The 144,179-nt window shown below is 34.1% G+C and overlaps 1 protein-coding gene across 1 annotated transcript; it reads right to left on the bottom strand.

Moving 5' to 3' along the window:
• Positions 1–562: 562 nt before the first annotated feature.
• On the bottom strand, positions 563–83,115 carry LOC131030614 (immune-associated nucleotide-binding protein 9). The gene is made up of 5 exons (XM_057961495.2): positions 83,094–83,115; positions 81,296–81,576; positions 8,429–8,593; positions 8,226–8,339; positions 563–947 (listed from the first exon to the last, which is right to left on the bottom strand). Exons 1-5 carry the CDS (start codon positions 83,113–83,115, stop codon positions 732–734), a joined length of 798 nt encoding a protein of 265 aa, XP_057817478.2. The 3' UTR covers positions 563–731.
• Between the last annotated feature and the right edge of the window lie 61,064 nt (positions 83,116–144,179).

Consider the following 144,179-nt stretch of genomic DNA (forward strand, 5'->3'; position numbering starts at 1 on the left):
ATGATGTTAAAGATATTTTATATAATCTTGTAGATGTTAATTAATGCTTTTGATGTAATGGTATTTTAATATGTTGTAATAGTAGATGCTTTAAAAAAAAGCCTTATCTATGTTTGCATGTTAGATAGATGTATATCTCTAGGGTATTTTAGCAGTCATTACACCTATTTTTTAGAATATCTCTCCACATATTTTATATATGTTATTAAATATATACGCTACTTACACTACAAATTTAATTAACATTTATGAAAGAATTATATTAATGTTTTATACTAAATTTTCAAATACAAAAAAGTATAAAATGAATTATAAATAGATTATCAACCTAATATCTATTGACTAAACTATTTATAAAAATATTAATTAATTTATAAACTCTTATTTTAAATTTTTTAACTAAAATAAATTATATGAAAACTAAATTGATAAAAAGTATTAAACATTTTGAAAAAATAGATAAACCATTTAGAAGAAAATATTATTATGTTCAAAACATATTCACCTCTTTAAAAACTATACTTTCATTTTTCATATATAATTACACATTTAGATAAGTAGATTAGCAAATAAAGTTATAGTTCAGATTAGAGGAAAAAAAAAAAAAATTCGTATAAAATGGCAAGATCTTTAGTATAGGAAATATAAATTTTGCAAATGTTTGTTAATGTAAGAATCTATGTTCCAGTATTTTTTTTTTACTGCAAAAACTATATTGTTTATAGTTTCATTCACATAATTGTGCAACCCATGGAAGCGAGCTTTTCGGATGCATAATTGCGAAACTTGTGTAGACAAGAATTCTCAGATTTATTTTGTGTCTTCTGTAATTCCTTTGATAATTGAAGTGTATCTTCCGTTGTTTTCTCAGCTTTTCTCCGTGCAGCCTGCTCATGGGCCAACTTCTCTTCATATGTTTTTATTGTTGCTTGCATCTTCTCCTCTACCTAAGAATATTCCAATGATTCAAATATTCAATATCAACCAAATACGTCTCTAATTCATAACCATCACTTAAAGCATACACCTTTCAAGGGACTGTGGATCAAACTCCAAGAAAAATAAGATATGTATATGTATATGTATGTATATATCTCTTTGTGATATATATTTTTTTGTAAGTATATAGTTTTAAAATTAATGAGACAACATTATAATTTGTTGCTTTAATGGAATAAATAAAGAATCTAATGTTTTTTTTAAAATTAATAAAGATTTAAATATTTTTCTTGCTTCATGTTGCTTTCTGATGTATCATACATGTACAAATATAATTGACAGTAATTCACAAAAGTGTCAATCAAAACTTGTGAATTTTAAGTGTTAGTTTTAGGGTCATTCCCTAACTTACAAGAATGATATAGTATAAAAGAACATTAAAGGTGAAGAATGAATTTCTAAACATGATGGATAATAATGGGAACAAAACTTACCAATGTACTAAAGTGTCTATGGAATCATATAGTTTATTGTCATATTTGTGGGAATTTATGTATGCAGTGGTTGAAAAAGGTTATAGAACGAGACCAACTTTATAAAATATTAATTCATTTCTGAGTATTTAATTACTCTTTTAAATAGGAGACATTTAGCGGGATTTCAAATGGGTATGCAAATACTTTTAGGGCTTGGGAAAATACATATATTTATATATTTTCCCTATCTGTTAGAGTGATACTTAGCAATTATTTGATTCATTTTCATAATAGCGTACTTAAGATTACATGGTTCTTATGTTTCATCATCTAAAGTCATAGGATTACAACACATTTTATGATCTAACTTGATCCTCACCCAAAGATATATATAGGGTTTCTTTATCATTTATCAAGAATAATTACATATATATTATAATCAATCTTTTATCATTTAATGGAATATGCATACTTTACAAGAAAATTAGTTTTTTTTGTTAGTGGTTTTTGGGAGCCATGTGGTTCAAGGATAAACACAATCATGGTATAGAGTAGTAGATTTTCTATTTTCTATTTCCTTTTTTGTACATTTTGAGTTGTAAAAATTCTAACAACCTATCTTGGATCAAAATAAATATAACCATTGTATTAAAAATTATCAAAAACCTCAAGTTTTTTTTGGTCATTGATTTCAAGTTAAATAAGTTTTGAAGTATTTTTTTCATTGTAATATTTTGTAAACAAATATGGAATCTAGAGATTTGTATAATTTAATATATATCATAGGATGTTATATAAATATATGTAGTCTCTATATAACCATTTTGGTAGCAAACAAATATCAACAATAATGGCTTAATTTTTTGTGTGTTTAAAGAATAATTGCACATTTTATTCTTGGTTAATTTTTATTTTAGTTACGATTTTAAACCATTAATCACTTTCAAACAACCTACAGTGACATCTTAAAACAATAGCAAAGCAATTCTCTACTCCAATTAATTACACAAAATGTTGCTATAATGCATGAAAAATGACTCTATCAAAAGGAATGCTAAGTTCTTTCAAGAATTAACAAGTTACTATATACACTCAAATATGATTTATTAAATGAAATATTTAATAAAGAAATAAATTTGTTAATTTTTTATATAATAAAATAAAATAAAATATAATAACTATATGAATAGGAAATATAAATGACACAAAGATTTCTATTTCTATTGGGAGATAAGCTTCTCATCAAAGGAAACCAATGTGATGTATGGATTTTGACATGTAGCACAACTATCTTGTATAGAAAAAACTAGAAGTATGCCTAAAATACATGAACACACACGTTTATGATTTTCTTAATGTGTAAAACCTAGAATAGAAAATGCATGAACAAATATTGTATAGAATGAATATAAAGGAAAAAATAAAATATAATAATCAATTAAAAGAGAACATGAAATCTTTCATGCATTTGAATTATTTCAAAATAGTTTTACAAATGAAGAAGAAGAAATTGTTTTGGGTTGTTTAGGGACATGACTTAATCAAGTGCATACTTTGATGTTTTTGCCTTTAAAGTAGCCTAGATAGATAAATAAAGATCCTTTTGCTAATGAAGAGAAATAACCATTTATCAAATTTTGGGAGAATGATTATGGAGGGAGGGGTCATGGAAGTATTATTACAATGGTCTTATGAGTTTCGCTATAAATTTAATCAAAGGATGGTTCTAAATTTAGAGATCCGAAAATTAGACCAATCTATAAATTAAATGTTAAATCTTCTAGGAACTTTTGTAGTCACCTTTTTACACATTCAAAAAAATTTCAATTTGGTAGTGAATCAATGAAAATGCTTTAAAAATACCCACTTAATATCACCAATAATATCCCAAATTTTGAAGCCTTATGTTAGCCTACGAAGACCTTTTCGAAATAAATTTTTTTAGCTCTATAAATTTTTTTCATCCCAATAGATAGTTTAGTGGGAAAAGATGTTGAGACCTTCAACATAGAATATCATTTAGAATGATGAAAAAAAGAAAGAGGATCATTATCTAGGTTACTAAATAATAGAAGGGACCATGCATTCAGCATATTAACCTTTCTAAAGAATTAATCTCAATAGATGTGCAAATCTAGGAAGGAAAGAAATTCTATATAAACTTATAGCCTTTGCTCCTATAATTAAAGGTGATTTCTTAGGTTAACGAAAAGTAGGAAAATATAAAAAATATTTTATATCTAGATTAAAATATAAGATTATTTATGGCCATTTTTAAGTCAAAAGTTTTCAGTAACTTAGTGTTACAATAAAAATATAGGTGTCTCAATAGGTTAGGATTCTATTTATAACATTGGGAGCCTAATTTTGATCCTACAAATGCAAAAAATATATTTTTCTCTAATGGGTCAATATTATTGTAGAAGTTGATGATAAAACCATAACAATCAAGAATCATCTACAAGAAAAATATCTATCACACAAAAGAGACCAAGTAAAGATAATTCACTCTATGACAACCTCAGAATTCTATATTATTTCACATGCACCTAGCTGGGGGAAAAATTATCAATCACTTTTTAGCTTAACCAAATAGGAAGAACAATAGTCAGGAAACTCCTATCAAGCAAAAACTGAGACACATCCAATGTTGAACATGAGATCAAATTGTCAACCATCAAATTATCACATGTCAGTCCAAGCACATTCAAACACCTTGCAATAGATGATATCTTTTAGATAATGATTTTAACATGATTGTTCAACTTTTCTATTTTGATTTTCGCTATCAGGATTTCTGAGTGACTCCAGGATATCTCTGACTAGAGGAACAAGGAAGGAACATGATATTTTTTCTTCTTTGTTGTCTATAAATAAATCACTAATATGTGCAAATTTTTCTCAGGACATGATCATTGGAGTATCATCGAAGAAATTTCTAATTTCCATATTGAAATGGTTAATATTACCTGTTTTATGCAAGCAACACTCAGGTCATCTTGGTTCAATTAGACCTCGATGCTTGTGCTAACTTGCCATATCAAAATCCAGGAAAGTAGTGCTCAGGTCATCATGGTTTAATTATAACATCAATGTTTTGACTCACTTCCCACATTTTAAAAAACTCAATGATGACAAAACGTAATAACCTAGTGACTAGTTTGGTCATAGCTTTGCATTTTCATTCACATTTAGCTTGCATCTCATTCTTACATGGGATCCCACAAGCTCGTCTTATCCAAGGTTAAATCTATCACAAGAATCATCAAGATATCATCATGAGTGTGTACATAATCAGTCTGATGACTCATCTCTCTCTAGATATTGTCGACCCATCCCAAATCTTATGTTACTCTCTCAACCAAACCAACATTAGCTTATCTAAATTTTCCTACAACTGGATATTAGCAAATCTATCAGTTCTTTGCTCAATCAACCTTATCAATTCTATCAATCGATCACATCTGATCTATTTTATCATGTCTTATACGGGATGCATCTTTCCTGAAACAAGACTCTTTGATCATCTTAGTCTTATACAGGATATATCATTCCTGAAACCAGACACTTTGATCATCTTTGTCTTATATAGGAGGTGTCATTCCTGAAACCAGACTGAATCTCGATCTTATCAATCTAATCAATCAAGTTTTATCAATAATCAAGAACCACATCACCATGATCATAGAAATCACATTTTCATTAACCACAGTTGCAGAAATCAAATCATTTCTAATCAGGATATCAATTTCGCAAAAATTCACACACTCCAAAAATCAATTATCTCAATTGATCTCTTGAGGGGGCATCATCATATTGCAATTTATCAATCAATATTTGAGGCATCCTATCGAACCAATATCATCTTCAAAATGAGATTATTCTTTGAATCAACGCATCATCACACCTTTATTCAAAGAGGGGCAAAATGTATACACCTAAAAATGGTCTGAATATAGTTAATTAAATAAGCAATTATTTAATTAATCCCCCTTCCTAATTTAATTGAATTCATTAACAATTTGATTAAATTGTCCCTTTCATCTACTTATTAATAAATCTAAGGATTTATTCATTAAGTTCACTCCATGGTCTCCTTTAATTAATTAATTCAAATTAATTAATCCTCCCCCATTCTAAGTCATTTCTTCTAATCCCCTAATTAATTAAAACAAATCAATTTATGAGTTGTTGAAAGTTAATTAGCATTTTCCTATTATTTGAATTTTTAAATTCAAATTGCCCACATGCCTCCTAACTTCTAACCACTTGACCTAACCATCCCTCCAACCTAACCCATTCCACCTAACCTTGGGTTTAACTAACCCTATCTTACATTTCACATTCTAACCTCCTTATCCTAACCTCTTAGGGTGTGGATATTCTTCCCTTGAGACACATGGCACTTTGGTCACATGTCTCGTCCCTTGGACACTTCCCCTCTCATGAGAAAGGCTCCTTGACACTTGTCACCAAAGAGATGACAAGTGTCCCTTCCTCCAACCTTCTCCAATTTCACCCTTGATATCTTCAGACTCAATCTTGACCATTGATTCTTGCCACCTCATCCCTGGCCTTGGAAATCCTATAAATATCCCCCATTTTGGAGCACAAAGGATCCCATCTCATTATCAATTTAGGCATTGCTATTATAGGAATATCCATTTTAGAATATCATTTAAGCATTGTTATTATAGGAAATTGCATCTTAGGTCTAGTTTCATTTGATCATTTTCTAGCATAATTGTTGAATCATGTAGCTTAATCATGCATACCTTTAGCTTAATTAGTCTCTTTGATCGATCTAGCTTAATCAATCTCCTCTTTGCATATCATTATCATTTCAAATCCTTTGTCTAGGTGTAGTCAAGTTACTGGGATTGCTTATCCAGATCTGAGAGAAAATCCATACTCGCATCTCTTAGGAGGCGATAGGTCACTTTGTCATGGTTTATCTTTTGTTTCATTTTAATTTGCTAACCATGCTTATAATGATCTATTGAGTGTTTGTGTTGTGGCTACAGGTATCACACTTCACACACACACACACACACACACACACACACACACACACACACACACACACACACACACACACGCACACACACATAGATATGTGTGTGTATCTATATATGTGTGTATAGATGTATGCATATGTATACATATATACACATATATATGTATATGTATATGTATGTGTGTGTGTGTTGTGTGTGTGTGTGTGTGTGTTTATGTATGAAGAAATGGAATTAGGTCACTAAGGGGAGGGGGTGAGGAGAGGGGAGGGGAGGTGAGCCAGTGAATCTTTAGAACTTTTTAAATAAAGTTATGCAAACACTAATAATGCAAATAGACTAAAACACATCCACACACAAAAATATCACATAACATAAGGATATGTGAGGTAAACCGAATGTGGGAGAAACCTTAGTGACAAAAGTTGATTAAGTTTATTGCTCAAAACTAGCCTCACAATGAAATAACTAATTACAATATATTTTTGGGCACCAACCAAAGGAGCACTAACCCGTGAAAATTTAGAGTACCTACTCAAGGAGCACCTATCCCCGCTCTGAGCATGCACTCAAAGAACTACAATAAATGGTGGCTTTAAAACCTATTATAAAAACCAACTTTTGAGACAAATTATTTATAATTTGAAAGAACATTTATAAAAATAATTCTTAATTGGAGTTAAGACAAGTTGTGAGAACCCAATTGGAACAAAATGGTGGTTACAAAACTAGGGAAAGATGCCAATTTTATAGAAACTAACTAATTATTGAATAGTTTTAAAAGAACTTGATTATTTTGGGCAGTAGGAGACCTCTACAAATAAATATAGCAATTAAATCAACAAAATGAATTTTTCTAAAATTGGGTGATAAAAACGAAGCCAATATGTCTCACAAAATGATTAGGAACTATAAAATAACATTGTGTACAATGTTCTCTCACATTGTGATTTCATCTCTCATTGTTTAGAGTATTTGTAGGAGGAGGAGGAGTATCGCTCTACATTGACTCATTCTCTTCCTTTTTTCCAAGAATAGAAGAAGGAATACAATAGATCCCTAAAATTTTAGAGATAAGAGAAAGTGTGGATGGTGTTGATTATTTTTTATGTTTTATGTTATAGTACATGGCAAAGGTGAAATGACAACATACACATTAGACTCTCTGGAATAGGAATATACTCTCAATCTAGGTTTGATTAACACATTAACTATCAGATAGAAAGAGTTAGTATCAAATTAATAGATGTCATAGGATTCTTAAGTGTAGTAGTCAAAGAAAGACCCAAACACCTAGCTAGGAATACCTTCAACTATTCTCTAAGATTTAAACTTCTAATAAGAAAGGAATAAAGTACCCTCATTGAATCAAATAGATTGATGTGGTTGTGAAAAAAGTAGTAAATTGTAGAGTTTTCATGTCTAGACAAGGGTTTGAACCTATTATAATATCCAATATGTACTTATCCCTTGAACATTTAATTAAAGACTTATGGAATATAGAAGCAATGTTTTTTTTGTAGAGGTGAACCAAGGATGACCGAATGTCACAGGGAAGTGTTCCAAGGTAGGAATTATGGTAAAGGGGATATCTAGTATTTTGGGTTCAACTTGCAGGACAAGTGATTTAATCATGCACCTAAGTCAATACTTTATCACTATCATAAGCATCTTGATACAATTCTTATTTGTAAAGTAACTTTTTTTGTAACCATAGTTACCACCCATATAACACTTTATTGGATAATAATAGAATCTAACAGCTCATTCCAATGATTAGAGTGATTGAGATTACCATAGCATTTAATTGCTTGATGTGTTCTGCAGTAACTCTTTCCACTTCTTCTTCATAAGCCCTTCCTGGCTCAGCACGGCTCGTCTGTCGACCAAGAATCTTCTCCGAATTTTCCTGTGGCATTTTCAAAACTAAATCAATGTCGAACACCACTTTCTATTTAGACTACATTCTGTTCTTGAATGTCGAATGTTCATACACACCTGAGCTTGACGTAGCAGCTCATTGGAATAAGGCTTGCCTCCATTTTTTGCCATTATATTCTCTATTTGCTTAATTAATTCAGTTGTTTGTTTTTCCTTCATTGTTTGTGATGTAGTCTTATTATCGAACAGCACAGTTCTCATGCTACAGCGTCGTAGAACATCCTGGATGAGGCTTACTGACATCAGCATAATTTAAAACATAATGACTTTGTACACATTCAAAAACATACTAATTCAAATAATGTTATACAATTTTATTAAATATGGTTTTAAGAACACTTAGATGTGTTGTGCAACTTAAGGAATTATATTTAAAACTTCAACATCGCCATATTTAGAAGTTGTAATACTATCTTAGAACATGTACAACATTCGCATGCATCAAGCTTAGCATGTTATTTTAAAACTATATACTTTTAACATAGGGCAATACGTAATCAAATCATATAACCATAAAATTCTAACATTTATTGTGCAATCTATAGGCCTAATTCATAAACATTGTTATTATTGTGCAATCTATAGGCCTAATTCATAAACATTATATAACAAGAGCCTACATGTATAATTTAGATATAGGATTTATATCTCATAATACAAAATGTAGCTTGTTAAAGGTCTACATATGTGACCTTATAAAAATACCACTGCTATGAGGTGTACCTCTCTAGAGTTGCTTAAAAACTCTACTTCAAGTTAAAACATTTCTTCGTCATAGGGATTATCTTCTCACCATAGTCATGGTATAATATTCTATATGCATGTAACATCGATGAATATAATATAATATCCTTAATGAATTTGTCATATATTTTTATTTTTTCTCTCTATGGTATTATGAAACATTGGTTCTATAAATCAAGATTTTCATTTATATAAACCTGAAAGCATTGGTTTAGCCATAACTTTTTGTACATATGAATTTTTAATTAATCTCAAAAAATAATAAGATTGTGTTAGTATGAACCACACCTCCTTATTTTTAGTACATATCAATGATCTTTTCTAATAAATCATTAATATCAAAAGGAAGAATAGAAAAAAAATTCACCAAGGTCTCATGAATTTTAACCAACCACTCTAGATGATTGCAACTCCTCATCATCCTATCTACATGAAATAAGTTACTCAATAATTTTATGATTCAAGAATAATACTATCTAACCTACCCACCAATAAGGAATATTAAGTCATAATCTTTGGTCTTCCACATGACCTCATCATGACTTAGTGATAGTTAATATCTCATTAAATAACTCATTATCATCTAATCAGTTAGCATTCATCGAAGACATCCTACACATGAGGAAATTTTTTATATCTAAAATCCTAGGTTGATGCAAGAACAACCATGCTCATGTGCCATCCACATTGACGAAGAAAAAAAATATTTTCATTTTCTCAATTTTGGTGTGCATTTTGATTTTTTTTTAATCTTGGTATCTCTATGGCAAGATACTTTGGGTTTGATCAAAATTCAAAATTTGGAGTATTTGTCGAGTTAACATTTTAAGCCTCTATGAGAATTTTATAGAAATGATTGTTTTTGAAATTCTATAATGACTTGGATAAAATGATTTTACACAGATATTCTTGATGTGGTAAAGGTTTGGTAGCCAAATTTGTCACCATTCAAGAGACTTTAGTTATCTCTATTTTAGCCTACTAGTTTACAAAAACTATTAATTCCAAATATTTCTAATAGATAGAATAAAATGACCTTACTAGAGTCCTTGTGATCTATAAACTAGGATATTAAAGTTTTGCAAAACTTAAATTCAATTACAGATTTAAATCCCGATCGCAACAGTAATGCGTGGTTATGTATTTTAACTGTTGAGATTACTAAAACTGAGTTTTCCTTCTTAAACACTTTAAATAAGCTATACGTAATAACATTCGTGAGGGAACATAAAACTGAAAGAAATGAGAGAACAAGAAAGAGATGAAAGAGAGATGCAAACAGTTTGATAATGGAGTTCATCCTTGACGACTATGGCTCCCGGTCTGCTTCTCAATTTGGGGACTGCTTTATTAATGTCACCAGGCAAAAACACGCATTGTTACAACATCCAAGCTTGAAACTTCATTCACAGTGTCTTTCTCTACACTTCAAGATAATGTCTTTGTTTTTCTTCTTAAACACTTTAAATAAGCTATACGTAATAACATTCGTGAGAGAACATAAAACTGAAAGAAATGAGAGAACAAGAAAGAGATGAAAGAGAGATGCAAACAGTTTGATAACGGAGTTCGTCCTTGACGACTACGGCTCCGGGTCCGCTTCTCAATTTGGGGACTGCTTTATTAATGTCACCAGGCAAAAACACGCATTGTTACAACATCCAAGCTTGAAACTTCATTCACAGTCTCTTTCTCTACACTTCAAGATAATGTCTTCGTGCTTACAAAAGTCTCTCCACAATTTCCTCTTAGGTTCATAATTTTTTCTCCACTTTGGTATCAAATTGGAATGCCTTCAAATAAGCCTTCTACCCTTTTTAAATACAAAAAGTTGGTTATTAATGGTTTAAAACCATATAAGCCTTATAACGGATAAAACAATTTACATTTTTTATAAAACAAAATATATGCCCATATTTTTAATAAACAATCAATGTTTGTTTTCCATATTTTCGGGCTTAAAAGTTTAACAAATAATAAAATTTGTTTAATATAAATGGAGGGGCTCGGCCAACTAACCCCCGAGTTCCCTCATTTTCTTTGGCCTTACCTGTGATTGACATTTTGTTTGTTTCTTATACCAAAGTGGGCGTGCGGCGCGTTGGTTAAGATGAGGCACAGTGAGGTGGGGGTTTGACCCCTACTAACATTATTTTATCTTTTCTCCTGAAAATTCCTAACAAATCTAAAAATCAGCCTAGGTGGAGGGTGTAATGGTAGGGGATGAGGCTATTATGAGGCTGGTGTGGACTTCGAATCCCACAGTTACTTTTTTAAACTCACTTCAAACGACACTGCCACCTAGGTGCCACATGGCATCACCTGGATCACCTTGGGAGATCATTCCATCCATTTTAGGATATTCTTTGCAAAATTTATGTAAATTTCAATTCTTTTGGTACTCGATTCAAAATATTAAAGGATCAGAACAACTATTTATTTTCCAATAAACATCAATAGCGTTTTTCGATTGATTATTATTATTCTATATATTAATTAAAAATTTTCTTAAATGACTAAGATAAGTTTTAGATGGATAATAATATATTAATCTACTTATTTAATGTGAAGTGAGAATACATAGAAGTGCGTTGTTTACTTTTTGTAAAAGATTGTGGTTCTAAAAGAGGATAGAGGCACTAGAAGAATAGGAAGAAGGTAAGAGGAAGAGAGAATTGAGTCGCAGCTATTCTAGCTCTAAAGCGGACCTTTCATACAACGTGATAGCGACGTGTTAGTCAATCGCAGTCATTTATTGCAAAATTGATGGTGTAAAACGCGTGACTAACACGTGTGTTAGTCAATCCATACTATCATTTTGGAGCCAGAATAGATGCGTCCAGAGAATTGCTAGTTCTTTGTATTGCATAAAAAAACTTAGATATTGAATATATTTTATGCATAGAAAAAAGAAAAAAGAAAAAAGGGGTAGAGTTGCAAGTAGAGAAGAAGTCGAGTGCAATTATTTTAGTGAGTTTAAAATAGATAAAGGAAAGAGTAGTAATGTCTTGCTGAAAAAGATAACTTTTGAAGTACCATAAATTTTTTTATCAAATTTCAAATATAATTCATTTAAATAGTTAATGCGAAGTGAGAATACATAGAAGTGCGTTGTTTAGATTTTGTAAAAGATTGTGGTTCTAAAAGAAGATAGAAGCACTAGAAGAATAGCAAAAAGGTAGGAGGAAGAGAGAATTGCTAGTTCTTTGTATTGTATAAAAACAATCAGGTATTGAATATATTTTATGCATAGAAAAAAGAAAAAAGAAAAAAGAAAAAAGAAAAAAGGGGTAGAGTTGCAAGTAGAGAAGAAGTCGAGTGAAATTGAGAAGAATATTAAGAAAGAATGAGACATAGAGGACTTGTGAGAGGCCATGAGTGCATAATTGTGAAGCATTTTTTAACAAATATTATTTGAAAAGTAATTTATACTTAACTTTTCTTTTGATAAATTAATTATATATTTTGTCTGTATCGGTTAGTTTCTATTATATTGAGCATATGTAGAATTTAGGGAAAGTTAGTAACATAAAAATATTGTAGACCATGTTAGAGAAGAGGAGACAAAAGTAGATGAAAGTGAAAAGGATTCACAACCAAAGGATGCTAGACAACAATTATTTTCAGAGCCCTTTGCTAGATTATCTAAAAGTAACCAAATGGATGTGGTTAAATTTTCTTGAACATTAAATCTAAATGAGTTAATTGATTCGATGTGAGAGTTATAGTAGTAATGTTTGGAAGAGATTAGAGACCCAAAAAGGGTGAAGTTACAACAAGAAAAACTCAAATATTATACTACACTTTAACATGGAAGGATTTGTAGAAAGTGAAGATGGCATACAAAAACCCAATTATTACTAAATGGAATCAGATGATGACCAAGTTGAAAGCTATGTTCATTCCCAAAGATTACGAAATGGAGATATTGAAAAAGCTACAAAACATGAGATTGAAGTGAAAGAGCATAAAAGATTAGATAGGGAGCTCTACAAATTGACCATTCAATCTAGATGAGAAAAAAAGGATAGAGAAAATTTAACATTGCATTTGAATGGATTAAGATTTAACATTCAATAAGAAAAAAGTATGTTAAATCTTATATAAGTAGAAGAGGCATATCAGTATGCATTGAAGGTAAATGAAAAGATGTTGATAATAAAATAGAATGTTCATAGAAGTAGGGAAAGGTTTATGATAGAGAAAGGAACTAGAAACAAATGATAGAAGTTGATGAAGGAAACAAGTCTAAGTGGACTAGAGAAGGAGGAAAAAGCTAAAATAAAAAGACTTTTAAGGAAGTGGGTTTGGTACTAGTAGTAGGGGAATTTTCAATAAATATTTCTAATGTGAGGAAGTTGGTCATTGGACTTACGATTTCAAAAAAGCATACTGAAATAGAATCAGTATGTTGACATCAATGACAACCATACTGAAACATCAAACAACTTCACATTAGCAAAAATCTCTCCCTTTGTCATTGATTGGAACATTCATTAACAAAAAACAATTTCTCCAACAACATGTTCAACAAAACTCCTAAAAAACATTGGATGTGGGGTCTGCACATGCAGAAAGGCCAACTACCTAGACCTCACTACTCAAACACAAGATGGGAGTCTCACTGACTACAATTGGATGATTAAATCCAATTATAATGTACTCCTCAAAATAGCATCTCCAATGCTAGATTCAATACCGATTAAGCTCTGCTTATCTCCTTCAAACCTTCCTTGAATCTTTAAATGATGTCTGCATGAGTAGCTCTGATTATATTCGCATATACTGAATATCACAACCTTACCATACCATATTACATTCCATTCTATATAATCTCACAAATGATCTCTTACATATATACCAAAACCTAAGACCAAATGTGTAGGTCAACTAACTAAGAATATTACAATAAAATCAATTACAATAGGTCAAGATGCAATGTATCATGTCGAGTGAATCAACAATACCAATTAATTAAATCATCTCTATAGCGTGTCATGTTGACCTGGAATGCATGTCGGTCCATAACCTAGACCAATTTGTCGGTAACAACAAATATGTTAGGCGATTAGACCAATAATCAAATCACCAAAATCAAGTGTCCAAACCATGTCTTTGACATAACGAAGTGATCTCTAGATGATAACAAGTCATCCTCAGTGTCAGTGAACAATATAACCTATCAGTGAACCAGATACCGGTGACTGTGCATAAGTCATGAACTTGTTGGTGAACATAACAAAGATCTCTAGAAGGATAAGTGTTGATAAGTGTTGACATCAATGACAAAACCAGTGCAACACATCCATAATACCAACAATCTCCCCCTTTGGCATTGATGGCAACACAAGATGGAAAAACCATCTAAGTGCCAAAGCAGAAATGCCAAAAACCTAAAACCAACAATCTCCAGAATATATCAATACCAGAAATCAAAGTACAAATGCAGAGACTATATCTCTCCCCCAATGAATAATCTCTCCCCAAAGGATAATGTGTTTTTTCCATAGATATCTCTACATCAAATGCCAAATCAATATAAATACTAGTTCATAGAACCAATTACAAATACCAACTACTCCCCCTGAGAAGTAGCTCTCATCCATGAAAGCCGGAAGAAGATCTCTTAGTAAATTTTGTCAGTTTGATGCCAAGCATCAACTGTCTAAGTCTCTACCGGTGAGGGTATAACCCCAAGCTGCTCTCTGAGATATTCAAAAGTTTCGTTAGGAAACGGCTTAGTAAAGATATCAGCAATCTGCTCTTTAGTATTCACATAAACCAATTTCACTTGTTTTACTTCAACATTCTCTTTCGAAAAATTGAGTTTGATAGAAGCATGTTTAGTTTTAGAGTGAGATACAGGATTCTTAGATATATAAATCGCTGCCATATTGTTGTTGGTAATATGGATGTGTTGCATTGGTTTTCTAATTGATGTCAACACTTGTCAACACTTGTCAACACCTGTCAACACTTATCAACACTTACGTTTCTAGAGATCTTTGATTATCTTCACCAGCATGTTCAGTGACTTATGCATAGTCACCGGTATCTGGTTCACCAACAGGTTATATTGTTCACCGGCACAGCGGATGACTTGTTATCATCTGGAGATTACTTAGTTATGTCGAAGACATGGTATGGACACTTGGTTTTGGTGATTTGGTTATTGGTCTAATCGAGTTGGCATATTTGTTGTTACCAGAATATCGGTCTAGGTTATGGACCGACATGCATTATCTATTCTAGATCAGCATGACATGTTATAGAGCTGATTTATTGATTGGTTATTATTGTAAATGCATTGAGGCAACATGATGCATCACATATTGATTCATTTGTAATTGATTTTATTGTAATATTCTTAGTGAGCCCACCTACACATTTGGTCTTAGATTTTGGTATTTATGTAAGATCTCAATTGTGAGATTAATATGGTGTGAAAAGGTAATATAAGGTTGTGATATTCATTATATGCAAATATAAATAGAGCTACTCATGCAGACATCATTTGAAGATTCAAGGAAGGTATGAAGAAGATAATCAGAGCTTAATCAGTATTGTATCCAACATATGAAGATGCTATTTTGAGCAGTACATCATCTAGGATTTAACCATCCTACTGTGGTCAATGTGACTCTCATTTTTTGATTGAGCAGTGAGCTCTAAGTAGCTGGCCTTTTTTCATGTGCAGAACCCATATGTACACACATACTATCTGCAGTAGTATCATCTGATTGTGGGTAAGGTTTCCCATTGTGGTTTTTCCCCTTATAGGGTTTCCATGTACAAATATTTGTGTTATGTGTTGTGAATGTTATTTCTCTTTCTGTTTCATGCATTAAGTTTCACTGGTATTGTTATTAACTATTAAACTGTCAACTGACATTAAGTTTGGTTTACCAGTATTATCCATCAAGTTTGATTAAGTTATATTTGGGTTAAAATTATTAGATAGCTGATTTGCCCCCCACCCCTCTCTCAGTTGCCTTTGGGTCCTAACAATTGGTATCAGAGCTAGTCCTCTTTTTGAAGAAGTTTAACAACTTGGGGAGATTCAAAATGGAGATGCATCTGAATTGCATTGGAAGAGACATATGGGATGTTACAAAGATGGGCTATGTTGGTCCTACGCAAAGTCAACCTAATCCACCAAACTTGGCTAAACATCAGGAGAATGATTGCAAAGCAAGAGAAACACTTTTGAGCGCATTGTCAGATCAGAAAATCATGGGATTATCATATCGATCTACTGCTAAAGCTATTTGGGAAAAAATGGAGACATTGAATGAAGGTTATACCACTATCAAAATTGCAAAATTGGAATGCTTCTGGGTCAGGTACGAAAATCTGAAAAATGGAAGAAGATGAAAGGATTTCTGCTTTTATGGAAAGAGTTAATGAAATTGTTTTGGGTATACAATGTTGTGGAGGATACTTAAGTGAAGATGAGATTGTTTCTAAGGTTGTAATAGCATTGCCACCGACATACAAAATGAAAGTAACTGCTATTAATGAATTAAGAACTATGCCTAATACATCGATATCTAGAGATACTTTGGTTGGACAACTTTCATCTTTTGAGCTTGAGGAGTTTGGTCTAGTTGCTACAACTAAGACAGATTTGGCTTTCAAAGAATCATCATCATCTGCAACATCATCATCATCATATGAGAAATATGATTGGAAAACACTGTATGCAAAGGAACTTGAAGACATCAAAAGAGAAAATGAAAAATTTGAAGAGCTTGAAGCACTATTTGCAAGGAAAATGCCTAAAGGTCTAGTTGGAAGTAAGTATGAAGGTAAAGCACCATTTAAATGTTTTAACTGCAATAAAATTGGTCATATGGCATCTAGGTGTCCTGATAGACATGCAATATTGAGAGAGGAAACTAAAAGGACATATAAGCCTAACCCTGATTGTCAGAAATAGAGATTTAAGAAGAATAGAGACAAATCATGTTACTATGTTGATGAAGGAGTTACTGATGATTCTAATGACGAATTTACCAATAATGGATGGGATTTTGCTGCAATAACAAAAGATCCACTAGAACCTATTGTACAACTGGTAGAGCAGGCCCTGGCAACTAAAATTGAAGAAAAGGATGAATGGACCATTGATTCCGGATGTTCACATCATATGACTAGTGATAAAAATAAATTCTTAAATTTTTTAGGAATACAATAGAGGTCTAGTAAGATTTTAGGAATATCTTTTGATGGTAAGCACAATATTGACAATGTTTATTATGTTGAAGGTTTGAAGCACAATCTTTTGAGTGTTGGTCAATTAGTTGAAAAAGGATTTTAGTTACAGTTCAAGAATGGTAAATGCAAATTCTTGAACAAATCTGTTTTGGAAATTGCAACCAGTAATCAGACTAGAGGTAATATCTTTCACTTGAATAACAATGAGAAGACATGCTTAATTGTACATATTGATGAAAGTTGGTTATGGAATAAGAGACTTTTTCATGTAAATTTTGACTGCATTGTGAAGATCAGTACAACTAAGGCAGTAAGGGATTGACCTAAGAATGTAAAACCTCACAATCCGGTATGTAAGGAATGTCAATTTGGAAAGCAAGTTAGAACAAATTTTAAGAGTATTCCAAATAAATCCAATAATGTTCTTGATTTAATTCATACTGATTTATGCGGTCGGGCAAGAACTAGAAGTCTACAAGGAGATAGATATTTTATGCTAATCATTGATGATTATTCTAGAATGTGTTGGGTTACTTTTCTTAGGAAGAAATCAGAAGATTTTGGGAAATTCAAACTATTCAAGGAAATGATAGAGAATGAAATTGGTAAGAAAATCAAATGTTTAAGATCAGATCAAGGAGGTGAATTCACATCTAAGGAATTTAATACATTCTGTGAAGTGAATGGATTCTGAAGACAACTATCAGCGCCTCCGACACCCTAGTAGAATGGAGTTGTGGAAAGGAAGAACAAAACTATTCTAGATGCACCTAGAAGCATGATATCAGAAGAAAATCTACCTCATGTGTATTGGAGAGAAGTAGTAAATACAACATTTTACACTTTCAATAAAGTTTACATCAAAGGTGAAACTGGTAAGATACCTCATGAACTATGGTTTGGTAATACTCCTACTCTTAAATATTTCAAAATATTTGGAAGCAAATGTTATATTAGGAGAGATGAGTATATTGGCAAATTTGATCCTAGAAGTGATGAAGGAATATTTCTCAAGGGTATTCATCTAAGAGAAAGGCATATAGATGTTTTAATAAAAGATTGCATAAAATCATTGAAAGTGCAAATGTGAAGATTGGTGAACACTTTCGAAGAGACTCAAGGTCTATAGACTCTGAACCGACTGCTGAGATAATCACAAATGAACCTACACTAAATGCACCGATATAGAATGTTGATCCAGTCACATTGACATCATCAAAGAATTCCACTGTGACTGAAGAACAACATCAAGTGAATACACCCAGGTATGTAAGATTGAATCACTCTGAAAGTCAGATAATTGGGAATAAATATCAAGGAGTTATGACTAGAGGAAGACTGGAAAATGAAGAGGTTTTCTTAATTTCTCAAATTGAACCAGCATCAGTTATTGAGGCATGTGAAGATAAACATTGGATTAAAGCTATGGAAGATGAATTGGAACAAATTGAAAAGAATAACACATGGACATTGGTTCCCCAGCCTAAAAACAAAAATGTAATTGGAACTAAATGAGTATTCAAAAATTAACTTAATGAAGATGGTAAGGTAATTAAAAACAAAGCAAGATTAGTGTGTAAGGGATATTTACAGAAAGACGAAATTGATTACAATGAAACCTTTGCACCGGTACCTAGAATTGAGGCAGTCACATTGTTTCTAGCATTTGTAGCACACAAGAACTATAAAGTATACCAAATGGATGTTAAATGTGCATTTTTGAATGGTGATCTTGAAGAGGAAGTTTACATTGAACAACATGATGGATTTTCTTTGACAAATGACAAAGATATGGTTTTGAGGTTGAGGAAAGCTTTATATGGATTGAAGCAAGCTCCTAGAGCTTGGTATGCTAGATTGGGCAAATATCTTATGAAACTTGGTTACACTAAAGGTAATGTTGACAACAACTTATATTTCAAAGTGACTAATCATGACATCTTGGTTATTGAATTTTTTTGTTGATGATATAATTTTTTGGAGGAGAAGATGGATTGCGTAAAGACTTTTCTAATAAGATGCAGGAATAATTTGAAATGTCTATGATTGGGGAGATAAAATTCTTTTTAGGATTGCAGATTTCACAGACTGGTAAAGGTATATTCATATGTCAATCAAATTACTTGAAGGAATTACTAACGAAATTTGGTATGGAAAACTTTAAACCGATAAGAACTCCTATGACTATAGCTGATAAACTATCATTGAAGGATGATTCAACACCTGTCAATCTGACAGGATATAAATATATGATTGGAGGTCTATTGTATTTGACACAAACAAGACCTGATATTATGAATGCAGTATGTATTAATTCAAGATTTCAGAGTAATCTTAAGGAAAATCATGAATCAACAATGAAAAAAACTTTAGGTATTTACAAGGCACAACAAATATTGGTTTATGGTATCCTAAAGATGAAAATTTTGAGTTATGTGCATACATCGATGCTAATTGGGTAGGAGATGTAGATGACAGAAAGAGAACCACTAGTGGAGCATTCTTTCTTAGTAGTAGATTGATTTCATGGTTGAGCAAGAAACATAGTTGCACATCATTATCAATAGCAGAATCAGAATATGTTGCAGCAGAATCAGAATATGTTGCAGCAGCAACTAATTGTACTCAGGTATTATGGATCAAGAAAATGTTGAAGGACATAAAGGTAAAATGAAAAGAACCTATAATCATTTACTGTGATAATAGGGCAGCAATTGATATATCTAAGAATCCGGTATTTCACTCTAAAACTAAACATATTTCTATCAAATTCAATTTTCTTAAAGAGAATGTTGAAGAAAAAGAAGTGAAATTGGTTTATGTGAATACTAAAGAGAAGATTGAAGAAATTTTTACTAAGCCTTTTCCTAAAGATACTTTTGAATATCTCAGAGAGAAGCTTGGGGTTATACCCTTACCGGTAGAGACTTAGACAATTGATGCTTGACATCAAACTGACATAATTTACAGAGAAACCATTTTTCAGCTTTGATGAACGAGAGCTACTTCTCAGGGGGAGTAGTTAGTATTTGTATTGAGTTCTATGAAATGGTTGTATCTGGTTTTTGTATTGCTTTGGCATTTGATGTCAAAAGGGGAGAGATATCTACGAAAAAACACATTATCTTTTGGGGAGAGATTACTCATTGGGGGACAGATATTCTGTATTTTGATTTCTGGTAATTGATCTCTTTGGGAGATTGTTGGTTTTTGGTTTTTGGCATTTCTGCTTTGGCACTTAGATGGTTTTCCCATCTTATGTTGTCATCAATGCCAAAGGGGGAGATTATTGTTATTATGAATGTGTTGCATTGGTTTTGTCATTGATGTCAACACTTATCAACACGTGTCAACACTTGTCAACACTTGTCAACACCTGTCAACACTTATCAGTACTTATCTTTCTGGAGATCTTTGGTTATGTTCATCGGCATGTTCAGTGACTTATGCATAGTCACTGGTATCTAGTTCACCGACAGGTTATATTGTTCACCAACACAGAGGATGACTTGTTATCTTGTGGAGACTACTTGTTTATGTTGAAGATATGGTTTGGACACTTAGTTTTGGTGATTTGGTTATTGGTCTAATCGAGTTGGCATATTTGTTGTTACCGACAAATTGGTCTAGGTTATGGACCGGCAAGCATTATCTATTCCATATCAGCAAGACACATTATAGAGCTAATTTATTGATTGGTTATTATTGTAAATGCATTGAGGCAACATGATGCATCACATATTGATTCATTTGTAATTGATTTTATTATAATATTCTTAGTGAGCTGACCTAGACATTTGGTCTTAGGTTTTGGTATTTATGTAAGATCTCAATTGTGAGATTAATATGGTGTGAAAAGGTATTATAAGGTTGTGATATTCGGTATACATCAATATAAGTAGAGCTACTCATGCAGATATCATTTGAGGATTCAAGGAAGGTATGAAGGAGATAATCAGAGCTAAACCAGTACTGAATCCTGCATATGAAGATGTTATTTTGAGCAATACATCATCTTTGATTTAACCATTCTATTGTAGTTAGTGTGACTCCCATTTTGTGATTGAGCAGTGAGCTCTAGGCAACTAGCCTTTCTGCATGTGCACACCCCATTTGTACACACATACTATATGTAGTAGTATCATCTGATTGTGGGTAAGGATTCCCACCGTGGTTTTTCCCCTTACACAGTTTCCATATACAAATATTTGTGTTATGTGTTGTGGATGTTATTTCTCTTTCTGTTTCATGCATTAAGTTTCATTGTTATTGCTATTAACTGTTAAACTGTCAACCGACATTAAGTTTGGTTTACTGGTATTATGCATCAGGTTTGATAAAGTTATATTTGGGTTAAAATTATTAGACAACTGATTCACCCCCCCCTCTCAGTTGCCTCCGGGTCCCAAAAATTATCACAATAAATGATTATAGGTTCTTTGCATTTTACCTTTATGTCCTTCAACATTTTGTAATCCATAATACCTGAGTACAATTAGTTGCTACTGCAACATATTTTGGTTTTGCTATTGATAATGATGTACAACTTTGTTTCTTGCTCAGCCATGAAATCAATCTGCTACCAAGAAATATTGCCTCGCTAGTGGTTCTCTTTCTGTCATCTACATCTCCTTCCCAATTAGCATCGGTGTATGCACATAGGTCAAAAAAATTTGTCTTTAGGATACCATAAACCAATATTTGTTGTGCCTTGTAAGTACCAAAAAATCCTTTTCACTGCTGATTCATGATTTTCTCTAGGATTACATTGAAATCTTGAAACAATACACATTGCATTTATTATATCAGGTCTTGTTTGTGTCAAATATAGTAAACCTTAAATCATAGATTTGTATCTTGTCAGGTTAATAGGAGTTGATTCATCCTTCAATGAAAGTTTATCAGTTGTAGTCATAGGAGTACTTACTCGTTTAGAGTTTTCCATACCAAATTTCTTCAATAATTCCTTTAAGTACTTTGATTGACATAGGAATATACCTTTATCAGTCTGATTACCAGTTGCAATTTCCAAACAAGTTCTATTCATGATTTTCCATTTACCATTCTTGAATTGTTATTGAAATCTTTTCTCAACTAATTAACCAACACTCAAATATTATACTTCAATCCTTCAACATAATAGACATTGTCACCATTGTGCTTAACATCAAAATATATAGTTCCTTTTCCTCTTATCAAACAATCTTTTTCATCTCAAAATCTTACTAGACCTCCATTATATTCCTGAAATGATAAGAATTTACTTTTATCACCAGTCATATGATGTGAACATCCGAAATCTATAATCCATTCATCCTTTTCTTCTATTTTAGCTGTCAAGGCTTGCTCGACCGATGGAATAGTAGGTGTTGGTTGATCTTTTGTTATTGTAACAAAATCTCATCCATTGTCTCCTGGTTCTTCATCAGAATCATCGATAACTCCTTCATTAGCATAGTAACATGATTTGTCTCTATTCTTCTTAAATCTGTATCTCTGATATTCAGGGTTAGTCTTATATGTTCTTTTAGCTTTGTCTCTTAATCTTGCATGTCTATCAGGACATCTAGATGCCATATGACCAATTTTATTATAGTTAAAACATTTAAATGGTGATTTATCTTCATACTTACTTACAACATGACCTTTAGGCATTTTCCTTGCAAATAGTGCTTCAAGCTCTTCCATTTCTTCATTTTCCTTCCTAATCTCTTCAAGTTCTCTTGCAAAAAGTGCTTTCCAATTAGATTTATCAGCTGATGATGAAGATGCTGCAGATGATGTTGCTTTGAAGGCTAAATCTATTTTAATTGTAGTAACATGACCAAACTCCTCAAGCTCAAATGTTGTAAGTTTTTCACCTAGAGTATCTCTAAATATTGATGTATTAGGCATTGTTCTCAACTCATTAATAGCACTTACTTTCATTTTATATGTTGGTGGAAGTGCTCTCAAAACTTTAGAAACAATTTCATCTTCACTTAAGGAACCTCCACAACATTGTATTCCCAAAACAATTTCATTACCCCTTTCCATAAAAGAAAAAATTCTTTCATCTTCTTATATTTTCAAATTTTCATACCTGATCTAGAAGCATTCCAGTTTTGCAATTTTGATAGTGGAATCTCCTTCATTAAATGTCTCCAATTGTTAGGACCCAGAGACAACTGAGAGGGGGGGTGAATCAACTGTCTAATAATTTCAACTCAATTATGACTTAATCAATTTTTAGAACCCATAGGCAAATGAGAGTGGGGGTGAATCAGTTGTCTAATAATTTCAACTCAATTATAACTTAATCAAAGTTGATACTTAATACCGGCAAACAAAACTTAATGTCGGTTGACAGATTAATAGTTAATATTAATACCAATGAAGCTTAATGCATGAAACAAAAAGAGAAACAACATCCCCAACACATAACACAAAGATTTGTACATGTAAACTCTATAAGGTGGAAAACCATGGTGGGAAACCTTACCCACAATTAAATGATACTACTGCAGATAGTATGTATATACAAATGGGGTTTGCACATGCAAAAAGGCCAACTACCTAGAGTTCACTACTCAAACACAAGATGGGAGTCTCACTAACTACAATTGGATGATTAAATCCAATGATAATGTACAACTCAAATAGCATCTCCAATGCTCGATTCAGTATTGGTTAAGCTCTGATTATCTCCTTCAAATCGTCCTTGAATCTTCAAATGATGTCTGCATGAGTAGCTCTGCTTATATTTGCATATACTGAATATCACAACCTTACCATACCATATTGTATTCCATTCTACATAATCTCACAAATGAGATCTTACATATATACCAAAACCTAATACCAAATGTGTAGGTCGGCTTACTAAGAATATTACAATAAAATAAATTATAATAGGCTAAGATGCAATGCATCATGTCGGTTCAATCAACAATACCAATCGATTAAATCGTCTCCATAACGTGTTGTGGTGATATGAAATGCATGCCGGTCCATAACCTAGACCAATTTGCCAGGACCAACAAATATGTTAGGCCAATTAGACAAATAATCAAATCACCAAAACCAAGTGTCCAAACCATGTAGAAAGTCATCGTCAGTGTTGGTGAACAATATAACCTGCCGATGAAATAGATATCGATGACTGTGCATAACTCATGAACTTGTAGGTGAACATAGCAAAGATCTCCAGAAGGCTAAGTGTTGATAAGTGTTGACATCATTGACAAAACCAATGCAACACATCCATAATAGCAACATCACCCTCAAAATAAAAAAACTATATACTTCCAAACTTCTCAAACTTATCCTGAATTTCTCAAGCATGAACTTCTCAAATTTTCCATCTTTGACATCAAAGAAAAAGGTAAATAACAACATGGCTCAAACTAATGCACTTCCAAATGAATTTAGTTCAAACTAGGAAGGGAAATAACCCTTAGTATTTGTCAAACATACTTAAAAATATCTTTGCACAATGCCTTTGTAAAAATATCTACAACTTTCTCTTTGGTAGGTACATATTTATCTTTCACTTTACTATCCAAAAAGTTTTCTCTCAAGAAATGATACCTAATAGAAATATTCTTTATTTTGGAGTACAAGAATGAGTTCTTAGAGGCATTGATTGCACTTGTATTATCATAAATGATCAAGATAGGTTCTTCAAGCAATACACCAATATCCTTCAATATTTATCTCATCCAAAGTACACGAGTATAGCATGAAGTAGTTGCAATGTACTCAACTTATGCAGTAGATAAAGATATAAAATCTCGCTACTTACTTAGCCATGCAACTAACTGCAAGCCAAAGAAAAATGATCCACGAATTATATTTTTCTTATAATCAACACTTCCTACTCAATCTGCAATAGTATAGGATTTTAGAGTGAATTCTGATCCCTTGGGATACCATAGTCCAAAATCTTCTATTCCTTTCAAGTATCTAAATATCCTCTCTACTACAATAACATGTGACTCTTTTGGTCCTTACTGAAATCTAGTTTCTAAACAAACAACATACATAATATCTAGTCTTGTTACAATCAAATATAACAATTCTCCAATTGTTGATCTATACTTGCTTGCATTAGTCGTATAATATTTATCATCATTAGTCAACTTTCATGTGGCATTTTGGGAGTACATGACCAATACAAACTTATTCAATAATTCTCTCACATACTTTAACTATGAAATGAAAATGCCTCCACTATTCTAATTCACATGCAATCCAAGAAACAAATTCAACTTATTAATCATAGACATTTCAAATTCCTTTTGTATTTCACTAGGAAATTCCTTGCACATGTCATCATTACCTCCAAAGATAATGTCATCCACTTATACAACAACAATTAATATCTTCCTTGATTCAACACTAAAGTAGAGATTGATGTCAGTAGACCCTTTTTGAAATCTTTGATTCACTAAGTACTTATCTAACCTTCCATACCAACCTCTAGGTTCTTATTTTATCCATACAATGCCTTATTCAGTCTACAAACAACATCTGGATCATCTAATAACTTAAATCCTTCTAGTTGTTCGATGTAGAGTTCTTTTAATTATCCATTCAAAAATGTTGACTTCACATCCATTTGATAGACTTTGAAATCCTTATATGTTGGAAAAGCCAAAAATATCCTAATAGCCTCCATTCTTGCTTTTTTTATCACAACCTGACCATCTCCATCCAACGTATTTCAAAATACCAACTTAATTCTAATAAAATTCTTATCTTTTAGTCTAAGGATTCTCAATTTTTATTTTTCTCAATTTGATCTAGCTCTTCCTTCATTGCTTTCATCGAATTCTTATCTTTGTAGGATTCTTACCTTGTCTTAGGTTCAGAATCAAAAATTAAACACAAAAGAACTTCTTCTTTAGTGTCCTTTCTTCTTGTAATGGCTCCTTTGTTTTTGTCTCCTACGATTTTATTTTCAGTGCGGTTTTTTGCACATACCTTGGGGTTTTGAGATAGTTGCCGAAGCAACCTAAATTTCTTTTAGATTTTCTTCACCTTTGTTCTTCTCTTCTCCTTCATGAGATTCATACCATACTTGAATAATATGTTCTTTTGAATTGTCCTCATCAACCTTCATATTTCCACTTTCAACAATCTTATTTAATCTTTTGTTATAATATCTATAAGCTTTTCTCTTAGTATAATAACCTAGAAATATATCTTCATTTTCTCTACTAGAAAAATTTCTAAAGCTTCTTCATCTTTCTAGATATAGCATGTACTTCCAAAAACTCTGAAATACTTCAGAGAAGGGATCCTTCCATACCATAACTCATATCCCAAACTTGATCATAGTTCTTTCTACATCTTAAATATTCCTATTCATCCTTTCAACTAAGCCATTTTGTTGAGGTGTCCTAGGAGTTGGTAAATATCTTATAATTCTATATTTCCCATAGAAAGTATCAAATTCATCAGAAATAAATTCTCATCCTCTATCATATCTCAGGTACTTAGTTCTTCTATCAATTTCATTCTCAACTCTAGCTTTGAATACCTTGAATTTCTCTAATGCTTCTAAATTTTCTCTTAGAAATGCAACCCGTGGTTATAGAATGATTATAATTTAGGAGCATGAAATACCTCTTACCTTGTAAATTCCTTTCTCTGGTCGAACCACATAGGTCTATGTGTATTAGATCTAACAATTTGGTAGACAATTGTTCCTTTCCTCTAAATGTTCCTTTTATCTACTTTCCCACTTGACATTCTTTGCAAACACTATTATTTTCTTTAGTCAATCTTGGTGAATCTATCATAGCTTTTATCATATGAATCTTCACTAGGTTGTCAAAATTGATATGAAACATCCTCTGGTGGCATAAACAAGTCTCATTAATTTGTGATAATAAGCAATGTCTTGTAGAAACTTCCAATTGATACATATTTCCACTAGTCTTTTTCCCTATAATAATAACACTTTCAAATTTCTTCCATATCTCACCACCACCATCCCGAAGACAACATTGTAACCATTTTTTCACATCTATCCAACACTCAAGAGATTATGATGTAATCCTTTCAGATAGAAAAAATTGGTAGTGTTATGCTTCCTGTCAAAGGTAAGAGAACCAATTCCAATAATTTGAGCAATTTGATCATCTCAAAATCTAGCAGAACCACTATCATATTTTCAAGTTTTACAAACATACTTTATCACCAATGATATGATTTAAACATCCACTATGAATCAAACATTCATTTCTATCTCTCCTACCATGCAATGTTGAAATAACAATCTCAACAATTTTAGAATTGTTAGGAATAGGTCCATCTTTCTCTACCATGAATAATCAATCACCATCTTCAAAATCAGACTCATCATCTAAAATACTGGAATCATCTCTAACATAATAGGTTCTCTTATTGAATTTTCCTTTTTTATCCTTAGACTTTTGTTTTGATCCTCTTTTCAGACATCTAGATGCATATTGACCAATCTTTCCACATTTAAAACATTTGAGAGGTAATATACCTTTATACTTGCTAGTTCCTCTCTTTAGTTTCCTCACAAAGTTTGCTTCCATCTCATCCAAGATATCCAATGTAGTCAAAGTCCCAAACACTATTCTCTAGTGAATTTTGATGGATCATATGTCTCCTCAGTAGATGAAATCTTGTCACTATAACTTTTTAGTAAATTTCTCATGATCTTTTGTATCACATCATTCTCATCCAAGACACCACCACTCCGATCTTTTACAATAGTGTCCACCTCTGAAAATAGCTTGCAACTCCTTCACCTTCTTCCATTCTCAAATTCTCATGTAAGTGCCTTAGCAGTCTGCATCTTAGATAGCTTGACTCTTTAATTTTCTTCATAAATAGTATCCAATACAACAACCTTCACCAATTCAGTTCTACATAAATCACTAAATATAGCATACATTTCTCACTCATTTTCTTCACAGGTTTTAATGTAATCCGATGTAGTAGGTCCATTTGCAAAGTTGAATACTTAGTCTCCACAATATTCACAATATTGTAACTTAGAGAAATAGATATCCTCACATCTTTACTTTCCAACATCTATAGTCGCATCCTTCAAAGGTAGGAATAGTAAATTTATATGCCATCAGATCTTCTCAAGTGGTTAGTCTTACTTTCTAGGAACCAAAGCTTTGATACCAATTGTTGGATGTTCTACACAACTAAGAGCTGAGCGGTGAATTAGTTGTAAATTAAAAATTATAATGCAATTCTCACATAAATGGATGCTATAAAAATTAACACAAATTGCTTAACCAATAATATATAGGAACATGAAATAACACACACAAAGAATACTAGATATGTCATGAAAACCCAAGAAGGGAAAAGCCATGGAGAACGTTACTTCTCAATATGAAAAAACATGTTATGGTTACACTGGTTAAGGTAATTTTTACAAGGTGGCTCACTATAAAAAAATTATCAATACAAATAGGCTCACTGCTTGGCTAAAACCACCACAAAAAGTAGGGCTTGCTACCCAGAGGAAGAAAGAAAGAATCCACCACAAAGGCACAATGACCACTTTGTTGCAATGTCAAAAGAAACCTTAGGCTCATTGCCACCAATACAAAACAACATTAGAAAACAACCACACTAGTCAACCACTTCACATCACCAAAGATAGATCTTCCATTGACAATAAACTTCCTTCTATAAATCCTTCTATATGTATTTCATTACAACCATTATTTATATATACTAATCACCATAATTGATTTTATATGTCATCCAAGGAGATAATAAAACATAATTCAAAAATAGGTCTTCACTAAGCATTCTTGCGGTGCAGAGGAACAAAATCGAACCGCTCCACAATGCAACAACACATTATCCAAATTCCACAATCACCAAACCAAGAAGATAGAGTATCTAGGGTTAATCAGACCAAGTAAGAAATTTTTTGGAGTATAAAAACACATACAAAATCAGAATAACAAATATACATTCATTAGAGTCATAAATTTATAAACACAACAAGAGAACTAAAGATGTAGACAAAAGCGGAGCTCTACAAACTTTGATAGACAAGCATCATCATTACAACATAGACTTCTAGAGAAGACATTCCAGACCACTAAAAAATGAGAGAAGACTCTCAAGACAATATCCATCAACATGATAACACATCATGAGTATATCTATAATAAGTTGGATCATCTAAAACAAAAACTAAACACTAAAACAAAATTAGTATGTTGATATCAATGACAACCATACTAAAACATCAAACAACTTCACATTTGCAACATTTATAACCATTGTAAACATTTTTTTGAACCCAATATGTCTTATTCATGCATTAAATTTTGATTTTAATTCTCATATTTGATTTTTATGCATTTAATTAACTTATATTTGCAATCATTTGAAAAATATATAATTCATACACTTACATTGCATGTATTTAGAGGTCTAGGTCGCCAAATTACCTAAACATTTTGGTTAGCCTAACACTTCTTCAATCTTTCAAATTTATAATTGTGTTCTTTTAGATCTATATTTTTCCTATTAAATTTTCATAATGTGTTGAATAATGGTCTTTTTCATTTCGTGTTACTTGTGTTTATTCATAGCACTTTAACGTATTTCACAGTAAGGTTTTATAATATGTTTCCTACATTCACTTTATTTCTCAAATATTCATATATGTTCCATGTTTAATATGGTAACCCTTTTAAATGTTAATGGAATTTTTGGATTACATTAAGATGTTAGTGGATGTTTCATTGTGGTACTTTGATAATTTTTCTAGCGATGACACTAAAATGAATCATAATTGTACTTCTCCTAGGGTAACTCTTATTCATGAGGAAATACTTAATATTTATATCAATAGTCTCTCCAACAGAGATGTAGCTTTGAAAATTAATGATGAATACTATTCTCACAAGGGTACTTTGATGCAAGAGGGAGAAACTAAAAATCAACTTCCTAATACTTCCACCACTTTATATTCTCCTTATTCTCCAAGATATTATCTTAGCCATCAACATGTTTTAGGAGAAGATGATTTTATACATTTTATTTATGATATCTCACCTAACATAATATTGAGTAGTGATGAATAATGATGATAAGAATGATAACCTCCCAACAAACATCCATAATCAGTCATGTATTCATCCCTTTCATCCTTTAAACCATACTTACACAACAAACTTCAATGAGGTCTTTCATGAAATCCCTTCCTCTTATAATTATAAACACATTAGGAAGTTGGCTATGATATTATTTCTAAACAAGGACATTGTGGAAAATTTCTTGGAAGGATAGAACAATGAATCACAATCCCTATAGAATCTCGTTCACAATGCATGAGAGAAGGTGTGGGATTTCCTCCCTCTTTCCTTACCTGTATTGTTACCAAATCCTATCCCACAAGACAAAAGAGCTCTTTCTATGGTTAAAAATTTATTTTGGCAAGTTAAAAATGATGGTAAAATCACTTTTTCTCACACTAAATGTGTATTAAAAACAAAATAATGCACAAAATATTGTCATTTTCATAATTTGTTTAGACATACTAGATTGCTGATTGTAAATATTTTAAATAATTTTCTCTTTATCTATGTGATAGATCTCATTTTCATATTACACTTGATCTTATTATTGTTCTAAATCTTGATGTACAAGTAGTACATTAGCATTCGTAAGGCCCTACATTTGAATTGCATGAATAAATAAGATGTTATGGAGAAGCTTCTCCTGTCACACCAATTGCAGTTTGAGATGTTCAAGGAGGTGATTAAAAGTTCAAATCAATGAAGAGGATAATGAGCATAAATAATGGTAGAGGAGAAGTAGGCACACAAGACTTATTTATGTCTGACTCTAGTGGGAATCAATCTTGTAATACTGCCATGCTATGTTTTGGTTTAGATCCACGTTTTTAGTGGCTTAACTCTAACTGTTCTCCTTCATGAATGTTATCCACCTCTTCTCATCAATGTGATCTTAATTTTAGGAAGTTATTGTTTCTTTTAAATAAGTACATTTTTTTCTTTTACGAGGTTAGAAAGAAAAGAGAAGGAAAAGAGAAGAAGATTTAGAAATAAAGTTGCTGAGTGTTTTGAGTTTCTTTTGATTCTGAATAATGTATCGACTTTTGAGAAACAATGAATAAAGATATGTTATTCTGAGCACTCAGAGTTATTTTGGAAGCTTGGAAGCACTCATCTAAGGGGAACCACTTGGTGAATGTTCTTGTGCCTTTGTTAAATTTAGTTTTCTTCTTTCACTGTAGTAGACGTCCTTGCATTGACTATTCCTGCAACCATTCGAAACAAATCCATTAACTATTCCTATAGCCAAAGGAAACAAAGTAATTCTTGTTTGGCATCTTTGGACTTAGTTAGTATTTCTTGAGTGAAATTTATGTTAATTCAGAGCTTTTCCTATAGCCATTTAGTTGTTCTGATTCTTTCTTACTTCTCCTGCATAGATGTTAGTTGTTGTAGTAATGCAAGGTAGCTATCATAGGAACTTAGTGCATATATAGTGCAGACCCATTTCAAGTATTACATCCTTGGGTTGACAATTAATTGAACACTAGCTATGGAGATAGTAACTTCATGAAGTGAATGTAAAAACCTTGGGTTGAGACTTTAACTATAGTTATTATTCCTATTGTTGGATTGAACATTTTTGGTGTCATTGTCGGGGATGGTGTCAAACTAAGAACATGTTATGGTTGTTATCTCTTTAGTTTTTAGTTTAGTTATTTTTGATAGACCTGATTGTTCAGTAATTTCTATGAACCTGGATACATAAGAAAAGAAGAGATGCCTAAGGTATATTCCTCCCCAGTCATCTTAATCATGCAGAAATTGACCCCCCAGATATAAATCCTTTTTTTGAACTTTATCGAATCCTAGAAAATTTGAACCATCCTGAATCTGAATTTCCTAAGAACAAACTCCATTTTCTCTTTGGACCTCCAGAAGAAGAACTTCATTTAGTAAATTCTCCCAAAATCCCAATGCAAGGAAATCCACCTCTTGGTGGAAATAATCCACCCCCACCTTTGGTGCCAACATTTGAGTTTCCTATCTCAGATCAAAATGACAAAGGACCTAGACAAATTCTTGTTTGAGTTTGATGTCCTCTGTAGGAGTTTTGACTATACTACAGATGCCCATAGACTCAAAATATTCTCTTCCACTTTGAAATAATCATCTTTAAGAAGGTTTATGAGTCTAGGGAGTAGTACAATCACTACATGGGATGATATGAAATGATTGTTTCTCACAAAATACAAGGATTATTGTAGAGGCACTAATCACCATGGGGATGATTTTTTTAGAATGACATAGAAAGAAGATGAGATTCTTGAAGATTATCTAGAGAGGTTTCTATTCAGTGTCAAAAAGTCCAAGCATAGAACTCTAAATGAAGATTCTCTCAAGCTGATATTTTTGAGAGGAATTAGTGATGAATGAATTGATGATTTGGATCTTAAGGGAGGAGGTGACATAACACAATCCACATGGAATGATATTGGATAAATTTATCATAAGTATTCTAGATCCGCTTCTAAGAAAAACAGGCATTTCAGACCAGGAGTTTCTTCATCAACATCTAATAATGGAGTTTCTAGAATGGAACTTAGCCATTTGTTGAAGGGATTTAAGGAGGATATCATAAATAATATGGCTATTAAACTAGACACACTCTCAGCTAAGAAGAAGCATGAGGAAGCTGATGTAGTTCTTGCAGAATTTTGCCCTTATTGTAGAAAACGGAAAAGAGACTGGAGATGTAAAATGGTTACAAATCTTGAAGTTCCCGACTTCAAGAAAATACAAGAGGATGATGAACAAGTTTTATATGTTGCTCAAAGAAGGCCAAATTTTCCAAGACAAGGTATGCCTCCTGATCAACTTTCTTTTTTTGCTTATACTGGAAATTCCTAGGCACCAAATAATCAATGACAATCTCCATATGCTAAAAATTTTGGTAGTTATCTAAATTGGTATGGTCCTCGAGGCCAAGGGCAATATTTTTCCAATCAAACTCCACAGTGGCAACATCAACAAGGAAATTGGTCTCCACCTCAGGGACCATGGTAGCAATTTCAAGGAAATTGGCAACTTGCTCCTCAATAGAGGGGGAGTCAGCCACGGACCAATTAGCCTTCTATATATCAGCAACCTATTCAACAACCACAACCACCTGCAATAATGCCTCCCCTTGCAGCCACTAATATCCACGTAAACCCACATAGCTGCCCACTCAACCAATACCGAATCCTAATAGAAAATCTCAACAACAACAACTTTATTCTGCTGATCGTAATCAATACCCAACCTATTCTCTATCTATAAGTGATATTCACATCAGATCTGGGACAAATTTTCCTAATCCATCCCCTCCAATCATTACTAAAATACCCAAAGAACAAGAAATCTCTAGTTCAACAGTCCCAATACCTCAAAATCAACAACTACCCCCATTTCCTCAGAGGTTGTAAGAAAAATATATTCTTCCAATACAGGAGCTAATTCTTGATATTATAGATCAATTGAAACATGCATGTGTTAAAATTCTATTGTTACAAGCTATAAATAATGTCCCTATATATAGTAAGGTACTTAGGGAAGCATGTATAAAGAAGCCTGGCAGAAATATAAATTATCCACAAACAGTGCATGTACTGGGTCAGTTGGCTTATATCATGATAGGAAAAGTGTCAATTCATAACTACACTGATCCTGGTAGCCTTGTTGTGAATATATTAATTAATGGAACTTAGATAAAGAATTATTTGATAGAGTTGAAAGCAACCATTAATGTTATGACAAGGGATATTATACAGCAGCTTGAAATAACTAGTCTCAAACCTACACCTATAGTCCAACAACTTGCTGATAGCTCTACATTTCAACCTGATTGTATGATTGAAGATATAGTTGTTGCTTTGGATTCTTGGGAATACCCTGCAAACTTTATGATCCTATCTCCTAAGGCCACATTGGGAGGATATCTAGTGATGGTGGGAAGACCTTGGCTTGCTATAGTTGATGCATATATTGGATGTCGGTCAAGGCATATGACTATCTTAGATGGAAATACTACTAATATATTAGCTTTGTATTCTCTTGCTCAACCCAATTGGATCAACAACAAGATGTTTGGCCTAGCTCCAGAGAAGAATAAGAAGAAGGATTTGACTCTATAGATCACCTTATGATGATTAATAGAGGACCATTCATCCAAATTCATGATGATGAATCAATTGTTTATAAAATTATGACAAATGAGTTAAGACAAGAGCAACAGTCATAGGATTTAGTATCAAATATTTCAAAATTAGACTTTCCTACAACCACTGGTATATTGCATACTCTATTGCCACGTGAGGTCTGCACTTCTCATTTTTTTGATGTACCTCAGATTGATCTTACTCTCAAAGTGGAAGTTGATTCAAACAAATATTTGAATATCAACAGTAATCTTACAAAAACTCAAAGAGTAGCACTTATGGACTTTCTCAAATGTCATAAACATGCTTTTGCATGGGATTACAAGGATATGTATGGAACTGATACTACAATTTGTACCCACCATATCTACATAAAAGAAGACTATAGACCACTTAGACGAGCACAAAGAAGAATCAATCCCGCATTATGAGAAATAATCAAAGAAGAATTGCATAATTTTTTAAATGCTGGGTTTATCTATCCTATTTCAGATAGTCAATGGGTATCACCTTTGGTGATAGTTCCCAAGAAAGGAGTAATATGGAGAGTATGTGTTGATTACAAAGCTTTGAATTTGGCAACCAAGAAGGATCATTTTCTATTACCATTTGTGGATGAGGTATTAGAGTCCTTAGAAGTGAAGTGATATTTCTCATTTATTGATGGATTCGATGGCTACAACCAGATTCAAATTTCCCTACAGGATCAAGAAAAGACTACATTTACTTGTCCTTGGGGAAGATATGTATATTTCGTTCTTCCTTTTGGATTATATAATGTTCCAGCTACTTTTCAAAGAGAAGTGATAAGCACATTCTCAGATATTTCACAAGACAATATGGAAATTTATATGGATGATTTTACAACCTATGGTTCAAAATTTGAAGAAGCAATGGAGAACTTGAAGAAAGTTTTGCATTGGTGTGAAAAATATAATTTATCATTGAATACTGAAAAGTGCTTCATGATGATGCGAGAAGGTATAGTTCTTGGTCATCATATCTCTTTTAAATGGAATACAAGTTGACCCAACAAAAATGGAAGTTATTCAAAATATCATAGGATCAGTAAAGAAAAAAGATGTCAAAATTTTTCTTGGTCATGCTGGATATCATAATAGGTTTATCAAAGATTTCAGAAAAATTGCAAGCCCTTTATACTCTCTTTTGACCAAAGATATGGAATTTAAATGGACTTCCTCATGTAATGAATCTTTCTTGAAGCTCAAACAAGATTTGAATCAAGCACTGATTCTTAAAGGTCCAAACTGGTCCTTACCATTTCAAAGTCATACAGATGCATGTTAGGATTGATGAGAGTCCCAAAGATACTAAGAGGGGGAGCACGTGAATTAGTATCTAACTGGTTGATAGAATTTTTAGTCTTATTAAGTATTTTGAATTCCAAAACAATGTACCGGTAAACAAAAATTAATGCAGTAAATATGAACAGTAAAGACAACATAGAAAGAACACAATAAGACAATATTTTTGGCAAGGAAACTTGGTGTGGGAAAAACCTTGGTGGGATTTGTGACCCACAATATTCACTCACTGGCCAATGAATGGATATTACTTACAAAGGGGTACCTGCACATACAGGAAGGCCAACTGCCTAGAGCTTACTACTCAAATACAAAATGAAGTCTCACTGACTTACAAAGTGGATTATGAGAATCCAATATAATTTATTGCTACAAATCAGCATCTGCTATGCCAAGTTCAGTACCAGTTTAAGCTCATACAATAACCATAAACCCTTATAGAAAATTTGCCTCAATATCTGCTCATCATGTTCATCCTATCTATTCTCTATCATGCCTATAAATGATTTACAAGATCTCATACTTATATATGAGTCTATTACAATATGTCATGTCGGCTTTACAAAAGATATTACAATTAAATACAAAATACAAAAGTTGTTCCTGTCGGCTAGGGTGTCAATGAACATTGTTGTTACTGTTGGTGAACTATCTGTTGGTGTAGAGTCTATCAGTGCTAGTGCATGTCAGTGCCATAAGATTGCAAGGTTTCCATCAATGACAACACATTCAATCACCTTCAACTACCATTAGAGTGTGTAATGCCAACAATCTCCCCCTTTGACATTGATGGCAACACTCACGAGAAAAATCCAAAAGTGAAGTCCAAAAATATTACCAAAAAATATGTGCTCCCCCTAAGTAGATGATCTCTTCTAAAATTCATTTTTCTCTATTCTACTACTCCCTCTTTGTTATCAATGACAAAGGTTGTAAAAATTATCAAATGAGTGCAGTTTTCAGCTTGAACCTTGTAACCGGTTGGTTACAATCTAGAATAAGTCTGCTAAAACCAAATTCAAGCTCTAAGTAAACTTGTTACTGTCCTTCAAAGCTGCCTCTATTCTCTGAATTGTACTAGTGAGATGATGCATTTGTTCTTCCAGAATCTTATGTCCTTGAATTAGTGCCTCAAAGATCTCTTTTCTTAGTGAGATGAGGTTATCTAACTTTGGACTGAGTCTACATTTTAGCTCTTTGGCTTTTCCCTTTATCCTTTCCTTCTCTTTCTCTAACTTCTCTAGTTTTTCCTCAAATCCAACAATTTCCTGCTCAATAATTGATATTGGTTCAGATGAACCAATGATATTATTAGCTATGTCATTAATCTCCTTTTGAACTTTTTTTATTTCCTTATCAATATCCACTATCAAAAGATTTTTCTTACAAGTGTCTCTATACAGTTCCTTGAACTCCATAATTGTTGTGCTCAATGTTGGTAATAGAGTATCAATATGCTCCATGCACTTCTTTATTGTTTCTTCAAATAATTTCTCTTTTTCCCTGTCCATTTTCTTCTTGAATGTTTCTTCATTTATTTGGTCTACAATCAGTATATTGCCAATAATATATTTAGACAATGTGTCTAGCTGACTCAAAGAATCCTTATTATCTACATTGCATTTGGGTGCAATTAACTAATGAATAAAAATTATATCATCTATTGCCTTATAGGCCAATGCATTACAATCTGTAATTTTCTTTATTGAATCCAAAAGTACTTCAGTCACATTGGTTGGTCTAAATTCAATCAATGAAGTATTGGATGACTAGCCAATTACCTTCACAATCTCTGTACTACCAGTGGGAGTAACCACTTTGCTTGTCTCGACCTCTGGTAGGTCAGTTTGTGTTTGTATTTCCACTAGCAAAGGTTTTGGCTTTTCAGTAGTTGCCAGTGGAACTATCTCAGTGTGTACCTATGAATCAACCTATTTCTCTACTTGTGTCTCTACTTGCTTTACAGCATTATATGTTAGTATTTCTGATGGTTTTTGAGTGCTAAACACTACCAATTTCTCTATCTGTTTCTCTACATTTTCCACTACCGGTGACTCAGTTACTGTCTCAGTTTTCTCTATGCTTGCATTATCAGTAACAATTTCACTAACCAAGGGATCCACTAAATGTTCAGTTTGTTCAACTTGTGTCTTAACCTGAACATTATTAGTCAGTTGCTCAGTAGAAACATCTTTCTTTTCCTAAATTCTCTCCTTATTAACTACAATATTTACCTCATGAGTGTCAATATTCATAGTATACAAAATTTCATACTCAGGGTTTGTGACCTCATGTGGTGTTTCCACATTCTCAGTAGCTGGTGTACTATTAGTTTGTACTGGTGGAGTAACTGAAGGTGGAGGTATATTATCAGTAACTTTAATATTAGGTAATCCACCTACCTTTCCTTTTACCTTGTCTCAATCCTTTTGATATGCCTTGAAGGTTTTAGGTATTTTTAGTTCTTCTTGCTTTTCTTTCTCAACAAAGAAAATGTCCCATTTGTTAGCTGTCTCTTCTGCAATTTCATTAACCCTACTGACCATTAGACTTACATGCCAGTGTCCACTTGCAAAAACTACCTAGTTTGCTTCACTGATCAATTCATCAATTTCCTCAACTGATTTTACCAGATGTACAACCAACGGTTTCTCAATTTTAATTTTCTTGTCAAGTTCCATAATTGCTAGTCTCTTAGCATCTATCAGCCTATATAAATCACTAGGCAAATCATCTACAACCTCTATTAACACTTTCTTATAAATGTCAAGATGTAGGATGATATTGTTCTCTATACTTTCCTTTTCTTCATTGGTAAATGTATCATATAATTTTCTTACATTTGATAAATTACCATCATCTGTTATCTCATTCAGTAAGTTGTCTAGTTGTGGTATGACCTGTTTTTCCTTTTTCCTTTTAGGTGTCAGCTTCTTAGTCGGTGGCTTCACTACCTGTTGTTTCTTCCTTGCTTTCTTGGGAGTAGGAGAGGGTACCAGTGAGAGTTTTCTCTTCCTATCTACTCTCTTGAACTCGGTAGGAATTTCACTATCTGATGAAGTACCAACTGGTGAGAGATGAGCCTCCGGTTGTAACCCTTCTAAGTCACTCTCCTCGATACCAGTGATATTCATTATGTTTTATTTTATTTCTTTGACCTGCTTTGTTGCACTCCTTATATATTTTTCCCTTTTCTTCCTTTGTTTTAGTGTTTGTACACCACTCTCTATTGTCTCAGCATTACCAAAAACCTTTTCTTCTGGTTCTCTAGGGGCTTCAAGTAGGGCTTTAGCATATGTTTCAATGATGTTTACATCGGCCTCATATCCCATCTCTGTCACCCAAATACTTCTACGAAGAACTACCTCCATCCATTTATCATACTTCTTAATTACAAAATAAATTTATTTCTCATATTTATCTGCAATGCTCTGTGGTAACCTTTCCCTTGTTTTCATTTTAGCTTTGAATGCCTAGAAATACTCAGTGATAATATTGTCCTTATCTATACCCATACAAGTGAAGATATCTAACAAATGTTTTCCTACCAGTATATCATAACCAAAGTCTTTCTCGCCAATACTGGGAACCTATTTTATAAGATATAACATTAGACATACAAGAAGATTACCAAAATGAAAAGTACATTTCTTGTCTCCTTTTATCTTCTTCAGATTATCAATCAACTCATCTTTTAGCCACTCACATACATTTATCTTTGCATCATTGTTAACCATATCATATGCACTTTTAATACATAGACTTGAAACCGAGTTCAATTGATTAGCATGTGTGGCCTTATATCCTAAGATCATGCTTATGAATCTAACATTCATATCTTTTAAATCATTAACTCTTAGGGATATGCTATCATAGGTTGCACCTGTCAAAGTCATCACTGTGTTACTGGGAACCTTCTTAGTTTTGTCTGGCCTACTACCGATGGAGGGTAAGCCAGTCACTACCCTAACTGCTTCCTTAGTGATTTTATGAATAGTGTCTAGCCAAAAGAATTCACCATGAACTCTGCTAAGAACAATCCCTACTACTTCCTTAGGAAATTTCAGGATGTCAAGGATTTCCACAAAACCTAGTGTTTCAATAACCTTATGTTTAGGTTTCACAATTCCATTTTCATCATAGATAACATTTTTATACATTTTCATTATTTCCTCAGAACCCAATTCCTCAATGTGGCAATGAATATAGATTCTAGGGTCTTCTGGATATGCAACCCCTTTAGGGATTTGTGAAAAAGCACCTAGGGTATCATCTTGTTTCGCTACCTCAGGGATAATCTTGAAAATAGGCCTAGGGCATTTAACTACCTCTATAACAGTAGGGTTTGCAATAAATTCTAGAGCAGAAGAGGAAGCCATTGATAAATACCTTAATCTTCCTGATAGGTTTGGATGCTTGAAAGAAATTGCTTCAGTTCTCGCTATGGATGCCTTCGCTTGGATTTTTGTGCTCTTAGGAAGTTTGAATGCTTGGTGAATGAAAAAGAGGGAAAAACACTGATTTATAATGTCTTTTCTTCCAACAACCACAATAAATGCCTATCGGTTAAGTGAAACTTAACAATTTGCCGGTAAAGAAGAAGTTCATCTTCTCACCATCAACCGAGGGTAAACTAGCATGATTTTCAACTTGTTGCCATACCCTCAAAAGGTCTCTTTTTAGTTGGATGAAGAATCTCTTGCTAGTGGAGCAATACTCTATTCTACCAGTGAAGGAATAGTCTCATCAACATTCTGATCTTTCTTTCTAATCCATTGTTTTGAAAATTCTTGCTTTACCTCATCTACCTTCTCTTTGCCTTTCAAACTGGATCCTTTATTATTCATCGATGATGCCTTACTTCTACAAAATTTTACAATGTGTCCAATCTTGTTATAAGCATAACAAGTCACATTGTTCTTCTAAATAGCCTTTCCATATCCTATGCTGGTTTGTGTTCTGCATTGATTAGATAAGTGTCCAAATCTTCCACAAACATAACATCTTACATTCATTCTACATTTTTCTGAATTATAACCAATTTTGCTGCATTTGGAGCATTTATCGGTGGGTGTATTAAAGTTTTGATTGTTTCTAGATCTACACTGATTTTCTCTATGACCATACTTGTTACAGTTCAAGAATTTCCCATTAAATTTTTAAGAATTAGGTTGTCTTACTGGTTTGCTATGATCATGAAAGTTTGCAGTACTGGAGCTTTCACCAACTTCAAAACCAAGTCCATTAGTATCTCCATTATGTTTCTGAGTTTTCAGCATATCATCAAGTTATTCTGTACTTTTCTTGAATTTCTCTTTATGTTGATTTGTAGTAGCCAACTCATTTTCCAAAATTCCCTTTTGTCTCATAAGTTTAGTCTTATCATGTTCCATGTGAATCAGATCTGTCTTTAACATATCATTTTCATGACTGAGTCTTATATTTTATGTTCCAGCATCATTGAATCTCCTAGTCAAGTCATATTCAGTCTTCTTTATATCCTTAATGTCTTTACAAAACCTCATAGTCATATCTTGCATCTCATTCCTCATAGTACTATTTTCTTGCCTCAACAAATTCACAAGGTCATTAAGAGTTTCTTTTTCATCATCATCACTTTGCATCTTCTCATGAAGTTCTTTTCTTTTGTTTCTAGCAATAGTGAGATTTTCTTGAGGTTCTTGAATAAATTCCAGTGCAGTCCTTAGATCATTTTCAAGTTTGATATTCTTCAACTTTTCTATATCATAGTTCGCAAGAGCTATTTCCAATTGCTTTCTCAATTTTTCCATCTATACCAGTGTCAGAATCTTCCTCAAGCTATTAGGCTTTTAAAAATAGAGGACTAGGCTCTGATACAAATTGTTAGGATTCATGATAGTCCCAAAGATAATGAGAGGGGGGTGGGTGAATCAGTATCTGATCGGTTGACATAATTTACGATCTAATTAAGTATTTTGCATTCTAAAACAGTGTACCGGTAAACAAGAATTAATGTAGTAAATATGAACAATAAAGACAACATATAAAGCACACCATAACACAAGATTTTTGGTGAGGAAACTCGGTGTGGAAAAAACCTTGGTGGGATTTGTGACCCACAATATTCACTCACTGGCCAATGAATGGATATTACTTACAAAGAGGTTCCTGCACATGCAGGAAGGCCAACTGCCTAGAGCTCACTGCTCAAATACAAAAGGAAGTCTCACTGACTTACAAAGTGGATTATTAGAATCCAATATAATGTACTGCTGCAAATCAACATCTGCTATGCTAGGTTTAGTACTGGTTTAAGCTCATACAATAACCATAAACCCTTATACAAAATTTGCCTCAATATTCGCTCATCATGTTCATCCTATCTATTCTCTATCATGGCTATAAATGATTTACAAAATCTCATACTTATGTATGAGTCTATTACAATATGCCATGTCGGCTTTACAAAAGATATTACAATTAAATACAAAATACAATAGTTGTTCCTATCAGCTAGGGTGCCGGTGAACATTGTTGTCGACGCTGGTGAACTGTCTACTGGTGTAGAGTATGTTGGTGTCATTGCCTGCCAGTGCTATAAGATTGAAAGGTTGCCATCAAAGACAACACCTTCAATCACCTTCAACTACCATTAGAGTGTATTATGCCAACAATGAATCCGAGTATGCCATAGGAGCAGTCTTAGGATAGAAGATTGATAATTTGGAGAGTGCAATTTATTATATCAACAAGAACATGCAGGGGCCTGAGCTAAATTACACAGTCACTATAAAATAAATGTTAGTAGTTATCTATTCACTCAATAAATTTGGCATTATATAACAGGATATCCTCTATTTGTGCATACTAATCATACCACAATCATATATCTCATGAACAAACCTTCAATTACAAGAAGATTGGCTCATTGGTTACTATTGATGCAGGAATTTGATATCACAGTTTTTGATAAACCAAGAAAATCCAATGTGGTTGGAGATTATTTTTCTAGGCTTCAATTGCAAGATGATCCTGTAGCCATACATGATGTTTCTCTAGATGAACATTTATTCCTTATATAGGCACACACTCCCTGGTATGTTGATATTGCCAATTATTTAGCTGCTAATAAAATGCCAATTCATTTCTCTCCTAAAGAAAGAAGGTTGTCATGATGAACCATATGGAGGAAATTTATATCCTAAATATATGATGAACCATAAAATGCCAATTCATTTCTCTCCTAAATATATGATATCCTACATGCATGCCATGATGAACCATATGGAGGAAATTTTGTTGCTAAGAGAACAACCCTTAAAATATTGAGCATGGGATATTATTGGCCAACATTATATAAGGATGCAACACAATATACAAGGAAATGTGATAGATGCCAGCACATGGGTAGGCCTACTAGATTTGATAAGATGCCATTATATCCATAGATATTAGTTGCACCATTTTATAAATGGGGATTAGATTTTGTTGGTCCAATTGACCACCCTTCCAATAGAAAATTATATATTATGGTATGTACTGATTATGTAACCAAATGGGTGGAAGCACGAGCTATGAGACATGCAAGAGATAATAAAGTGGTTGAGTTCCTCTATGAAGAAATATTTACCATGTATGGACTTCCAAGAGAAATTGTTTCAGACCAAGGACCACACTTTACTTCCATATTGATTGCAGCATTGGTCAATGAATACACTATAAGGTAGAGAAAGTCTACCCCATACCATCCACAACAAAATGGATAAGTAGAAGTCACAAATAGGGATCTAGAAGACATTCTTACTAAAATAGTAGTTGTTCATAAAAAAGATTGGTCTCAAAGACTTCCTGAAGCCATTTGGCATATAGAACAACATGGAATACACCAATTGGTTTTACACCTTTGGAAATGGTGTATGGAAAATAAATAATGATGCCTATTGACTTTGAGCACAAAACTCTAAGAACAAATATACAATTGAATATGACACTTTCTGAAGCCCAAAAAGACTATATTCAACAATTGAATGCTTTGGATGAGTTGAGAAAAATGACTGTCCAACAAGCAAAACTTATTAAAAAATAGAGAGCTAAGTGGCATGATAAGTACATAAAGGAGAAGAAATTTCAAGAAGGTGACTGGGCACTATTGTATTATTCAAGATATAAAGATACTTTGGGAAAGTTGCAAACAAGATGGTTAGGCCCATATGAGACAGAAGAAGTTTTCAAAAATGGAGCAGTTCTCTTGACTAGTATTGATCCAGTTCGATTCAAGATTTTAGTAAATGGTCACCGACTACACCTCTATCATAAGCCTGCAACCAAAGAGCAGTTCCTGCAGCAATTCACCAGTAAAGATCAAATATCAATTCCTACATTAACTAGGCAAGTTCCTACTACCACTGAAGGAAGAATTCAAGGTGAGGTTCCTACAACTTCTGTAGGGAATGTTCCTAACACACCATAAATCTTCAAGCAAATATTTTTAGATCAAATATTTTTAGTCTGCAGATTACTTCAGGTCCTCATTCTCAGCTGTGGAAATTATTTTATGAGCTGAGATAGTTGTGGGTGGAGATCTTATCCACCATGAACCAGTAATCCATTATGCATTGCTACAAGATTCCCTATGTGAGCATTATTTCCGGCTACATGGATGGATTGATTACTTTATGAAAATAACAGATTATAATGAGGAAATTGCTTCCGATTTCATGCATTATTTTGATTAAAGGGAAACTTATCTCAAAGGATTAAGAGTTATTGCTACAAAATAGCAAATAGATAAAGTTAATGGGTTGTTGTAGGAAGGAGAACTATTTCCTGAATCAAAAGGATGCAAGAAGCACCAGAGCAAAATTGACACACCCCATAGATGGACCTCTAATGGTGGACAAGCAGGGATCCAGATGGGCATCTCTTCCAAAAGAATGGCCCTAGGTGGCATTGTATATAATGAAATACATTACCTAGAATGGAAGGTATTCAAATTTACATTCAACCCATTTCAAATTTCTTAGTGATTTACAACATGGCCGAAGGGTAAATGTTCCAAATTTTCTATACCACCATCTTTTCATAAATGCCAAAGAAACATGGAAGAATGGAAATTGTTCCATTAGTCATCATGGTTTGATAAATTTGTTGGTAGAACTTTCTCTTAGGGATGTTTCTCAAATGGAATGGGGAGTGTTTGAAGATATACTACAATTTAGGGTTGAAAATGCTTCCATTGTAGAGGAATTAGTAGCTCAAGAGGAGGATTTAGGAGAGCCCTTGTATCCTATAATTTATGCAAAAAATGAACTTCCTATTGCCAAAGAAGCTTTGACTGTGACAGAGGAAGAGATGGTGGAAACAAAGATTGTGCAGCCCTCCACTTATTTCCGAAGGGGATCGACATCTTCTAAATGAAAAGGGAAAGAATTAGAAACAATTGATGCAGAAGATGAAACTATGGTTCAGCCTCAATAAATGCAAGTTTCTCCTACAGCCAAGAGATGTAGGCTAAAGGGAAATATTCCTATAGCAAAGCCTATAGTAGAAACCGTTCCTGCAGCTACTCCAAAGGTATATGCAAGAAGGAATCGAAGTAGTACACAAAAATTCTATCCAACAAGTGATGCAATGGAGGTTATTTCAGTTGAAACATCAAAAGAGGAACATGGGAGTCCAACAAAGGTTAAAATCCAGGAAGAACATGGCGTTGACAGACTTTCAAGTCTAGCATATGTGGAAGAACAATTTGAAGACCCTATTGAAGAATTTATATGCCCTAAGGTAACAAGTATCAAACCTCCATCATCTCTCACTAGTTTGTCTATTGCATTAACATTTTATTGGTAGTGGGAGATAGATATAATTACCTGTATGGTTCCTGAATTAATGCAATGTAAGGCTTTGCCAAGAGTTTATACTTTGCATCTAAAAGAGCAATATTTAAGTTTTAAGGTAAACTCCATTATTAGAGATCGTAGCCCTTCGTTAGACACCCCGAAAGAATTTTATGATGCCTATCAGACCTCTCCAACAACTGTTAAAAATTTATTATGTGAATTTTAATTGCAGAACTATGGTATGACTTCTAATAGTGAGTGGAATCCATTGTTATACATCAATGATATCCACATAAAAGAATTGATGTCATGGGTACAAAATAAAATTAGCATGGGAACTTAGGAAAAAGTATATAGGAATCTTGAATTTGATTGTCCATTGCTAGTTAGGACCAAATCCAAAGACCCAAGTGTTCTTTATTATCATTGGGAGAAGCTATTAGCAAGCTCAGATGTAAGGAGTCAGGTATTACCAATGAGGGAAAAGATATTCCAAGTATATGAACACTTGAATGAGAATGAAAGTGCAATTACAATTGACTGCCTAATTCAACATTGGAATAATTTACTAGAAGACTTGAAACAAGGTAAACCTCATTCACTGCCAAATTTTCATGCAGCTATATAGAAAGCCCCTAAATACATCCATTTGGGTAGGATGAAAAACAATGACTGGCTGCCTTTGATCTTTTAGCCCCCTATCTTCATGTGGCCATTGTTGGAATGCAGGATTTCAGACAAACCCTATGATGCAGCTATAGAAGAAGACAAATGGGCCAGACTAGAAAAGATGAAGGTACTTTATTAGAATTTGGCTTTAGCAGGGATAGGTCAAGGAACTATGAGTGACTTAAGAGTTAGTTCTTGAATCAAAAACTTTCCTCTTGCTATAGGATCAATAAGACACTAAGTTGGGGGGGCATGATGAGTTGAGATATTAGCTCCTTTTATTCCTAGAACTCATAAGTTTTTGTCATGTTTTGATTTAAATTATGGGATGGAAATGATGTATTAAATTTTGACTATATGCATTTCTGATGTTAACTAAACTGATTAAATCATATTTTGTCTTTGCCAGTTATTCCTGCAACCATGTGATTTATTCTTGTTGCCATATGGATTGTCATAAGTGATATCATGTGTGAAATTAATATATGTTATGATTAATTAAAATAGATATGTGTATGCTTGTATGTTCTCTCTTTTGAATTGTAGGAATAAATAAGATGTTGTAGAGAAGGTTCTCCCGTCACGCCAATTGCAGTTTGAGATATTCAAGGAGGCAACTAAAAGTTCAAATCAGTGAAAAGGATAATGAGCATAAAGAATGGTAGAGGAGAAGTAGGTGCACAAGACTCATTTATGTCTGACTCTAGTGGGAATCAATCTTGTAATACTGCCATGCTATATTTTGGTTGTGGTTTGGTTTAGATCCATGTTTTTAGTGGCTTAACTCCAACTATTCTCCTTCATGAATGTTATCCACCTCTTCTCATCAATGTGATCTTAATTGTAGGAAGTTATTATTTTCTTTTAAATAAGTGTATTTGTCTCGTTTACGAGGTTAGAAAGAAAAGAGAAGGAAAAGAACATAAGATTTAGAAATAAAGTTGCTAATTGTTTTGAGTTTCTTTTGATTTTGAATAATGTATTGACTTTTGAGAAACAATGAATAAAGATATGTTATTCTGAGCACTCAGAGTTATTTTGGAAGCCTGGAAGAACTCATCCAAGGGGGCCCACTTGGTGAGTGTTCCTGTGTCTTTGTTAAATTTAGTTTTCTTCTTTTACTACAGTAGACATCTTTGCATTGACTATTCCTACAGCCATTGGAAACAAATCCATTAATTGTTCCTGCAACCAAAGCAAACAGAGTAATTCTTGTTTGGCAGCTTTGGACTTAGTATTTCATCAGTGAAATTTATGTTAATATAGAGTTTTTCCTATAGCCATTCAGTTGTTTTGATTCTTTCTTACTTCTCTCGCATAGATGTTAGTTGCTGCAGTAATACAAGGTAGCTATCACGGGAACTTAGTACATATATAGTGCAAACCCATTTAAAGTATTATGTCCCTGGGTTGACAATCAAATGAACACCAACTATGTAGATAGTAACTTCAGAGAGTGAATGTCCAAACTTTAGGTTGAGACTTTAACTATAGTTATTATTCCTATTGTTGGATTGAACATTGAGAACAACAATATATGGGAACTTGTTCTGAGACCTAAAGACAAGAATGTAATTGGTACTAAATGGGTATTTAATAATAAATTAAATGAAGATGGAGAAGTTATTAGAAACGAAGCAAGATGGGTATGTAAAGTATATTCGCGAATGGAAGGTGTTGATTTTAAGGAGAGTTTTGCTCTAGTAGCTAGAATTGAAGCTATTAGAGTATTTCTTACATATGTTTCTTATAAGAATTTCAGGGGATATCAGATGGATGTGAAGTTAGCCTTTTTGAATGGTGAGTTACAAGAAGAAGTATACACTAAGTAACTAGATGTATTTTTATTGATAGATGAAGGAGACATGGTATGAAGATTGAGGAAATAATTATATGAACTTAAACAAGCCCCTAGAGCTTGGTACACTAGATTGAACATGTATTTGATTAAATTGGGATTCTATAAGGGTATTGTTGACAGTAATTTATACTTCAAGATTGATAATCATAATATTTTGATTGTTCAAGTTTTTGTTGATTACATTATTGTTAGAGATGATGATTTGAGTAAGAAGTTTTCGGATGATATAAAAAAAGAGTTTGAGATGCCTATGATAGGTGAGATAAAATTCTTTCTAGGATTGAAAATTCCATAGGATGATAAAGGCATTTCCATATCTCAATCAAAGTATGTGAATGAATTGCTGAAGAAGTTTGGATTAGGTGATTCCAAACCTATTGGAACTCCTATGTTAACCGGATGCAAGATAAAAAAGGATGATGAATCTCTAAAGGCTAATTAGACTTTGTCTAGATCTATGATTCGTAGACTACTATATTTGACTCAAACTAGACCAGACATTATGAATGGTGTATGTCTTTTTGCAATATTATAGGCTAGTCTTAAGAAAATTCTGTTACTATTGTGAAAAGGATATTCAGATATTTGAAGGGAACAATTGATTATGGTTTTCTAGTATCTGTAGAATGATGATTTCATCTTGAGTGCTTATACAGATGTTGTTAATGATTAGAAGAACATTGTAGGTGGTGCATTATTTTTGAAAAAGAAGTTTATTTCTTAGGCAAGTAAGAAGAAAGATGCTATTTATTTATCTACTATAGAAAATGAATACATTCTTGCTTCTAGCAATTGTATTCAATTAATTTGGATGAAGCAGATGTTAAAGGATATTAGATTTGTTTTAAACGAGCCTACTATTATACATTGTGACAATTCAAATGCTATCAATATTTCTAAGAATATAGTGTTGCATTCTAAGACAAAACATATATAAATCGAGTTTCATTTATTGAGAGTGAAAGTGAATGAGAAAGAAGTTAGATTGGAGTATGTATCTACAAAGTAATTTGTAGATATCTTCACAAATCCTTTGGTTGTAGATACATTTGTATATTTGAGAGAGAAGTTAGGGGTAATTTTCTCTCATGATGTGACCTAATTGCATTGAGATGCATCGATCAAGTGAACTTTATAGTCTTATGTTGATATTCAGATTCATGAGTTGGTGTTACTAATCAAGGGGAGTAGTCAGTGTGTAGTTCAGTTTGTCATTGTGTGAAGAAGAGTTATTTTGTTTGGATAATATTTCACATTATGCCAAATGGGGAGATAAGCATGTGAAAAACTATCTTATCTACCTAAGGTAGATTGCTATGTGTGCATGATCTCAGGGGGAGTTTGTTGGATTTGATTTATTTCTTTGCATTGATTATTTTTCATATTCATTTGTTGCCATCAATTCCAAAGGGGGCGATTGTTGGATATTAGAGTTGTTGGAATGTATTGTCATTGATGCCAACATATTCCTGTGCTCTTATGCTTCGGTGTTGCTGTGAGTTGGTTTAGTTGATAGATTGCAGATATGCTGATGAAGATTTAAGGATTAAAATAGTAGTATCTTTACTTGTTTCAGTGTTTTGGAAGGTGATTTGATTGAGCTATATGATCTGGTGTGATGATTGGTTATGTATTGCAAAGTTGTGATTTTTGGTTTGTATTGCTCTAGAATTGATTCACTATGCTCAATGGATTTTGGAGTGTTTGGGATGTTCATGAGTGTCCTTAGTTTGAGTGGTTCATGATTTGAAACTTCAAAAGCATATGTTTCAGTTTGTTAGTATGTTGTGTTAGTATTCTTGAGCTCTAGAGGTGAGATGATGATGATTCTTATGATCTTAGTTGTTGTGGTTGTTGTAGTGGAATTCATATTTTCCGTTGATGTTTTCCAATCATGTTATATTGATATTGGTGGTCCACATTGATTGATGTGTGCATTATTGAAGATTTTATTGGTTCAGTGGTATTATTTGTGTTATACGACCTTCTGGCCAACCCGATGATTCTTACGTGTTGCAAATGATCTTGGCAAGTTATTTGGTGGTGTTTCATGTTCAAAGTTTTGATTTGGGTCCATGCTATGTACTTGTCTACATTGTATTGGTCTGCATATTGATTTATGCATCATGTGATGTATTTTTGTAATTAGGTCTTATTAGTTGAGCTGACCTTGAAATTAAGGTTGACGATTTGTATAAATTAGAGTAATAATCATGTAAGGTGTTTTTTTGCATTCTTTGAGAGTGTTGTATGTGCTAACAAGAGAATTTATCTTTTAGAAGTGTGGAGAAGTGTAGAGAAGTGTTGCTGAGAAGACAAAGTTCTTTACCAAAATTGTGATCAGGCATTTGGAGATGCTATTCTTATAGTTCATGTAATTCAAATTGTTTTCTGATCTTTCTAAGGCACTATTCCTTCCCAAGTTTGTAGCCCTTTTTTTTTGAGTAGTGAGCTCTATGAAGTGTTCCTAAATACATGTGTATTACCCATTGTAATATTTAACATATTGTTGTAGAGTATTATCATATTGTGGGTAGGTTCCCACTATGGTTCTTCCCTTAACTGGGTTTTCCACATAAAAAAATAGTGTGTTATGTGTGTTGTTGTTGTTGGAAAACAATAACACTAAGAGGGGGGGTGAATCAGTGTTATACCAAAATAGTAGATTTTATCCTTAACAAAACATTCATGCACCAACCAATATAAACATAATTGAAAGAAGTAAAGAAACCAATCAGCCAAAGACATAAATGAGAACCATAACACACATATTTATATGTAGAAAACCTCAATGAGGAAAAACCACAGTGGGATTTGTTACCCATAATATCAATCCACTGGCCATATGAAGAGATATTACAATATATGATGGGCCTGCACTTGCAGGAAGGCTTACAACCTAGAGCACCCCGCTTAATCACAATAGGAGCCTCACTAACTACATGAAATTCTAGACAACAATCCAAAGAAGTGTGAATTGCTAAGATAGTATCTTCTATGCCAAAGTACAATTCCGGTCTAAGCTCTGTCTATTCTGGTAGAAACCTAAACCCCTTTGCCAGAATAACCCTTACAATACATTCCTCGCATACATAGTCTCTCTGATATATTTCACATCATATTAATTTACATATCCATTACCATGTCTCTATTCTTATTACAAAATGATCTAATCAATCTTCCCTATATACCCTATACAAATTTATGCCTTATCTCGGCTTACAAAGGTATATACAATATGAGATTACATGTCAGAAATATGACATAAATGAATAAACATTAAAAAAAGTTTCTGATGCTGAATCCAAGATAAATCAACCTCCAATACCGATAACCTTTACTATACCATGTCGTCCTACATTGTTGGTGACTAAAGAAATCCTTTTTGTCCTGCCAGTGCTAGTGTAGAATCTATGAAGTGTTTGTCGGTACACCATATGAAGCCACAACCCAAAATTATGTTGCCATCAATGACAACATAGTGAAACCAATTAATAGAGTGTCAATTTTTAACAATCTCCCCCTTTAGCATTGATGGCAGTGCTCATGTGAAAAATGGTCATAGTTTTATCTACATGTTTCATCCTGCCCTGCTCCCCCTGAGATGAGTATGAAAAATACTTCATATCTCCAAAACTACAAAAACTCTGTAACTCCCCCTAATGTGTGCAACCCTTTTTCCTTTTTCACATCTATACTACTCCCCCTTTTATATCAATGCCCAAAAAGTTGTAAAAAGAATGTCAAAGAATAAGTATTGTATACTGAATACCTAAAAAAATGTCTTACCGGAGCTTGACTAGTTTCAAGATTTCTGGATAAGATTTCTTTAGTAACTCCACATAAGTATCCCATCTAGTTTTGAATGTGCCGAAGATAGATACAATTCCACTCAACAAATATGCAAAATATTCTTTCTCATTGATCTCTGTCGACGTGGGCTTTCTCAACATATCCATGCATCCTTCTTATGTACAAAGAGTGAATCCAATCTTGGACTCACCAAAGCTCTAAGACTTCTAGCTCTCCAAATTATTTTATCTCTTTCCTTTTCAAGAGAAGCAATTTGGTTCTCCAAAGTCAAAATCTGACCATCAATTGATGTTGTCAGTGAAATTAATCCATCAAAAGAGATCAATACTAGCAATTTTCTCCTGTATCTCTTTTATATTTTTTTATCTACATTTGTTGTAAGTATATCTATATTGCAACATGCCCTATATATGTTAGTACATTGTTTCAAATAATTTTCACTTGGAATTAACTTCTCCTCAATCTTTTTCTTCTCTCTCTCTCAATGATTTGATCAAAAGCAACTCTCTTAGCCTGAGTGAATCTTTCAAGTTCTTCTGGGTTAGAGATCTACTGTAAGGATTGAAAGTCTTTTGATATGTTCTCAATTATTACCTTAATATTTTTGGAAGGGCTCGCTTCATTTTCAATCTTACACTCTGGGACCAATCTGAGCAAAAAATGATTAACTGATGTATAATCCCCTTGTCTGTGGTTCCCTCCTTCATCAGTTTCTGAGTAGTTTGGGATTCATCTTGGTGATGGTGTTATTTTCAACTAGAGAAGTGTCAATTGTCAATAATGATGTGCCAACAACTGGTTCCCTACCATATTCCCCTATTTTCTCTTATGATTTATCTTTTATTACCTCCTCACTTGCACCGGTGGCTTCACTAGTTGGTGCAATCTGTGCAACTGTTGGTTCCCCTCTAGGAACAATATCCTCAACCTATACATTAGTATCTAGAGGACAATTATCCTCAATGTTAGTATCTTGTATAATGTTCTCACTATTTATCAATGTCTCTATATCTGTCCATACATTTGTATTTACCAGTGGCTCAATTTCCACTATCTTGATATTCTCCAAAACTAAGGGTGGAGTAGCCATAATCCCTTTTCCTTTCCCTTCAATTGAGGTATCTACAGTGTTTGTCTTTGTCTCCGGTGAAGTAAAAAATCCTCTATGTTCTCCCAAAAATTTAATCCAAGCTTTCTGAGTTTCCTTTATTACTTCATTCATCCTCCTTAGCATCAAGCTAGTTATCCTATGTGTTCTATTGAATACCTTTCTATCTGCAACCTCAATTGTCTTATCCATTTCATCTAGAGTTATGCTAACATAGATAGCTAAATGTTCTTGCATTTTAATGTGTTTATCTTCTTGCATAGAAGAGAACATTCTAGCATCTAACATGTTATATAACTCAACTGATATTTGATTTTCTATCTCTATTAATGTTTTCTTATAAATATCTAAGTATAATAGGATTGTTTCCTCTACCTCTCTTTGCTTATCAACCTCTAATTTGTCATAATAAAACTTAACATTCTTCAGCATGCCATCTTTAGTTATTTCATCAATAATTTATGCACAAGTTTTGGTTGTAACCCTACCAAAATCAATGTCATCCTTCTTCTTCCTTCTGACAGTACCAGATGGACATGTAGGTGTAGCCTTAGGTACTTGCTTCTATGTCGATAACTTGATTGTGACCTTTCTAACCAGTTGCTTCTTTTCTTCTACCTTAGCTTCTTCCAGTTTCTTCCTAGCAATCCTCTTAAATGCTAATGGTGTGTCATCCTCTGACTCAGAATCCATAGTTATAGGTTTAATGTGAACTACTAGATTCTTTCTCTTTCTCAAAGACAACATCAATAAGTGCCTTTATGTCTTTGAGACCTACTGTACAAATTTTCTTACTTTTCCTTCTTGTTTTTCCCTTCTCTTCAAGTTGATCTTTGTTTCAACCTCTAGAGTCTTTTGTTATGTAGTTCTCTACCTCATCTATTTCTGCATCAATTAGCATTTTCACATAGGCATCAAGAATATGTGCATCTACCTCATATCCTATTTCCTCTATCCAAATCTTTTGGGGTTTGACTGCCTCCATGAGAGTCACATCCTTCTTAACCATAAAACATATGTCCGTAGAGTATTTCTCTACTATATTGTTAGGTATTCTACTATAACCCCATATCTAATCATATCTTTGACTTCCTAATGTAGCAATTGATTATTTTAACTATCTTCCTACCAAAATTTCAAATGCCCATTGCTTCCTACCATAACAAGGTGTATCATTTAGAAAGTATAACATTAAGAAGACTAACAAATTCCCATACTGGAAGATGCCCTTCTTCTCACCTTCAATATTTCCTAAGTTGATCAATAACTCTTCAAGCATCCAACCACAAAGATATAACTTTATATTTTCTCTCATCATCTTATATGCAGCCAAAATACATGAACTGGAAACAGAATTCAGTCAATTTGAATGAGTTACCTTGTATCCTATGACAATGCTTCCAAACTTGATGTTAGTGTTGGTGATAGTGCCCACTTTCATCGATCTCTTGTCAGATGTGGCGTCGGTGATGTTCCTCACAAAGTTGTTTTACACTTTCTTATCTGGATGTTTCTATATTGATGGCAGACCTATAATTTATTGAATGGCTTCCTTTGTTATTTAATAAGGTTTATCCAGCCATATGAATTCCCCATGTACTCTAGTTAGTATATATCTAATTATTTCATCCTCAAACTTTGGAATATCTTGAATATCTATAAACCCTAGATCTTCAATGTGTTGATATTTTGATTTAATCTTTCTAGCTTCTCCCATTAGTTCATTCATATACATTCCATTGATCTTTGATGTTCCTAAGTCCTCTATATGATAGTGAATATATTCCCTAGCATCTTCTACATACATTACTCCCTTCGAAATGCAAGAAAACGCTCCAACCGAATCTTCCTTGGTAGCCACATGTGGATACTGCTTGAAAATTGCCCTGGGGTGGTCCTTAACCTCTACTACAATTGGATTTGCAACAAAATAGGAAAAAAAGATGATCTCGCTTCCATATTTCACAAAAAATACCTTTTGTTCGCTCTCGGTGTAGACCTTCAACAAATCCTTCCAAAAGTCGGTGTGACCGCTCAAGAAGAAATTTGATTGCCTCTGAATAGCCTCTGATCGCACTTAGTTGGTTTGAATTGCTCTAAAATCACTCTAAATGCAAGGTGATTAAAAATTAAGTGTATTTGAGCTTTTATCCTTCGGAAGAAAACCGTAATCTTGGATTGACATAAATGACTGTTGGTGAAAGATACCGGATCTTTCTCAGAACATATCCATGCTGAATAATCTTCTCCAATATCTATAACATCTTCGAGAACCTCTTCCCAGGGCACATGCATCATCTTCATGAATTTTGCCTACCCCTGAGGAATCTGCCTTAGTTATCAAATGAGCTCACTGCCAGTGCAGGAGAAGCCTCTTTTCTTAGATAGGTAACCGATAAATTCTTGTTTGATGATTGTTCTTTAGTATTCCTCACCCATCTCTAAGTATGATCATGTTGGATCTCACTAACCTTCTCTTTTCCTTTTTCATCTGATCCTCCATCACTAACTAGTGGATTTATTCTTCTAAAGAACTTAGCAATATGTCCAGCTTCATTGCATGCATAACATGTAACATTCTTCTTCTGAATTTCTTTGCTAAGATCGGTGAAATTGCTTGACCTGCATTGATTAGCCATATGTCCAAATTTTCCACAAGTATAGCATTTTACATTCATTCTACAATCCTCTATCTTATGACCCATTTTATTGCATTTAGAACATTTACTGGGAGTAGAATTAGGGTTCTTATTTTCTCTATTTCTACATTGCCTAGCCATGTGACCAAATTTAGTGCAAAAAAAAATCTACCATTGAATTTATAAGAATTGAATTATCTTAATAGTCCCTTGTGGTTTTTATCTTCACTACCAGTACTAGAACTCTGCCCTTTCTCAAATCCAAGTCCACTGGAATCTCCAATTAGCCTTTGTCTCCTCAATAACTCATCAAGTAGTGTTGAGCTGATCTTGAATTTTTCTTTCTACTCACTTGCAATAGTTAAGTCATGTCTTAGTATTGTCATTTATGTCTCAAGATCTTTCTCATTACTATGGGATTGGACCAAATCAGTTCTCAACATATCATTTTCAAGAATCAACCTACCATATTCTTCAAACTTGTTCTTCAGGGATACAATAGTATTTTTTTCCTTTTTTTTCTATCCTCAATCTCCTTAAACATCCTCATAGTTATAGTTTTCATTTCATTCTTCATAACCATGTTCTCCTAACTCAATTTATGACATTGTTCCTTAAGTGCACTTTTCTTTTCATCATCCTGATTTTGTAAAAGTTCCTTCCTCCTAGCTTGAATATATGATAGCCTATCTTGTAGGACAAGAATAAATTCCTTAGCAGAATTCAACTCATCTAGTAGCTTTAAGTTCTTCAATCTTTCAGCATCATAATATTCAAGTGTCATCTCAAGCTGCTTCTCCAAAGCCATATTAAATGATTCGGTTTTAGGATCTTCCTCAAGCTATTAAAATTCCTCCAAGGCACAAAGCTTTGATACTAATTATTGGAAACCAATAACACTGAGAGGGGAGTGAATCAGTTTTATACTGGAATAGTAGGTTTTAGCCTTAACAAAACATTCATGTACTAACTGGTATACCAGTATAAACAAAATTAAAAGAAGTAAAGAAACCAATAAGCCAAACACATAAATGATAACCATAGCACACATATTTATACATGGAAAACATCAATGAGTAAAAACCATGATGGGATTTGCCACCCACAATATCAATCCATTGGCCATATGAAGAGATATTATAATATATGATGGACTTGCACTTGTAGGAAGGCTTATAGCCTAGAGCACACTGCTCAATCACAATAGGAGCCTCACTGACTACATGACATTCTAGACAACAATCTGAAGAAGTGTGAACTACTACAATAGCATATTCTATGCCAGAATATAGTTATGGTTTAAGCTTTGTCAGTTCTGGTAGAAACCCTAAACCCCTTTACTAGAATAACCCTTACAATACATTTCTCACATACATAGTCTCTTTGATATATTTCACATCATATCCATTTACATATCTATTACCATGTCTTTATCCTTATTACAAAATGATATAATTAATCTACCCTATATAACCTATACAAATTTATGCCTTATGTCGACTTACAAAGGTATATACAATATGAGATTATATGTTGGCCATATAACATAAATGAATAAACATTAAAGCAAGTTGTTGATGCTGGATCCAAGATAAGTCGACCTCCAATATCGATAACCTTTACTATACAATGTCGGCTTGCATTGTTGATGACCAAAGAAATCCTTTATGTCCTGTCAATCTCGGTGTCGATGTAGAATCTGTGAAGTGTCTACCAGTACACCATATGAATTTGGAACCCAAAATCATGTTTCCATCAATGACAACATAGCGAAACCAACCAATAGAGTGTCAATTTCCAAGAGTTGTGGTTCTTTCCATTGTCCTTGTTGTTAATGATAAGATCTAAAGTTCAGGTTAATTTGTTTAAGTTTGGTGAAAACTGATTCACCCCCCTAGCCCCCACCCCCCCTCTTACTTTGTTTGCATTTTTGTTGCCAACAGTAATTCATATTTTTACTATTTTCCTAGATTTGGTAGAAATTTTAACCTACCCTTATGCATGTCCTTGTGATATTTAATATATAATTCATCTAAATTATCTTTTTTATATTTTCCTCATGATTCAAATTTAAAATATCTCTAGTTAATCCCTTATAGTAGTAAAAATAGAGAAATGTATCATCCATATATCACCTATTTAGTGTATTTTGTAGTCGCATATCTCTTTTTAATCCCCTTCCTATCACTTGAATGTATCTATTGATCTACAAGTAATTTACTTTCTTTATATAGTTGATTAACCTACAATAATTCTTATGTCTGTATATTAATGTAAACATTAAAAAATGTTAATGGATCTATAATTTTGAATAATAATCATTTTACTCCACTTTTCATAATTCAATCTACAAAATTATTCAAATTGAGAAGGACATACAATTCAAAAGAGAAATTTGGCATATTCTATTCACAAGGTTGAAATGGTAAAATTTTGTTCTTTAAATAGATTTATTTCTCAAATCTAAATATAAGGATAATGATTTAAAATAAGCATACTTAGAACTAAAACTTATCTAAGTACCATAAATTTAATATCTCAAGACATAATCTGTTGATTTGTTTCTCAATATGATGCAACCAATATTAAAGACTAAGATTCACCACTAATATGAATGAGAAATTAACTCAATATGAGACACCAAAATTTGTGTGATTATTTTTCTAACATTATTCACCTTTCATTCTACTTCTAGAACTAAAAATAAGACCCCATATATCTACAATAGAAATATTGACTTTTATGGTAAGTTTTTCCATGATTGTTAATTTGCCATTTCTAGTAACTTTGCATGGTTGCATGGCTATCGGAGTTACTAATTATTAAAATCTGCCTTCAATGACATTATTTTTCAACTCACAACACTAATTAAGTCTATTAATTAAAAAGAAATTACATATTACAAATCAAGGAAATCTTAAAAAAACACTGAAATTCTAATTTGAGGCCTCATATGAAGTAATTTGGTCCTAGAAAAATATTTTTGATTAAGAAAAAATAAGTTTTATGGGGACCCGAAACCCCTTACAAAGATGCTTAAAAAATAAAGCATTAAAGTTCATGACATCACAAATAAAACCACTCAAAACTAGCTACAACTGGGAGAACAAAATAGACCAATAGCCCAAGCAACAACAACAAAAAGCCAGCAAGATGCTAGCAGAGACAACAACTAAATAAAAAATGCTTAAAAATATTTAAGGCCTATAAGACCTTCTTTTACAACATCATCATGGTCTTGGCAACCTCTTTGAGATCTAGATGATCATATGGAGGAGACCCCACCATCATTTTAGCTCTCTCCCTGCTTCTCCTTGAAGAGTGAGGAACAACCTTTGAGTTGGAAACTCCAGTATCCTTCTCTAGGTCAATAAAAAATTTCTCACTGTGAATTATCTCCATCTTGGTAATCGAAGCATTCATGTTGGTAGCAAAAACCTTCATCATAGAAGCATTGTTTTCAATAATTTTCTTTAGGGCTTCCTCAATCTGCTCAACTTTCTTGTTGACCCCCTCAATATTTTGGTCATACATGTTCTTTAAGAGCTCAATAGCCTCACCATTTTTCTTCAAACACTCTAACATAATTCCATTTTCATCTGCAGTCTAGGTAGCACTATCTTCCACATCCCAAACAACTTTCTATTTATATAGATTAGTGTCCTAGTTTTCTTTCTAAGTAAGGTCCTCCTTCCCATCCAACTTAGCTATCATGGCTCTCTATTTCAAGTGTAACTTTTCTATCTCATAGAAATCCCAGCGGTTGAATCTATAAAGATCAACTAAAGAGCTTCTAGCCATACCTAGAATGTCAAGCATTGACTCCAGTTTCTCCTATAAATCCTTAGAATCTAGGTCCATCTGCTCAGACTCCTAGGCATAATCATCATGTAGAGATAAATTGCCCTCATTCTCAGAGTTAGGGGCACTATCCCTATCACTATTTCCCATAGAGTCCTCCTATTGATCCCCCATTTCCTCTTCACTCTCATCTTTATGACTCTTCTCCTCCTTCAAAAACTTAGCCTTTTTCTTCTCGTAATTCTTGTTGATCATTTTAGGAGGAGGGAAATCTTCCTCATCATCTAAGTTCTCAGAATCATTGCTAGGCACATACTCCTTATCGTTATCTTGCATTTCCCTTTATAATTTGTGAACCCCAGCCTCAAAGTGTTTATAAATTAACAAAATTAAGCCTTGATGAACAAGTGGGATCTCTTTAGGGTTTGATATGATTTGTCACATTATCATTAAGGGAACACATGAGGTAGTAGGGAAAATAAATCTTGATACCATGTCTAAAATTATTAAGTAGAACAAAGTGATAGCTATAAATTTTGGTAAATCTCCCATCAACAGTCACATATTCCATAACAACTTTAAGCATTTTGTGCCAGAATTTCTTTACTTGATAAGGAGAAAAGTTGGTTTTTTTCAGCTTAACCAACTTCTCCTTCTCTTCTTCATCTTTTGGAAAAATCTTGACGACATTACCAGACAACTTACGGTCCTTGAAGAATTTCAGTCCCTCCATCTTCAAGCCTGTCACTTCTACAATTAACCTCTCATCTAGCCTAGCCATCTGCCCAAACAGAGTGATTGTACTCTTATTCCACCCCTTAACAAACATTTTGGAAGAAATTTTCTCCTTGCCATGAATATTTTCAATATATCCCACCAAACCACCTGTCTGCAACCTTCTCCATAATTTCTTCTCTTTCTTCCACTCCTTACAACTAGGAGGCTTGATTTTGTTGATGTTGCCTCCCATTATGTTAAGTTGCTAGAAAAGGTTAGCCAGACCAGAGAAGAAACCCTCATAGTGAAAATAGGGGAGAAGAAACAATAACTTGTTAACAACAAGCTTTACCCATAAAACTTGAGAGAAGCCACGTAATAACACCTAGAAGCTTCCCACACTTAAAATAATAATTGCTAATCCTGCTCTAATTACATACCATCATTACAAGTTGAGGGGATATTTTAACCATTAATATGATCAAATAATAATTTATCTCTTACTTTCATAGGTAATAACCCTTCATTATACCATGACATAGGGACGTCTAAACTCACACCAAAGTTAGCAAAGAAGTCTGCACTCATATTAGCTTCCCAACAGGTATGAGAGATAATACATTCTTTCTAGATCATCAATAACGTTAAGGGAATTAGAGATGATATTTTTTAATTCCCCATGAGGGCTTAGACATCCTTTCAAGACATCTAATGGTATTTAGGGAATCCCCCTCAATCCAAACTTTTTTAAATTTTAGCTATTTGATAATCTTGAGGATTTCCAATGCCCCCTTAGCTGCCACATCTAAACCATTAGTCCCTCATCACACCACGACAACCATCTCTCCTAGGGTTCCCCTTTGCAACAACATTGAAGTTGACTTTCATCCATCCCTCAGGGGGGTACCTCAACACCACACCATCTCTGATTCTTCTCACTTTATATTTGTTGATATCAACTTGAAGACCCCATCTCAAAGAAATATCCTTATCCTCCTCCCCAACATGTAATGATGGGAGGCATCTGAACTTACTACTAATCAAATTCAAATTCTCTCTAATAGATCTGTATATTTTATCAAAGACAATATCAGCAATGCAAGAGTTTTCTCTAAAAATTCGATTGTTTCTTTCCTTCCAAACATGCCAGGACATAAAATGTTAGGATTAATGACAATCCCAAAGATACTGAGATGGGGGGTGAATCAGTATCAAATCGGTTTGTATAATATTTAAATTTATTAAGAACTTTGCATCCCAAAATAGTGTACAAGTAAATAAGAATTAATGCAGCAAATAGGAACAATAAAGATAACATAGAAAACACACCATAACACAAGATATTTATTGAGGAAACCTAGTGTGGAAAAAACCTTGGTGGGATTTGTGACCCATAATATTCACTCACTGGCCAATGAATAAATATTACTTAGGATGAGGGGCCTACACATGTAGGAAGGTGAATCTCCTAGAGCTCACTTCTCAATAAGAGTCACATTGACTACAAAACTGGATTATGAAATCCAATACAATGTACTCCTTCAAACCAGCATCAACTATGCCAAGTTCAGTACTAGTTTAAGCTCATTATATAACCAAAACCTTCACTGTCAACTATATCTCTTTATACAAAATATCATCCATATATTCTCTCCATGCATACTTCCTTAATACACAAATGACCTATAAGATCTCATACATATATATGATTTTTTTACAATATGTCATGTCAGATTTACAAAAGATAATTATATTTAAATACAATAAACAAAATTTTATTCCCTATCCGTTGGGGTGCTGGTATGCATTGTTTTCATTGTCGGTGAAGTGTCTACCGATGTATGTAGGTGTCTATGCCGATGCTGGTAACTACTGGTGGCTTTACCAGATGAGTGCTAGAAGGTTTCCACATGGTTTCCATCAATGACAACACCACTATTCTCATAAGAGTGTAGAGTGCCAATAATCTCCCCCTTTTGCATTGATAGAAACACTCATGAGAAAAATCAAAAAACTGTTCCAAAAATCGTAATCTAGAATGTTACCAAAAAGATATGCTCCCCCTGAGTAGATGATCTCCTCTGATTAATCATTTTTCTCTATCCACTACTCCCCCTTTGACATCAATGACAAAGGTTTTCAAAAATTTGTCAAATGAGTGCAAAAATTTCACCTTAAAGTTTGTAACCTGTTGGTTACAATTTGGATTATATTTGCCAAAACTAAATTAAGACTCTGCATGAATCTATTGCTGTCGTTTAGGGTTTCCTCAGTCTATTGGATTAGGCCGATGAGATGATGCATGTGCTCTTCTGATGATCTTTCTCCTTGAAGTAATGCCTTAGAGCTTTGATTTCTCAAAGAGATAAGGTTGTCCAACTTAGGACCAAGTTTATACTTAAGTTCTCTGGCATTAGCCTTTATCCTTTCCTTCTCTTTCTCAAATTTCTCCAATTTTTCCTCAAAACCTACTATTTCCTACTCAATAACTGATATAGGTTTGGATGAACCAATTATGTTATCAGCTATATCATCTATTTCTTTATGTACTCTGGTTATTTCCTTTTCTATGTCTTGTGTCAAAAGATATGGTTTGCATGTTTCTCTGTATAGGTCTTTGTATTCCAAAATTGTAGTGTTTAGTGCTGGTAATAGTGTATTCATGTGTTATGTGCACTTCTTTATTGTGTCCTTAAATAATTTATATTTTTCCTTTTCAACTTTCTCTTTGAAGGTGTCCTCATTCACCTTATCAACCGTTATTACATTGTCAGTAATAAATTTGGACAATGTGTCCAATTTACCTAAAGAATCTTTACATGATCTTTGTTACATTTTGGTGCAATCAATTTAAGAATTGGTATGATGTCATCAATTTCCCTTGTAAGCCAATGCATTACAATCAGTTGTCTTCTTGATAGACTCTAGGAGTACCTCTGTTACATTAGTGGGTCAGAATTCACTTGATGAAGTACCAGATGTTTGACCAACTACCTTAATTACCTCTGCACTTCCAACATTTGTAACTATTTTTCTTGCGTTAGCCTCTGGTAGATCAGTCTGAGTTTGCATTTCAACCAGTAAAGGTTTGTCTGATTACTTAGGTATCTCAATGATTACTAGTTTCTCTACCTCAATATGTACGTCTACCTCTGTAGGTTTCTCTGTATGCTCAACTATCGGTATCTCAGTCTTAGTAGTTTTCTCTATGCTAGCATCTATACCTTTAGTGTTTTTCCCATTGTCCAATGGTTGCTCTGTTTGTAATTTTTTCTCTTTTTGGATATCAACCTCAACAGTCTCTATTGATTTATCAGCATTGTTTCCACTATCAACATTATCATCCTTAACTTCTATACCATCCTTATCCATAACAATATTCACTTCCTGAGTATCCACATTCATGGTGAATAGTATTTTAGATTTAGGATTAGTGTTATCATGTGTGACACCTTTAGTTTCAGTAATCGTTGGAACATCAGTATGTATCGGTGTAGTATCCAAAGGTGGTAGCAAGTTATCAGTTATCTTGATGTTTGGTATTCCACCAACTTTACCTTTCCCTTTGTCTTTATCCTTCTGATAAAATTTGAATTTTTTCTTTGGTTGGTTCAATTCCTCTTATTTTTCTTTTCCCACAAAAAAAACATCCTGTTTATCAGTAGTTTCCTCTGCAATCTCATTTACTCTACCTGCCATCAAACTTACTTTTCGGTGACCACTAGCAAAAATGGATCTGTTAGCCTCACAAATCAGGTCATCAATCTCCTCTTCTGAGTTAACCGGATGTACAGCTAGAATTTTTTCAACTTTTAGTTTCTTGTCTAGTTCCATCATTGCAATCCTCTTGGCATCCAATCTTCTATATAGTTCATTAGGCAAATCATCCACTACTTTAATTAAACTTTCTTGTATATATCCAGATGTAAAATTATACTGTTTTCAATACTTTCCTTTTTTGAATCATTGAATGTGATACAATTTTCTCACATTTTCCAAATTACCATCATCAGTTATTTCATTTCACAAATTATCTAATGAGGGTATGACCGGTTTCTTTTTCTTCTTGGGAGTTAGTTTCTTATCCAGTTGCCTTACTGCTTGTTGTTTCTTCCTTAAGGTTCTTGTTCTTTTGGGTGGAGGAGAGGGTACTGGTGAAGGTTTTCTCTTCCTTTCAACTCTTTTGAATTCAACTTGTATCTCACTATCAGAAGATGTGTCAATCGGTAAAATGTGCGCCTCTGGTTGCAGTCCTTCTAGCTCACTAGCCGTTATACTAGTAATGTTCATAATATTTTGTTTGATTTCCTTTACCTGCTTTGATGCATCTCTTATATATTTCTCTCTTTGCTTCCTTTGCTTCATTGTTTTCACATTACTTTCAATTATTTTAGCACTACCAAAAACTTCTTCTGTTGGTTCTCTTGGTGCATCTAACAAAGCTTTTGTGTAAGTCTCAATTGTGTTTAGATCTACCTCATAGCCCATTTCAGTTACCCATACAGTCCTAGGAAGTTCATCTTTCATCCATGTCTCATCGTTCTTAATGACAAAATAGATTTCTTTGTCATATTTGTCCACTACACTTTGTGGTAGCCTTTCTCTGGTTTTCATTTTATCTTGAAAAGCTTTGAAATATTTAGTTATGTTGCTATCTTTTGTAGTTCCCATGCTAGTTAAAGCTTCTTGTAATTGTTTACTTACCGGTATGTCATATCCAAAGTCCTTCTATCCTATACCGGGGATTTCCTTTGTGAAATACAACATTAAGAATACTAAGAGATTACCAAAGTGAAATGTCCCTTTCTTATCACCTTTAATCTTTTTCAAATTATCTATGAGTTCAGCTTTAAGCCATTCACACACATCTATTTTTGCATTGTTGCTCACCATTTCATAAGCACTATTAATGCAAAGACTAGAAACTGAATTAAGTCTATTTGCATGAGTAGTCTTGTAACCTAAAACCATACTTATGAATCTCACATTGATTTCCTTGATGTCATTTACTCTTAGTGATCTATTATTTGATGTTGCTCCAATTAGGGTTATTACTTTGTTGTTAGGAACTTTCTTTGTTTTGTCTGGTCTGCTGTTGGTTAAGGGTAAACCTGTTACTGTCCTAATTGCTTGTTGGGTAAATTTGCAGACAAAGTCTAACCATAGAAATTCTCCATGTGCCTTACTTAGGACAATTCTCACTACATCTTCCAAAAATTCAGGGATATTCAATATCTCAATAAAACCTAAATTTTTCATTATTTTGTGTTTAGGTTTAATAGTGCCATTTTCATCACAATTTATGGTTTTAAACATTTTCAACAATTCTTTAGAACGTAATTCTTAAATGTTGCAATGTATATATGTCCTAGGGTCTTCAACATAACCTACACCTTTAGGAATCTTTGAAAATGCTCCTATGGAATCATCTTGCTTAGCTACTTCAGGAATAATTTTAAACACGGGCCTAGGGCGTTTTATGTTTTCCACAATAGTAGGGTTTGCAATAAATTCAGGAGTAGAAGAAGAAGCCATTTGAAAAGTACCTTTAGCTGCCTGATAATGTCTAAATGCCTAAAGAAAAAAAATTGCTTCACACCTTCGTCTTGAATGCCTTTCCTCAGATTTTGCGCTCTCTACTAATTTGAATGCTCAATGAATAAAAAATGAGGGAAAACCAATGATTTATAATGAAATTTATTTCAACAACCACATTAAATGCTTGTCGGTTAAGTAAAAACTTAACATATTTTCTAGTAAAGAAGAAATTTATCTTCTCACCATCGACCGAGGGTAATCTGCATGATATTCATTTTGTTGCAATACCCCCAAAGGGTTACTTCTCAATTGGATGAAGAATCTCCTGCGAGTGGAGTAATACTCTATTCTACTAGTGAAAAAATAGTCTCATCAAAATTCTGATCTATCTTTCTAATCCATTGTTTTGAAAATTCTTGCTTTAGCTCATCTACCTTTTCTTTTCCTTTCAAACTAGGTCCTTTATTATTTGTCAGTGAAGTCTTGCATCTACAAAATTTTGCAATATGTTCAATTTTGTTACAAGCATAACAAGTCACATTATTCCTCTGAATATCTTTTCCATATCCTATGTCAATTTGTGTTCTACATTGATTAGATAAGTGCCCAAATCTTCCACAAACATAACATCTCACATTCATTCTGCAGTTTTTTGAATTATGACCAACTTTGTTGCATTTGGAACATTGATCGGTGGGTGCATTGATGTTCTGATTGTTTCTGAATCTACACTGATTTTCTCCATGACCATACTTGTTACAGTTAAAGCATTTCCCATTAAATTTATAAGAACTAGGTTGTCTTATTGGTTTACTATGATCATGATTGTTTGTAGTACTAGAACTTTCTCCAACTTCAAATCCAAGTCCATTAGTATCTCCATTAGGTTTCTGACTTTTCAGCATGTTATCAAATTCTTCTAAGCTTTTCTTGAATTTCTCTTTGTGTTGATTTGTAGTAGCCAACTCATTTTCTAGAATTTCCTTTTGACTTATGATTTCATTTTTGCCATGTTGCATGTGAATCAGATCTGTCTTCAACATATCATTTTCATGACTGAGTCTTAGATTTTTCATTTCTAGCATCATTGAGTCTCCTAGTCAAGTCATCTTCATTCTTCTTCCTATCTTCAATGTCTTTACGAAACCTCATAGTAATATCTTGCATTTCATTCTTCATAGTACTATTTTCTTGTCTCAACTTTTTCACAAGTTCATTAAGAGTTTCCTTTTCATCATTATCACTCTGCATCTTCTGATGAAGTTCTCTTCTTTTATTTCAAGCTATAGTAAGATTCTCCTAAATTCCTTGAATGAACTCCTGTGCAGTCCTTAGACAATCTTCAAGTTTGATATTCTTCAACTTCTTTGCATCATAGTCTACAAGAGCTCCTTCCAATTATTTTCTTAAGTTCTCCATCTGTACCAGTGTCAAAATATTCCTTGAGTTGTTAGGATTTTGAAATTAGAGGACCGAGCTCTGATACCAATTGTTAGGATTAATGACAATCTGAAAGATACTGAGGGGGAACAAGGGGTGAATCAGTATCTAACTGGTTTATATAATATTTAAATTTATTAAGAACTTTACATCCCAAAACAGTGTACCAAAAAATAAGAATTAATGCAGTAAACAAGAATAATAAAGACAACATAGAAGACACACCATAACAAAATATGTTTAACGAAGAAACCCAGTGTGGGAAAAACCTCGGTGGGATTTGTGGCCCACAATGTTCACTCACTGGCCAATGAATAAATATTACTTACAATGAGGGGCCTTCACATTCAGGAAGGTCAACTTCCTAGAGCTCACTGCTCAATAAGACTCACACTGACTACAAAAGTGGATTATGAAATCCAATACAATGTAATGCTTCAAATCAGCATCAAATATTGTAGGTTCAATACTGGTTTAAGCTCATTCCATAACCAAAACCTTCGTTGTCAACTATATCTCTTTATACAAAATATCATCCATATATTCTCTCCATGCATATTGCCTTAGTACACAAAATAACGTATAAGATCTCATACATATATATGAGTTTTTTACAATATACCATGTCGGCTTTACAAAAGATAATCACATTTAAATACAATAAACAAAAGTTTATTCCCTATCAGCTGGGGTGTCGATATGCATTGTTGCCGATATCAGTGAAGTGTCTACCGGTGTATGTAGATGTCTATGCCAGTTCCAGTAACTACCAGTGGCTTTACCAGATGAGTTCCAGAAGGTTTCCAGATGGTTGCCATCAATGACAACACCACTATTCTCATAAGAGTGTAGAATGCCAACACAAAAGGCAAAATCAAAGAGAAATATTTTCAAGATTGGGTTAGAGGAAGGACACTTCCATTGAACAAAGAAATCTTCCACCTTTTAGGAAAGACCCACTCTATCTTCCAAATGGAAAAGATTTTTCTCCAAATCTCAACAGAGAAAGGGCAATGCAAAACAAGGTGAGAAGCATATTCAACATCATTATGACAAAGTAAGCATATATTCAAAATTTGGAATCCTTTCTTCATGAGATTATCAATGGTGAGGATTCTATTTTGGAGAAGTAGCCATAAAAAAATGTTCTTTAGGAGCAAGATTCTTAATCCAAGTCTTGGCCCACATAGGGGGATGAGGGAGGGTGGGACTCAATAACTCAATTGAAGAGGAAACCAAATAAGAGCCATCTAGGGACTATTTCAAGATGAAAAGGTCTTCAATGGATGGGTTCACAAGAAGAGACATCAAGGATTTTTGCAAGGGGGAAAAGACAACATCAAGATCAAGCAACTTCACCCAAGAGGACTACTACCAATACTCAAAGACAAGTGATCCAAACATTTCCTTACAAATATTGATAAAAGGCACAAAAATATTAAAAGAACAGAGGCCTTTATCAAAAATCCAAGCATCTTTGCAAAATTTTATTTTAGTTCCATTGTGTAATACCTAGCCAGCACCAGCATCAGCCAAACACTTTGCCTTTACGATACTATTCAAAATAAAAGACCCATTTGGAATGTCATAAGAGTGAAAGAAAGAGGCCAAATAGGTGTTACATTGCAAATACATGCTAAACCAAATAAAGTTCCAATCCTTTCTATCGCCAAAATTCCTCCAAACTTGTTTTGCCAGTAGAGAATTATTAAAGTCTTTAATAGACCTTAGGCCTAGACCCCCAATATTTTTTGGGTTGCAAACCTTCTCCCAAGTGGTTGAAGGTAGCTTTTTCTTCTCTTCAACCCCAGACCATAAAAACCTCTTATGTATTTTTTCAATGACATCAAAAAATTTACCTGGAATCTTGAATAATCTTAAGACATAAATAGGATGATTTTGAAGATAAAGGCTTTGAGGAGCTGCAATTTACCAGCTTGACTAGGTAAAGCTCCTTTCCACCCAACAAGTTTATTATTAAACCTATCCACAAGTGAGGTCCAAAAAGAATCAGGAGGGGAGGTGCCCAAAGGAAGCCCCAAATAGATAGAGGGAAAAGGATCAATAGCACAACCAATAATTCAAGCAATTTTCCTCTATCTAATAGGAGGGGTATTAATGAAAAAGATAGATGTCTTATTCCAATTTATCAACTGACCAAGAACATTAGAATAAAGTTGTAAAGCTCTTTTGAAGGACCTAGCTTAATGAACTAAAGTTTCACCAAGAAGGATAGTGTCATCCATGAATTGTTAATGGGAATAAACTAGATTAGAAGATGAAGGCCTAACACCTTCAATAACTCCAGAAGCAACCAACTTTTGCAAGTGTCTTCTTAGACTTTCCGCCATAATAGTGAATAAAATAGGGGAAATAGGATCCTCCTATCTTAAGCCCTTGGATGGCTGAAAAAAAGAGGAAGGAGATCCATTGATAACAATAGACAGAGAGGTAGTAGAGATAAGCTGCCAAATGATGTTACAAATTTTACCCTCAAAGCCCAAGGCTTGCAGAATCCTTAGCAAGAAAACCTGTCCACTCTATCATAGGCTTTAGCCAGATCAAGCTTAACGAGGAAACCATATTTCTTAGATGCTTGAAGCGAGTAAATATTCTCATGGACCAATATGATATAATCCAAGATTTGCCTCCCAAGCACAAACCCACTCTAATGAGAGGAAATGATGGAAGGAAGCACTGCAGTAATCTAGAAGTGACAACCTTAGAGATGTTTTTATATAATGAGTTGCAGAGACTAATAGGTGTAAACCTGTCCATAGAGTTTTGACCACGACTTTTAGGAATAAGAACTAGCAAGGTAGAGTTAACCTCTTTAAGAAAGGACTTGGATCCAAAAAATTCCTTCACGACATGAACAATATCCTTACCAACAATATGCCAAAAATGTTGAAAGAAGAACATGGGGAACCGATAAGGTCTAGGGGATTTATCCCCCTAGAAAGAAAAATAAATCTCTTAATTTCCTCATTAGAGGGGATGGCACATATAATATTTTTATGATCAGGTCCAAAAACCTTAGGAATATTTTCTAGCAAAGACTCTTGATCATTCAAACAGAGATTTGGATCAACAGTCAGAAGACTAGAGAAAAAAAAAAAACCTCCTAAGCAATATCCTTCTCTCTATTAATAGTTGTACCATCAACCACTAGATTAGTGATTTGGTTAGAAAATTTATGTTTAACAGAGGACATATGAAAGTATTTGGTGTTTTTATCTCCAATAGACAAACATAAAGCCCTAGACCTTTGTCTCCAAAATTCTTCTTCATTGGCTATAATGCTATGATATCTGGAAAGGACCTCATTCTCTTTATCCCTTGTAATAGATTCATAACCTTTTTTTTGAATAAGATCTTGAATCTATTTCAACTCCATCTTTAAAGCATTCTTCATGACAAAGATATCTCAAAAAAATTCCTTATTCCAAAGCTTGACCCTTTCCTTCACATACCTAAGATTTTTAACATTCTTAAACATCGATGAGCCTTCCATCGGGATAGTCCACCATTGTCCAGCATTATATTCCAAATAAGGGTGGGATAACCACATTTTTTCAAACCTAAAAGGAAAAATTCTCATTTTTGAAAGGGAATTATCAGTAAAAGAAATGGGAGAGTGGTTTGAGCCACTCCATTGATGATAGACAAAGAACAATGATATTTAGATAACCAATCATTAGTGATTAAAGGTCTATCCAATCTAACTTGAATCAACTCCTCACCATCCCTTATGTTGATCTAGGTGAAAGAGGCCTCGTTCTACTCCACATATGAAAGAGCCATGTTGTTAATGAAGTCCATACGATCAGTTTTTCTATCCATGTGAACTTGTGACCCTCCAAACTTTTTGGAATCATAGAGAGGAGTGTTGAAATTTCCCATTACCAGCTAGGATTCTTGATCAAAATATTTTCTTTTGACCTCAACACTCTTCCAGAATTTGAACCTTTGAAATTTGAGATTTGGAACACAAATATTGGATAGGACCCAAATTAAATCATCCCTTATGTGTATTAGTCTAATACAGATCAAATTACTATCAGCCACAATCATCTTACCTTCAATAACTTTCTTATTCTAGAAGACAACAACACCACCTAAAGTACCATTAGAGCTACCCCCAACAACACCCCCAAAGCTAAAAATGCTAATTTGTTCAACTTTCTATTTACTTATCTTAGTTTCTTGAATTAGAATGACATCCAATTTATGGCCTCTAATGAGATTCCGAAGGATATCCAGTTTGTGGGATCCGTTAAGGCCCCAAATGTTCCAAGAAATTATCTTCATTTAGGAAGAGGAGAGAAGGTCTCCAAAATGGTTTGATGACTTCCATCAATAATGTTCTGGTTACTTCCAAATTCTCTATGCAATCTAGCAGATTTTCTGCCTAGAGAAGACTTTGAGTTGCCAACATCAGCCTTAGCCCTATTTCTGGTATGCATTCCAATAACATTGACAATCTTCTTTCTTTTCTTTTTCCCAACTGTCATAAATGATTCATCACCCTCCTCTTCCCTAAATTCATTATTGTTATAGTCCAAATTTTGGCTCTACCAAAGGCTGGAGATTTGAGTATCAGTATTATATTTTAGAGCATTTTATTCCCTTGTTTAACAAAATCTTGAGATCCCTGACACTCCAACTCTATAGGGATTTTTGGGACATCATGTTGGGATCTGAGAACATTGAGAGGGGGGGGCGATGAATCATTGTTCTTCTGGAATCAACAATCTTTACCTTCTAAACCATGGATGTATTACCAGTAAACAAATAAGAATATAACAAGAAGCAAAAAGACCATCCACATAAATGAACACCATAACACACAAAATTTATATGTGGAAAACCTCAATGAGGAAAAGCCACGATGAGATTTGTAACCCACAATATCAATTCACTGGCCATATGAAAAGATATTACATAAATAGGGGCCTGCACTTGTAGGAAGGCATACTACTCATCACCAAAAATTCTCACTAACTACAAGCTCTCTGCCAAAGTAAATTACTGAAAATGAACTCAGGAATGCATCTGATATGCTAGATAGAATTCTGGTTCTGGTTCTTCTCTGTACTAGTTCACAGTCTTGAACTATTGTCGGTTTTACTTCTCCTCCAAGAGTGCTTTCCCAACTATCCATAGATCATTGCATGATACAATCTTCACATACAAAAATGATCTCCATACATATAATTTGTATCATAGTTCTGCTATACTTATTCACCTATAACATCATTTTCTCATTTGCATCCTATATCACCTTTTTCTATATTAAAATTGACCTAGCAGACTGACTTATATACCTATTACATATCATATGCCTTATGTTAGCTTACAATGCATTTACAAAAGATATTCAATGTCGGCCTCAACAATAATTACAAAATTATTTACAAAATTAATTTTCCTTGATGTTGGCTTCCTTGAAGTATTGATGTCGGGTGTCGGTGCCAGTGTAGCCCTGAATGCTTCCAATGCTGGTATCTCCTGGTATATGCCTCCTAGTGCCATTTTGTGACTTCCATCAATTCATGTTGCCTTCTATCCGATCTTGTTGCCATTAATGACAACAAAATGAATCCAATGAGTGTCAATTGCCAACAATTTCTCCCTTTGGCATTGATGGCAACACTCATGTGAAAAATGGATTCCCTGTCGGTGTTGCTCCCCCTAAGAAACACACTTCAAGTGATAACATATTCCTTGTAATTTTTCACAAATGTACATACCCTCCTTTGACATTAATGCCAAAGACTAGTGAAAGAATAAAGAAATGAAAGTATACAGTTAGAGTCATTCGAGCTTAGTCATCTTCAAAATTTTTGGGTATGCTTTTTGCAGCAATCCTGATTTGAAAGTGTCTGATACCAATGCAAGTCCACTAAGTAAGTGGGAAAGTGATTCCTTCTCCTAGGTATCTACTAGTGTGGGTTTGGCTAGCATGTCCATACATTCTCTTTTGTGAACACTCAAAGAGCAAAGTCTTGGACTCACCAGTCCTCTTAAATTTCTTTCTCTCCTTAGTATTTTATATTTTTCCTTCTCAAAAGCAAAAAATTGGTTCTCCAAGGACAATTTTTTTCCATCTATAGATGTAGTTAGTGTTGTTAACCCATCAAAAGAATTAGCAATAGTAGCTTATTTGTCATATAATTCTTTCAATCTGTTATCTACATTGGCTGATAGACTTCCTATATTACAACATACTCGGTAAATATTGGTTTATTGTTTCAAACAAAAGTCAATAGAGATAAGTTTATCCTCTATCTTCTTCTTCCTAATTTCTATCAGCTGATCAAAAGATGCTCTTTTTGTAGCAGAGAAACAATCCAAAACTTGTTGGTCTACAATCTATCTCAAGGATTGATAATTATTTGATATGTGTTATGTTAAAGCTTTGAGCTTACTGAAAGGACTTTCTCCATCCTCTACCTAACAGTCATGCATTATATTATGTAATACAAAGAATGATTTATCAATCAACCCTTTTTCTATAGTTCCTTCCTTCAACAATTTCTAAGTGGCCATCATCATTAGTTTTATTGGACTTAACTCAGAAATTGATTTCTTCTCGACCTGAGAAGTGTCAATTGCCAAGATTCTTGTCGGTGAATCTATTTTGCTTGCCAGTATGGACTCAGTAGATTTAACCTTGTCCATCTCACCCTCTTTTGCATCGGTGGCATTGCCACTTGCTGCAATGTCATTTACTGCTAGTGGAGTATTATCCATAGTGTTTCTAGTGTACTATACACTCTCTATGACTGTTGGTTTTGGTTGTGTTCCTTTTGTTACAACTGGTTGTGATTGTGTCAAAATTGGAGTAGAACTACCCAAAATACCCTTTCCTTTTGATTTGTCAGGAATTGTAGGGGATGTTGCCTTTGCAAATTCATCCTAAGACTTGACAAAGTCTAGATTCTTTTGAAAGAATTTTGTCCACCCCTTACTTGTCTCATTTACCACCTCATTCACTCTACCTATAATAAGACTTATCTGTTGGTTTTTACTACTGAAAATTGTCCTCTTGCAGTTTCTATACATCTTTTAATCTCTTCATTATTTATAGTGCCACATTGTTTCAAAAGTGAAACTTCCTTGATTTCCTTATCCCTCTTGATAGCATTAAGTCTCCTAGCTTCAATTTTATTGTATAGAGATAAAGGTATTTCTTTCAAAATTTCAACTAATGCCTTCTTGTATATATCTATATAAAATAAAACAACTTCCTCTAACTCATTTTGCTCACTCTCTTCAAAAAATGCATAATATTTTGATATGTTCTTTAATATCCCATCTTTTGTCACTTCATCAATAATTTCTGCATAGGTCATTGTAGTCTTACCAGATCTAGTATCATCACCCAACTGCTTCTTTCTTGTTGTTGCTAGTGTGACTGGTTTCCTCTTCTACATAGGCTTCCTTAATAGTAGTGGAGGTGTAGTAGGCTGAGATGCCTTTCTAACAAGTCTCCTCCTTGGTTCTATATTTTTTTTCTCTACTAGTGGTTTTACCATGTCCTTCCTTTGCACCCTTCTGAAAGCCAGAGGCTCATTATCCTCACAACCAGAGTCAGAATTGATAGGGGAAATGTGAACTTGTGGCTTCTTCACTTATTCTATAGCAACCTATGTCGGTTTGACTACCCATTTAGATTTATAACTTAGTTGAGTATCTATCTTATGCAACACATGTTGTACATATGCTGATATTTTCTCAATTATCTTCTCTCTTCTTTTTCTATTGAAACTTGTTTTCACTTCAAGAGCCTTTTCTCTTGTTGTACCAAAGTGTCATGTCTTATCATCTAATGGGGCATATAACAACATATTTGCATAAAGCTCAAAAATAATATCATCTACCTCAAATCCAAGCTCAATTATCCAAATTTGCCTGGGTTCAACTACTTCCATGAGTGTTTCATTAGTTTTCACCATGAAACATATGTTAATGGAATATTTCTCCACAATGTTCTCAGAGATTCTTTCCCTTTTCTGCATGTTCTCATGAAATTCCTTGAATTAACCCCAGAGCTTCTCATCCCTATCGGTACCAATATCGGTGATAGCTATTTTTATTTGCATACCTACCGGTATGTTATGAGCCCATTGTTTCTTTTCTAAACCGAGTAGATCATTTAGGAAATAAAGCATTAAACAGACAATTAAGTTTCCATATCTAAATGTGCCTTTCTTGGTTCCTTTGATCTTTTTAAGGTTTAACATTAACTCACTCCTCATCCATTCAGATAAGTCATACTTCACATTATTTATCAACATTTGATATGCGACATGAATTCATGAACTTGCAATAGAATTCAATTGGTTTGATTGAGTTACCCTATATCCTATTATCATGCTTGCAAATTTTATGTCTGAGTTGGTTATTGTGCTTATCCTCATTGTTCCGCTATCAGATGTAACACCAATGAGTTTTTCGACCTCTATATTGGAGATTTTCTTACCAGGTTCTTGTCCAATCCTAGGTAAGTTGGTGACAGCTTGAATAGCTTCCTTTGTGATCATGTGAGGTTTTTCTAACCAAATGAATTCATTGTGAGCCCTGATCAAGATGCATCTGATCATCTCATCCTTGAATTCTAGTATGTACAGAATATCGGTTAACCATAAATCCTTAATTGTCTTGAATTTTGGCTTGATCTTTCTAGTGTCTCCCAACATCACTAATTGATACATGATTTTTATGTCTTCGGTGACCAAATCCTCAAGAGTAAAATGGATGTATGCCCTCACATGTTCAACATACATTACTCCTTCAAGAACCCTAGAAAATGCTCCTGCAAAGTCTTCCATTTTGGTAATTTCGGGAACCTCCTTAAACAATGGCCTTAACCTATCCTTAACTTTGATGATTGTTAGATTTGCAATAAAAGTAGGAGCAAAAGATCCAAATGCCATTGTGGAAAATACCTGAGTGAATGCCAGTGGTCGATTTGAGTGCTTCAAATAATTGCTTGAAATCCTCTCTCAATGTTTCGCTTTCTCTTAGTTCATCTTTACTTCGCTCAAATAGCTTGAATTCTCGGTGAGTTAAAATGAATTCACTTAGCTTCTTTTATCAGCGAATAAAACCCTAATTTTATCTCATTAATGCTTCACCAGTAACCCTACAGATGTCAATTTCATAGTTAAGTGTCGGGGTAACCTTCATCAATGATGAACACAGTTCTCCAGATTTCTTATCAGATCTCTTAGATCTCTTCCGAGGTAATATGCAAAATTTGGCAGTGACTTTGCCAACCCCTAAGGCTTATGCCTTAGTTACCAATGGAGGATTACCCTATTCTACTAGTGGATATACCGGTAGAGATCCATCTCCACTTTGTTCTTCATATTTTCTAACTCATCTCTTGTTATGATCTTGTTGTATTTCATCTACCTTCTGCTTCCCTTTCTCATTTTCTTTATCATTACTAGTCAGTTGAGTCTTGCTTATGCAATACTTAGCAATATGACCTATTTTATTGCATGCATAAAATGTAGCACTGTTCTTCTAAATTGCTTTGAGATATCTAGTATTATTATTATTCTTGAGCTACAATGATTATAAAAAATATCCAAATTTTTCACATGCATGATATTTAACATTCATTCTGCAGTCTTCTGATTTATGACCATATTTCTTGTAGTTTGTTCATTGACTGGGAACAAAATTGTTGTTTTGATTTGCCTTATTTCTACATTGTTTATCCATATGCCCAAATTTATTGAAAATAAAACATCTACCTTTAAATTTATAAGCATTAGATTGCCTTAAAAGTTTCCTCTATTCTAATTAATTATGCATATTAGTTGATTGATCTCCATTACCAGTACCAAAGCTTTCACCTTGTAGAAATCCAATTCCTCTAGAATCATCAATCTGTCTTTGTCTTTTCAGTAAGTCATCCAGTTATGTAGCACTGATCCTAAATTTAATATTCGCTTGTAGCAGTCAAATCATCTCTCAAAGTAGTTATTTGCCTTTCAAGTTCTTGGTCATTGTTCTGGGAGTGTACTAAATCAGTTCTCAACAGATTATTATCATGAGTCAATCTTCCAAATTCATCAAACTTGTTCTTCAAAGATAGAGTAAGACTATCTTCCTTCTTCTTTCTATCCTCAATATCTTTTCATAACCTCATGGTCAAATCTTGCATTTCATTCTTCATGAGCATATTTGCTTGACTTAGTTTCTGACATTGTTCCTTGAGAGAATTCTTCTCCTTATCATCTGGTTGTTTCATAAGTTCTTTTCTTTTGGCTTGAGAAGATGACAACCTTTTTTGTATAATATAAATGAATTCATTTGTAAAATTCAGCTCTTCTTGCAATTTCAAGTTCTTCATCCTTTCAACATCATAATCCTCAAGAGCCATCTCAAGTTTCTTTTCCATAGACATTTTTAAAGATTCCAGTTACAGGAACTTCCTCAAGATGTTAAAATTCTTCCGATGTACCAGGCTCTGATACCAATTGTTGGGATCTGAGAATACTGAGAGGGGGGAAGGGTGAATCATTGTTTTGTCAGAATCAACAATCTTTACTTTGTAAACAATGCATGTATGTCCCGGTAAATAGATAAGCATATAACAAGAAGCAAATAGACCATCCACATAAATGAACACCATAACACATAGAATTTATATGTGGAAAACCTCAATGAGGAAAAACCATGATGGGATTTGTGATCCACAAGATTAGTTCACTAGCCATATGAAAATATATTACATAAACAGGGGCCTGCATTTGCAGGAAGGCATACTTCTCATCACCAAAAAGTCTCACTAACTACAAGCTCTCTGCCAAAGTAAATTACTGAAAATGAACTCAGGAATGCATCTGATATGCTAGATAGAGTTCAAGTTCTAGTTCTGCTTTGTACCGGTTCATAGTCTTGAACTATTGCTAGTATTACTTCTCCTCCAAGAGTGCTTTCCTAGCTATCCATAGATCATTGCATAATACAATGTTCACATACAAAAATGATCTCCATACATATAATTCGCATCACAGTTTTTCTATACTTATTCACCTATAATATCATTTTCTCATTCGCATCCTATATCACCTTTTTCTATATTTAAATTGACGTAGCCGACTAGCTTATATACCTATTACATATGATATGCCTTATGTCGACTTACAATGCATTTACAAAAGATATTCAATTTTGGCCTTGACCATAATTAAAAAATGATTTACAAAATAAATCTTCCTTGATGTTGACTTCCTTGAAGTATTGATGTCGGGTGCTAGTGCTGGTGTCAGTGCTAGTGTAGCCCTGAATACTTCTAATGCTGGTATCTATTGGTATATGCCTCCTAGTGTCGGTTTGTGGCTTCCATCAAGTCATGTTTCCTTCTATCTAATCTTGTTACCATCAATGTCAACAAATGAATCCAAGGAGTGTCAATTGCCAACACATCACTCTTCTCAAAGATAGTTTCTAGCACTTCAGAGTAACTGATATCATTATTCTCACCACTAATATTCTTAACAAACATCTCCCCATTAACTACCGACTCTTTGATTTATCCTTCTTCCAAGGACTTTTTCTCAAGAGCCTTTGGATCCAAGATAGGACATGCACTAAAGCCATTATGAGGAGACATATTAGTAGATTTTCCTTCTATATTATCATAATCTCCATAGATAGGGGCCTCAGGAGCTTGGAAACAAGGGCTTTCTGAGCTACCAATATCTTTGATAGGTTTTTCTTTCCAAACCGAATTTTGAGCCCCCTTGTTTTTAGGGAGATTCTTAGGTTTACTAGGACATCCTTTTGCCCAATGACCCGATTTTTTACAATGAAACCACACAAAAAGAAATAATTCATACTCTATTGGTTGTTCCCATATCCCAAGTTTGGAGAAAATATCAATTGATGAAGGGAGATCAAATTTTTGGCATACATTCACGCAAACTCTAGCATAAACCAACCTCTTCCTGGCCACTGTCATTGGGTCTATATAAATAAGCTCCCCAAAGGAACTAGCAATACCCTTATAAACATCCTCAAACCAAAATTCCAAGGGTAACCCAAGAAGATGCACCCAAACAAGGGCCGACTCAAAGAAGGAAGAATGCTTTAACTCCAATCTAGGAGATGATTTCCTTAGGGTTAAAGAAGTTTTACCTAGCATCCAAGGTCCTCCATAGAGAACACTTTCTAGACCTTCCAAATAGGAGAAGTTGAAAGAAAAAAACCCTTTTGGCATCATGGATATTTCCACTTGACCCTTCAAATGCCATTTTTTCTTGGCAAAAACCCTCACTATCTCAATGTTAGGTCTTGGGCAAACAAATTTACCCACTAGAGTGAACTCCATTAAAGAGATATTGTGTTCAATCACATCATTTGGGATCGAAATGGAAAAATTTCCCACCGGTTTGTTAGAAATGTCAAAAACCTTAGGGAAAGAGGATTTATCTATTGTTTTCGTACCAAATAAATCAAACCAAGATTTTAGGGGGCCTTGAAAGATGACATTCTGCTCCAACTCCACTCCCCCTTTCAATATTCCCTCTCGATTAGGGGTGTCATCATGTGAGGCCTTGTTACCTCCTGGGTCAAAAGGAGGATCCACAGCTTGTGGGTCCCCATCCTTGTTACACTCCCCATCATTATTCCCTTCCTTAGACCTATCTGAGATATGAGATCCTAGTGGGATAGGACAAAAAAACATAGACCAAAAACTAGCACCAATATTCCCACCCAGCAAGATCTCGCCTGACTCCATTCAAAATGTTGAGGTAAAGGATCATTATTGAAACATTCTCATTTGCATTTCTCAATGGAGACTCCTATTTGAATTGTCTATGATAAGTGACAAATGAATTTTTTCGTCATAGAAAAATGTTAACACATTGCCCAATTAAATATATTAGATTGGCAATCAATTCAACTATCTGAGATAGTTATCCACACAATATCTTAGTCCAATTGAACTTCAAAGTCGAAATGTATGACATCTTAAAGTGCTTATGTCATATTACTAGAAGATCATGTCTCATTCTGAACTATTATACCTTATCCAAATACAAAATTGGTGTGGATGAGGTATAACTTTGGATTAAAATGATGTTGATCAAGAAATATTAGTATATCTCCCAAAAGAGTAATACCATTTCCATGCTAAAGGGTACATGAATGAATAAATAGTTTGCTGATGTAGCAACATTTAGAGATTGTGACCAATAAGAGAAGCGGCCTACGAAGATACACCATGTGCAAATGAGGTGGAGCAAATTTGAAGACATTGATAGTGAACATTGCAAGTGGGTGTCCTTTAAGAATGGAAACAAACTAGGGAGTGAGACCCTCTCCTTAATCATCAATGATGATTCGTTTTAACTCTATTTCTTTATCAGATTAAAAATGTATGGTAATGGGGTTGGATAGTTTTTAAAGAGATTAGTTTCTATTTTTATAACTATCTAGCCTATCTCTTAAGTACAATAGTTGTAAGGAGATTCCTTCCTACCATTTAAATTATTATAAAAAATTTATTACTATTATTTTTTGTGAGGGGTAAACACTCTTGATTTGAAGCTATGAACTAGTAAGATCAATAATATTCTATATATTAATTTTTTTTTGTTTCAATAACCCAAAGCCACTCAAAGTAGAATTGCTTAGTAAATCCTATTTGTGATTCTTAAGGAAATTCATTGATCTACCTATATTTTCAACTTCAGAAGATGCAGATAATAAGCAGCGTGGAAGATAAACACTCTTGATTGTGAGGGGTAAACACTCTTGATTGTGAGGGGTAAACACTCTTGATTTAAAGAGATTAATAATATTCTATATATTAATTTTTTTTTGTTTCAATAACCCAAAGCCACTCAAAGTAGAATTGCTTAGTAAATCCTATTTGTGATTCTTAAGGAAATTCATTGATCTACCTCTATTTTCAACTTCAGAAGATGCAGATAATAAGCAGCGTGGAAGATAAAATGATCTAAGGAGACAAAATCCAACCTCGAGTTGTGGTGTGCAGTCATTTAAGTAGTCTTGGAATGTCACACCATCGTTTACCAATTCATCGCCACCAGTAAAGACGACCACCATGTAGTTGATGATGTCAGGCCCAAATAACAATTGCAAGCTATCCAGAACAGCAGCTTCTTCCGCAGTAAAGCGGTTCTTAACAGACGCCACGTAAAGAACTCCATGCACTCCACCCTTTGCAAGATCAATACATTTCACAATTTGATTTTGAATAAATTCCTTGGAATTTGTAGAATTAGTATCAAACAGACCTGCACTAAGAAATAGTAACGTGTTAGGGTACCAAGCCCTCTTGAGCTAAGACTTCTCTCTTTCCAGTTTACAGGCTTTAAATGAAATGAAATATAAATGGACAAAACACTCATTGTCAACCCTTCACTATATATATGTGTTTTTAGTTGTGATTAAATTATGTTATTTATTTGAGATAGAAATATTATGTAATTTCATTATAGAGTCTATTCAATAAAGCATTTTTATTTCCAAAATCTTTTTATAAGTATTAGTATTTTCTTTTTGAAAACTAATCAATCTTATATATATATTTTATCTTTTATCAAGAAGTGAGATTTTTAGAGTCGTTCTACTAGGGAAGGTGTAAAATCAAGGACACCTCATTCTCCACATGATTCACAAAATCAATAGGAATAGTCCACATCTAATGCTACATGAATGTGAAGGTTCACAACTGAAAAAAAATTTGGATCAATGAGGACATAAAAGCCCTCCAACACAATAGCACATTGGAGATTTGAAACATGTTCGAAGAATGTTGCAAATATATGCTTGGGAGATATTTGAGAGATGTGTTGTCATTGATGTCGACATATTTCTTTATCTATGATAGTGATGCAATGAATCTCCGTGAGTTAGTTTGTTAAGATCAGCGTTTTTGGATTAAAGGGTTTGTAGAGAATTAGTTGTAGTTAACTCAATTCAATTTTTGAAAGTCCACATGGACATTTGATTGAGTTATGGGTATTTGTGTTGTGGCTGGTTTTTCAGTTGTTCGGTGTGGACAAAGTGACAGTATTTTGATTTACATTGCTCTGCATTGTAATAACTTACTCTGCGTATTTGGAGGTATGTTTGAGACGTTGGTGTGTGTCCTCGACTCAAGTGGTATGTGGTTTGGATGTTCGCAAGTGATTTTTCAAGGTTGACAGTCATTGCAATTAATGTTCTTGAGGTTCAGTATAAAGATGCTAGTGATTTTATAATTTGAGTTGGTGCAGATATTGCTATGGTAATTCATGATGCCTGTGGATGTTTCTGGATCGTGTGCCTTTTGTGGTCCACCCTGATCATTGAGCTCGTAATTGATTTTTTTATTCAATATGTTGGTGTTCTTCGTGTTCTTGACTGACTGGATGCTTTTCGCATGTTGTAGATGTTCAAGGTGAAAGATTTGGGTTCGTACTATGTCTTGAATTATATTGCTTGGTCTGCATGTGATATTGTATTGAGTGTGCTTGTATTTTCATAATTAGGTTCTCAATGTTGAGACGATCTTGTTCATTTCTCTCTAGTTGATGTCATGTATAAATATTTTGAACACGGAGTTGAAGTGTGAAGAAGAAAGTTGTTTCATGTTTCAATGGGACTGAACCATGCATTAAGGAGATGCTATTTCTCAGTTCATGATTTTTGGATGTGATCTGAGATTGTTTGTATGGGTAGTGTGCCTTCCTTGGGTAGTGAACTCTAGGAAATGGGCTTGAATGCATGTGCATTCTCAATTGTAATACTTTTAATAGGGTGTACTTACTTTGTGGGTTCATCCCTACCATGGTTTTTCCCTTAATAAGGTTTTCCACATAAATTTTTTTGGTGTTATGTGAATTTATGATGTGTTATTGATTTATGTTTTCATGTTTAATTATCAGATCTAAGAATAAGTTTATGTTGTGTGAATTTTTAAGAAAATTGATTCACCCCCCCCCCCACCCATCAGTTGTCTGGCCTATTTTCATCAATTTGTATCAGAGTAGGTTCTTCCAAAAGAATTTTAATCGCTTGAGGTGATCTAGGATGGTGGCTTACAAGAAGGATAGATCATGATTTGATTGTACTAACTATTCTCTTTGGAAGAATTGGATGGAGTGTCATCTAAGATGCATTGGTGAACCTTATTCGGATATTACTAAAATGAAGTATACCATTCTTGATAATGGACCTTCAACTTCAAATGAGATCAAAAGTGTTGAATACAATATTGAGGCTAAGGAAGCATTGTTGAGTTCTCCGACTGACTCCAAAATGACAAATACTATAAAATTACAGACTGCTCATGGGATCTCGAAGAAGTTGGAAACTTTGTATGAAAGTGACATATATGTGAAGATTCCCAAGTTGCAGAGCCTAAAGGGAAAATATGAGATGTTGAGGATGAGAAAAGATGAGAATAACACTTCTTACATGTAGAAGGTGAATGAACTTGTGTGCAATATCAGATGCGGTGGTGGAAAGTTGGAAGAAGTAGAGATTATTGCTAAAGTGTTTAGATCTTTAACTGCATCCTAGAAGCATAAATTTGCTTCTATTGAGAAAACTAAAATTATGACAGACGTAACTAGGGACATGTTGATTGGTAAGTTTTCAGCCTTTGAGTTGAGTTTGGAGATTCTCTTCCTAAGATAGAATCCGCATTTAAGGCTATTGTTTTCTGAAAGGATAAGTAGAGATATGATCTATGAGAATTTTCTTCAAGTATGTCTAGATATGAGAAGGAGAGGAAGGATATTGAAGATGATGAGAAAGATCTTGAGGCCCTTATTTCCAAAAGATTACCCAAAGGAGCTTGTAAGTATGAAGAAAAATTGCATCATAAATGTTTTTCGTGAAATTAGATAGGTCATTTTGCCTCAAGGTGTCCAGAAAGAGTTATTAGAAAACTTTATAGGCCTGGATTTCAAAAGAGATTTTATTATGTTGCTGATGATGGTGTAATAGGTGATGAATCTACTAAATGAAATACAAGTGATAATGAATGGGTGTTTATTTCTATGAATGAAGATGATCGAATGCCTACTGATTATGCAAGCTACATGAATGTGGAAAGAGATTTTGCTGCACAAGTTGAAGAGAAAGATGAATGGGTAATTGATAATGGATGCTCTCACCATATGTCAGGTGATAAGAGTAAGTTTGTGAGTTTGGAAAAGAGTTAAGGTGGTGTTGTGAATTTTGGTGATGATAAAGTTGGTATAATCTATGGTACAAAATCCATTTCTCTTGATAGTAAGCACAATACTAATGATGTCTTGTATGTATAAGGTCTAAAGCATAATCTCTTGAGTGTTGGTGAGATGGTTGACAAGGGATATGATCTTCAATTCAAGAATGGAAAGTGTAGAGCCTAGGGTAGTTTTAGAATTGAGATTGCATCAATTACAAAGACTAAAGGTAATATCTTTTAATGAAATAATGATGATAAAAGATGTTTGAATGTTTAGGTTGATGAAAGTTTGTAGTGACATAGAAGAATGTGTCATGAGAATTTCGATAACATTGTTAATGTAAGTTCTACTCAAGCTTTGAGAGATCTTCCTAGGTTGATGAAACCTGCTAACACTATGTGCAAACAATGTTAGTTAGGGAAACAAACTAGAGTCACTTTCAAGAGTAAGAAGAATTTTTGAAGTGGAATATTAGATCTTGTACATACTGATCTATGTAGTCTTTTTAGTGTTATAAGCTTGTAGGGAGACATATATTTCATGTTGATGATTATTCTAGGATGATGTGGGTTACTTTCTTAAGGGAGAAGTCTAAGGCTCTACTCAAGTTCAAGATTTTTAATCCTACGATTGAGATGGAGACAAGTTTAAAGATGAAGTGTCTAATATCTGACAGTGGTGGTGAATTCAATTTCATTGAGTTCAACACATTTTGTGAAGAGTATGGAATAGGAAGACAGTTGTCTACTTTGAGAACCTCTCAGCAAAATGAAGTTGTGGAAAGGAAGAATAAAAACATTCAAGAACCTTCTAGAACAATGATGTTGGAAGGAAATATTCCAGGTCTATTGGAGAGAAGTTGTGAGTACTTTTAATTACACTCTTAACTAGGTGCATATTAGAGGTGATACTGGTAAGACTCCTTAAGAATTATGGTTTGGTCATGCTCCTACTGTTAAAAAAAATAGAATTTTTGGAAGTAAATGTTATATTAAGAAGGATAAAGATCTAGGAAATTTTGATGCTAGATGTGATGAAGGAATATTTCTTTATTATTCTACCAAAAGTAAGACCTATTGGTGTTATAATAATAGACTGAGGAAGATAGTTGAGAGTGCAAATGTTAGAGTTGATGAAAACAATGAGAGACAATACATATATTGTGGATATGATTTATATGATCAGAGTAATTGTAAAAACAATGGGAAGCAACCTCAAACCCAAAATCAAGTCTAGATCATTACAGTGAATCAAGTGCCTCAAGGAGAAGGAAGTAGTAAATTCAAAAAAATCCTAAGAATCCCAGGTATGTAAGGCTGAATCATTTTGTAAATTAGATAGTATGAGATAAAATAAAGGTGTTCAAACAAGGAGAAGAATTTCTGAAGATCAAGTTGAGTATTGTTTGATTTCAAAAATTGAAGTAAAGGATGTGAGTGAAGCATGCAAAGATGAACATTGGGTAAAAGAAATGGAAGAAGAATTGATGCAGATTGAAAAGAATAATACATGGGTTCTTGTTCTAAAACTCAAGGACAAAAATATAATTGGAACCAAATGGGTCTTTTAGAACAAATTGAATGAGCAAGGTGAAGTTGTCTGAAACAAAGAAAGACTTATTTGTAAGGTATATTCACAAATAGAAAGAATTAATTTTAAAGAAAAATTTGCCCCTATGGAAAGAATTGAAGCTGTAAGATTATTTCTTACTTTTTCTTCTTACAAGGATTTTAACATTTATTAAATGGATGTCAAGTCAACATTCCTGAATAGTGAATTGGAAAAAGAGGTGTACATAGAGCATCCAGATGAATTTCAATTGTCTGATCAAAGTGATATGGTTTATTGGTTGAAGAAAGCTTTGTATGGATAGAAGCAAGCACCAAGAGCATGGTATGCCAGATTGGATAAGTGTCTGTGGAAGCTAGGATTTACCAAAGGTACTATTGATAGCAATTTGTACTTCTATATTGATCATGATAATATTCTAGTTATTGAAGTTTTTTTTTATGATATTATCTTCAGAGGGAATGATAGTTTGTGCAAAAAAATTTCTAATGAAATGCAAAATGAATTTGAAATGTCTATAATTGGAGAGATGAAATTCTTTTTGGGTTTCCAAATCACACAGCTAGAAAAATGAATCTTTATATCTCAATCTAAGTATGTAAAGGAGTTGTTGAAAAAGTTTGGCTTAGAATATTTAAAGTCAGTTGGTACTCCTATGCTAACACATTGCAAGTTGACTAAAGATGATATTTCTCCTAAGGCAAATCAGACCAGGTATAGATCTATGATTAGTGGATTGCTTTATTTGACTTAGATCAGATTTGATATCATGAATGCTCTATGTCTTGTTGCAACATTTCAAGTTGATCCTAAGGAATCTCATGCTATGGTTGTCAAAATAATTTTTAGATTTTTGAAAGGAACAATTGAATTTGGTTTGTGGTATCCTAAAGATGATGATTTTACTTTGAGTTCTTTTACTGATGTTGATTAGGCAAGAGATGTGGATGACATAAATAGTACTAGTGGTGGTGCATTTTTTCTGGGAAAAAGTTTGGTTTCATGGTTGAGAAAAAAATAGAACTCTATTTCTCTATCTATTGTCAAGGCAGAGTATCTTTCTACTGTAAACAATTGTACTTAGGTAGTATGGATGAATCATATGTTGAAGGATATCAGAGTGGTGTAGGTTGAGCCTATTTCTATCTACTATGACATTTCAGTCCAATTAACATTTCTAAGAATCTAGTGTTGCATTAAAAGAATAAACACATATCCATGAAGTTTCACTTTTTGAGAGAAAAGGTAAATAACAAGGAAGTTAGATTGGAGTATGTGTCTACTCAAGAACAGATTGCAGACATCTTCATGAAGTCTTTTCCTAAGGATACTTTTGAGTATCTCAAAGGGAAGTTAGGGGTTTAAGTTGCATTTGGTTTGTATTAGTCCGATGCATTTTATAGTCATATCATGTGACCTAGATTGGTGATAGGTGGTTACTAATCAAGGGAAATAGTGAGGTTTTTGAATTGGATATTCGATTTTATGGTTTGATTGCAAATATATGCCTTTTCCATTCTTATCAAAGGGGTAGAGAGTCATGTGAAAAACTGTGAAGAGATGAATAAATAGTAGAATTGTGTGCAAAGTCTAAGGAAGAGGTATTTATTTATTTGACATTTATTATTTTTAACCTTGACATCAATGCCAAAGGGGGAGATTGTTGGAAGAATGTTGCAAATATGTGTTTGAGAGATATTTGAGAGATGTGTTGTCATTTATGTCAACATATTTCTCTATCTATGATAGTGATGCTGTGAAGTTCAGTGAGTTAGTTTGTTCAAATAAAATTTTATAGATTAAAGGGTTTGTGGAAAGTTGTATGTAGTTAATTTAGTTCAATTTTTCAGAGGTTTGCATGGAGATTTGATTGAGTTATGGGTATTTGTGTTGTGACTCTTTTTTTAGTTGTTCAATAGTGACAAAGTGTTAGTATTTTGATCTTCATTGGTTTGCATTGTAATATCTTGTTTTGCAAATTTGGAGGTATGTTTGAGATGTTGGTGTGTGTCCTCAATTCAAGTGGTTCATGGTTTGGAGGTCTACAAGTGATTTTTAAAGGTTGACAATCAGTGAAGTTTATGTTCTTAACGTCTAGTATAAAGATGTTGGTGATTCTTGTAATTTGTATTGTAGAAATTGTTATGATAATTCATGATGCTTGTGGATGTTTCTAGATCATGTGCATTTTGTGTTGGTGGTCCGCATTGATCATTGAGCTCATATTTTATATATTTATTTGGTGTGTTGGTTTTCTTCATGTTCTTGGTTGACTATATGCTTGTAGCATGTTGTGGATATTTGAGGAATAATTATTAGAGGTGTAACATGTTTGACGAGAAAGATTTGGATCCATGCTATGTCTTGACCAGAATTGCTTGGTCCACATGTCATATTGTATTGAGTGTGTATTTTTGTAATTAGGTGATGAGTGTTGAGCTGACCTTGTTGATTTCTCTCAGGTTGATCTCATTTATGTTGGCATTATACACTCAGATGAGAATAGTTGATGTTGTCAGTGACAATAACTAACTGGTAACATGGTTCACAGCTTACACTGGCAATAGACATCATCTACTGACACTGGCACCAGTGGGCACTACAAAATTACTCTCACTGACATCCATTCTATACCAATAAAAGATCCTAGTGGCACTCCCAACCGACATGGAAATTATATTGTTTTGTATTGTAATTATATTGTATAGCTGACATAATGTATTGTAAAGACTCATATATGTATGAGATCTTATAGGTCATTTTGTAAGTATGAAAAAAGAAAGTATGGTATATAAGAGAAGTAAGGATATGTAATTAGGTAATAAATATGAGAGTGAATATTTGTATATGAATTTTGATGTAATAATTTTATGAGCGAATAAGAGCAGAGTATGTTGGAATTCTACACTCTTATGAGAATAGCTGATGTTGTCATTGATGGCAACCAACTGGCAATCATCTGGCAACCAACCGATAAGCACCGACACCGGCACCAAAAATAGATTTCTACATACACCAGCAGGCACTTCACCAACGTTGGCAACAATGCATACCGACACTCAAGCCGACATGAAATAAAAAAATTTCTATTGTATTTTAATGTAAATAGATTTTGTAAGCCGACATGGTACATTGTAAAAGACTCATAAATGTATGAGATCTTAAAAGTCATTTAGATAAGAGAGATTATATGGTATGGTATGGCATATGATAAGAGCGAGATATAATTTACAATTTTGTATAAGGTGATATTGTTGACAGTGAAGGTTTTGGTTATTGTCTGAGCTTAAACTGGTACTGAACTTGGCATATGAGATGCTATTTTGAGTGGTACATTGTATTAGATTCTGATAATCCATTTTGTAGTCAGTGTGACTCCTATTTTGTGATTGAGAAGTGAGCTCTAGGCAGTTGGCCTCCCTGCATGTGTAGGCCCCTCATTGTAAATAGTATTTATTCATTGGCCAGTGAGTAAATATTGTGGGTCACAAATCCCACCAAGGTTTTTCCCAAACTAGTTTTCCTCCTTAAATATCTTGTGTTATGGTGTGTTCTCTATGTTGTCTATGTTATTCTTATTTGCTGCATTAATTCTTATTTACCGGTACACTATTTTGGGATGCAAAGTTATTAATAAGTTTAAATATTCGGTTAACTAGTTAGGCACTAATTCACCCCCCGCCCCTTCTCAATGTCTTTGGGACTGTCATTGAATCTAAAAGAGTAGAGCGAAGAAAGGTTTTGAGTAGTACATCGTCATTGGATTTAATCATCTAATTTTGTAGTCAGTGTGACTCCTTTTGTGATTGAGAAATAAGCTCTAGGTTGTTGGCATTCCTCCATGTGTAGGCCCCTATTGTATAAGTAATATTTATTTATATTGGCTAGTGAGTAAATATTGTGGGTCACAAACCCCACCGAGGTTTTTCCCCTACTGACTTTCCTCGCTAAAAGTATTTGTGTTATGGTGTGCATTGATGGTTATACTGTTATTTCTCTTTATTCCTTTATTGCTTATTTATTGGTACATTAATTTGGGTTGTAAAGTTGCAAACAAGTGTAAATATTGTGTTTACCGGTTAGACACTGATCCACCCCCCCCCCCTCCCCCCCTCTTAGTGTCTTTGGGATCAATCAAGTATCTAACAATTGGTATCAGAGCCTAGTCCTCTATTTACAGAAGCCTAACAACATGAGGAAGATTCTCAAATGGGTACTGATGGAAAGTATGAGACAACAATTGGAAGGAGCTCTTGAAGATTTTGATGCAAAAAAATTGAAGAATATCAAACTGGAAGATGAACTTAGAACTGCTTGAGAATTTATCAAAGCACTTCAAGATAACCTGGTTATAGAAAATAATAAGAGAAAAGAACTACACATGCAATTGTATGATGAAGAAAAATAAACTCTCAGAGATATTGCAGAGAAATTGAGACAAGAGAATAGTAACATGAAGAATGAGATGCAAGATTTAACCATGGGACTATGCAAAGATATTGAAGATAGGAAGAAGAATGAGGAAGATTTGGCCAGAAGACTTAATGAAAGTTTAGATGAATCTCTAAGGCTTAGTTAAGAAAATGATATGCTTAAAACTAATTTGATTCACATGCAACATGACAAAGAGGAACTTTTGAGACAAGTTATCATTTTGGAAAGTGAGTTGGTCACTACAAATGAATACAAAGAAAAATTCAAGAAGAGTTTAGATAATCTTGATGATATGTTGAAAAGTTAGAAACTTGATGGAGAAATAGTTAGACTTGGATTTGAACATGGAGAAAGTTATGGGACTGCAAACAATCATGATCACAACAAACCAGTAAGGCAACCTAATGCTTATAAATTTAATGGGAAATGTTTTAATTGCAACAAATTTGGTCATAGAGCAAATCGGTAAAAATTTAAGAATAATCAGAATACAAACTTACCCATCGGTCAATGTTCCAAATGCAATAAAAATGGTCATAACTCAAACAATTGAAGAATGAATGTGAAATGCTATGTTTGTGGTAGATTTGGACATTTATCTAATCAATACATAACTCAAACTAGTGAAGGTTACGGAAAGGCTATTTAGAGAAACAATGTAACTTGTTATGCATGTAACAAGATTGGGCATATTACAAAATTTTGTAGAAGAAAGACTATACCAGCAAACAATAAAGGATCTAATAACAAAGGTAAAGAAAAAGTGACTGAAATCAAGTAAGAATTTTTAAAATAATGGATTAGGAAGAGAGATCAAAGTAGTGAGAATCTGTCTCTACACCGACAGAACATGGTAATCATGCACCAGCAAGACATTCTTCATCTAACTAAGGAATAATCCTTAGGGGTAAGGCAACAAATTGAAAATCATGCATTTTACCCTTAGTTGGTGGTAAGAAGTTATATTTCTTCTTTATCGACACATATGTGGAGTTTTCACTTCACCGGCAAAGCATTTATTGTGGTTGTAAGTTAATTTCTGGTTATAAAGGCATTGTAACCTCTCATTTCAAATCACCAAGCATCCAAGCATTTGAAGAGAGAGAAATTGAGCAAAGGCATTCTAAAGGAGAAGAAACAAAGGTCTTTTCAAGGCATTCAAGGATTTAAGAGTTAAAAGATATTTATCTTTCATAATGGCATCTTCATCTTCTATTCCTGAATTCGTAGCAAACCCTATATTGTGGAAAACATTAAATGACCTAGACCCATTTTCAAGATCATTCCTAAGATAGAAAAATAGGATGACTCTATTGGTGCATTTCCTAAAATACCGAAGGGAGTTAGATTTACTTAAGACCTTAGGGAATACATACATTGTAACATAGAAAGCTTAGGGTCTGAAGATTTGATGAACATGTACATGAATATAATCACTGACAAGAATGGGGTAGTGAAACCGAAACATAAGGTAGTTGAAGATTTAGGTTTCATAGACATTGTCCATATGCCATAATTCTCAGATGAAGCCATCCACTATGTTCTTACCAGGGTTCACGGAGAATTTATGTGGTTGGACATAGTATTTAAGATTACCAAAGAAGCTATCAGGGTTGTTACTGGTTTACCCTCCATAGGTTCTAGACCTGACAAGAAGAAGAAAATCCCTAACAAGGAATTTATGAGCTTAATCGGAGCTACATATGACAATCGGTCACTTAGGGTCAATGACATAAAGGATAAAAATGTTAGATTTGCTAGCATGGTCATTGGATACAAAGTTGGTCATACAAAGAGGTTGAATTTTGTGTCAAGTTCATGTATTCATAGTGCACATGAGATGATTATAAATAATGCAAAGATTGATATTTGTGAATGGTTAAAGGATGAATTGATAGAGAATTTGGACAAGATAAAAGATGATAAGAAAGGAACCTTCAAATTTGGAGGTTTGTTAGTGTGTTTAATGCTTTAGTTTTGAAACGAGATCCCTGGTATGAGACATAAGGATTTTTCCTATGATATTTCTATTGGAAAATAGATAAAGGAGGTAATTACTGGTATGGGAGCTAACAATGATGAGTTGGTTAAAGATTACTTTAAGAGTTTCCAAACTAAGATGAAATAGAGGGAAAGGATTCCATAGAGCATTGTAGATAAATATGACAAACAAATATGCTTTGTAGTAAAGAGAGATGAAATATAGATGGAAGCAGTTAGACCCAGAACTATATGGATTACCAAAATGGGATATGAGGTGGAATCTCATATCTTGGACTCATATGCTAAAATACTCATAGATGCTCCACCAGAACCCACAGAGAAAATATTTGGTAATTCTAAAACCATTGAAAGTGATATTGCTATGATGAACCAGAGAAAGAAAAGAGACAAATTCATGAAAGATGCTTCTAAGATGGTAAAAGATGTTACAAAAGGTTTGATGAATCTTAGCAGTATTGCTACTAGTGAGACAGAAAGTCAATCAGAGTAGATATCGGTAGCTCACATTTACTCTGTTGCTACTTCTTCTGATTCTAACAATGACAAGGCAGCTGAATTCAAGAGAGTGGATAGGAAGAAAAGAAAACCCTCACCGACACCTTCTCCATCTCCCAAGAAGTCAATGACACAAAGAAAGAAACAATAGGCTATAAGAGATCCCATTGGTTAGAAGAAAAAGGTGACTCCTAAGAAGAAACAAGAACCTAAAGCACCAGATACTCTTACACTGGAAGAGTTGATAAATGAAATTACACAAGAAGGTAACCTTAGCAATGTGAATAAACTTTATCATTATTTCAAAGATTCGGATAAGGAGACTATAGAGGAAAGCATTATTTTGTACCTTGACATATACAAGAAAGTTCTTATTGAGGTTGCAGATGAGTTGCCTAATGATTTGTATTTGAGGTTAGAGGCTAAAATAATGTCGGTAATGGAATTAGATAAGAAATTAAAAGTAGAGGCTCTACTTGTTGTGCACCCTATTAACTCTAAACAGGAAATTGATGACTTAATTTTAGAGGCCAATAAAACATCTTTTGTGAGTGGTGACCGACAAGTTAGCCTTATGGCAGACAGAGTAATGGAAATTGTAGATGAAATGACAAACAAATGGGATATATTTTTTGTGGAAAAAGAGAAGAAAGAAGAAAAGGATAGACAAAAAATGGATGTCTTTTGCAAAGGTATATCAGAAGGATAAAGGTAAAGGTAAAATTTCTAGTGTACATGGTATAATGGTCAAGGATAACATTCCTCCATCGACATAGGACACATCACCAATAACTGTAGAGTCACTGATACAAAATGATAGTCAACTAAAAGAGAAGGCAGAAGAAATGGCACAAGATGATACTAATCCGGATTCAAATTTTATTTTTACCATGAATGTGGAGACTTAGGACTTCAACATTGTCATGGATAAGGAAACTACAGAGGTTAAGATAGATGAAGCTGCAAATATTAAGATCTTTGAGTCACCGGTCAATATTGTTGACTCTCAGAACATTGAGATACCAGCTAAAGTTAAGGAAACAGATACCATCACTGATGCTACTCAGCCTCACATAAAGAAATTGGTAGAAGAATAAACTGAAGCACAAACTGAAACTAGAAAAGGAAAAGAATAGAGTATAGCTGAATCGATAGTCAAAAAGGTAGAAAGTAAGGATGATGGTAAGGATGGAAACAAAATTAAAAAACAGAGTGAGCAAAAGGAGGAAATAGTGGATAAGGAAAAGGTTAATGATAGAAGTAAGATAGATGAAGTGGTTAATGTTTAGGCATTCGAAGATAAGTTGAAACCAACTACAAAACCTCATACTCCGCCTAGCACTTCCACTATGGATTACAAACCTACTAATGTGACAAATGTACTTTTGGATTCCATAAAGAGGATCATAGATTCCAACTCCTTAGCATTTAAGGCAATTTATGATACTTTACCTATTTTGAAAATGATTGGACTGACATGTAAAGTTGATGATATTGATGGATCTTTAGGTAAATTGGACACATTGTCCAAATTCATTTATTTAAATATTCTAACTCTGGACAAAATTAATAAAGAGACTGTTAAGGAAAGGCTGAATAAGGAGAAAAGTGAATTCTTTGATAAGACTATTAAAGATTGTACTGAGTATATTGATTCTTTATTACCGACACTTAATTCCACTATTTTCAAATATAAAGAATTGTATAAGGAAGCATGCAAGCTTCACAACCTAAATGAAGAAATTGATGAACAGATAAAGAAAACACAAAAAGAGATTGATGATATAGCAGATAACATGATAACATGATAGGTTCTTTGGAAATTACTTCATTTTTTATCAAGAAATTGTAGTTTTTGAAGAAAATATTGAGAAATTAGAAAAATAAAAAGCAAGGATAAGAATGAAGGCCTGAGAGCTGAAAAATAAACTTGGTCCTAGATTGGACAACCTTCTAACACAACAGATTGAGTTGCCTAAAGCAACAATTCAAGGAGAAAGATCACTGGAGCAAGAGATGCATTATCTGACTGGCATGATCCAACAGATTGAAACCATTATTTTTTAAGACACTAAATTCATGCAGAGTCTGAATTTGATTTTGGTGGATATCTTTCAGATTATATACAACCAGTTATAGGCTATGAGGTAGAATTTTGAATTCTTTAATTTCTTTTTTGACATCCTTTGTCATTGATGTCAAAGGGGGAGTAGTAGTATGGGAGAAAAATGTACAAAAGAGTTCATTTTCTTAGGGGGAGCACTCTTATTTTTGGATCAGTTTTGGATATCAGTTTTTGGATTTTCCTCATGAGTGTTGCCATCAATACTCAAGGGGGAGATTGTTGGGATTATACACTCAGATGAGAATAGTTGATGTTGTCATTGATGGCGACCAACTTGTAACATGGTTCACAGCTTACAGTGGTAATAGACATCATCTACCAGCACTAGCACCGACAGACACTACAAAGATTACTCTCACTGGAATCAATTCTACACCAACAAAAGATCTTACCGACACTCCCAACCGACATGGAAATTATACTGTTTTGTATTGTAATTATATTGTATAGCTGACATAATGTATTGTAAAGACTCATATATGTATGAGATCTTATAGGTCATTTTGTAAGTACGAAAAAAGAAAGCATGGTATATAAGCGAAGTAAGGATATGTAATTAGGTAATGAATATGAGACAGAATATTTGTATATGCATTTTGATGTAATAATTTTATGAGCAAATAAGAGAAGAGTAGAGCGAAGAAAGGTTTATGGAAGAGGTATGTGACATAGCTTAAACTAGTACTGAATCCAACATTGCAAATGTTATTTTGAGCAGTACATTATCATTGGATTTAGTCATCCAATTTTGTAGTCAGTGTGACTCCTTTTGTGATTGAGCAGTGAGCTCTAGGCTATTGGCCTTCCTACATATGTAGGCCCCTATTGTATAAGTAATATTTATTCATATTGGCAAGTGATTAAATATTGTGGGTCACAAATCCCATGGAGGTTTTTCCCCTACCGGTTTTCCTCACCAAAAATATATGTGTTATGGTGTGCATTGATGGTTATACTGTTATTTCTCTTTATTGATTTATTGCTTGTTTATCGATACATTAATTTGGGTTGTAAATTTGTAAACAATTTTAAATATTTTGTTTACCGGTTATACACTAATTCACTCCCCCCTCTCAGTGTCTTTAGGACCGATCAAGTATCTATTAATTTATAAATAATTGTAATATCTTTGTATTTGAATAAAGTTAGTGGTGAGTGGATGATTATTTATGTGCATTGAATGTATACATCTCTTGAAGGAAGAGAAGAATTGTGAAGAATAATTTTGTTTTGTGCTTCAATGGGACTAAACCAGGCATTAAGGAGATGTTATTTCTCATTTCATGATTTTTGGATGTTATTTGAGATTGTTTGTATAGGTAGTGAGCCTTTCTTTGGAAGTGAACCTTCTTTTGTTTTGAGCAGTGATCTTTAGGAAGTCTGCCCGAATTCATGTATATTCCACGTTGTAATACTTTACACAGTGGGTGAACTCACAAAGCTGGTTCCCACTTTTTGGTACGTCCTGATTTTTACTTTTTGGTACTTTTTGGAACCAGTATTGTGAGTTCACCCCAGTATACTTATTTCCACATCAAAAATCTTAGTGTAATGTGATTTTTTGATGTGTAATTGATTTATGCTTTCATATTTAATTATCAGATCTAAGAATAAGTTTAATTTGTGTGAGTTGTGAAGACAACTCATTCACCCCCCTCTCAATGGTCTGCCCTATTTCCATGAAAATATTGTATCTCTGACATGTAATAGACCATTGTGTTGAATTTTTGGGCACCTTGGGAGGTCAATCAGTTGATTGCCTAAAATAATTACTTTAGTTCTTTTCACTTCTAGATCCAAACCATGAGAATTAATTAAAAAAAATATAGCATGAAAAAAAATGTTGCAACATATCATGACACAATGAACACCAGATATGATGTGGAAAAACCAAAGAAGGGAAAAACAATGGAGAATGTTAGTTTTCAATAAAAATACTGGCTAAGGTGACACCGGTTTAGGTGATTTTTACAAAGGGTGGCTCACTGCTAAAATGCTCACTATAGGTGGGCTCACTACCCAAAAAAAGGCTCAATGTTGAAGAGAGAGAGAAAGAAAGAAGGAATCCACCACTGAAACATAATCTACAAAAACCAGACTACTGTCAGTCCTCAATACCAGCACACTCTTAGATATCACCAATAGTTAGTGTAAGGTCCTGGAGACAACTGAGAGGGGTCGAGGGGGTTGGGGTGAATCAGTTGTCTAATAAATTTAAACCAAAACTAACATAACCAAACTTAATACTTAATAGCGGTAAGCCAAACTTTATGTCGGTAGATAGTTTTAAAAATTAATTGCAGTACCGGTAAAGTTTAATACATGAAACAAAAATACAATAACATCCACAACACATAACACAGATATTTGTATGTGGAAACCCTGTAAGGGGAAAAACCATGGTGGGAAACCTTACCCACAATCAGATGATACTAATGCAAATAGTATGTGTGTACAATATGGAGTCTGTACATGTAGAAAGGCCAACTTCCTAGATCTCACTACTCAATAACAAAATGGGAGTCACACTAATTACAATTGGATGGTTAAATCCAATAATATGTATTGCTCAAAATAACATCTTCATATGCTGGATTCAGTACCGGTTAAGCTTTGATTTGTCTTCTTCAAACCTTCCTTCAATATTGAATGATGTCTGCTTGTATATCTCTGCTAATATTTGCATATACCTTATTCTCTACCACTTATTACATTCCCATACCATATCCATGTCAATATCTCAAATGAGATCTTACATTTATAACAAAACCTAAGACCAAATGAGTAGGTCAGCTCACTAAAGATATTACAATGAAATCAATTACAAATGAATCAATAGGTGATTTATCATGTTGGCTCAATGCATTTACAATAATAACAAATCATCTTCATGACATGTCGTGCTAATCTAGAATAGATATGCTTGTCGGTGCATAACCTAGACCTATTTGTCGGTAACAACAAATATGCAAACCCAAATAGACCAATGAATAAATCACCAAAACAAAGTGTCCAAACAATGTCTTCGACATAACTAAGAAATCTCCAAGTCATTCCAAGTGCTAGCGAACCAAATACTGGTGACTGTGCATAAGTCACTGAACATGCCAGTGAACATTTTTAGGTCCTAGGGACAACTAAGAGGGGAGGGGGTGAATCAGTTGTCTTAAAATATTAAACCAAAAACCACTTAAACAAATTACTATTTAATACCGGTGTAATAGTCTGTGATACCGCTGAAACAAATTAATGATAGGTGCAATACCGGTAAAGATTAATGCATGAAACCAAAAGACAAATTCATCCACAACACATAACACCAATATTTGTATGTGGAAACCCTGTAAGGGGAAAAACCATGGTGGGAAACTTTACCCACAATCAGATGATACTACTGCAGATAGTAAGTGTACATAAATGGGGTCTGGACATGTAGAAAGGCCAAGTGCCTAGAGCTCACTACTCAAACACAAATAGGAGTCAAACTAACTACAATTGGATAGTTAAATCCAATAAGAATGTACTAATAAAATTAGCATCTTCATATGCTAGATTCAGTACCGGTGTAATGCTGATATGCTTTCATGAAAACCCTAGCTTTACCTTCAAATGATGTCTTCATGTGTAGCTCTGCTAAATCTCACATATACCTTCACACACAACCTTCTTCGCATTCCACATTCGATCTTACATTTAAGATCTTACATTTATACCATAACCTAAGACCAATTATAGTAGGTCGGCTCTACAAGATATTACAATAAAATCATTTTACAAATAATATAATATCCGATGCAATAACCAATTGAACATGTCAGCTCAATGCATTTACAACATTAATTAATTATCTTCATAGCGTGCCATGTTGATCTGGAAGAGTTAAACCTGCTGGTGTAACCCTAGATAACCCTGGACCTATTTGCCGGTAAAAGCAAATATGCAAATATGAATAAGTTGATAAACAACTTTCCAAGATATGATGTCCAAACAATTTCTTTGATATTACCAAGCATTTTCCATGCCATTCCAAGTGCCGGTGATCACTGTATCCTGCCGGTGAACCATATACCTGTGACTGTGCATTAGTCACTTGCTTGCCGGTGAATGTTGCTAGATCTCTAATGTGCTAGAGTTGATAAGTGTTTAGTAGGTGTTGACATCAATGACAAAACCATACCAAAATACCAACAATCTCCCCCATTTGCATTGATGGCAACACAAGATGGAAAAACCATCAAAGTACCAAAACAGAAATGTCAAATATCAAAAACCAAAATAAACAATCTCTCCCCCTAGGAGTAACATGTATCTTTATGTGTTTCTTTTTGTGTTTTTGCATACCAATCTCTCCCCCTTTGACATCAAATGCCAAAGTTACAACAAAATACCATTTGTTAGTTTCATATACAAAATACCAACTACTCCCCTTGAGAAGTAGCTTCCTCATCAAAGCCAGATTAAGAATATATCTCTATTAATTCTACCGGTTGATGACAGACATCAATTCTCTAAGTATATACTAGTGGCGATATGACCCCAAGTTGTTTTCTTAGATTTTCAAAAGTCTCCTTAGGTAGAGGTTTAGTGAAAATATCTGCAATCTGCTCTTTAGTGTTCACATAAACCAGTTTGACTTGTTTTGCTTCAACATTTTCTTTTAGAAAGTTCAGCTTTATAGAAACATGTTTAGTTTTAGAATGTAGTACCTGATTCTTGGATATATCAATTGTTGTAGTGTTATTACAATAGATAGTTATAGGTTCCTTATAATTCACCTTTATGTCCTTTAACATTTGTTTAAGCTATAATACCTGTGTACAGTTTGTTGCTACTACAACATATTCTGATTTTTCTATTGATAAAGATGTGCAATTCTATTTCTTGCTTAACCAAGAAATTAATCTGTTTCCAACGAAAAATGCTCTGCCGGTGGTGGTTTTCCTGTCATCTACATCTCCTACCCAATTTGCATCTATATATGCACATAATTCAAAGTTGTCATCTCTAGGATACCATAACCCAAGATTTGTAGTGCCTTGTAAGTACCGAAAAATCCTTTTTACTGCTGATTCATGATTTTCCCTAGGATTACATTGAAATCTTGAAACAATACATACTGCATTCATAAGATTTGGTCTTGTTTGTGTTAAATACAGTAAACCTCCTATCATAGATTTGTACTTGGTTGGATTAATAGGTGTTGATTCATCTCTTATTGATAATTTGTCATTTGTAGTCATAGGTGTACTTACCGGTTTGGAGTTTTCCATCCCAAATTTCTTTAGTATCTCTTTTAAGTATTTTGATTGACTCAAGAATATATCACTATCAGTTTGAGAAATCTACAATCCTAAAAAGAATTTTACTTCTCCTATCATAGACATTTCAAATTCTTGTTGCATTTTGATAGAGAAATCTTTACATAATCCATCTTCTCCTCCAAAGATTATATCATCAACAAAAACTTCTATAACCAAGATGTCACCATCAGTTACTTTATAGTATAAATTACTATCTGCATTACCTTTAGAAAAACCAATCTCCAAAAGATGCTTATCTAATCTTGCATACCAAGCTCTTGGAGCTTGCTTCAACCCATACAAAGCTTTCTTTAACCTACAAACCATATCTTTGTCTTATGTTAAAGAAAATCCATCAGGTTGTTCAATGTAAACCTCTTCTTCAAGAATTCCATTCAAAAATGCACATTTAATATCCATCTGATATACTTTATAGTTCTTATGAGCTGTAAAAGCCAAAAATAATCTAACTGCCTCAATTCTAGCTACTAGTGCAAAGGTTTCATTGTAATCAATTCCTTCCTTTTGAGAATATCCCTTACACACTAGTCTTGCTTTATTTCTGATTATTTTACCATCTTCATTAAGTTTATTTCTAAATGCCCATTTAGTTCCAATAACATTTTTATCTTTAGGCCGGGGAACTAATGTCCAAGTGTTATTCTTCTCAATTTGCTCTAATTCTTCTTCAATAGCTTTAATCCAAAATTTATCTTCACATACCTCATTAATTGACAATGGTTCAATTTGAGAAATAAGACATATCTCTTCATTTGCCAATCCTCCTCTTGTCATAACTCCTCTATATTTGTTTCCAATTATCTGATCTTTAGAATGATTCAATCTTACATACCGAGGTGTCTTTGTTTGTTGTTGTTCCTCAATTACTGTGGAATTTTTAGATGATACCAGTGTAACTAGATCTTCATTCTATGCTGGTGGGTTCAGTGTGGATTCATTTGATAGAATCTTTGTTGCCAATTCAAAATCCATATACCTTGAAGTACCTCTGAATTGTTCATCAATCTTTACATTTGTGCTTTCAACAATTTTCTGCAATCTTTTGTTAAAACATCTATATGCTTTTCTCTTAGATGACTAACCAAGAAATATTCCTTCATCACTTCTAGGATCAAATTTTCCGATATACTCATCTCTTCTAATATAGCATTTGCTTCCAAAGATTCTGAAATATTTAAGTGTAGGAATAATACCAAACCATAGTTCATGACAGGTCTTACCGGTTTCACCTTTGATGTGTACTTTGTTGAAGGTATAGACTACTGTGCTTACTACCTCTCTCCAATATACATGTGGTAAGTTTGCTTCTGATAACATACTTCTTGCTGCATCCAAGATAGTTTTGTTTTTCCTTTCAACAACTCCATTCTGCTGTGGTGTCTGAGGTGTTGATAGTTGTCTTCTGATTCCATTCACATCACAGAATGCATTGAATTCCTTAGATGTGAATTCACCTCCTTGATCTGATCTTAAACATTTGATTTTCTTACCGATTTCATTTTCAACCATTGCTTTGAACAGTTTAAACTTTCCAAGTGCTTCTGATTTTTCTCTGAGAAAAGTAACCCAGCACATCCTAGAATAGTCATTAATGATTAGCATGCAATATCTATCACCTTGTAAGCTTTTAGTTCTAGCTAGACCACATAAATCAGTATGAATTAAATCAAGAGCATTGTTTGATTTCTCTAGAATACTTTTAAAACTAGCTCTAACTTGTTTTCCAAATTGACATTCCTTACATACTATGTTGTGAGGTTTGACAATTTTAGGTAAATCTCTAGCTACCTTAGTAGTACTGATTTTTACCATGCAATCAAAATTTACATGACAGAGTCTCTTATGCCATAACCATCTTTCATCAATGTGTGCAATCAAACATGTATTTTCACTTTTATTCAAATGAAAGATATTGCCTCTAGTCTGATTACCGGTTGCAATTTCTAAACTAGTTCTATTCATAATTTTGCATTTACCATTTTTGAACTGTAACTGAAATCCTTTCTCAACTAATTGACCAACACTCAAAAGATTATGCTTTAAACCTTCAACATAGTAAACAGTGTCAGTGTTATTCTTACCATCAAGAGATATTGAACCCTTACCTTTAATTGAACAAGCTTTGTCATCTCCAAATCTTACTAGACCTCCATTATATTCTTGAAAGTTTAAGAATTTTCTTTTGTCACCAATCATGTGATGTGAGCATCCTGAATCAATGATCCATTCATCCTTCACTTCAACTTTTGTTGCCAAGGCCTATTCTAATAGTTGCACTGTAGGTGCCGGTTGATCTTCTATTATAGCAAAAAAAACCCATCAATTGTCTATCGGATCCTCATCAAAATCATCAGTTACTCCTTCATTAGCAACATAACAAGATTTGTCCTTATTTTTCTTGAATCTATATTTCTGATATTCAGGATTAGGCTTGTATGTCCTTCTAGCTTCTTCTCTTAGCCTAGCATGTCTATCAGGGCATCTTGAAGCCATATGACCAATCTTATTGTAGTTAAAATATTTAAACGGTGCTTTACCTTCATACTTACTTCCAACTAGACCTTTAGGCATTTTTCTTGCAAATAATGCTTCAAGTTCTTCATTTTCTCTCTTGCTTTCTTCAAGTTCTTTTGCATAAAAGGCTTTCCAATCAGATTTTTCAAATAATGGTGCAGATGATGTTGATGCGTTAAAAGCTAAATCTATCTTTATAGTAGTAATAGGACCAAATTCCTCAATTTCAAAGGCTGATAGTTTTCCAATCAATGTATCCCTAGTTACTAATGTGTTAGGCATTGTCCTAAGTTCATTTATTATAGTAACCTTCATTTTGTATGCCGGTGGAAATCCTCTTAAAAATTTTGAAAAAATTTCATCTTCACTTAAGGGTCCTCCACAACATTCAATACCCAAAACAATTTCATTTACTCTTTCCATAAAAGAAGAAATTCTTTCATCTTCTTCCATTTTCAGACTTTCATACCTAACCCAGAAGCTTTCAAGTTTTGCAATTTTGACTGTGGAATCTCCATCATTTAGTGTTTCCAAATGATCCCATGTAGCTTTAGCAGTAGACCTATCTGATAGTCCCATGATTTGCTGATCTGATAATGCGCTCAGAAGTGCTTCTCTTTCCTTGCAATCATTTTCTTCATCTTTAGTTAGATTTGGAGGATTTGGTTGAGTTGTAGTAGGAGTAGTATATCCATTCTTTGTAACCTCCGAGATATCTTTTCCAATACAGTTCAAATGTGTCTCCATTCTGATCTTCCATATTTCATAGTTAGTTCCATCAAGTTTAGGACTGTCCTTCCTGAAATAGTTGTTAGATGTTGGATCTCCTCAAGCTGTTAAGCTTCTACAAAAAGAGGACTCAGCTCTGATACCTATTATTAGGTCATGGGGACAACTGAGAGGGGGGGGGGGTGAATCATTTGTCTTAAAATATTAAACCAAAAACCACTTAAACAAATTACTATTTAATACCGGTGTAATAGTCTATGATACCGGTGAAACAAATTAACTGATAAGTGCAATACCAGTAAAGATTAATGCATGAAAGCAAAAGACAAATTCATCCACAACACATAACACCAATATTTGTATGTGGAAACCTTATAAGGGGAAAAACCATGGTGGGAAACCTTACCCACAATCAGATGATACTACTGCATATAGTAAGTGTACATAAATGGGGTCTGCACATGCAGAAAGGCCAAGCGCCTAGAGCTCACTGCTCAAACACAAATGGGAGTCACACTGACTACAATTTGATCGTTAAATCCAATAAGAATGTATTGCTAAAATTAACATCTTCATATGTTGGATTCAGTACCGGTGTAATGCTTATATGCTTTCACAAAAACCCTAGCTTTACCTTCAAATGATGTCTCTATGTATAGCTCTACTAAATCTCGCATATACTTTCACACACAACCTTCTTCGCATTCCACATTTGATCTTACATTTAATATCTTACATTTATACCATAACCTAAGACCAATTATAGTAGGTCAGCTCTACAAGATATTACAATAAAATCATTTTACAAATAATACAATATCCGATGCAATAACGAATTGAACATGTTGGCTCAATGCATTTACAACATTAATTAATTATCTTCATAGCATGCCATGCTAATCTGGAAGAGTTAAACCTATCGGTGTAACCCTAGATAACCCTAGACCTATTTGTCGGTAAAAGCAAATATGCAAATATGACTAAGGTGATAAACAACTTTCCAAGATACGATGTCCGAATAATGTCTTTGACATTACCAAGTATTTTCCATGCCATTCTAAGTGTTGGTGATCACTGTATCCTGTCGGTGAACCATATACCAGTGACTGTGCATTAGTCACTTGCTTGTTGGTGAATGTTGCTAGACCTCCAATGTGCCAGAGTTGATAAGTGTTTAGTAGGTGTTGACATCAATGACAAAACCATACCAAAATACCAACAAACATAACCAAAAATCTCCAAGTGCTGATAAGTGTTGACAAGTGTTGACATCAATGACAAAACCATACCAACATATCCAAAATACCAACAATCTCCCCCTTTGGCATTGATGGCAACACAAGATGGAAAAACAATCAAAGTGCAAAAAGCCAAAAACCAACAACCTCCAAATGAGATCATTTACCAGAAATCAAAAATACGAATATCAAGTGTAACAATCTCTCCAACAAAAATCTCTCCAAAAGATAATGTGTTTTTCCATATATATCTCTTCCCGTTTGACATCAAATGCCAAAGCAATACAAAAACTAGATTCAAAACATTATAAAATATCAACTTATCAATTTATCCAACTACTTCCCATGAGAAGTAGCTCTCCTCATCAAAGCCGAAAAAAGATTTCTCTGTTAATTCTATCGGTTGATGACAAACATTAACTTTCTAAGTCTCTATCGGTGGGGTTATATCCCCATGCTTCTCTCTGAGATATTCAAAAGTTTCCCTAGGCAAAGGCTTAGTAAAAATATCTACAATCTGCTCTTTAGTATTCACATGAACCAATTTCACTTCTTTTTCTTCAACATTCTCTTTCAGAAAATTTAATTTGATAGAAACATGTTTAGTTTTTGAGTGAAGTACTAGATTCTTAGATATATCAATTGCTGCCATATTATCATAGTAAATAGTTATATCTTCCTTGCATTTTACCTTTATGTCCTTCAACATTTTCTTGATCCATAATACCTGTGTACAATTAGTTGCTTCTGCAACATATTCTGATTCTGTTGTTGATAAAGATGTGCAACTATGTTTCTTGCTCAACCAAGAAATTAATCTGCTACCAAGAAAAAATGCTCCACTGGTGGTACTTTTTCTATCATCCACATCTCCTACCCAATTTGCATCTATGTATGTGCATAAATCAAAGTTTTCATCTCTAGGATACCATAAGCCAAGATTTGTAGTGCCTTATAGATATTACAAAATCCTTTTCACTGTTGATTCATTATTTTCTTTAGGATTACTGTCAAATCTTGAAACAATACATGTTTTAATCATAATTTCAGGTCTTGTTTGTGTCAAATATAGTAAACCTCCTATCATAGACTCGTATCTTGTCGGATTAACAAGTGCAGATTCATCCTTCAATGGTAATTTGTCACTTGTAGTCATAGGTGTGCTTACCAGTTTAGAGTTTTCCATGCCAAATTTCTTTAGTAATTCCTTCAAGTACTTTGATTGACATAAGAATATACCTTTATCAGTTTGTGAAATCTGCAATCTGAAAAAGAATTTTATCTCCCCAATCACAGACATTTCAAATTCTTCCTGTATCTTTTTAGAAAAGTATTTACATAATCCATCTTCTCCTCCAAAGATTATATCATCAACAAAAACTTCTATAACCAAGATGTCATTGTTAGTCACTTTTTAATATAGATTGTTGTCAGCATTACCTTTAGTGTAACCAATCTAGCATACCAAGCTCTAGGAGCTTGCTTTAGTCAATACAAAACTTTCTTTAACCTACAAACCATATCTTTGTCATTTGTCAATGAAAATCCATTAAGTTATTCAATGTAAAATTCCTCTTCAAGATCACCATTCAAAAATGCACATTTAACATCCTTTTGATACACTTTATAGTTCTTGTGTGCTGCAAAAGCTAAGAATAATCTGACTGCCTCAATTCTATCTACTGGTGCAAGGGTTTCATTATAATCAATTCCTTCTTTTTGTGAATATCCCTTACACACTAATCTTTCTTTGTTTTGGATTACCTTACCATCTTCATTGAGTTTATTTTTGAATACCCATTTAGTTCCAATTACATTTTTTTCTTTAGGTCGGGGAACTAGTGTCCATGTGTTATTCTTTTCAATTTGTTCCAATTCATCTTCCATAGCTTTAATCCAATATTTATCTTCACATGCCTCATTAACTAATGCTGGTTCAATTTGAGAAATAAGACATATTTCTTCATTTTCCAATCTTCCTCTAGTCATAACACCTTGATACTTGTTCCTAGTTATTTGACTTTCAGAGTGATTCAATCTTACATACCATGGTGTTTTTACTTCTTGTTGTTCCTCAGTCATTGTGGAATTTTCAGATGATGTCGGTATGAGTGGATCAACATTCTATACTGGTGTACTCATTGTAGGTTTATTTAATATTATCTCTATTGCCGGTTCAGAGTCCATGTACCTTGAATTATCTCTAAACTGTTCATCAATCTTCACATTTGCACTCTCAACAATTTTCTGCAATCTCTTATTAAAACATCTATATGCCTTGCTCTTAGATCAATAGCCAAGAAATATTCCTTCATCACTTCTAGGATAAAATTTGCCAATATACTAATCTCTTCTAATATAGCATTTACTTCCAAATATTCTGAAATATTTAAGAGTAGGAGTATTACCAAACCATAGTTCATAAGGGGTCTTACCGGTTTCACCTTTGATGTAAACTTTGTTGAATGTGTAAACCGTTGTACTCACTACTTCTCTCCAATATACATGAGGTAGATTTGCTTCTAATAACATAATTCTAGATGCATCCAAAATAGTTTTGTTTTTCCTTTCCACAACTTCATTCTGTTGGGGTGTCTAGGGTGCTGATAACTGTCTCTTGATTCCATTCACTTCAAAGAATGTATTAAATTCTTTAGATGTGAACTCACCTCCTTGATCTAATCTCAAACATTTGATTTTCTTACTGGTTTCATTATCTACCATCACCTTGAATAGTTTGAATTTCCCAAAAGCGTTTGATTTCTCCCTGAAAAAAGTAACCCAACTCATTCTAGAATAGTCATCAATGATTAGCATAAAATATATATCTCCTTGTAAACTTCTAGTTCTTGCTAGACCACATAAATCAGTATGAATTAAGTTAAGAACATTATAGGATTTTTCTCAAATACTCTTAAAAGGTTCTCTAACTTTCTTTCCAAATTGACATTCCTTACATATCGGATTGTGAGGTTTAACAATCTTAGGTAAATCCCTTACTACCTTAGTTGTACTATTTTCACAATGCAATCAAAATTTACATGAAAAAGTCTTTTGTGCCATAACCAACTTTCATCAATATGTGCAATCAAGCATGCCTTCTCATTGTTATTCAAATGAAAGATATTACCTCTACTCTAATTACTAGTTGCAATTTCAGAGCTAGTTTTGTTCATGATTTTGCATTTACCATTCTTGAATTGTAACTGAAAACCTTTTCCAACTAATTGACCAACACTCAAAAGATTATGATTCAAACCTTCAACATAGTAAACATTATCAGTATTGTGCTTACCATTAAAAGATATATTGCCTTTTCCTTTGATCAAACAAGCTTTATCATCCCCAAATCTTACTAGACATGTGATGTGGACATCCAGAATCAATGACCCATTCATCCTTATCTTCAATTTTAGCTTCTAGTGCCTGCTCTACTAGTTGAATAGTAGGTGTCGGTTGATCTTTTGTTATATCAATAAAAACCCATCCATTGTCTGTCGATTCCTCATCAAAATCATCAGTAACTCCATTAACAAGGTAACAAGATTTGTCTCTATTCTTCTTAAATCTATATCTCTGATATTTAGGGTTAGGCTTATATGTTCTTTTAGCTTCTTCTTTCAATCTTGCATGTCTATCAGGACACCTAGATGCCATATGACCAATTTTATTATAGTTAAAACATTTAAATAGTGCATTACCTTCATACTTACTTCCAACTGGACCTTTAGGCATTTTTCTTGCAAATAGTGCTTCAAGTTCTTCATTCTCTTTCCTAATTTCTTCAAGTTCTCTTGTATAAAAGGATTTCAAATAAGATTTATCAGATGATGATGCCTTCAAAGATAAATATGTCTTAATAGTAGCAACAGGACCAAATTCCTCAAATTCAAAAGCTGAAAGTTTTCCAACCAAGGTGTCTCTAGATACTGATGCATTAGACATTGTTCTCAATTCATTTATAGAAGTTACTTTCATCTTATATGCTGATGACAATTCTCTTAAAACTTTAGAAACAATTTCATCTTTACTTAAGGATCCTCCACAACATTCTATACCCAAAATAATTTCATTTACTCTTTCCATAAAAGCAAAAATCCTTTCATCTTCTTCCATTTTCAGATTTTCATACTTGACCTGGAAGCATTCAAGTTTTGCAATTTTGACTATGGTATCACCTTCATTCAATGTTTCCAATTTGTCCCAAATAGCTTTAGTAGTGGATGTGTCTGATAATCCCATGATTTGCTGATCTGATAATGTGCTCAAAAGTGCTTCTCTTGCTTTGCAATCATTTTCCTCATCTTTAGCCAAGGTTGGTGGAATAGGTTAACCTTGAGTAGGAGAAACATAACCATTCTTTGTAACCTCCCATATGTCCTTTCCAATGCAATTCAGATGTGTCTCCATCCTGATCTTCCATATGCCATAGTTAGTTCCATCAAGTTTCAGACTGTCCTTCTTGAAATAGTTAGAAGACATTAGATCTCCTCAAGTTGTTAAACTTCCACAAAAAGAGGACTTGGCTCTAATACCAATTGTTAGGTCTTGGAGACAACTGAGAGGGGGTGGGGGTGAATCAATTGTCCAATAAATTTAAACCAAAACTAACTTACCCAAACTTTATGCTGGTAGACAGTTTTAACAGTTAATTGTAGTACTAGTAAAGTTCAATGCATGAAATAGAAAGACAATAACTTCCACAACACATAACACATATATTTGTACATGGAAACCCTGTGAGGGGAAAAACCATGGTGGGAAACCTTACCCACAATCAGATGATACTACTGCAGATAGTATGTGTGTACAATATGGAGTGTGCACATGCAAAAAGGCTAACTGCATAGAGCTCTCACTGCTCAATCACAAAATGGGAGTCACACTGACTACAATTTAATGGTTAAATCCAATAATAATGTACTGCTCAAAATAGCATCTTCATATGTTGGATTCAGTACCGGTTAAGCTTTGATTTGTCTTCTTCAAACCTTCCTTCAATCTTGAATGATGTCTACGTGTATAGCTCTACTAGTATTCACATATACCTTATGCTCTACCACTTATTACATTCCCATACCATATCCATTTCAATCTCTCAAATGAGATCTTACATTTATACCAAAACCTAGGACCAAATGAGTAGGTCGGCTCACTAAATATATTACAATGAAATCAATTACAAATGAATCAATATGTGATGCATCATGTCGGCTCAATGCATTTACAATAATAACAAATCATCTTCATGACATGTCATACTAATCTAGAATAGATATGCTTGCCAGTGCATAACCTAGACCTATTTGCCGGTAACAGCAAATATGCAAACCCAAATAGACCAATGAATAAATCACCAAAAAAAAGTGTCCAAACAATGTCTTGGACATAACCAATTAATCTCTAATTCATTCCAAGTGTTGGTGAACAATATAACCTGTCAGTGAACCAAATATCAGTGACTGTGCATAAGTCACTGAACATGCTGGTGAACATAACCAAAAATCTCCAAGTGCTGATAAGTGTTGACAAGTGTTGACATCAATGACAAAACCATACCAATGTATCCAAAATACCAACAGTTAGATCTTTCATTTCCAATCTTGCATATCTAGAAATCAATATCATGTATTCTCTATATGTCCACATTCAGATCATCCTCATGTATATACTATCTTTCAAGAAGTACTATCTTCCAAGTTGGCCAAGATAGGGATCTAAAATAGGTATTTACTAAACATTCTGGTGGTGGAAAGGAATGAGTAGTAGAACATGCCACATCAATGAACATATCAACATGTTACATTCATTACAAAATTTGGACCCAACAATCATGATACACTTGCTAAACCACAAGTCGTTGCACAACCTTGAATTTTGAACGTAATCTAAACCCAAAAACTATTGGCCATTTGGTGGAATTGATTATGTGTTGCATTGGGTTTTTATCATTGATGTCAACACTAGATGTGTGGATGCTTTACCGACACCCTTTTTCTCCTGATAGGCTAAGTAGTTTCTAGTTAACTTGGACCTGACATGATCCTGAAGTCTCTAGTATAATCTGGTGATGGAATTGGCTTGTTCATGATACCTATACTCATATTTGGTTAGGTGGTTTTTGTCTGGTGATTGGATGCTATCTTCCTTGCTTAGAAAATTGGTTTCTGGTTCATGTGAGGGTCTCATCGGCAGAGATTTTGATGGAGATCTTTGAGGAATTTCATAAGTGGCATTGGTGTATCTTCTAATGAAGTTTTAGGATGCTTTTGATGATCATGTTTGAGCCTTGGCATTTGGAGAATATTATTGAAGCATATAGACCTATACTTGGTCGTGGTTGATCTACATTATAGACCGACTTTCATGTAACATGTGGATAGGACCTATTGATGTATTTCTGGGATGTCTTATGTGTTAATATTGTTTATTTGGTCTAAGGCTGACATGGTTTATAATTATATAATCGGTTTATTATCAAGTGGTTGACTTGATTGTTTATGGTCAAGGTTTTGTATATATAGATGTAAGATCTCATTATAGATCATCATGGTTAATGTAAGGGTCATGGTCAAGGAATGTAATGTGCAAATAATGTAATATCATTTAGGAAGAGGAGTTGGTTGATAATTGGAGATTGAATTGGGTTTATGTAAGAGGATTTAGTCCTCTGGTATTGAGCTTAACCAAAACTATACTCAGGCATAGGAGATGCTATTTTTAGTAGTTCAACTCTTCTCCAGATTGTAGTATGGATTTATATGTAGTCAATGAGTCTCCTTTTGTGATGAGAAATATGCTCTAGGCTATTGGCCTTCTTGCAAGTGCAGGCCCCTTAATTGTAATTTACATACTTATTGCATAAGTATTATCTAATTGTGGGTAGGCTTCCCACCGTTCTTTTCCCTTTACCGGGTTTTCCACGTACAAATCTCAGTGTTGTGTGGATGGCTTCTATTTTGTGATTATTTTTTATTCTTAATTGGATTAACTTCTATTTCGGTATTATTTTTTTGGGTGCTGGTATTAAAAAGTTTTAATTGTTGAATGTTCTTGTAATCTATGATAGCTGATGCACACCCCCCTCTTAGTTGTCTTCTAGTTATCTAAACTGTCTAACAATTAGTATCAGAGCTTTGGTCCTCTCTACAAAAATATTAACCACTTGAGGAAGATCCTATGATGACTAATAGTTCAAGTGCATCCAGTTCTTTTGGAGCTATCTTTCAAAGGGATATTTTGAGGCTTGATGAAACAAATTACACAGTATCAAAAATTTGGATGGAGACTCATATGAGATATCTTGGCAAGGAGATTTGGGTGATTACATAAAATGTTGTCACACCCTATAATCCGAGATTTGGCAATCCTCCTCTAGCAAACCTTGACAAGGAGCTTGAGAATGATTGTAGAGCAAGATAATCCCTCTTGTGTGCACTCTCTGATCAATAAATAATGGGATTAACTGACAAATCATCTGGAAAGGCTATATGGGATAAGTTGGAGGATCTTAATGAAGGTGAACATAGTGAAGATTGCTAAACTTGATGGTTACCAGGTGAGATATGAAAATCTGAAAATGGAAGAAGATGAAAGGATTACTGCATTCATGGAAAGGGTAAATGAAATTGTTATGGGAATTCAATCTGGTGGTGTAACTCTAAGTGAACATAAAATTATTTTTAAAGTCCTGAGAGCCCTACCACCGGCTTACAAATTAAAGTCTACTACTATTAATGAGTTGATAACAATGGCTAATACATCTGTCAACTGAGATACTTTGGTTAGGAAACTATCTGCTTTTGAGCTTGAGGAATTTGGACCTTATGGAGTTGTGAAGACTAAACTTGGTTTTCATGCATCTACATTTGCAACTAGTAAGCAAGATTAGAAAGCTTTATGTGCAAAGGAATTATAAGATATGAAGAGAGAAGATGGCGAGTTTGAGTAACTTGAAGTACTATTTTCTAGAAGAGTATCGAAAGGACCGATAGGAAGTAAGTATGAAGCAAAATCACCTTTTAAATGTTTTGCATGTAATAAGATTGGTCATTTTGCATCTAGATTTCCTAAAAGGAATTCAATATTCGAACAAAGAGTTAAAATCATTTAAGCGTAACCTTGGATATTAGAAAAAATATAAATAAAAGAAAAGAAAAGACAAATCATGCTACATAGAAGATGAGGAAGGCATTACCGATTCAGATGATGAACTAGTAGAAGACTCTGCAAGTGGATCTGGCAATGGGAAGGAATGGGTGTTCCTAGCTATCAAGGAAGATGATCCGGCACTGGAAGAGAATGTACCTGAGGAGAAGGAACTTGTTGCTATAATTGATGACAAGGATGAATGCATAATTGACAGTGGTTGTTCACATCATATGATTGGAGATAAAGGGAATTTTCTTTCTTTGTAAGGATTGGATGGTGGATTAGTTATATTTGGAGATGAAAAGGCATGTATGATCAAAGGAAAAGGAACTATATCATTGGATTGTAAGAACAATACTAACAATGTTTATTTTGTTAAAGGTTTGAAGAATAATATTTTGAGTGTAGGACAATTGGTAGATAGGGGATTTCAACTATAGTTCAAGGATGGAAAATGCAAAATCATTAACTGATCTGGCTTGGAGATTGCAATTGGTACATAGACAAAAGGTAATATATTTCATTTAAACTCCAGTGAGAATACATGTTTGATTATACTGATTGATGAGAGTTGGCTATGACATAAATATTGGAGTTGAGAAAATACAACACCACAAGAGCTTGAAGATCTTCTACAAGCTGAATAACCTATTACAAGGAGAAGCAAGGAAGCAAATAATTTGAAACACAAAAACACAGAAAAAATATGCTCCAAAAGATGAGAGCTCAATAATCTCCAAAAATATTCTATTTTAGTTTATTATGCACCTAAAGTTAGCTTAAGTGTAAAAGAGATAAAGGGAACTTAAATAATTAAACAAATATTGTTTAATTAATCAAGTAAATACCTGAATACTCTAACACCCCCCCTTAAGCTAGATTTAGGGAGAAGCTAAAACCTAGAACAACTACTAAAAGCATAAAAGATGGGTCCCAACAACAAGGCCTGATCAGGTACCCAAATATAATGAAATCTCTATGAAATGGAGAAATAGAGAAAACCATGTGGGAAAAAGACTCTACTCCAAAAAGAGATGGAAAATAACACCACTGAAGCATGAAAGAGATACAAACACTATCAAAGAGAAACTGTTGATCTGAAGAACCTCCACTAAAATAGAACATGACCAAGTAGAGAAGACTGTAATCTGTATGAGTGCCCTCAAATGACACTACTTGAGTTGAATGGAAAACAAGGCAAACAGCTGAACTCAAAGATACAGATGGCATGTGAAACCAAAGCCTAAAGAGCTGATCAATGGAACCATGGAAGCATTAGAACCAATAGGACAAACCTCCCCATAATGTTGAAGAGGGACATGTACACTAAAAAGAACGACCAAGAAGAATTGCATGATGAGGAACCAGGAACATCAAAGGTGTTGAGAAAGTACATGGTGTCATGGAAGGAACACTCACTTGACACACATCATGAGGTGAATGTTATGGAAGGAACACTCACTAGACAAATGAAGATGGCAAACAACAGGCAAACATCAACCCCCTCATGGCACTTTATAAGTAGTGCATGTACAACAAGGTACAAGATGTGCAAGATCCCAAGTAAACAATGCATGATAGTTTATCTCAGTGTGTTTACATAAATACAATGCTATAATGATAGGAAGACTAGAAATAGAAAGGAGAACCAAAACTGAGACATTCTACTCAGAGAAGAGATCCCAAGACTTGAAACAACCAAGATATCCACCAGAGTGCTGAAAACCCAAAAACTAAATAAAATATGCATGGAGTAGAATCTAGAAATAAAACTCATATGGTTGGAAATTACACAACACACACTTTCCAAAAATATAATTTTTTTGAAAAACGGAGTTCGGATGCTCATTCTACGTCTCCTGGAGTGCCGAAAAAAGACCCCACTTTGACTGGAAAAACATAGTCAAACAAAAAAATTGGAAAAAATTACCAATATCATGAGGTCTGGCTCAGAACTAGCTTTCCGATGCCTATTCATTTTTGAAAAAACAACTCCGTATACCCAAGATAAGATGAAAAAACCAAACGCCCCTTCAAAACAAGAGGAAGGGGTACTCTGGTGGCTCTGGCGAGTAGACGAGGCCAGTGAGTGGCGCTTCGGTGGTGAGCTGGTGGCTCCTTGGTGGTCGGTGGTGTCTGGCGGGCGGGGTTCCAGCAGGTGGATCCAGGGTGGCGGCAGGCGGAGTGAGGGTTGTTGGGAAAGGTGCGATGGTCGGGAAACAACATAGGGAGGTCAAGGTCGGCGAGCAGCGGGGAGGCTGGGGGCCGTCTGGTAGCCATAGGGGAGTAGTGGAGGGTCAAGTGCTAGGGATATGTAGACATAGCGAAGGGGGCTAGGGGCAAGGGAGGCGCAGATGCAGCGGTGGGGGCCAGGGGCCAGCAAGTGGTGGGGAGAAGCGACAGGTGGCCAGCGGGACCGACAGGGGCGGTGGAGTCTGGAAGGGAGCCGATGAGGCTGGGGTGACCGAGAAGGTGTGAGGCCCAAGGTCGAGATAGGCGGCAGTGACCTGCTGTGACCATGTGGTGGCAGGGGGCCCCACGGTACCCTGCGTACCGTGGGAAACCCTCCCCCCCCAAAAAAACTTTTTTTGGCAATGAAAAAAATTTTTGAAACCCTTTTTTTTATTTTTTATTTTTTTTGAAAAAATCAAAATCCGGCCTACATGTTGTAGAAAGGCAAATTTTATTTATTTTTTAAAAATTTCTCGAACTATGTGCTAGGGTCGTATGGCCTGGATCTGGGGAAAAAATACTCCCAAAGGCTCAGGAACCAAAATAGGTCAAATTTTATATGACCATAGGGATTTTCGGGCGTTTTAAGCACGATGGTGAGATCCGTTTAGGCCCAAAGTGCTCAGAAAAAAAGCCTATCACTGGGTGCATAAAAAAACTTTCTGAAACCCCAGATCTACTTCCAATGCAAAAAATTTCAAAACAAGAACAGATAGCTGCAAATTTGAAGCTTTGATAGCATATTGTATTATCGACAATACATTTTTGGAGATTATTGAGCTCTCATCTTTTGGAGCATATTTTTCTCTGTTTTTGTCTTTCAAATTATTTGCTTCCTTGCTTCTCCTTGTAACAGGTTATTCAGCTTACAGAAGATCTTCATGCTCATGTGATGTTGTATTTTCTCAACTCCAATAATAAAAGGTTGTTTCATGTGAATTTTGATTGCATTGTGAAGATCAGATCAACTAACGCTATTAGGGATATACCTAATATTATGAAGCCCTATAATATGGTATGTAAGGAATGTCAAATGGGTAAACATGTCAAAACCTCTTTTAGGAGTATACAAGATAAATAAAATGGTTTTCTTGATCTTATTCATACTCATTTGTGTGACCCTACTAGAGTTAAAAGTTTTCACAGTGATAGATATTTCATGCTAATCATTGATGATTTTTCTAGAATGATGTGGGTTACTTTTTTGAGAGAAAAATTTGAAGCATTTGAAAAGTTTAAAATCTTTAAGCCTAAAGACGAAACTAAGCTAGGATTGAAGATTAAATATTTGAGATCAGATCATGGTGGAGAATTCACATCCGGTGAGTTAAATAACTTTTGTGACATGCATGGTATAAGAAGACAATTTTCTACTCCTCAGACCTCAGCATAATGGAGTTGTGGAAAGGAAAAATTTAACTATATTAGATGGTACTAGAAAAATGATGATGGAAGAAAGTCTACCTCATACCTACTGGAGAGAAGCAGTGAGTACATCGGTTTATACATTCAACATAGTACATATCAAAGGAGAAACCGGTAAGGCACCTTATGAATTATGGTTTGGCAATACACCTACTATTAAGTATTTCATATTTTTTGGTAGTAAATGTAATATAAGGAGAGATGATACTATTGGGAATTTTGATCCTAGATGTGATGAAGGCATATTTATTGGTTATTCTAATGAAAGTAAATCATATAGATGTTATAACAAGAGTTTGAAAAGAATTGTGGAGAGTGCTAATTTCAAAGTACATGCGATGAACAAAGAAATCATAGTTTATGAGAAGGAATCGACAATGGAAATGATTATATTTGAATCAGTAGCACCTTTACTATAAAAAAGAGTTGAACTAGTTACTCTAGCAACACCAGAGAACTCTACAGTGACTAAAGAATAGGGAAGAGGGACAAAGAGTCAAAAGACTCGTAGGTATGTGAGATTGAATCATTTTGAAGATTAAATCATTGGGGATAAGAGAAATGGAGTGATGACAAGAAGAAGACTGGCAACTAATGAGGTATACTTAATTTCACAAGTTGAACCAGTATCAGTAATTAAAGCATGTAAATATAAACATTGGTTAAAACCTATGGAAGAAGAATTAGATTGGATTGAGAAAAATAACACATGGACTTTGGTTCCATGGCCTAAAAATAAAAATGTTATTAGAATTAAATGGGCTTTTAGGAATAAATTGACTGGGAATGGTAAAGTTGTAAGGAATAAGGCTAGATTGGTTTGTAAAAGATATTCTCAAAAGGAGAGAATTGGTTATGGAGAGACTTTTACACCTATAGCTAGAATCGAAGTTGTAAGATTATTTCTTGCCTATGGTGCTTATAAAAACTATAAGGTTTATCAGATGGATGTTAAATGTGCATTTTTTGAATGGGGATCTTGATGAGGAATTTTATATTGAGAAACTTGATGGTTTTTAACTATAAGATGATACATATATGGTTTGCAGGTTAAGGAAAGCTTTATATGGTTTAAAACAAGCACCTAGAGCTTGGCATGCAAGGTTGGATAAATATATTTTGAACTTTAGTTTTACTAAGGGTTGTGCTGGCAGTAATTTATTTTATTAAATAACTAACTATGATATAATGATTGTTGAATTATTTTTTGATGACATTAGTTTTGGAGGTGAAGATAAATTATGCAAAGAAATTTCTAAGAATTTAAGATGTCTATGATTGGTGAGATGAAATTTTTATTAGGTTTGCAGATTACTCAGTCTGACCAAGGTATTTTTATCTATCAAACTAAATATGCTAAGTAATTGTTGAAGAAATTTGGTATGGGAGATTCTAAACCAGTAAGTACTCCTATGGTTACAAGTGAGAAATTGACAAGAAGAGATGTTTTTGCACTGGTAAATCCTACAAGATACAAATCTATGATTGGAGGTCTACATTATTTGACTCAGACTAGGCCTGACATTATGAATGTTGTTTGTATTGTTTCAAGATTTCAAAGTGATCCTAGAGAAAATCATGAGATGACAGTGAAAAGGATTTTTAGATACTTGCAAGGTACATAAAAATATGGCTTGTGGTACCCTAAGGATGATAACTTTACTTTATGTGCATATAAGATGCCGGTTGGGTTGGAGTTGTTGATGACCGTACAAGTACTTCCGGTGGAGCTTTCTTACTTGGAAATAAATTGGTTTCATGGATCAGAAAGAAATATTCATGTACTTCTTTATCTACTGATGAAGCTTAGTATGTTTTTGCTCCTACTAACTGTACAAAAGTTTTATGGATGAAGCAAATGTTAAAGGATATAAATGTGGATTGTGATGCACTGATAGTTATTCACTATGATAACTTTGTTGCTAATGACATGTCAAATAATCTAGTATTTCATTCTAAGACAAAGCACATATCTATCAAGTATAACTTTTTAAAGGAGAAGGTGGAAGCAAATGAAGTTAGACTAGTTTATGTGAACACTAAAGAACAAATTGCGGATATTTTCACTAAATCTTTATCCAAGGAATCAATTGAGTACCTGAGAGACAGATTGGGAGTTTCTATCGCTCTAGTAGAGACTTGATTGATGTAGTTTGGCATCAGTCTAGCATGCATTATCATAGATACTATTCATTTTGGCACTGATGTGGCATGCTACTGCTCAGAGGGAGTAGTCAGCTTTGAGATTCAAAGGCTTATGTTTTTGCTTTGATATTTCTGTCAGATTTTTGGCATTGATGTAAAAGGGGGAGTGATATTGATGTAAAAAGAAAGAGAAATTGAGAGCTTTACAAAGATATTATTCTGAGGGGGAGATATATTGATATTCAGAGCTATATGCAGGTGATTGTTAGCTGTCTTCCATAGGGGGAGACCTATTTGGCATTTCTTGGTACTTAGATGTTTTTCACATCTAGTGCTTCCATGAATTCCAAAGGGGCAGATTGTTGCCCATTTGGTGGAATTGATTATGTGTTGCATTGATGTTTTATAAATTATGATGTCAACACTAGGTATTTGGATGCTTTACCGACACCCTTCTCATCTAGGTAGGTTGAGTGGTTTCTGGTTAACTTGGATCCGACATGATCCAATAGGCTCTGATATAATCTGGTAATGGAATTGGCTTGTTCATGATACTTATACTCATATTTGGTCAGTTGGTTTTGGTCTGGTGATTGCATGCTATCATGCTTGCTTAGAAGATTGGTTTCTGGTTTCAGCGAGGGTTTCACTGGTAGAGCTTTTGATGGAGATCTTTGATGAATTGCATAAGTGGTGTTGGTGCATCTTTTGATGAAGTTTCAGGATGTTGTTCATGATCATGTTTGAGACTTGGCATTTGGAGATCATTGCTGAAGCATGTGGACCTATACTTGGTCTCGGTTGATCTAGGTTATGGACCGACTTTAATGTAATGTGTGGATAGGACCTATTGATGTATTTCTAGGATGTCTTATGTGTTGATATTATTTTGTTGGTATAAGACCAACATTAGTTGTATTTACATAATCAGTTTATTATTTGGTGGCCAACCTAATTATTTATGGTCGAGGGTTTGTCTATATAGATGTAAGATCTCATTATAAATCATCATGGTTAATGTAAGAGGTCATGGCCAATGAATGTAATTTGTAAATAATGTAATATCATTTAGGCAGAGGAGTTGGTTGATCATTGGAGATCGAATTGGGTTTACGTAAGAGGATTTAGTCCTCCAGTATTTAGCTTAACAAGAACTGTACCGAGGCATAGGAGATGCTATCTTTAGCAGTTCAACACTTGTCTCGATTGTAGTATGGATTTATCTATAGTTAGTGAGGCTCCTTTTGTGATGAGCAGTGTGATCTAGACTGTTGGCCTTCCTACAAGTATAGGCCCTTTCATTGTAATTCACATATTTACTGCAGAAGTATTATCTAACTTTGGGTAGGTTTCCCATCATGATTTTTCACTTTACTAAGTTTTCCAGGTACAAATCTTGGTGTTGTGTGGATGGCTTTTATTCTATGATTATTGTTTATGCTTAATTGGATTAACTGCTATTCTAATATTATTATTTTTGGTTTCGGTATTAAATTTTTAATTGTTGTGACAACTGATTCACCTCCCCTCTATGTTCTCTTCCGCTTATCTGAACTCTCTTACAGACACCATTTCCCAAAGAAACAAGAATATGAATAGGACCAATATGCATAATAATACCAATGATCAATACCATATTTTGTCGGCAATTGGCACTCAATTGGTTGGTTTCACTATGTTGCCATTGATGGAAACATGGTATCGTGTTCAAGCTTCATATTTTGGTTCAGTTGTGTACTGACAGGCACTTCATAGATTCTACACTTACACCGACACTGACATGACATAAGGATTTTTTTGTTTACCAACAATGTAGGCCAACATGGTTTAGTAAAAGGTTATCTTTATTGGAGGCTGACATCTCTTGGATCCAGCATCAACAATTGGTTTTAATATTATGCATTTATGTTATCTAGCCGACATGTAATTTTATATTGTATATATCTTTATAAGACAACATAAGGCATGATAATTTGTATATGGTATATAGGTCAGTTTGATAGATCATTTTGATAGAGACATGGAATAGGAGATTATGGATATGTGAATTTAATATGATGCAAAATATTTCAGAGAGATTATGTATGTGAGGAAATTTATGTAAGGGTTATTCTAGTAATGGGTTTAGGGTTCCAGACCGGAACAGACAAAGCTTAAACTGAAATAGTATTCAGGAATAAAAGATGCTATCTTAGAGTTCAATACTTCTCCAGATTATAGTCCAGATTTATATGTAGTCAGTGATGATCCTTATTTGATTGAGCAGTGTGCTCTAGGTTGTAAGCCTTCTTGCAAGTGCAAACCCCTCATATTTTGTAATATCTCTTCATATGGATAGTGGATTGATATTGTGGGTCACAAATCCCACTGTGTTTTTTCCTCTTTGAGGTTTTCCACGTATAATTTTGTGTTTTATGGTTCTCATTTATGTGATTGGCTTATTGGTTTCTTTACTTCTTTCAATTTTGTAGCTACCGGTTGGTGTATGCATGTTTTAATAAGGTTAAAATTGAACATTCTAGTATAACACTGATTCCCCCCCCCCCCCCACTCTCAGTGTTATTGGATTCCAACAATTGGTATTAGAGCCTTGTTCCTTAGAGGAATTTTAATAGCTTGAGGAAGATCTCGAATCTGGAATCCATGGATATGACTTTGGAGAAGCAACTTGAGATGGAACTTAAAGATTATGACACTAAAAAAGTTGAAGAACTTAAAGCTACAAGATAAATTGAATTCTAATAAGGAATTCATTCTTATCCTACAAGAGAGGCTATCATTTATTTAGGCTAGGAGGAAGGAAATTTTGCAAAGTTAGGATGATGAAGAGAAATATGCACTTAAGGAACAATGTCAGAAATTGAGTCAGGAGAACATGGTTATGAAAAATGAAATGCATGTTATAACTATGAGGCTTTCTAAGGAGATTGAGGATGGGAAGAAGAAGGAAGAAAATCTTGTTGTATCCCTGAAGAACAAATTTAAAGAATGTGGTAGGCTAGTTCGTGACAATGATATGTTGAGAACTGATTTAGTACAATCCTAGAGTAATGAACAAGAACTTGAGAGACAAATGATAATTTTGAGATAAGATCTAACTACTACAAGTGAGTATAAAGGAAAATTCAATATTAGCTCAGCACTAGATGAGTTATTGAAGAGACAAAGAAATATTGTGTTGGCATTATGGATGAATTGGTTATGTGTTGCATTCATGTTTTATCATTGATGTCAACACTAGCTCATATGGATGGTTACCGATAGACTTTTTTTAGTTACTGGTAGAAGTTCTAGTGTTATTGACAAAAGAGACTATCTGTTAGACACTTCCAACATGATTTGATCAGTAAAGATGCTCTATGAGAATGTTTTGTTTAGTTGGTATGGGCTTGGTAATTGGATGTTATCGTACACTCTGGTAAACCCTTACCGGCACTAGTTTAAGGATTTACTGGAAGATCTTTTCATTGAGGAATCATGATAGGATGCTCAATTGGTGTTGGTTAATCTTCTTCAAGTATTTCAGGATGCCGAAGATGTTCATATATTGTGCTTCAATTACCTAAAGACATTTCTTTAGCATGGTGGACCCAGAATAGGTCTCATACCTATCTAGCTTATGGACCGGTATCATGCTAGCATGTACTCTACATGTTACCAGGATGTTCTGAGTTGATTTATGAATTTTTTATTATTGTTTTGATCTTAAGATGACATGGCATATCATTGTAAAATGGAATTATGTAATGATCTTATTGTAATATCTTTAGGTGACCAACCTAATCAGTTTAGGCCTTAAGGTTTGTATAAATAAGAGGTAGAAACTCTTTGTAAATTATCATGGTTATTGGAAAGGTCATGGTCAAGGAATGTAATGTGAAAATATTGTAATATAATTTAGGCAGAGGAGTTGAGCTTAACTGGGATTGTAATCAGGCATAGTAGATACTATTTCCAATAATTCACTCTATGGGATTGTTGTCCATTTATCTTGAGAAGGTTGTAGCCTCTTTGTAGTCAGTGAGACTCTTTTGTAATGAGAAGAATGCTCTAGGTAGTGTGCCTTCCTACAAGTGCAGGCCCCTTAATGTAACACATACTTTCTGCAGAAGTATCATCTAACTATGGGTAGGCTTCCCACTGTGGTTTTTCCCTTTTTCAGGTTTTCCACATACAAATCATGGTGTTATGTGGTATGGTTTCTTTACATTGATTATCTAGTAAATTATTAAGTTATATTGTTTATCGGTATCTGTTCCTACCAACATTTGTTTGTGCTTTACCAGTACTTGATTTGTTTAAGGTCATATTGTGGATTAAAAGTTATAATTTGTTAACAACTGATTCAACTCCCCTCTCAGTTGTTCACCAATTATCCTAACAACTCGTATCATAGCTTTCATCCTCTTTTGTAAAAGCTTAATCACTTGAGGTAGATCCTATGGCAACTAACACTTCTTATTCACCGGTAGCTATTTTTAGAAGAGAAATCCCTAAGCTTGATAGAATAAATTATGGGATATAGAAAATTCAAATGGAGACTCATCTTAGATGTCTTGGCAAGGATATTTGGGAGATCACTGAGAAAGGATACACACCTTATGATCCAGTATCTAGCAATTTTTCTCTTATAGACCTAGACAAGAATATTGAAAATGATTGCAGAGCTAGAGAAGCCCTCCTGTGTGCACTTACTAATCAACAAATTATGGGATTGACTAACAAATCATTGGCTAACGTTATATGGGATAAATTGCAAAGTTTGAATGAAGGTGAACCTACTGTTAAAATTGCTAAACTTGATGGTTACTAGGTAAGATATGAAAACTTCAAGATGAAAGATAATGAAAGAATTGATGTGTTTATAGAAAGAGTAAATGAGATTGTTATGAGAATTAAATGTTGTGGAGGATTTCTAAGTGAAGATGAAATAGTTTCCAAAGTCTTGAGAGCCCTTCAACTAGATTGCAAGATGATGGAAACTACAATTAATGAGTTGAGAGCAATGAGAAACACATTAGTCAACAAAGATAATCTGATTGGGAAATTATATTCTTTTGAGTTTGAAGAATTTGGATCTCCTAGAGTTGTAGAGTCTAAACCTTCTTTTCATGCATCATCATCAACATCTACCAGCAAGAGTGATTAGAGAGCCCTATATTCAAAAGAACTGGAAGACATGAGGAAAGAAGATGAAGAACTTGAGCAACTTGAATCCTTATTCACTAGAAGAGTCCCTAAAGGTCTAAATGAAAGTAAGTATGAAGGAAACATGCCTTTTAAATGTTTTGCATGTAATAATATTAGTTATTTTGTATCTATATGTCCTGAAAGGAATGAAAGGTTTGAGGAAAGAGTTAAGAAAACTTTTAAGAGTAACTAGAACTGATATAGATTCAAGAAAAACAAACTTTGCTACATAGTAGATGAGGAAGGAGTAACCGATGACTCTAGAGATGAAACAACAGAATACTCTACTAGTGGATCTGGTAATGGTAAGGAATGGGTGTTCTATGCTTTGAAAGAAGATGAACCGGAACCGACTATCAAAAATGAAGAAAAGGCCCTAGTAGCAAAAAGTTGAAGATAAAGATGAATGGGTAATTGATAGTGGATGCTCACATCATATGACTGGAGATAAAAAGAAATTTTTGTCCCTGCAAGAATACAATGGTGGTCAAGTCATATTTGGAGATGACAAGGCATGTATGATCAAATGTAGAGGTTTTATTTCTTTGGATGGAAAGCTCAAAATTGATAATATCTATTATATAGAAGGTTTGAAGCATTATCTTTTGAGTGTTGGTCAATTAGTTGATAAGAGTTTTCAACTTCAGTTTCAAGATAGAAAATGCAAAATCATTAACAATAATGGTTTGGAAATTGCAACCAGTATTCGGATAGGAAGTACCATCTTTCACTTAAACACTAGTAATAAGACATGTTTGATTTCTCATATTGATGAGAGTTGGCTATCGCATAAGAGGATGTGTCATGTTAATTTTTATTGAATTGTTAAGATCAGTTCAACTAAGGTAGTTAGAGATATACCTAAGATTATTAAGCCTCATAATCCAGTATGTAAGGAATATCAATTGGGTAACAAAATTAGAAGTTCTTTTAAGAGCGTAGATGATAAATATAATGATGTACTTGATTTGATTCACACTGACTTATGTGGTCCAACAAGGACTAGAAGTTTTCAAGGTGATAGGTATTTCATGTTGATTATTGATGACTTTTCTAGAATGATGTGGGTGACTTTTCTAAGGAAAAAGTCTGAAGTCTTTGAGAAATTCAAGATCTTTAAAGCAAAGGTTGAAACAAAAATTGGATTGAAAATTAAATGTCTAAGATCAGATCATGGTGTTGAATTCACTTCTCATGAATTTAATAGTTATTGTGAGACAAATGGAATCAGAAGACAGTTATCTGCAGCTAAGACTCCTCAACAAAATGGGGTAGTTGAAAGGAAGAACAAAACCAGTTTGGATGCTGCTAGATCTATGATGATAGAAGCCAAATTTCCTCATATCTACTGGAGAAAAGTAGTGAGTACAATAGTCTACACATTCAACAAAGTTTACATCAAAGGTGAAACCGGTAAGACCTCTTACGAACTATGGTCTGGACATACACCTATTGTTCAATATTTTAGAATTTTTGGAAGTAAATGCTATATCAAAAGAGATGATTCAATTGGAAAGTTTGATCCTAGATGTGATAAAGGGATATTTCTTGGTTATTCAATTCAAAGAAAAGCATATAGATGTTATAACAAAAGATTATAGAAAATTATTGAGAGTGCTAATGTGAAATTGGATGAATAGTACAGAAATAATTATAGAACATGTGATAGGGAATCGATAGTGGAAATGATCATAACTGAACTAGCAATGCCTCAACCGGTACAAGAAGCTGAGATAGTTACATAGACACAATTAAAACATTCAACTATGACTGATGATCAGTGGAGTGAAGCTGAAGTTCAAAAGACACCAAGGTATGTAAGATTAAATCATTATGAAGATCAAATTATTGGAGATAGAAACAAGGAAGTTATGACAAGAAGAAAATTGACAAATGAAGAGGTATGTCTTATTTCTCAAGTTGAATCGGCAACTGTTATTGAATCTTGTAAGGATAAATATTGGTTAAAGGCTATGGAAGATGAATTAGATCATATAGAGAAGAATGAAACTTGGTCTTTAGTTTCTTGGCCTAAAAATAAGAATGTTATTGGAACTAAATGGGTTTTTTGAAATAAACTGAATGAGGATGGTCAAGTTATAGGAAGCAAAGCTAGATTGGTTTGTAAAAGATATTCTCGAATGGAAGGAATTGATTGTGGTGAGAAATTTGCACCTGTAGCTAGAATTGAAGTTGTTAGACTATTTCTTTCCTATGGAGCTTATAAGAACTATAAGGTTTATCAAATGAATACAAAATGTGCATTTATGAATGGTGAGCTTGAGGAAAATTTTTACATTGAGAAACCTAATGGATTTTCACTTACAGATGACAAAGATATTGTTTGCAGATTGAAGAAAGATTTATATGGTTTGAAACAGGCTCCTAGAGCTTGGTAAGAAAGGTTGGATAAATATCTTTTGAGGCTTGGTTTTACTAAAGGAATTACTGATAGTAATCTATACTATAAAATCACTGATAATGATATTCTGATTATTGACATTTTTGTTGATGATATCATTTTTGGAGGAGAAGATAAACTGTCAATGGAATTTGATAACAACATGAAAAGTGAATTTGAAATATCCATGATTAGTGAGATGAATTTTTTCTTAGATTTGAATATTACTCAAACTAACAAAGGGATTTTTATTTGTCAAACTAAGTATCTAAGGGAATTGTTGAAATAGTTTGGTATGGATAATTCCAAACCGGTAAGTACTCGTATGGCTACAAGTGAGAAATTATCTATCAAGGATACATCTACACCGATAAATCTGATAAGGTATAAATCTATGATTGGTGGTCTGTTATATCTAACTCAGACTAGACCTAGTATTATGAATGCAGTAAATATTGTTTCAAGATATCAAGGTAATCCTAAAGAAAATCATGAATGTACAGTAAAGAGAATATTTTGGTATTTGCAAGGAACAACAAAATATGGTTTATGGTATTCCATAAATGATGATTTCACTTTTTGTGCATATATTGACTCAGATTGGGTAGGTGATACTAATGACAAGAAGAGAACTTCTGGTGGAGCTTTCTTTCTTGGAAAGAAACTGGTTTCATGGATAAGCAAAAAAAATTCATGCATTTCTTTATCTACTACCGAAGCTGAGTATGTTGCAGCAACAACTAATTGCACTCAAGTTTTATGGATGAAGGAAATGTTGAAGGATATTAGGATAAATTGTAGTGAACCAGTAGTTATCTATTGTGATGACTCTGCAGCTATTGACATGTCTATGAATCCAGTATTTCACTCTAAGAATAAGCACATTTCATTAAAGTATAACTTTCTAAAGGAAAAGGTAGAAGCAAAGGAAGTCAAATTGGTTTATGTAAACACTAAAGAACATATTGCAGACATATTCACTAAACCGCTATCTAAGGAATCATTTGAGTATTTGAGAGACAGGTTAGTGGTTTCTGCCCCTCCGATAGAAACTTGATTGATGAAGTTTGTCATTAGTCCGACATGTCATATCAAAAATATTATTCATTCTAACACTGATGAGTGGAGCTACTACTCAGGGGGAGTAGTCAACTTTGAGATTCAAAGGTTTATATAATTGCGTTGATATTTTATCAAATTTCTAGCATTGATGTTAAAGGGGGGGTACTAGTAATGTGAAAAATCATTCCAAACCTTACAAAAATATCATTCATAGGGGGAGAGCTATTGATTGTTGGTTATCTTCCATGGGGGGCAACTTGTATGGCATCTCTTGGTACTTAGATGTTTTTCACATCTAATGTTTCCATCAATGCCAAAGGGGAAGATTGTTGGAATTATGGATGAATTGATTATGTTTTGCATTGATTTTTTGTCATTGATGTCAACACTAGCTCATATGGATGGTTACCAATAGACAAGTTTTGGTTACTAGTAGAAGTTCTAGTGTTACTAACAGAAGAGACTATCTGTTGGACACTTCTAGCATGATTGGATTAGTAAAGATGCTATATGAGCATGTTTTGGTCAATTGGTATTGGCTTGGTAATTGGATATTATCATACACTCTTGTAAACCCTTAGTGGCACTAGTTTAAGCCTTTATCGGTAGAGCTTTTCATTGAGGAATCATGATAGGATGCACAATTGGTGTTGGTGTAGTTTCTTTGAGGATTTCAATATGCTGAAGATGTTCATTGATCATGATTCAATTGCTTGAACGCATTGCTTTAGCATGGTGGACCTAGAATAGGTTGGTACCTATCAAGGTTATGGGCCGATATCATGCTAGTGCGTACTCTACATGTTATCGGGATGATTCGAGATGATTTATGGATTTTTTATTACTGTTTTGATCTTAAGCTGACATGCAATATCATTGTAAAATGGAATTATGTAATGATATTATTATAATATCTTTAGGTGGCTGACCTAACTGGTTTAGGCCTTAGGGTTTGTATAAATAAGAGGTAGAAACTCTTTGTAAAGTATCATGGTTATTGGAAAGGTCATGGTGAATGAATGTAATGTGCAAATATTGTAATATCATTCATGTAGAGGAGTTGGTTGATCATTAGTGATCGAATTGGATTCAAAAGAGGATTTAGTCATCTCACATTGAGCTTAACCAAGACTGTAATCAGGCATAGTAGATGTTATTTCCAGCAATTCACTGTATTGGATTGTTGTCCATTTATCTTGAGAAGGTTTTAGCCTCTCTATAGTTAGTGATACTCTTTTGTAATGAGCAGTACGCTCTAGGCAGTGTGCCTTCCTGTAAGTGCAAGGTGCAGGCCCCTCATTGTAACACATACTTTTTGCAGAAGTATCATCTGACTATTGGTAGTCCTCTCATCATGGTTTTTCCCTTTTCGATTTTTCCACGTACAAATCATGGTGTTATGTGGCATGGCTTCTTTACATTGATTATCTGGTTAATTATCAAGTTGAATTGTTTATTGGTATATGTTCCTACTGGCATTTGTCTATTCTTTACCAATACTTGATTTGTTTAAGGTCATATTGTGGATTAAAAGTTATAATCTGTTAACAACTGATTCACCTCCCCCTCTCTCAGTTGTTCATTGGTTATCCTAATAGATTGGTGATTCTAGTGGACTTGGATTTAAGCAAGGACAGAGTTACAACATTGCTAATGAAGATCAAAACCATAAGGCAATTTAATGCTTATAAATTTAATGGTAGATGTGTTTTTTGCAATAGATTTGGTCACATGGCTAGGCAGTGTAGAAACAGAGAAAATTAGAACCCTGATTTTGCTCCCAATAAATGTTCTAAATATAATAAGTATGGTCATAACACAGAGGATTGCAGAATTAATATTAAATGCTATGCATGTGGGAAGTTTGGACATGTGGAAAGCAATTACACTAGTTTTAGCAAATCAATTCAAAGGAACAATGTTACATGTTATGCATGTAATGAGGTTGGACATATTGCTAAATTTTGTAGAAACAGAAATCCACCGGCTGGTAATGGAGGATCAAATGAGAAAGGGAAAGAGAAGGTTAGTGAAATTCAACAAGACCATACTTAGAGATGGGTTAGGAAGACTGGAGAACAATCATTAGATGGAAATGTAATAGTTACTTATCCGACAGAGGAGGTTGTTCTTGCACTGACAGGTAGCTCATCCGATAACTGAGGCAAATGCCTTAGGGGTAGGCAAAATTCATGAAGATGTTGCATATTCCCCAAGAAGAAGTTTTGGAAGATATTCTAGACATTGGAGATGATTATCTGACATGTATATTTTATGTCCGAGATCCGGTATCTTTCACTGGCAGTCATTTATATCATGGAAGATTAGGGTTTTTCATGGAGGTTAAAGGGTTGAATTCACTTAGTTATTGATCAACTTGCATTCAGAGCAATTCTAGAGTGATTAAGAGTGACTAAGAGAAATCAAAGGCATTACAAAGAAATCACATTTCTTCTTGAGCTATTTCACCGATGTCTGGAAGAATTTGTTAGAGGTTTTCACTAAGAGTGATTAAAAGGTATTTATCTTTAAACATGGAAGTGGGATCATCATCTATTCCTACTTTTATTGCAAATGCAACTATAGTAGAGGTTAAGGATCACCCCCGACCAATTTTCAAGTGGTATCCACTTGGAAGATTTGGTTGGAGCATTTTCTCATGTTCTAGAGGGAGTTGTCTATGTAAAAGATATTAGAGCATATATTCACTGTCCCATTGAGAACTTGGGAGCTTCTAAAATGAAGGGAATTTATATGAGTGAGCTGATGGGAGAATCTATAAAGATCAAAATGACATACAAACACATTGAAGACTTAGGGTTTACCAATATTCTGAATATTCTCTAATTTGAAGATGAGACAATGAGATATATTTTGAGTAGAGTACATGGGGAATTTATATGGTTAGATAGACCTTACAAAATCACCGAGGAATTCATCTAGGAAATAATTGGCTTACCATCGGTTGGGCAATATCCAGGCAAGAAGGATTCTAATGATTTCATGAACAAAATCACCGACACAACATCTGATCGGAGATCTATGAGAGTGAGCACTATTACCAACACGAACATCAAATTCAGTAGCATGATCATCGGGTATAAGGTAACTCAGTCAAACTGACTGAATTTTGTTTCTAGTTCATGCATTTTGGCTACATACAAAATGATGAGAGAGAATGTAAAATTGGATCTATGTGGTTAGATGCTAGATGAGTTGTTAATAAACTTAGGAAAAATTAAGGGTGAAATGAAGGGTACATTCTGGTATGGAAACTTGATAGTTTTCTTAATGTTATATTTCATGAAAGATACACCCAGTTTCGGTAAAAGGCAATGGGAATTTGACATCCTAGTAGGGAGACAATTGAAATGGTCAATTTCTGCTTTAGGAAGTCAAAGAGATGATAAGGTATGGGGATATTTCAAAGCATTCCAAAAATTTATAAGGTCTAGGGTAAGGGTACTTGAGCATATTGTAGAAAATATTGAACCGATATATGCTTCATGGTAAAGAAAGATGAAACACTTATGGAAGCAGTTAACCCTTAAAATATTTGGATTGACGAAATGACCTATCAGGTGGATGCACATATTCTTGATGCCTATGCAAAAATATTGATTGATGCACCAATTGATGAGGCAGTGAAGTCCTATGGTATTGCACAAAAGAAAACACATGAGGTTGAAACAAAGTTCAATTGGAAGAAGAGAGAAGGAATAAGGAAAAGAAATAAAATTTGTTGAGAAGGTCTCATAGGATATTAAAGAAATAATTGATGTTGTCTCGAAGAAAGGTAGGAAGAGGAAGAATCTAGAAGTACACATTGAGCCTATTCCTACAGAGTTTGAATCTGAGGATGACACACCATTGGAATTCAAGAGGGTTGTGAGAAAGAAATCAGAGGAAACAAAGGTTGAAGCTAAAAAGCAACCGGGTAGGAAGGCTACATTCAAAATACTGGCACAGAAGAAAGCACCAAAGGTAACCACTTAAGCTGCATCTAGTACTACAAAGAGGAAGAAGAACAACGACACTAATTCTGGTAAGGTTCCACCTAAAACTTGTATAAAATTAGTAGATTAAATCACTAAGGATGGCATGTTAAATAATGTATAGTTCTACTATGATCATTTAGAAGAGGATGAACAAAGAGAGGTAGAGGAAGCAGTCTTATTATACTTGGATATTTATTAGAAAGCCTTATTAGAAATTGAAAATCAAATATCATCTGAGTTGTATAATATGCTAGATGCTAGAAGACTATCAGCTATGCAAGAAGATAAGCATATGAAAATTCAAGAACTATTATCTATTTGTGTTACTATTTCTCCTTGAAATGAAATGGAAAAGATAATTGAGGTGGCAGATAGAAATTTTTTTAATAGCAAACATAGAATAACTAGTCTGATGCTAGGAAGGGTAAATGAAATAATAAAGGAAACTCAAATAGTATGGGTTAAGTTCCTTGGATAGAATAGGTGATTATAGGTACTTCACCCTTAGTTTTCAAAAATATTAAGATAGTGGAAATCAAGCCCCTGGTTGACATAGATGTATAGACAAACATTGAGATACAGGTTAACACAGAGAGTGAACAAGTTAATGTTGTACATGATACTAATATTGAGGATAAAAATCCTCTAGATACAAATATACAGGTTGAGGTTACAGTTCCTACAAAGGAACCGATAGTTAAACAGACTACACCAAGTGGCCAATCCACCGATGCAAGTGAGGAAGTTATAAAGGATAAATCTTCTGAGGAGAAAACATGGGAATCTGATAGGGAACCGATAGTTGGTCCATCATTGTTGTCAATTGACACCTCATAGGTTGAAAACAAAAACATAATAGAGATGAGTCCTACTGAACTCATGGTGATGGCAACACAAAAACTGATGAAGGAAGGATCTACAGATAAAGGGATTATTGATCAATCAACCACTATTTTACATAGACTAGTCCCAGAGTGAAATATTGACAACGAACCGAGCCCATCCGACAAGATTAAGATAATTACTGAGCATATTTCAAAGGATTTTCAATTCTTACAGTTGATTTCAAACTGACAAGCATTGGAGAGGTTTACTTAGGCTAAGAGAGATACATTTGATGAAGCAATTGAATCTAAGAAGAAGAAGATTGTTGAGAAGCTAAAACTAATAGAAAAATCATTGAAGCAGTGTCCAAATATTTATAGAGTATGTGTGAGACACAATGCACCACTAAGAGGGGAGTGAATCAATGGTTTTTAAAATTTTTCCCTTTGACTATCCCTATGAAACTATACTGATTAAAAATTCTAGCTAAATGTAGACTGACTGGTTACTGAGAAGACTAAACAAAAATGCATTCACACAAAGGGACATCACATAACACAAGTATATACGAGGAAAACCCAAGATGAGAAAAACCTTGATGAACAATGTTGTTGGAGTCTACTGCTCCAATCTAGCCTCACAATCAATCTCTTTTACAATGTTTAGGGATACAACCCAAGGAGCTACAACCACTGATTTAGAGCACCAACCCATGGAGCACCAACCCCTAATTTGGGGCACCAGCCCAAGGAGCACTAACTCCTAACTTGTTTATGGACTACAACCCCTACACCGAACTACAGCTCAGTGATCTCAAAGATAACTTCACATACAAAATTAATCATATTGTTACAAGTGAATCTTGTAACCATTTCATATAACTCACTTGGACAGTGAGACACCTTCTCTACTGCACTGACTCAATCTTTTTTTGCTCTTATCAGCTTTTGTATTTCCAGCAAACTCTATTTGTTCACCTCTTCTCTTCTTCTTCTCTACCAGATCTCCTCCTTGCTGCTCTGCTTTTTAGTCTTCTCAACTATCTACCTACCCGTACAAGCTCCTACCAATTATCTCTTCAGATGCACTCTAGCTGCTATACCAGTTTCTCAAATGATACCAGTTAACCCTCTATTAAACCCTATCACCGGTTTAACCTTCACTCCCTTAGTTACTGCTATCCTTAGCTATTTTCTTGCTGACTAATCTTGCTCTTTTATGAAACACTCACTTTGTAAAAACTCTTTCTTCTTTCTAGCAACTTTATTTAATGGTTTTGGCTTCTCTATTTATAACCTGGTTTTCCCACCAAAACCCAATTCAAAAACATGGATGGTTAGGGTTTCTCATCAACCTCGAGGCAAAACAAAACCTATTAGATCTTGATCAATCTGATCTCCTAGATAATTTTTTTCTAATCATCACCATTTTTTTGCCTTCTATCTTTGGCAATCAGGTTTTTACTTTGTCAGCTAATTTTTTGGTCAATCACTAATATTGGTCTTGTGGTTTCCTTTCATCTACCTCAATCTCCTCAATCATTCTGAGCTGCTTCTTAGTTGTCCTCCAAACCTTGAGCTACAAACCTTTGCAATGGCCTACAACACATCCCATTATTTATGAGATCTACCATTAATGTCAACCAACTCTGCAACTACCTTGTCAGTGCACACACCATTTACGCTGCATGCAAGTCTATCACCTTGATACCACATGAAATCCATGTGGACCAATTGCCATCTTGGATTAGTGTGTCGGTTTAGATAGGATTACCAACTAGACACTCAGCTAGTTCTTCTTTCCTATCAGTTTACTAATCCTTCTGGTATCTAATACTTTACTAGTTAACCTGCATGTCTACCCTTTCCTGAACTATTGGTGGAACACCTTAACTGATCGCCAAACATGTCTATCCATAGAAATGCTTATTCTCATAAAGTGGGAAGTCTTCTGCATCTACACCTTATCCGTACTATTGGTAGACTTACATACTGGTAATCACTCTTGATGACACCATGTCATCAATCTTCATTTGTTTTCATCTAAAGCATTTGCTTGCCGGTTTCATTCTCTATTTTCAGCTGCTCCACTTTCCTTCTTCATCATCAGACTGAATATCATCTGAGCTGGTTTGTGAAGTTGAGAAACCCATCAATTCTTTACTCTTCCTTTTCTACTCTGACATTCCAAACATGCCTTCTCTATCGGTCCAGTGCATATCCTTGATTTCATGCACTCAAGACATTCATTTGTTTCACTGGTAGATCTAGTGTGAGCCTTCAAACACTTGCCTTTACCTCTTCTTCCCTATCTCACATAACTATGATTAACATTATGCATGATAGGAGATAAGATCCACTTATCAATGGAGTGACACCTTGTCATCAACATCTTACAATGCACTCATGTGACTTCCCTATTTGTGCAACACGTCTTCAAAAAGGCACATGTGATCTGGTGTAGAACATTCACTGGTAGTGATCTCTTCACATCTTATTTGCAACTTCATCTGGTGGGAGTCATGTTGTTCTACAACCTCAAAGTATACCGGTGACTTGTTCATTCCTCTCCTCTAGTGTTGATGTGATTTAGGTAACATTCTGCCTCTTCATCACAAACAACAACTCAAACACCTTGCCCATCATTTTTGTTCACTGGTCATAATCTTACTAGTTGACAACCACTCACTTTGTTGATTTGTCTTCTCCATGTCAACACATCACTTACCAGTTGACATCCTTTCCTTACCAGTGATACACTGTATCGGTAGCCTATCCATCTCATCCACACAAGTAAGGTACTAAATTGTGTACTAGTGGCTCTAGTGGTCATCCATTTGAATAAAATTCTCTTCCTTATCTTACCAGTGTTGTGCAACACAAAGATATTTCATTCTGTACACCTGCATGATAGTGTTGCACATACATCTCTCATAGAGGGAGTTATCCCATACTGGTTGACATTAATGACAACACAATGCCAACAATCTCCCCCTTTGGCATTGGTATCAACTCATGTACTATCCGACATACTACATAATTTGTCTCACCCTTTGTATGATCCAATGGATTCTTACATATGTAGTATACAGTATACTAAAAAATCTTTCTCCCTTTAACAACAATGGAAAAGGGCATTCTCAGGATATCATTCGTCCTTGTATTTACCGATCACTAACAAAATTATCTCTCCCCCTTTATCTTTATTGGATACATCTTCTCCTTTGATACCACTTGTTACATTTTCTCAAGTCACAACACTTGAGATGGAGGACCCAACCATTAACTAACACCATTTAAGCATGCAAATCTGATACTATTTGTTAAAACACTCAATTTGTAGAAGGATGTGTCAGTGAATACTACTCACCTATCGGTCAACATGCATCACCTCTTGTTTGATCCTAAATTTCTTTAGAATCAAATGTGATTGTACTATGAATACAACCAACCAAATGACATGTAGATACCCATAGCCATTACATTCTCCTCTATATACCTACTACAATTTCCATCATCTACAGTTTGGGCAATCAATATATTTACAAGTTCAAGCATGTCAGCTCAGCATCATAAGCACTTGAACTCCCCCTGAGTCATATATCTCAGGTCCTCATCTCCCGTCAGGTATAATATTAGGACTCCAATTAGTTCCATATTCTAGTTGAGTTGTTCACATGTGATCATCTAATGATATTTAGCTCCATAATATCCATCAAAGCCTATGACATGATCTTATTACAAGATAAGGTTGTCATTGCACCAAAAGATTGATCTGTCAATGCCCGATACAACCACTATACTTATAGAATCCACAGGAGGTTGTTAAACCATGTCGTGAATCTCCACGAGGGATGCTGGCCCACTACCAACAATCCCCCTCCCAGCATCACTCACCGTGGCCTACGTGATTTGAACCTGTGACCAAGCTCTGATACCACTTGTTACAAGCTAGGGTTGCCATTGCACCAAAAGATTGACCTGTCAATGCCTGATACAACCACTAGACTTTTAGAATCCATAGGAGGCTATTAAACCATGTCGCAAATTTCCACCAGGGATGCTGGCCCACTACCAATAGATCTTGAATCTTCTCAATGCCATGCAATGACATCACCATGCCATAAATTAAACCGATTATCCCAAACAAAATGCATGCCTACATGATTAACCATGGGGCCAACGTATGTCATTCAGGTCTTTATAAACACCACCTAAGACATAAACTCACATTCCATGCAACTATTGCAATGATCTTTAGCCTTATTGTCTTATATAACCTATAAGTAAATGTTAGCATTCATGCTGGTAACATCCTATACATACCAGTTTCCTCCACTAGTCCATCATCACTATGAGAGAATCTTCCATTGATTCTTGACATTTTTTTCATTGTGCATCAGGTTCCAATTGTTAATCTCCATCCATTGACATGTGCATTAGTGATCCTACATTTATCTGTAGGTGTGTAGTCAAGGCCACCTCTACACACACTTATCATCTTATTTTATTCTATCATACCAACAACACCTTGATCTTCCAAGTGTCCTTCTTCACTGAGGGGGTGAATGATATAGTTCAATATACTACTTCCCCTAAGATCCTACATCTTCTTTAGGCATTAAGAGATATCAACTATGTGATGAATGCACAGTGTCTTTCCATGGTCTTCTTCCTCCATACCTGCTTGGTCTCAATCTTCTTCCCATTTTTAGTCTGGGGAGGAGATTTTACCATCTTCTACTGATGGACCTTTTCTTTTTCAGATTCTACATCATTTTCAGAAGTAGTGCTATAGTAACACACATCATCCATCCCAACTTCATGATTGGGGAATCTCTTGACATACCAATTTGATTGTCTTCTTCTGGTCATATTGTTATGACTAATAGTAGAAACTAGTAGACCTCTTTCTCCTACTAGGATGTTCCTCCTTTGGTTCCATGCAGGTCTCTGACTTCTATATGCTCTGTATCCACCTTTCTATAGAGAAACATTTCTATACTGGCCTCCATGTGATGGCACATTCCTCTTCCTGCATTCAAACTCTCTAAGGCCAAATCCTTTGCAGTTATAACATATGGCATTTACATTAATAGGAACAACAAATGGATTATTTATAGCATAACTGAGAGAGGGGATATGCATGCTTCTACCCCTAGATACATTATGCTCATATGCATGATGTCTATGAGATCCTAGATTATTCCTTCTAGATCTCCTTCCACATTCTTCTTCCCTGTGGCCATAAGCATTGCATGCAAAGAAATAACCATTAAAAGATGGCATATGACTTACAAATTTATTCTGCCATGCATGGGAAGATCTTACTAGTTTAGCATCTCCATTTCCTCTTCTTTGCGGATGGATCCTTGGTTGTCCATTCTATGCAGCTCTTCCATCTGATCCCTTCTTCTCCCACACTTGCTTTATCCTGTGGGTAGTAGCATTCTTTTGACCTTTTCTGGTAGGAGGTCCTCTTTGTTGTGTTCTCATGTTGTTGCTTCCGATGAAGTTGTCTTCTCCCATTTTCCCTTTTCCTTCAGGATCTCCATTATTCATCCTTCTTGCAGCACCGGTCTTCCTTCTTGTTTGCAAGTCTTCACTGGTTGTGGTTAGGTCAACCTTCTTCTGAGGAGAATTTTTAATTATGAGGGTCTATCCCTTATTTTCTCCATTTGAGGAGACAAATAGAATGTCATTGTGAGGGACATTATTACTGGTGGAGAATTCACTGACACCACTTCCTAAAATTTTAGTGTCCCTGGCATGCTTTTTCTTCTTCAACAATTTGTCCAAGGCCTCACTACTGCTATCAAACTAGATTCTTACCTTGAGCTCATCCTGACATTTCTCAAGGTCATTTCGAAGAATCTCCATTTCTCCAACCAGATGTAGATATTTTTTATCTTTAACTTCTAGCACAAATTCTAGATCATTACAATGGAACTCCTTGGTGCTTTCTTCTTGATACTTCAACTTTGAGATACATTTCTCAGATTCTTCAAGGCATTTAATCAACCGGTTATTCTCTACTATAGAAGCATTCTTGAATAGCTTGTATTCCTTTCTTATTCTATTGAGTTTTTCAAGGTATTTTACAAGCTCTCCTTGAAGATTAGCTTTTGCTTCATCTTCTTCTTCATCTTCACTATCAAATAGATCGTGATGGCTAGATCTATCTGCCTTGTCTCCTTCTTCCTCATCATCTGAAGCAATCACTAGTGAAGAGGGACCTTGAGGAGATCAGTCTCAAGTGGTCAGAAAGGGTTAACACAATGGAAGCACATAGATATGATATATGCAATGCATAAAACATACTTTTATTGCATGAAAGTTAATCACATCCAACTGGTAACAACCAGGATAGAACATACCGACACATAGGCCTGGTAGAATAGGTCACACCGGAACCTTGAATCAAATGTTCTATCTTCTAGGCATAGTCTATCTATCTGATACTTCTTGATCTTCTAATTGATTATATTTTAAGGCATGATTACAAGTATATATATTGATCCAAAGGATCTAGTTGGCCCAAAAGGATCAAAACCTGAAGGGAAAGACATAACGTGCAAAATGAATAAGGTCAGCCACTGCCAAGATATTCCTCTAGAAAATACAAAGGATGAATCATAGAAGGTTGGCCACATGCAAAAAAATATCAAGATCAACACCCAAGGCTTCACAAGCTTCATAATGGATTCCAGTAGTATAACAAGAATGTTGGCATTCTACATTCTTATGAGAATGGTTGATGTTGTCATTGATGGCAACCAACTGACATTCATCTGGCAACCAACCAACATTCACCTTACAACCAAACTGCATTCATCTAGCAACCAACTGGAAGATACCGGCACTGACAATAAACTTCTACATACACCAATAGACACCTCAGGGGCATCGACACTAATGCATACCGACACTCAGGCCAACATAGAATAAACTTTTATTTTTTGTTTTGAATTGTAATTATCTTTTGTATAAATGAACTTGGTATATTCTAAAAGACTCATTTATGTATGAGGTCTTGTAATTCATTTTGATGTGTATGGTATATATGTATATAGATGGATATGTATGTGTGAAGGAAAAGGAAAGTGAAGGTTTTGGTTATAGGTTGAGCTTAAATCGGTACTGAACCTAGCATAGTTGATGCTGATTTGAGCAATACATTATATTGAATTTAATCATCCAATTTTGAAAGTTAGTGAGACTTCCATTTTGTGATTAAGCAGTGAGATTTAGGCAGTTGGCTTCCCTGCATGTGGAGGCCCCTCATTGTATGTAATATTTATTCATTGGCCAGTGAGTGAATATTGTGGGTCACAAATCCCATCGAGGTTTTTCCCACACCAGGTTTCCTTGTGAAATATCTTATGTTATGGTGTGTTCTCTATGTTGTCTCTATTATTATTATTTGCTGCATTAATTCTTATTTACCGGTACACTATTTTGGGATGCAAAGTTATTAATAATTTTAATTATTTTGCTAACCGATTAGACACTGATTCACCCCCCTCTCAGTGTCTTTGTGACTGTCATTGAATCTAACAAAGAATTGGTCTCATAAAACCAGTAACAAAGGAACAACTAGTAGCAATATCTCATCTGAAAGTGACCTAAATGAGACGCCTTTAGAAATAAAGTAAGAAGATTAGGTCTTCAAATAGAATCAAACTCCTTAGGAACCGATGAGCCAAAACTGGCATAGACGGAAAGGAAAAATAGAAACTGCAAATAGAAAATAAAAATAGAGAATCAAATATTTTTGGTTGATGTAAGATTGTTGTGAACCGAGGATGCTCCTACATCAGACATCCGGGGTTAATGAAAAAGTGAGCCACTCACTTTACTAGGGTCATAGGGAAACCAAGGTGGTCTACTTCTTCCTGAGAAATCCAAGATGAATCTTCCATTGCTTTGTTCTTCCACTTCACAAGATATTTTGTTTATTGATTTATTTGGGTACTATTCCCAATCCTACTATCCAAAATCTCTTCAATATGATCTAGTTCCTTCTAGGGCAATTGTTTCTCCAAGTCTGCAATATTATCCTCACTGAATTCTAGTTCATGGTACTCATGAAGATCAACAATGTTGAATATAGGTGAAATTTTTAGACTATTCGGTAGGTCCACCTCATATGCATTTCAAAAACTGAACTTTCCCAAGATCTTACAGGGTCCAAACTTCTTCATCTGGAACTTATTATAAGTTCCAACTGAGAATCTCTCTTTTCTCAAATAGACCATCACTTCATCACCAACTTCAAATTCCTTATGTCTCCTCTTCTTATCTTCCTTCTCCTTGTATTTGTTGTTCATTTCCTCCAAGTGTTGTTTATCCTGAATATGCAATGCTGCCATGTGATCTATGAATTCTTCTGCTTCTAAACTCTTCCAGTCTTTACTGTAAATGTATCTTAATTCTGCTATTCCTTTAGGATGCATTCTGGTAACAATCTCAAAAGGTGTTTTGCTAGTACATCTATTCATTGAATTATTATAGGCAAACTCTTCTTGTGCAAGGATCAAATCCCAACTTCTAGTTTTATTTGTGACTAAACATCTCAACAAGTTTCCCAAACTTCGATTAACTACTTATGTCTGTCCATCAGTCTGTGGATGAAAAGTAGAACTTAACTTCAAATCTATCTTCATCCTCTTCCAAATTGTTTGCCAAAAATAGCCAACAAACTTAGTATCTGTGCCTGAAACTAAGCTCTTAGGTAATTCATGCAATCTTACCACTTCCTTGAAAAATAGGTTTGCTACATGCAATGCATATGATGTCTTCTTACAAGGTATTAAATGAGCCATCTTTGAAAATATATCCACTACCACAAATATAAAATCATTCCCTCTCAGTGTCTTAGGTAAGCCAAGTAAAAAATGCATACTTGTATCCTCCCAAGGTCTTACTGGTACTATCAAAGGTTTGTACAATCCTGCATTCTAGCTACTACCTTTTGCAACTTGACAAACTCTACAACTCTACACATATCTCTTAACATCTCTATGAATCTGGGGCCAAAAGTATTGCTCACTCACCAATGTAACTATTTTATCAATAGCAAAGTGTCCAGCTAAACCTCCACTATGCTTTTGTTTTATCAGGTTCTCTCTCATGGAACTTTTAGGTATGCACAATTGAACTTCCTTAAATAGCATCCCCACTTGAATGAAGTAATCCAACCATTTTATTCTATCAACCATAACCAGTTTTCTACATGATTTCTAGAGTTCTACAAAATCTAGGTCTTCATCATACAAGGTCTTCGAATCTTCAAAACCTAATACTGTCACTCTCATCTTTGTCAGAAAATTCCTTCTCCTACTCAATGCCTCAACAACTTTGTTAGATTTCCTACTTCTATGTTTCAACACAAATATGTAACTCTGCAAGAACTCTACCCATCTCATATGTTTTTGATTCAATTTACTCTATCTATTAAAATATTGCAAATCTTGATGATCTGTATTCAACACAAACTCCTTAAGCAACAAGTAATGTCTCTATTTCTTCAAGGCTTGAATTATGGCATAAAATTCCTAATCATATATTTGAATATCTCTTCTGGGAATCATTGAATTTCTCACCAAATATGTTATTCCTCTCCCTTTTTGACTCAGAACTGCTCCTATTGTTGTTTCATTTGCATCACAATCCACTTGAAATACCTTATTGAAATTCAATAAACCCAACATAGGCTACTTAGTTACTTTCTATTTTAACAACTCAAAACTTTTGTTTTCTTTGGTGATCCACTTGAATTCCTTCCTATCTCCCCTCATAGTCTCAGTCATAGGATTACACATTGAACTAAAATTTCTGATAAACTTCTAGTAAAAACTAGCCAATTCATGAAATGATCTTACCTCCCCAACCAATCTGGTGTAGGCAACTCAATAATGACTTTTACTTTCCCTGGGTCCATCTTAAAACCATCCTTAGATATCACAAATCCTAAATAGACTAACTTATCCTTCATGAAAATGCACTTCTTGATATTGATCAGTAACTTTTCTTCTCTCAACCTCTGCAAAACCTATCTTAATTGCAGCAAATGCTCCTCTTTTGTTTTACTAAAAATCAGAATGTCATCCAAGTACATAATAAAAAACTTACCCAATAATTTATTCAAGACCTCACTCATCAGCCTCATGAAAGTACTTAGTGCATTAGTTAGTCAAAAAGGCATCACCAACCATTCATATAATCCTTCATTTGTCTTAAATGTCATCTTCCATTCATCACCTTCTCTGATCCCGATCTAATGATATCCACTCTTCAAATCTATCTTTGTAAAATACTTTGCTCCACTCAAATAGTCCATTATGTCATCCATCCTAGGAAAGGGAAACCAATATTTTATTGTGATCTTATTTATTGTTATTGAATCGGTACACATCCTCCATTCTCCATTCTTTTTAGGTACTGATACTACTAGTACTGCACAAGGGCTCATACTTTCTCTAATCGAATATTTCTTCAATAGCTCCTGCACTTGTCTATTCAATTATTCATTCTCTGTTGGTGTTAACTAGTGTGCATCTTTGTTAGGCAAACTAGCTCTGAGAACTAAGTCCATGCAATGAATAATACTTCTAACAGGTGGTAATCCATTAGGTACATTATCTAAAATGATGTCCTCATATTCTACTAGCAAACCTCTTATTTTTTTTGAGTGTTCTCCTTCTAGTTCTGGTCTCTCAGTCTTGTTAGGAATTAAGGAAAAACACATATTCTCAGGTCTCAGTCCATCTATGAACTTTCTTCCATCTACTAAATAAATTCTGGTATTTGTACAGACTTCATTCTTCAAAGGTTCCTCCAAAGCCAATAAGGTTTGCTTCATTCCATTGGCCAAAATAGTGTATGTATTCTTCCTCCCATCATGTATTGCCTATCTATCAAACTGCCAAGGTCTTCCTAACAAAATATGAGAAATGTCCATAGGCATAATATCACACAAAAGTACATCATGATAATTCCCAATTTTCAATCTTACTAGAAACTGTTCACTTACTAACAACTTATGCTCATCCTTAATCCACGATATCTAGTAATGCTTAGGGTGTTTCAATCTCTCCAGTTTCAACTTATTCACCATCTCATCTAAAAAAATATTATCCAAAATACCACTATCAATGACAACTTTACAACACTTACCGAATACCTTACATCTAGTCCTGAACAGGTTCTTCCTCTGCAAGGGTTCTTTATCTTTTCCGATATGACACAAAGCTCTCCTCATCATCAATAATTCCCCATCTTCCTATTTATTATATGATCAGGTGGGGTTCTCTTCCACCATTGCCACTCTTTCAGAAGCCTCTTACTTCTTACATTCAAAAGCATGATGTCCTTCTCCTCCACATTTAAAATAGGTTCCTCTAAACATCCTTTTGTCTTGTCTTCCAAAGTTCTCACTCTAGTAATGATCCCATTCTCTCCTCTGGTAAAAATTTCTATCATCCTTTTGGTATGAATTACCTTCCTTTATCACTTCCTTGTCCTTATTTTGATCTATACTAATTCCTCTTCCTCTGGTGTATCTTCTTTCTCCTTGAAATCTTCCACGTCTACCTCTTTATCCCTACTCATGCCTTTTATTCAATTTCTCTTCACGCTTTATTGCATATTGGTAATCCTCTTCAACACTCTCCAATTTGATCATATTGAGTTCATCTTGCATAGACATCCAAAATCCCTTCAAATATCTCACAATTTGGTCAATTTCATCATCAACATGTCTGGATCTAATGTTCAACTTGTAAAATGCTTTGGTGTACTCCTTCACACTAGATTC

This window comes from Cryptomeria japonica, chromosome 3 (assembly GCF_030272615.1).
Source record: "Cryptomeria japonica chromosome 3, Sugi_1.0, whole genome shotgun sequence".
Lineage (NCBI taxonomy): Eukaryota > Viridiplantae > Streptophyta > Pinopsida > Cupressales > Cupressaceae > Cryptomeria > Cryptomeria japonica.

Coding starts and splice junctions, on each gene's coding strand:
- LOC131030614 (XM_057961495.2), bottom strand. CDS start 83,115: ATGGTAGGGATGAACCCACAAA. Junction 8,594..81,295: donor ACTGCACACCACAACTCGAG/GTTGGATTTTGT, acceptor AGCCTCATCCAG/GATGTTCTACGACGCTGTAG. Junction 8,340..8,428: donor AGCTGCTACGTCAAGCTCAG/GTGTGTATGAAC, acceptor AAAATGCCACAG/GAAAATTCGGAGAAGATTCT.